Raw genomic sequence first — 143,758 nt, 5'->3', positions numbered from 1 at the left:
CTCTATAATGCTGCTATAACATCTCAGGTGCTGCATAAAGAGAAGTGCAAATCCTTCAAAGTGGATTAATCCTTTGTGTTCAAATCAATCCTTCATTTTTTCTATATCTGCTAAAATCCTGGTTCAGTTTTATGCTGTACTATCACCAAGACTCACTGGGTACTGCTACATGACTTTGCTTTGGGCTGCTATGTAACCTTGAAATGGGCACAAAAATTGGAAGAAAGTTGTCCTTTTTTGGGTGCGTTGAAAATACAAACACTTCAGGAGGCAGAGAGGCCTGAGTAGCAGCAGCAGCAGCAACAACAACAACAACAACAACAACAACAAAATTTCCTGAGCTGTTTTACCAGCCAAGAGGATGGCACCTTTGAGGGCAGATCAGTAAAACCTGAGAGGCTGTGCCAGCACAATGGATGAGTGCTGACAGCAGGGCCAGGCAGGCAGACACTTTGCAGCCTGTATGTAAAACTCCTCTTTGGTTCAAAAAAGCTCAAACTCCAAGGAGGAGGCAGGTTTTGAGTGGTGGCTTTGGTCCTTCATGGCCTGGAGCTGGCAAGGGAAAGCACTCCCAAAAGGATCCTGGTGACACCCCTGCCTGCCTCACTGCCTGTGGCCTTGCTGCTGTCCAAGAGATGGAAATTGCCTTTATTGCCCCTGGATAAAGAGTACTGTCTGTTTCTCTATCTCACAGCCATTCAGGCTTCCAAACTTCTGCAAAATGAAGCAGTAAAGCAAGATATAAAGTCAAGATACTGCTGTTTTATTCCCGGAGCAATGCCAAAGGAGCTAAAAAAGGCATCATAAATACTGCCAGCAAATGAGAAGGCTGTTGTGCTCAATGCCAGTTTTATGATGCCAAGGTGAAGATGATTTAAGTCACTCCTATAACTTACATGGGCATGACACAGACTTTTGACATTCATTATTTTTTCACTCTACCAAGAGTTACAATCCTGAAAGTGTGAATCCACTTTCTTTTCCTATCTTTTCTTGGGAAGAACCATAATATGTAAGAGTTCTCAAAAACTGCAGAAGAAAATCTGGGCTTACTTCACCCATAAAATTTGCTAAGTCTTCTGAGCCGAGTTTTGTAGCTAAACACTAGCACTGCCTAATATATAAACAATATTCCCCAAAATGCACAAGAAAAAGCATTTTCCCCGTTTGAAATATTTACTCTGCAGGAGAGGTGTTTACTTGGTGTCAAAAAGATGAAGGTTTGAGTTTTGTGAGCTCAGAATGAACTTCCCACTACCTGCTGTGGGGGCAGAAGAGGGTCCTGGCCCAGCTGGAGCACCCAGCTGCTACTTCCTTCCACAAGAAAATAGTAGAAAGAGACAACTGAAGAGGATAGAAGCTTTTTATTATATAAACAACATAACAAATATAATAAATCTGGAAATGCACAATATTTCACTTACCTTGGCAGCTTTGAAGACTAAGATTTCCAACAGGAGATTATCACTTGTCATGAGGCAGTGTGATTACCAGCAAATTGCATGTGGATAACCCATGCTCTAAAACAATCTAAGTTTCATTTTATTTTTATATATATATATATATATATATATATATATATAGGCACTTAGCATGCTGCACAGCACTACTGGTGTTCTTTCAATGAAGGCAAATACAACATTAATAAGTGATAAAGACATAGATTTCTATCCTGGTGGACAGAACTTGCAAGATGGACAGCCTGTGGGGCGGGCTTTGGCAAATCAGTTTAATTTTCCCTGCCCCTTTATCTTGAATGATGGATTAAGAAATAAAATTCTTTTGTAAAATGCCTTGGAGTATTGATTACTCCTCCTCCCTGCTGTAAAATGCACCAGCAAAAGATGGTGTGCTGTTTTCTATGGTCCTTTTTTTTTCTTTCCTTTGCCTGGGACAATCATAATAATTTTGATTCCAAATAACGCTGCTCATTTTAAAGGGTATTCAAAAGCTTCTTTCTCTCATTCTCTACAAAACCATCATTTTAAAATGCCTGTCCCCTTACAACAGGCGATCAGAGTGCTTTGCACACGAAGGATACTATTGACATATTCAGTGGGGTATTTTTAGCATGGTGGGAAAAATAAAATCTTGGGAAAGGTCAGCTCTTTCAGTGCGCTAATTAGATTTCTGCGGAAGGAGATTATATCACGATGGTGACACGCAGGCTCACAGGGACATCACGCAGCAGCCTGCAGCAAGCAGCTTGGGTGAGAGGGGCTGGTGTGAGAGCAGCTGGCAGGGGTAGTAGACCTGACAGATCGCCCCTGAGTCATGCAGCACCAGATTTCCTTCCCTGATGGTTCCATTTCAGCAGGGCAAGCAGGGGGACATCACAAAGAGAGGCTTCCCGTTAGCTAATGGCGGCTCTGTGCGTCCTCTCTAGGATCAGAATGTGCTGAGGGAGGGATGGGTGCAAGGTGGTGCCGTCAGTGAAGCTGTGCTGTCCAAGTACACTGCCAACACAGCCTGGGATAAAAACCCTGAGGATTCAGCATGGAGAACAGCAAGAGATTTTCTCCAATGAGAGTGATGAGGCACTGGCACAGGTTTTCAGAGGAGCTGTGCACACCCCATCTCTGGAAATGCTGAAGGTCAGGTCGGGCAGGGCTTTGACTAGCCTGGTCTAGTGGAAGATGTCCCTGCCAGTGGCAGGCAGAGTGCAAGGTTGGATGGTCTTTAAGGCCCCTTCCAACCCAAACCATTCTATGATTCCATGATTTTATGTTTCTGTGACTCTATGATTCTATGACTTGAGGCTTCAATGACTCTTCAATTTTATGATTATATGATTTTGGAGGGGACATTCAAACTTAAGGTCACATTTTAACCAAAATGATGCCAGCATGGTCACAGGCAGAGATGGGACTCGACACATCTACATTATTTTGACTCCTGCCCTCAGTAAAGCTTGAAGAGGACTCTGAAGGAAATCATAGAAATTAGGTTGTAAATGTGCCTAAACAAAAATGAAAGCTGGGTTTGTGCTCAGCACCCAAAACACCACATTCCTGCCGTAGGGATGGCACTAGCCAGGCCGTGTCTGTGCTCCTGTGTCCATCTGCTCACTGTGGCACAGGGAGGAGGGTGTGTCAGTGGCCTGGGCCATCGAGGTCCCCTCAGGTGTGAGCTGTCTCAGACCTCTGAATGTCTGCCCCTTGGCAAGGAGCTGTGGCAGTGAGCACTGTGAGCAGCTGTACAAGCGGTAATATCCCCCTCCTGCATCACTTTGGCTGCGTAAACAGGGCATGGGAGAAGCCTACAAGAGCTCCTTGCCCATCCAAAAGCAGTCTGTCATTTAGGTTATATGTAAGCTTTGTGTTTATCCTAACAAATGGTGTGTCTTCCTTGCAAATTAAATCACCTCTGAACACTTGCAGGAGATAAAAATGTTTGTTGCTTGGTTGTTTTTTGTTTTGTTTTTGCTTTTGTTTCCATTTTTGGTTTTGTTTTTTTGTTTTTTTTTCCCCCAAAGTTGGATATATTGCTGCTGTTTAGTGGGCATCTGTTGACTTTTGCTGAGTATCAGCAAAGTGCTCAGTAGATCCTGGGATTTCAAAGCTCTGCACAGTGGTGATTGTTGCTTGTCAGTAAACAGCCACCTTCTCCTCCCATCAGGGGGCAAAACCAACTTGCTCCAGTGGAAAAATTAAGAGCTAACTGAGCTCTTATTAATATTTGAAATAACTAAGCTATTTTGAAAACTGACTTCCAGCAGCTATGAAGAATGAAAACAGCTCTGTGTTTTCTCTGGTAACACGCTGTCTGGATAAGACAAGGCACGGAATGTCTGCATCCTGAGATGATTTGTGTTCTGCAGGACAGTGAGACGCTGGGCAGCAAAGCCAGCGTCTCTGCAGTCACCCACAGCCTGACAGGTCCTGCCAGGCTTTGGCTCCCTCTCTTTAACTCCTGCCAGGACTTAAAGAATGTGATGAGTTTGTCTCAGAGCACTGTCAGAGGAGAACATTCCCACAAGATGAGCTACCACAACAGGCACAGATGGCAAGCGGGAAGGCGTTAATATCAGGCCTACACGGAGGTGAAAGGCTTGGAATTAGCATGCTGGACACGGTTCCACTGAGCAGCCTGTGGGAAAAGCACGGAAGGAAGAAGAGGAAGATGCCAGGCCTGGTGAGGCAAATCTGGGTAACTCATCCAGACAAAAATTCTCACCATGGCAAACTATGGGAAAGGAAGCAACTGCTTGCACACATTCCAACCCAAGCTGTGGGAGCAGATCATATGCCTCATGGACACCTTAGACTTGGTCTGTATAAAACTGGTACCTCCAGAAGAACACTCAGGGATCCCCTCCACCGAGCAGACCAGAGGAAGAGGGGCCAGCAGGACACCACAGGAACCTGTGTGGTGGTGACTATCTTTCTACTTAATCTGTCTAATCTGTCTTTCTCTCTCTTTCTCTCCCCGCCCCCCCCCCCCCCAAACTTACATTTACTGTTAAATAAAATCCATACTATTGGCTTCAGCAAGTGGTCTCGTTTGCATCTTAATTCTGGCAGAGGCAACTTTTAATTATCAGACCCTTACACTGTTTCACAAGTGGGATCCTAAGAGCATAACAGCACCCCTGTCATGTATTGACTCTTCCCCAACCTCCACACACCTTGCCACCCCTGCACCCACCAGTGACTGTTGCCTCATCCATCCTCTAGTCCTGCTGTGGCCACTGGTGCCAGCACAGCTCCCTCCATCATTCCCAGCCAGGGGTGAGCAGAGACTTATTTTTCTGAACATGTTCACTGATCTCCTGCAGAGCCCTGTGGTAGTTTAGCAAAACCTTCATGGCTGGAGACAATTTTGGTTGGTTACCAGTTGATGGCACCAGGGCTGTTCACCCTCCCAGTCGAGTGACTGTCACTTCCCCACAAGTGTGAACCTGTCTTCACGCTTCCACAAGCAGATAGGGCAAGTTGCCTGCGTTGTGTCTGTTCAGTGGGGGATCCATCCTCCAGGGTGGAACTGTCACCGTCTTTCAAGGCTCAGATTTTAATAAAAAAAATCTTCACAAAGCATTTTAACTCTGAGCTGAATGACTGCTTTGAATAGAGCAATTAAGAAGATGAAAGGGGGCAGGGCAGCCCTGTGTATCGTGTTGTCATAAGCTTCAGGAGAGTTCCTGGGGTGGGTGTGGTGAATCCACGAGCAAAAAGTATGTCCAAGAAGATCAACAGAGTTAAACCTGGGTGCTGCAGTCCTGGACCCAGCAAAGGGAGGTTATGGCTGAGGATCCCGGAGGAATTTGCTGGAACTTCATTTGGGAAGATTAGATTAGGATCATTAATTGCCTATGAAATCCTTGAACACATTGTATTTAAATTCAGATTAATTGCTCCGATCTGCAGCTAATTTCAGAGCTGCTGTCAGTGTGTTCTCACCGACACAGACATGAAGGAGGTTTCTGAATAAAATGTCTATGGCTGAGCTTTTGCCCCACAAATGAGTGAGCAATGCTCCCAGCATCACGTCATTGGCCTCTGCCCCCTTTCTGCAGTCTTTTTGGGTTGGATGTGCAGAGGAATAGCAGCCTAGCATTTCTGAGAATGCTTCATGGCAGAGATAATTACATGGTGAAATGCAAACTAACAAGCTGCATCTACTTAGTATTAAGGATTAATGATCTCAGCTTTAGTCTTTGCTTCCCTGCAGGGTGGCACATCTCATGAAAATCATGCTTCAATAAATACAAAAAGTGTGATGTGCAGCCTATGCAGAGTGTATGTATAGAAATAAGACTCTAACTCTCCTCACCCATCGTCTGAGGCTGGACCTAATGTTCTGCACCTTCACTCGCCCGAGGCAAACCAAGGATGCAGATTATAGAATCATGGAATCACAGCATGGTTTGGGTTGGAAGAGACCTTAAAGACCATCCAGTCCCACCCTCTGCCGTGGGCAAGGAGCACCTTCCACTAGACCAGGTTGTTCAAAACTTCATCCAGCCTGGTCTTGAACACTTCCAGGGGTGGGGCAGCCACAGCTTCTCTGGGAAATCTGTTCCAGTGCCTCATCACTCCCACAGTCAAGATTTTTCCCGATATCTAATCTAACCCTCCCCCCTGTCAGTTCAAAGCCATTCTTCCTTGTCCTTTCACTCCATCCCTTGTCCAAAGTCACCCTCCAGCTCTCTTGGAGCTCCTTTAGGCACTGGAAGGTGCTCTAAGGTCTCCTCAGAGCCTTCTCTTCTCCAGGTTAGACAACCCCAGCTCTCTCAGCCACCACCAGACTTGCCATCCCCTGTGACACAAACCCTGCTCTGCTCTCCCCTCTCCAGGATTATTTATCCCCATTTCCAAGCTGCCTTCACCAGCTCTTTCTCACTGTTCTTTGTACATACTTCATATGGTGACATGATGGGCACTGTGGGCCACACCACACACCCGATGCTTTCCTCTTGAGTCCTCTCCACATTTTATAGCCAAGACGTGGTGCTTCACCCACCCTTGGCTGTGACCAGCTGTCTCTGGAGTTTCCCTCTGAACCAGAAAATACTGGATAGCCTGTCTGCTTGCTCTTTTGATCTCATTGGCATACATTTCCCAGCTGCCTGCCGCTGGTGGGCTCTTCTGGAGCACTCTGGAACTTGCTTGATAGGCGGCAGGAGGCAACAAGCTTGAATGGCAGACACAGCCTGGCACTTGACTGGCCAGCCTGCTTCAGTCTAGCTCAGTTTGTCTTCACATCCTCGTTCTCAGTCTTCTCCAAAGGTACACAACAGGGGTAATGTTACAGAAGGGAAAATGTGGTTTAATAGAGCACGTGCAACACAGGTTATGAAAGCAGCTGCCATGTCCATGGAGTTTCTGGTGTACCCAGCTCTCTCATGTTGCTTCTGGTAGGCAATGTGTGTGTAGAGGCTGCTTCGGGTTGTCACCTCCCACAGCCAGAGGAGAGAGATCCCATCCCTCATTCAGTTTGAAGAGATTTGACACTTCAAAGTGACCCTCTGTCTCTGTTTGGGGTGGCTTGTGTTGGACACTCACCAGAGACAGCAAATCCATCAGCGCTCCCACACACCTGTGTGCTGGAAAAAACCCTTCAGAATGTGAGCTAGAACCAGAAATGAAACCAAACCCTTCAGGTAGGGTTTTTCTGGCTGGCTTTTTTTTGGGAAGCTACTTGAAAACACTGTTCTTTCTTATCTCTCCTTAGTAGCCACTGCATGGTGTGTTTATTTCCATGAGTGTGGACCTGAAGTGCCCCCATGGAAGGTTGTACATGCATCCAACTGGCAGATCTTCCCTCCACCAGATCTGTGGGAAATGGTACCTGTTCTCAGACCTACTGACACATCCGGCTTAATCATCTGAGACCAGTTTTAGCAGAAAAGAACCCCACATGGGATAAAGGAAAATTACGTTTCTGTATGCGGAGAGAGATGGGTTGCCTGGGTCATATAGGCATGAAACACTAGATCTGCCTGAGATGCCAGATTTTGGATTCCCTAAATGAGTACCTAAAGCACAAATGGATCCCTCCTCTCCTGGAGCACAAACCATCCTGTCAGGCTGGCTCCCCAGCTAGGATATCTGTATTCCGGAAATACACTGAAGGTTCCTTATTATGTCGTTTCTGTGGCTGGTTGTGTGAGTAAATCTTGTAGTCGGGCGAAGCGTGAATAGTTTGGCACATATAATTTACTCAATGTATTCAGATGCGGTGCCCTGAATACTAAACACCATTCTCCCATTAGTGAAAAAGACCTATTTTAAATGTTGGGGGTTTTTTCCTCCTTCTTGGCAGTCAGTAGGGGTTATATGTAAATCCTGCACTTGTGTGTATGCTTCAAATAAATAGCTCTGGGCTGGTTTTGTTGGTTTCTTTTTTCAGAAAAAGAAATTATCCAGACTTGCAGTGAGACAACTGTCCTGTCGAGTCAGACTCCAAGGGGAAATATGGGAGGAAGAAAAAAGGCAGGTCTGGACTGAAATGGAAGGGTAGTCTCTCAAAGAAGGCTTGAGGAAGCACGCCCTGTCCTCCCAGTCCTTGGAGGCAGGACATTCAAGCTTTTCCCAGCCCCTCGAAGGCAGTCCCCAATCTCTATCACCCATGCCTAACACTGTTAGCCATCATCAGTGACTTCAGAAAAGTTCTGCTCCCATGGCCACATCTGGCAACACTTCTGCTCCCTGTCCCTGGGGAACAGCTGGAAACATGTCTGGGCATCCACACTGAGAAATGGAGGGTGTTTAGTATACATAAAGCTTCCCTTCTATTTTCTTTTTTATTTATTATTTATTAGTTTATTTATTTATTTATTTTCCCTGCCTTTTCTTCTTTTTTTAGTTAGAGAGCCCTGTAACAGTGAGCAGCAATTATGGCGCAGCCTGTCAGCTGTAGTGCTGGCAGGTGGGTATCTGCGGGTTGTGTCTTGGGTTTGCTGATAGGGACCTTACACAAATAGTATCTCCTGCCTTCATCAGTCCCTCTGAACCAGCCTGTCAGCTCAGGAGACAGGGAACAAGGCTCAAGCTTGATTGCAAGCCTCCAGCTTCCTGCTGGGGAGCTGAGAGGACAGGAATCAAACCCTGGGGCTGGTTTCTAATTGGTAAGACAAGGAGACGTTTTAAATGAGATAGCTGCAATTAGGATGAGAGGCACTACAGAGATCAAGAGAAATGCTTCTTCATAAGAACAAGCTGTTGCTTCTCTCGAGGGGAGCAGGCAAGGGAAAGGTAGCCTGCCTGAAATGCGTTAGCTGCAGCAATTAGGCAGAAAACTCAGTATACTGAAAGAAATCTCTTCCTTCAAGCTTGCAACTGATTTCAAAGGAATCAGGGCTCACTGAATAAATAAATTAATAGTATTAATCTGACAGCTTGCTTAGCTTGGTTGTTTTTCTGTTCCCTTCATGTTGGGAACATTATTTTTAACTACTTCTGTAATTTTCAAGCATGCATGGAGGAGCACAGGGCTGCTGCAATGTTTGAGAAGAATGAGGCAATATTTATGAATCCAGCAGGGGAAGATAATGGTCTGCCAGGCCACTGGTCACCATGGGGCAGTGGAGATGCTGGCAGTGTCCCCCATGTCCTGTGGATGGTGACCACCACTGGCTGATTCCTTCACCCACACTTTTCCTCTCAAAAGTCATCAACCAATTTGGAAGCCAGAAGGGATGAAAAGTGCTGTATGCCCCTAGAAACAGGGTTAGGAGGACAACTGCAAACTATTTAGCAGTGGCAGATGACAACTGAGATCAGAGCTAACACCAAAATGCCTGGTAAACACACCTCCCGAAAGCAGTGACAGAAGGTACCCTCCAGTACCACGATGCTCTTACCACAAATCTCACTTCACCTTCTTTATTTTCTTCAGTGGAAATTTTAGTCTTCCATATTTAACACAGCCTCTAGGTTTCTGATATCTGTAATTTTCTGGTGGCACTTCAGTTGTAACACACTTTAGATGTGACCTGTTCATCCACAGGAAGCTGGAGATGAAATTTCAAGTATTTGAAGAACTCTGCTTGAGCATATGCTGAACGCAGAGCAGCTGACTTTTCCGTAAAAGTTACTTACAAGCAGCACTAATTATCTTATTTTTCTGAAATTCTATGAGTGGCGTCAGTGCTTAAAAAAAACACCAAGACAGTCTTGAGGATAAGGTTTTGCTGGAAGTGTTGAGCAGAGCTCAGAGCTGTAGATGATAAGGTCACGGCAAAAGGGAGCACGGAAGCCGAATTTCTTCCGACAGCCCTCCCGGTGCACTAATGCTGAGTATCAGAGAGAAGCAGAGGTTTCTATACCTAATAATAAATTGAAACAAGAGCATCTTGCAATGTGCTTAGTAGCATAGAGCAGCAGCAGCTGTGGCACTTCCCTTGGTCTCCCCAAGGCTCCAAGTGGGAGGATTCAGGCCACTGCCTTTTGTATATTGTTTAAATTGAAGCACTCAAAACAAGCAGCCAACAAATGTTTTGACATGAAAAACTTGCCTTTAGGGCTTCTGCTTTTTCTCATGCAATTTTTTCTTTTTTTTTTTCCATCCTTCCTACTTGTGCCTTGTTCTCCAGCCCCCTTATTAGCACAGCAGACAAGGAGCCAGAGAGCAGTCTTGATTCTCCTCTATTTCAGATCAAAGGGAAGAGAAAAACAGGGCAGGACCAGCATTGCCCTGGCAGAGCACAAGGGGTCCTTAAAGAAAAAAAGGAAAAGGCCAGGATCAAGCACTTCTTTATGTCACAGGAGTGCAGCAGACAAAAATGGGTTCACAATGACCCAACTGCGTCGAGCAAAGACCTTTGTCCCCATGCTGCCCTGGCCCTTTGCTGCATCTAGCAGCTGACCTGGGGGCTTCATGAGGTTACCACTGGCAGGTGAGGGGCCACAAAACCCCAAAAACCTACTGGCGTCCTTGCTGCTGCATTCCCAGGGTCTCTGTGCTCTCCTCAGGGCAAGAACCCACACAAGTAGGCAGCCCCTGGGGCCACACAAGGAAAAACGAGGCAGGGTTGCTGTCAAAGTGACACAGGGATGGATTTTCCTGGTTTTAGATAAAAATTTGGTTTAAGAGAAATACACATTTGAAGAAATTCTTCCCTGTGAGGGCGCTGAGGCACTGGCACAGGTTTTCAGAGGAGCTGTGCACACCCCATCTCTGGAAATGCTGAAGGTCAGGTCGGACAGGGCTTTGACCAGCCTGGTCTAGTGGAAGATGTCCCTGCCAGTGGCAGGCAGAGTGCAAGGCTGGATGGTCTTTAAGGCCCCTTCCAACCCAAACCATTCCATGATTCTATGACTTGATGTTTCAATGCTTCTTTAATTCTGCGGTTTTATGATTTTGGAGGGAGAATTCTAAGGTCACATTTTAACCAAAATGATGCCAGCATGATCACAGGCAGAGATGGGACTTGACACATCTACATTATTTTTATCTCTACCTCCAATAAAGCTTGAAGAGGATTCTGAAGGAAATCCTAGAAATTAGGCTCCAGTAGATGAAATGTTCGCTGTTCAGTTGGGATTTTTCCCCCAAAGTTGGATATATTGCTGCTGTTTAGTGGGCATCTGTTGACTTTTGCTGAGTATCAGCAAAGTGCTCAGTAGATCCTGGGATTTCAAAGCTCTGCACAGTGGTGATTGTTGCTTGTCAGTAAATAGCCACCTTCTCCTCCCTTCAAGGGGCAAAAACAACTTGCTCCAGTGGAAAAACTAAGAGCTAACTGAGCTATTTCAATGCTTTGAAACAGGCTTCCAATGGATATGAGGAATGAAAGTGACTCTGGATTTTTTACGTTAACTCAGAGTCTGGATAAAGCACTGGCTTGTCCCCTGGGATGCTGAGATTTTGTCTGGCTGGCTGCATGGTCCCTGCAGAGTCACGGCATCTCCCTTTTCCTCCAGTTTCCCTCTGAAAAAAAGAGAAACAACAATTCTGTTCCGTGTAAAGAGTAAGTTGATGAATCATGCTGTCTTAGTGCTTTATCTCTTAACTTGCCATTCTCCCAAAAGAAATTATGGAACACTGTCAGAGTACATATTAAAAAAACATTGGGATTTCTCCTTATGATATTCTTAGCATTTGTAAAACTAGAACAGATGTTATTGTTTTATTCAGCTGAAACAGATCTATGAATTTTGGCTTTCTTTCCAAACTAAGAGCTGGCATGCTAGAAATTCTGTGGAACCTGAAAAAACACCAAGATTCTTACCCAACACCTCTTAAATTTCATCAGCTTGAGGAGGGAAGGGAAGGCAAAGCAAGGCAAGGCAAGGCAAGAGAAGAAGTAGAACATGGATGGAGGAGCAGACACACAAGTGCCCCAAAATCCAGAAGGATGCCAGGATGCCAGAGAGGCCAGAGTATCACATCAGAGAACATCGCCAAACCTACTAAAGCTCACAGAAGTCACTAGAAAACTATTAGGTGGCTGACTCCATGTTCAACATATTTTTTTCTCCATTTCCCTCTACACTCCTCCCACCCTACCACAGAAACCTCCACTCAGGAAATAGGGTTAGAATTCTCTCTCTCACACTGGCATTTTGTTCTGAAATTTTCTTCAAGAACTGTTTATTCTGAGAAGTGCAATTTTAAAATTAATGCCACGGTCACTTTGAATTCCTCAGCCCCATTTAACCACCTCTCTTATCTCTGAAATCAGTTGGGTAGGTGATACATGACACTGTGATAGTGCAAACAAACATCTGCTCCTGTGGGCGTGGGCTTGCTCACTCCAACATGCTCTTGAATATAATTGGGAATTTCCAGGCATATATTGCTCACGCTCTTTCCAAAATAACTTGTATAAGTATAAAGTGTATGAATTAATCATCCTTTTAATCCAGCAAAAGCTGCGCTATATCTGCTAAATCACAAGACATTTATTTCTGTTCTGGGTATTCAGGATGGAGTATTTTTGGTTTGGTTGTTGAGTTTGGGTTTTTTTTTTCACAAGTGCTAAGAGGAATTTCCAGCTTAAAGAAGTAAAGCAGTTGATTTTTGCAACAGAAAAGAGATTTAGCAGCATGGATGTCAATCCTACTGTCCAGAGGGAGAGGCTGGACCGAGGCTGTTTGGTTGGGTTTGTCCAGAGCTTCACACCACACTGAAGTGCATTTGCAGTGTGACAGCGCAAGTGTCCCTGTAGCTCAGAGTCTGGGTACACACACCAGACAGGCAGCAACATTTCTGTGCCCAGCCTCCTCCTTGGTGTGGCTGAGGATGAGCACTGTGGCCACTCACATACCAGCCCAGGTGTTGAGATGCCACTGACCATTCTGGTCACGCTGTTGCCCATGCTGGACCGCGCAGCTGGCTGTGCTGGTATCAGTTTTGGGAGATCATTTAAGGCATGTCCACAGCTCAGAGCGCAGTGCAGAGAGCAGTGGGCGGAGATGAGCCATGCAGGTCTGTGTGGCACAGACTGTGCTGTCAGCATGTCCTGGTCCATGGCCATGAGCAGGTGGTGCACACCTTCCCAACAGGGTTTCTGAGCATGGGGGGAACGTTCCCTTTGGGTTCCTGCTATTGAACTGTGCCCAGGCAGCAGCTAAATTGTCAGAGGCAAGTCAGTGGTGCCATCTGCACAATGCATAAATGTGAGAGGAACACAAAGTCGCCCGCTGGGTCCAAATATTGATGGCATCAGCCTGGCTGCTTTTGCCCCACTCGCTGCACTGCCAGCTCACGGCGCTGCCCTGCGGCAAGTCCTGCAGCTTCCAGCTGACCAGCACCTCTGGCCTGCAGATCAGCCTTGAGATGGCTCTGGCAGTGCAGCAAGGCAGCTCAGGTGCCTACCTGAGCATTGAGGAGGCAGCAGCCAGCCCTGCCAGCAGCACCAGTGGCCACAGAGCTGCTGCCTTTCAGACCCACAGCAAAGCCCACCCAGCAGGACAATTTCCAAATTAGACCCACTTTCCTGTTACCCTGGTGGAGCGAAAGAAAACGAGGCCTGGAGACCAGTTTTGGACACAGGAACAGAGAATCTGCACATCCCAGAGACTGATGACACAGTTCAAGAAGAGCTTGGCACAACCAGAAATCAGGATACATTTCCCTCACACTTGGCAGGGGTAGCATCCAGAGTCTGCAGGCTCATGTCATTTTTCCAGTGGCTTTGTCAATGCCTGTTTCCTCAGGCAAGGATCAAGATGCAGGAAGATGTTTCCAACAGATGACTCATGAAGTATGAAGGTGATTGCAGTACTGAATACATAGCCAAGGTGAGTTTCACAACGAGCAATACTGTCATACCATGAGCCAGTACCACACAGTGTGCCAAAACAACAATCTTAGTCCAGACCCCATGGAAAATAAACATCTGGAAGCAATAGAGCAAGAGGAAATGGCCTCAGACTGTGCCAGGAAGGGTTTAGTTTGGAATTGGGAGAAATTTCTTCACCAAATGGGTTGTCAAGTGTTGGAACAGGCTTCCCAGGACAGTGGTGGGGTCACCATTCCTGGAGTGGTTTAAAGATGTGTAGATGTGGGACTAAGGGAAATGGTTCTGTGGTGGGCTTGGCACTGCTGGATCAGAGTTGAAGTTGATGATCTTAGAGGGCTTTTCCAATCCAAATGATTCTATGATCGCAAAGGAGACATGGCTAAAGTTACTGGAACTATAACATACATCTCATGTGCTGGGCTGAACAGGACATTTCTGCCAGACTCACAAGGATGAGATACAGAGGAAGAACTCCACTCACTTGCGTGACTCTTCCTGGCATTTACAACACAGGAGATTGACTGTTCACCAATTGCATTCTATTAACAATATCAAATAAAATAAAATCAATTAAAAAAATCAAATAAAATTTTATTTACTTTACATGGAGAGCAAACTTTTAAGTGGTTCTTGCAACTGAAAAGAAAGCATTTTCTACAATATAGAATTTCAGCAAAAGTTATTGTAATTTGGCTGGAGGAGAAAGAGCCATACAGATATTGGCAGAGTAGCTGAAGGTATCTCTAATTAAAATTTATCCCATTTCACTAGTTAGTTAGAAAAGGTCATTTAATAATGAAGGCTGTCTTAGCATTTTATCAAAATGGTATCTTTAAGCCAAACAGCACAACATCTTATTTCATATATTCTAGAATATGGTGAAATATAAAAATACTATTCACAAAGTCAAGTCAGATTTTTATGGGAGATAACCATTAAAAGAGAAGCAGTTACAAGAAAGTGAAATGTCTACAGCAATTCAAAGATGAGCTGGTATGGCTTGCCTTCTATATTGATTTTGCTTTCTGCTTAGCAACGGGATCTCATGTGGGTTATATAAAAATACAGAAACATCCAGCAATATGATTCAGGATAACCTTTTCCAGAAATATTACTTGTATTAATCTTGAATGGAGCTGTTTTACCTTGGAAGATCTGAACAATAAAATACAAACCTGAAGTATTTGATCTGTGGGGAGCTAACTGGAAGTGCTTGCTTGCATCTAAAATTGGCTTTGATTTTAATGTGATTAAATATATCTTTATGTGATGTCTGTTCCAGCATATGAGAGGCAACTGAAGACAAAGGAGTTGGGTTGAAGGAAAGCTTAGAAAAGCACTGTCCATAATGGCTTATTTCAGAGAATAGGGCCTGTTAAATATTATGTAAAATTCCGAGAAACCCCAAGTATTTCTATTTATGTAGTTCCTTTCAACTCCCCAGCAATGTTATGGCAGGATACCTTTTGTTGTACACCCAGTCTGATGGCTTTTACGGGACTACTGAAACATTTGTGAGGGATGACTGAAGTTCTAAATGCACATGCTTTGATTTTGCTAACCTTTTACATCTCTTTTCTGATGATACTCAAGTGACTGTATTCCCCAGAAAGGACATTTTTGCCTGTGGCTAGACACCATCATCTTGGAAGATGCTTAATGTTTTCAGCTGTCACTGGAATTAACTTTAGCTTGTTCGGAGCTGAATTTTCTTTGCTTACGTGGTCAGCTTTGTTTGTCCTGAGTGGTCTTACCCAATCTTGTGGCTCTGTGCTCTGCCTGAATTGTCTTTTTTAGAGGAAAGGATGGCAGATTGCTCTTCCCTGGATCCAAGAGTGGTAGCTGAGGAAATCCCAACACGTCTTTTCTGTGCAGGATGAATACATTTCTGTGGTTGCTTGGCATAAGAAAGGTGATTTGGGGAATGCTTTTTAAGACATACCTGCTTCTCCTTCTTTTTCTTTTGTGGATTCCCTCAAATACAGAATGAGAATAAAACATCCAGTGCCACATGAAGGTGCTGCTTTTGTAGATGACAAAGGAAATAGTTCTTCAGATAGCTGGTAGACACTGTATGAAAGGTAACACAAAAAAACTCCAAAGAGCTGGGCTCAGGTTACACAGTAAATTCAGCAATCCCAATACATGTGCCTAGGGATAGTTTTCATGCCCACTTAAAGCATGCAGCAGCTTGTTTTGTACCCTGCTAGCCCTGCTCACTGCTTCTTGGATAGCTCCTGGTTCTGCACTGCTGTGGGGGATATCAGCTCTCTCATGTGCCAGCACGCGATGCTGAGACAGTACAGCTGGGGAAGGGGTCTTGTGTCTCTTCTTGGCTCCCCTGCCTTTCATTGCAAATGTTATAAATCCTAAATCTCACCAGACACGTTACCTCTGTGATAATTTATAGATGTTGATGACACATTGTAGTGGGCTGACCCCAGCCAGCCCCCAAGCATCCCCCGTGCCTTTCACTCATTCCCTTTTGCTGGGGGACGGGGAGGAAAAATTTCAAAGGGAGGCAAAGAGACTCATGGGTTGAGATAATGGAGTTTATTAAGCAACACAAAAGCTGCCCACGTAAGCAAAGCAAAATAAAGGATTCATTCACTACATCCCACTGGCAGGCAGATGTCCAGCTGCTTCCTGAGAAGCAGAGACTCAGCTTGGTTAATGGCCACTTGCAAAGACAAATGCCATAATCACTAACATCCCATCCTCCTCCTCCTTTCCCTGAGCTTTTATTGCTGAGCCTGACATCATATGGTATGGGATACCCCCACGGCCAGCTTGAATATCTCCATGTTCCCTCCTAACTGCCATACAACCCCCAGACTCCTGGCTTTGGAACAGGGTGGAGGAAAGAGAAAGAAAACCTCAATGTAGTTTGAGCACCACAGTTCACAGCAATGCATCATACAGGGTGCTATGAGGAAAGTGACCTCCATCCCAGCCAGACTGGCATCAAAATGGACTGTGGTGGGTTGGCCACGGTTGGCAGACAGACAGACACACACCCTGCTGCTCTCTCACTCCCCTTCCTCAATGCAGCAGAGAAGAAATGAGATGGAAAAGCTCATGGATAAGTATAAAGACAGGGGTTTCACAAACCCATTACCATCATGGTGAAAATGGACATGGCTTGGTGAAAATTAATTTATCAGTGCCAAGTAGAAATGAAGAATGGTTAGAAACAAAGACGGAAGCTAAAAAAGCCTTCCCCCTTCACCCTTCATTTCTGACTCTACCTCCTCCCACCCAAGCAACATGAGGCCATGAGGAAGGGAGACTGCCATCAGTTCAGAACATCACCTCTAACACTCCCTTCTCCTCATGCTTCCTTCCTGCTCCAGTACAGGCCCTGTCCCTGGGCTGCAGTCCCTCAGATAAACCTGTGCCAACGTGGGTCCTCTCCATGAGCCACAGTTCCCAGCTGAGAGTGAGCTCCTGCACAGGCACCTCTCCCCACACTGCAATATTCCTCACACCAAAATGAAAGTAATGCCATCACAGCACCAACAAAAGTGGCCAATTTACAAACATGATAAAACTCCAGTGCCCGGCCCCTCACAACATTGTAACAATAAAATATTCCCCACAATTATCCCACTCTTCTGGGTGTTTCCAGTCCAAGTTTTTTTCCATTGCCTTTCCCAATTGATTGTCTTTATCTCAAATTCCTGACCAGATCCTTCCTGTTCCTAACTGGAAGGAAAAAGCAAATCCAGGTGCCATCCTCTTGTTCTACCTGATGACCAGTGGGAGGACATGAGAAGGTGAGATGGTGAAACCACCTCTAAGCTGAAAGGTCACAGACAAAAATTGAAGGGAAGACAGCAGCTTCTTCTTCTGTACTTATTGATGGCATGGGTCCCTGTCTCAACCATGACCCTCTAGTGGTGCTGAATGCTGGGACAGACACAGCCAAGTCCCAGCAGAGTGGTGAGGAGATCTCTAAGAACACCTCTTCATCTTAGAAGTCTCCCTGAGGTCAGCAGGGCCAGAGCAGCTCCATTTGCTGTGGCACAGGACACTTAATCACGGGATCATATATTTCAGCCCATGACGTGCGAAGCACGTTTTCCTTCTTCTCTTTGCTTCTCACCATCCTACCCTTATTTTCAAGCAATGATAAATTATTGTCAATTAAATTGAATTAGTTAAAAGAAATTAATTTTCCCCAAGTCGTCTCTGTCTAGCCTGTGACAGTAATTGGTAAGTAGTGGTCTCCCTGTCCTTATCTCAACCCATGAGAGGCCACTGTTTATTTCTTTCCCACCACCCTTTTGAGGAGAATGTGGGAGAGAGCAACAGGGTGGAGACCTGGCAGCCAGTCCTGGCCAGCCCACCACACATATGAAGGTATTTAATTACTTTGTACCCTTAGCACTTAATACTCTTTTTATTTAGGGTGACACCTTGGGGGTTTTTGTTATTTTGGGCTTATATTTCCTGCAGTGCAGAAGGTTTTTGAAAACCCCACTAGAAAATCATCTGGGGAAAAGAATTCAGCAAGAGAACAGATGCAGAGCCCAGCACAGCAAGATCCAGGCATCTTTAATGGGATGAGTGTGTACATGATAAAAGAGAAACATACTTGACATTCCTTTCTGGGTTCAGGAAAAGTCTCTAATGAGGAGACAGTGGAGTCCCAGGGAACCTGGAGGTCCTGGATGTACCTTCTATGGGACAGTGTTAGATGGAGGGGTGCATGACTATGCTGATCCACTGTGGAAAACCTCTGAATTTGCTGCTCCATCATTAAAGCATTTTCTAAAATGCATACCCTACCCTTGAAAATTGTGTTTATTTGGCTCCCACAGCACTGGTAAAAATGCTTCCAACCACATGCATGACACACAAACAGAAGGGCTGGTTTTGTGTATTTATCAGCTTTGGACAGGGCTGAGTGGCTTGCTTTGAAGCGCCATTGCTTTATCATAGCTGAACCTGGACTCTAAGAATATTTAAAGAAATCTTTTCCAGCTGTCAGTGGTTCTTCAGTAGCCCAAACTCTTATACCTTTGAAGCTAGATTGTAATAATTTGATATAAAGCAGCACTTGAGTTATTAGATAAAAGTACACAGGCAGCCCTTGGAAGCATCCAAAAGTGTGTAAAAACATCAAAAAGCACCCAAAAGCACGATGCATGGCCCAGTGTAACCCAGCAGGGCAGGTTGTGTAGCACAGATGCTTGAGATATTGCCCCAAGGAGCAGCAAAACCCAGGCACAAGCCTGGCTTACCCGCAGCCTGATGCTGTATTGGCCAAACCAACATGGGGATGTTTTAATTACAGTTTAAGGATGGTTAGACTTATTCCTCATTGGCATAAGCCAAAGTTAGGTGCTTTAAGCAGTGAAACATTGAGGAGAGGAATTTTGTGCTGTTTGAAGACATCAGACCAACTTTAAGCAAGTTTAGGCTCATGGCTGATTGTTGGGCTTGGCAGTGCTGGGTTGGACTTGGTCATCTTAAGGGTCTTTTCCAACCTTGGTCATTCTGTTCTGTTCTGTTCTGTGATATTTTCCCTTTTCTGTGCACATTATAGACCCAGTGCTGGCTTTCACAGGGAGTTTAGTTTCTCCCAGTTTTCTTCAGCAAGACTACCCTCTCCTCAAAAAGAAAGCTTTCCTGGAATTTGAACCTAAAATCAAAATTTATTGTCATTTTTTGTTAGTCACTTTTTAGTTCAAAAAGAAAAGACAGAGAAAGATGAGACATTTTTTAAATACAGCTTTTTATATAGCTCTGAGTGGGGTTCAATCTGTTTTTCCATGTATTTTTTTCTCTTCTCTCATATATTCATGCTCTTTGTTCTTTCCGGTCTTTTCTCTGTTTCATCCTACTTGAAATGGAACATGAAGAGGAAGAACACTGCATAAGAGCCATTTAAAATAATTAATCAATGTACTTACTCTTCTAAAAATACTCACACAAAACCACCCCCTTTAAAATAAACGTGTAACTAAAACAGTAATTTTGAATTCTCAGAAATGTTTTCATCAAGGCTAAATATTAATTATGCTGTTATTAAAATAAATCAACAACAAATTTATGAATTTATTCATCCTCCTATAGGGATTTACTGAAGAGCTTGCAAGTGAGGACAATAAAATCATCACAGTGAGTAAAATATTATTAAAAGTGTAACACAAGTGTGAAGAATTTTTAAATGTCAGGTTTGTAGATAAAGGCATAAAATGTTCCCTTAGAATATTTCCTTTCTTTGATTACCTATCAGGATTACAAAAAAACCCAGACTGTGAACTCCAATAGTGCCTCTTTCTATTGCCACCAGTAAAATACTTGAGTTGGACCTCATCCTTACCAAATAGAGATATTATTGCTGTTTCTCTGGGGTTTTTACCTCTCCTACAGTCCCACCTATGCATTTTCCCAGGGCTTTTTGCTCAGATTGGCTTCAGCTGTAGAGCAAACAGAATTATCCAGGTGGCCACAAATAGGTGGTTGTTCCCCAACTGCTTCCTGCTGGCCCCTGGAGCTGCCTGGTATCATTAGGGCCCCTGTTTAACCACGTGTATGGCTGGGAGGGCATGTTTGTGTTTCATTTGTACAGACATGATTAGCTCCTTCTCAGGGTTCATCTGCTGTAAAACTGGAAATGTGTTATGCGCTATTACCCAAGCAAATGTAATGCCCCCAGAATAAATATGCCCCGTGAGCTCACAGCTGTAATTGATGGAAAAACAGGTGTTCCCCCAATCGTCTGTGATTGCCTGCACATATGGCCTCTTTTATGCCGTCCTCCAACTGCTTTGTAATGTTGGCTCCTGCAGAAAAAGAAACAGTGTTACTGTAGAAGAGTGGGTTTCAAGAATGTTCTTCGGTCCACAGCCAAATTAAATACAAGCAGCACAGCCCTTTTTAGTATTTAACTAATTAAACTACAGCAGCCACCACAAGCACTTCAGGCATCAAACTGCATTTCCAGCTACTCTCGTTTTAAAACGTGGTGCCCTGACTTAGCAAATTGAAGCTACATATAACACAAATTCCCATTTGAATGGTGTTAGCATCCTCAAACTGGACATTCCAGATAGAATCAGTGAAATAATATCAGCTCCTGGTTGGTTTTATACTTTACAGGCTGAAGTTTTATGCTGGAAAAAACTGTTAGGTCCCAACAGCTATGTAAGACCTACTGGCCTTCAGTGTTACTAACAGGAAGATTTCGGAAGGAGTTGCAGGCAGAAATATCAGTGGTCACTTTATATAACAGGTTTTCTACAAGATTTTGTTCTCCTGGGTGAATGCACTTGGGGAGAAATAAAAGAAGAAAGGTGGCAGAATAGCTGGAGGGCCACCCTTAAGAGGTGAAGGCTGGTGATACTCAGCTGCCAAAATACTTAGTCTAGGACTGAGGTGAAGGTTGATCCCTGTGCATTGATCTGTTCCCCCAGCATGTGTCTCTGTCTCTGCATCACTCTTCCTGTCACAGCAAGGCTTGCAGTGGAGAGGACAAGTCTCTGCTTTGGCTGTCTGTGGTGGTGGAAGATTCCCAGAGTCAAGACCTGGTTTTATCTCTCTCTGTCAATCAGGCAGTGTGTGAAGGGACTCAGTGGCATGTTCAGGATATGTTCCTCCTGCTCCCTAAACATGCCTCTTTCAGCCTCCTACAGAGAGAGCTTATTGTTTGCCCATCAAGAACTGCCAATATTTCAGTTTACGTATTGAAAGGAAGCCCTGTGGGTAGAGAAAAGAAGCTTGGCTTGATCTCACAAAAATCAAATGAGCTGATCAAGATATGACATCATAGATAAATTTTCTCTCTGGCTTTTGCATTGTCACTGATCCAAAAGAAAATGTCATTACATAATATCTTTCTTCATCCAAAATATACTTGTAACATAACAAGATGATAAAACAGTGGCATCCTCCTGAACCGTTTTGAGTTTTCTGCAGATAAACATGGTGCTTTTACCTGCCTTTGGCTTTCCTTACGCCCTGCTCCTGTTTGTCTCTGCTCTTTCCTTAACTGCCTGAGCAAGAAGACACTTGCTCCTCTTCTACAAAGTGCACAAAGAAGAAGAAATGCATCTTTCTCACTTTATCCCTTCCTGGGGTGCTCTCATTTCAGTGACAGCATTCTCAATTCACAGCTTGCAGAGTTTCATGGTTTCATGCCTGTGCTTCCCACCCTGTAATAGATAAATTTCACAGGGCTGTGGCCACTATTCAGAGGTGTTGAAGCTCCTGAATTCCCCCAGCTTTCCCCACTGCGCAGTTCTGACTGATGGGATGGGTCTGTTGTCACTGTGGACATGGTGAAGCCACAGGGTACCAGCTGCAGAGAGTGATCCCCATGCCAGGAACAGGTGTCTGGAGAGATGCCACAGCAGCCAACAGAGAGCTGGGCTCAAGATTACGGACTTGAACTTTGAGTAAGGATTATTAGGTTTAAATGTGTTATGTCTACTAACAAGCAAGGAAATAGGGTGTTGTGTGTTTTCAAAAGCAACCTGTCTCCCTTTTTCATGAACAAGTCTTTGAAGGATCAGAAATGTGGGTACAAAAGCTCAGCTACAACCTCGAACCTTTGCATGCCTTTTGACAACAAGGAAGAAAAATCCACTCAGTTAAACTCCTGGCCCTTGTGATTTAGGATTTCCTCCTCAGTATTACATGCTGCATTGATGGATATCAGTGTGCAAAGGAACATTTTGCACTAGGTCTACAAGGGGATATTTCTGCTTGGGAAATGCAGTGATTCCCCCTGAGCTACCACACACTGAAAAAAACTTCTGCACCAGGTCGTTACTGGGATGTAGATCCTCTCAAAGCAGCTCTACCTTGAATATCATGTTAAACTGAAGTTATAAAGAAGAAATAATATCTTCATAACCAGCCTTGTGCTTGTTTCTGGTTTTACATTTAGGCAGAATGCCACTGGGTGCAGTAGGGACTAAATAAATATTTCACTGATAAACAACAAACCTAAATTGTTTATGAAGCATAAAACAATTATCTTTGACTCCACCTGATGCTGCTGAGCAAGCTGTTCCTATTTATTGTGCTATTATTAGACGAGAATGTACTGCATTGGACAGCATCTTTCCTAAATGGATGACATAACCAAGTACATGTAGCACAGACTCATTCTCTAGCACAATTCAGAACTCTGTACACAGCCCATCATCCTACACAGAAGGATTTCTTAAAAACCAAACACATGGGAATGTATGAATCATTTATAAAAGAGTACCTAGACTTTCAAAACACTGTGGTGGATGTAGATGTTCTGACCACTGCTTAAAGACTTGAGGATATAAATTGTCATTATGCATACATACATACATATACTGATTTCATTTCTGTAAGGAGACAATATTTCTGTACAGTTCCTGAATAAATAATGTAATAAAAAAGCCATGTCAACTTGCAGTGTCAGTGATGAGAAATGATACGCAAAAAGCACTTTGTGTTTTGAGTAGAACAGTGGTGGTAACATACGCACAGGAAAAATCTGCATGGAATCAGAAATTTCTTAGTGAGATGGCCACATATAAATAAAGCCTCAGAAACAATGCTAAAAATGGAACAGAGGGATCTCTAAGGCATCTGTCCAGGAAAGTGAAGAAAATACGTTTTTGGCAGTGAACATTGAGAAAATCATGCAGAGAGTAAAATAAATTAAAATGAACTGGAACCACATGCCCTGGTGGCTGGCTTGGCTTTGATGAACCTTGAGCTGTTGTTACACCATGTTGCAGAAAACAAGCCTGGGTGAAAAACAGGATGGTGCAGTAGTGTCATTTTATCAGTGTTCTATTCCATATCAATATTTATCGATATTCTCTTGGCATTTCTTGTGTACTTACTACACACTCACCCCTCCCCTCCCCTAGATCCATTCATATTCCTGTTGTTTGAGGCTCCTAGTCCTATGGCTGGCGCAGCAGTGGCAGTGGTTACAGTCCCCTGATCCCTGTGGGTCCATGGAGATGCTCAGAACTATATCCACTCTGGCATAATGATATCTGGGGCTGAAATGTCAGACACTGAAACACTGGTCTTTTACAGTATTTTTCTCTCCTCTTTGTTTCATCTTTATGTTTTGGTTATTTTCCCATTTTAGAATCCAATGGAGAGTAAGGCAGGCATATCTGTCACTCCATAATAAACAGAAGGAAGCACAGCATTGAGGCACAGATCTAAAACCAGCTTATAAAAATTTACAGTTTAAAAGTTGGAAGAACCAAGCAATAAGATAAAATACATTATAAAGTGAAGCTGCTAAAAGGTTCGGTTTCAGAGGCAAAGAGCATTTAGAAAACATTAGGAAACTTTTAGAAGCATTTTCTAACACGTGAAAAGACAGTGAAAGGGTAGAGGGAATGTTAAATAAAACTGAAGGAGCTGGGGAAATGCAGATGCAAAGTGAAAATATGGAAGTACGTGTTTAACAAATGGAAGTAATTGCTGAAAAAGTACAACGTGCAGAGGCAATTGGATGCGATTAAAAGAATAAAAATTGAAATTATTTTTAAATGAGAAATTGTACAAAATGAATGACTTTATTTGAGGAAAAATATATTTGCTCGCCATCATCAGGGTGGGCAGCGGTGCCCATTAATACAGCACATCTGTGGTGTGTCCGGATTGTCGGGGGACAATGCACACTTAATCGGGCTGTGCCGCCCGCAAACTCCCGGGTTAGAAGCCCAATAGAACAAAACCCGCTGAGTTCGCCCCGCTCTGCCCTCGCTCCGAGGCGAGAGGGAGCGCGGGCTGGGGCCAGAACACTCACCCGCGACGGGATGGGTGCGAGGGGCGGGCGGGGTCCGCGCTCCTGCCGCACCTCGGCTCGGGCTCGGTCTCACCGCTCACCCGCAGTAATGGAAACGATCGCACACCGGCACCGAGCCGGCCCCCCACGCCCGGGGAGCCGACCCCCGACCCGCGGGGACCGGACCCCGCACTCCCTGTCCCGCCGAGCCGCCGCCACCCCCGCATCCCTCCCCCGTCCCCCGGGACCCGCCGGGCTTCGCCCCCGCGCCCCCGCCTCCATCCCGCTCGCTTCCGCGCCCCCCCCGGGAATCACCCCCCCCGGCTCGGGGGCCAGGTACACTTGACGTCAGGATGGCTGTCGTCGTTTTGACGTGTAAACACTCATTTCCATTCCGGCTCCGGAGGGTCTGTGAGCCTCGGGCAGCCGCGCCGGCAGGCAGGCAGGCAGGGCTCCGCTCCCCGCTATCGCGTAGCAACGCGGCGCCGCATCCCGCCCGCATCCCGCCCGCCCGCATCCCTCCCGCGTCCCGCGGCCATGGCCGGGCGGCGCTGGGCTGGCCGGTGCGCGGCCCTGGCCGTGCTCCTGGCAGCCTGGTCCCTTCCCCGAGGAGGCAGCGCCGGGCGGCTCTTCCTCAACGAGTGGGCAGCGGAGATCCCGGCCGGCCCCGACGCTGCCAGAGCCATCGCGGACGAGCTGGACTACGACCTAGTGGGGCAGGTACGGCCGGGCGGGGGGCTCCGCGCATCCCGCAGGATGCTCCGCGACGAGGCTCCTTTCCCATCCCGCGAGGCTCCTTCCCTCCCCTCTCCCTCAAACTTGTGCCCGGCTGCCGCCCGCGGGGCTCCGGGGAGTTTGAAGCCCCCGGTGCCCCACCGCAGCCTCCCAGGGTTCGGGTCTGCCCCTGGCGCCCGGCCAGGTACGGCTCTTTTAGGAGGGACGGGGCAGGGCGGCTCTGCTCTTCCTCAGAGGACCAGGCGGGGACCTCCGACTCTCCTTGACGGGAGCGGGCGGGGCGCTCCCGTTCTCCTTGGCAGGACTGGGCAGGGTCGGGCGGCGGCTCCGGCTCTCCCTGGAGGGGCCCAGGCAGGGCACCTGGGTCTCCCTGAGGACACCGGACACAGTCAGGCAGGGCACCCATCTCTCCATTGAAGAGACCGGCCGGGCAGCCCGCTCTGCCAGAGGGGACCGGGCAGGGCGCCCGGCTCTCCCCCCCGGCAGTCCGGGCAGGAGGAGGGAGCGGGCAATCCCGGCTACGGCCCCGCGCCGCCTCCGCCTCGCCGGCTCCATCGCCATCGCGGGGCTTCTCTCCAGCCATCCCTCGGGCGCTTTTTTGGGATGCCGTGACGTCAGCGTTGTCAGGGATGAGTAACCGCCGTGAGGGAACAGCTTCGTCTCACCTCCCGGCGAGGGTCCTGTGCCGGGCACGGCGTCCGCCAACGCCGGGACCCCGCTGACCCCGGCCCTGCCCCGTGGCCGAGGTCGCGGTCAGCTCCCCTCCGTGCCCCCGGTGCTGTCCATGGGCAGCGCCCTGCGGCCGCCTGCCCAGCCCGGCGTCCGGGCGCTGCTGTGTTCTCCAGACTCCCAAAAGCCTGTAGGTGCGATCCCACCTCTGTGGGTTTGGTCCTTCTCCCTTTGTGGACAGTGCATTTGCCCCCACAGCCTTCAAACAGCCCGTCCTTAGGGGAATGGAGTGTTGGAAGTCAGCGGGGTGCACCCAGCTCTGCCGGTGGCTGCCTACTGAGCAAGTGAAAATGCTGCACAACCCAGCCCCACAGAGAGATGTCTGAAGCCGTGCAAAGCTTTTCACACCTGTCCAGCTGAAGCCCAGGAAAAGCAGATAAAACTGGTGTGTGACCACAGGTGCAGCCTGTGAAAAAGTGGCCGTGCCAAGGTGTGTCCAGGACTGTAGTGGTCACTAGTACAGGTGCTGTGTAACTTGAGTACTGTAGTAGTAATGACTGCATTTGAGCAGCCGAAATAAAATTACTCCCCTGGCTTATTCCAACATCACACAGGCTGTGAGAAGCACTTGTTACTTGAAGAGTGTTTCCTTGTTTGGATTAAAATATCTAAAGGCTGGTTTCTTGCTTCTTTGTCTTTTAGGCGGTGTGAATTCATTCAGGTTTTGATTGTTGGTACTTGCTCGCAGTGGGGAAATACGTCCTAATAATTAAAGCATGCCTGTGTCTTACAGATTGGATCACTGAAAAACCACTACTTATTCAGACATAAGAGTCACCCAAGACGGTCCCGAAGAAGTGCCATTCATATCACTAAGAGACTTTCTGATGATGAGCGTGTGAGTGTTAAATTTATTCGGGGGGTTTTTTTATATTTTTTTTATTCTGTCTCCTTACCGCTAGCTTCGTAATGAGGTCACAGGCAGGCCTTCCTCATTTTGCAAGTCTAAAATATTCAGCCATCCATACTCGTGCTGAATAATACTTGGCTATTCTGTCACTCACAGGCAGAATCTGACCCTCCTGTACCACATATTTTACAAGAGCTTTCCAAATTAAGAGTTGAGATGTGCAGCCCTGGAATGTCAGATGTTGCTGCAAAATGTGAACAGGGAACCACAGGACTGGATTCAAAGTAAAAATCCGTAAATGCACTAAGTTTAATTAGGCCATCTCTATGCAATTACCATGTGAATTAGGTTTGATTTAAAGTGACTGAATATTAAGTAAAAAAAAAAAAAAAAAAAAAAAGAAGTAGGGGAAAAGGGCTGAGGTTCTGCTAGACTGGCTTTTACAACAAGCTAAAATCCCTTCTCAAAGGATCCATCACACATTCCAGACTTGCAGTCTTTTGTTAAAATGATATACCACTGCAATCAGAGAACAGGGAAACTGGAGAGCCAGGGGTCTAAGGTACAACCCACTGGTGAAGAAGGCTCCTCGTTTGGCTTTATTTCAGACAGAAGCATTTCTGTTTGTAGGCATAATGAAAAACAGGGGTGCATGACAAATTTAAAGAGCAGACCAGAATGCTGTCAGCCTTTCTTACAAACTATTTTCTGGGAAATGTCACAACAACAACATTTGATTTTAACATCAGCATTGTTGCAGCAATCACTGTGACAATATGAGCTGTCCAAACCATGAAGTAGCCTAGTTGTCAAACCCAGCAAATTATCATATAAGGACAAACCACTTTGGAATGAGTAATTTTCTATCTGGAGGTTTTAGATGCAAATGTCAGCTAGGAGGAAATATCTTGTATGGTGAGACAGGGTGTTTGTTTTGCCTGTTGTGTTTCAAAACTGTACGCTCTCATCTATTTCTTGCAAACATTGCTTTAACAGTTAAAGTTGAAATAATCCTAACTTGGGAATGTTCAAACCTGCAGGTTCAGTGTGAACTGGTTCCAATTTATGCCCACACATATGATCAGATGTCCAATGTCATTGTAGTACGATGTTCAAGATCAGAGTTTTGGGTGCAGTTTCTCTCTTTTTTGGGCTTACTGCATCAAATGAATGTGTTACATGGGGAGGAATGACAGCTTTCAATACACCACATTCTAAAATTGTAGCAGAATGGAAGTGATTGTATTACATAGCTACCAGACATTATTGCATCCTTGTATTCTTAGATCCAGAAACGGGGCTTCAAAGTGCTGCAGGTGATTTGCTAAATTTACTCCAATTTCCCTTCTATTTACCATCCAGTATGCAAATTAACTCTGTGAATAAATGAGATGTAATTATGCATTATGTAAGTGTATAAACACAAAGCAATCATGTAACGCTGTGTAGTTACACAGGGACCTTGTTCAGCAGCAGCCTACTTAAAAAGATTTAGATTCAGCCTTTAAAAAGGGAGAGAAAAGGGAATCCTGTTTTTGTTTGTATAACGCCCTCATGAATTTTACGGTACGTTAAGTATGAAAGCTGTGGTAAAACTTGGCTCTAATCTGAATATTTATCTGCTTCCTATAGCGTTTGTTGTAAAACAGATAAAGGCTGTGAATACATTGAAGGGATATAATTATCTGGTTACCTAACTTCCTCTAGCATTTGCACTAGTTTCCAAGTCTACTTTCTTGCAAGTAGACTTGAATTGAGATTATTTTTACTTCTTTATGTATCAGTGATGGGAGATTTGGTGTGGGGCCTTCAGCTTTTTCTGGAGATGGATGGTTGGAACTTCACGCAGCTGCTGAGTGACAAACATTTGGCCTGTTTGCCTGACATATCTGCTTGGGAGTTCCAGCTCATTTCCCTCAATGCACTTGCTTACCCTGAAAAAAAAAAAAGCATGGAAGTTCTCAATTGTTAATTGCTTTTGGGTGGTGAAGAGGTCAAGCTTTGCTGTGAGCAGGGAAGAGAGATAGAGGTAATTGCTCCAACATGTGTGCAAGTATGTATGGCCCTAGATATCAATAGGGCAGTTTAGAATACCTACACTTGCATGGGTATATTCATCTTCTATGACCAAGGTTTGTAGGGAGTTTAGGACTAAATATATAGCAAAGAGAATCATAAACAGCTACCATTTTAAAGGATTTATGTTCTTGTAGGGAATTTTCCTAAGGCTTTCATTAGAAAATTTCATTTTAATCAAATCATACTTTTTAATCATAATTTCTCAGTCATTATTATTTCATATATGGTGATAGATGTCAGGATCATAAAGCTGTTCAATCATAGTAGATAAAAGGAACAAAATTTATTCAGAGCTTGAAAGTAAAAGGTTAGATGCAAGGCACCCTCCATGTGAGGCTTGTCACAGGATCTTGACAGTCTACGGAACCTGAGTTTGCTGCTTGGAATTTGGGATGAAAAGGACCAACCTTATCTGTGTCAGAGTGACCATGCAAGGATCAGCTATAAATAACATTTTATTCCCTCTCCAAAAGGAGCACACAGCACAGAGAGAGGCATCATCATCAGGATTTCATTTGAACTGGGTTCAGTAAAACATTCAAGGGTGATAAACATTTAAAATACAATCCAGTGCCTTAGAGATTGCTGTGTCTGTGCACAAAGGCTGTGCAACTTGTTTGATGATTTATCAAAGCATGCTGAAGCATTTTGGCTTTCAGTTGCCTTAAGTGGAATTATGCCGGTGATGAAGTTAGTCTAATATTCATAGCTTACTAATTGACCACTCTTCAAAACACCACTAGGAAGGAGACTTGAAGGTCCAGCTGGTCTGTGAGTAACAGCATCATTATGATTGCAAGACTAAAGCCAGAGATAATCTTTCTTCTTTCCTTTTAACTCCCAATAGAGAGTGAATAAAAGATAAGTAGGAGAAAGAAGCAGGCTGTGGCTTTCCTTATTTCAGTAGCCACCATTGCTTAGATGACCTTCTAGCCATACTACATGGTTTTATTTAATGTAAAAACTGCCTTGTGGCACTCACAGGAGTTGTTTGTTAAATTGTACTTAATGATTTTTTGTGAATTAATTCTGTAGTGTCATGATTTCACCAAGTTCTCTTCCCCAAATTGCACTGTACTACAGTTTAAATAATCCTCTTCTCCACACCAATGTTGCTCATTTTGCTTTAGGCTCCAAAATTTCTCTGTGCGAGGAACGCTCTCGGCTAAGAAAGTCCCAAACTAAAGAGGTTCACTTGTCATATTTTCACTAATAATTGTAGGTGTCATGGGCAGAGCAGCAGTATGAAAAAAAGCGAACTAAGCGTGCCTCCATGAGAGACTCAGCAGAAAGTCTTTTCAACGACCCTATGTGGAATCAGCAGTGGTATCTGGTAAGAATTTGTTGCCTTGTGGAACTGGGGATGGTGGTTGTGCCATCAACTGCATTATTTGACCGGTATCAGAGAGATTGCACTAAAGGGAATTAATGAAAAGTCCCTTTTGTTAGCACACGCTGTAAAAATGAGCAATCTCTGTGCATACCATTTTCAAGCAACCTTATATCTTCTGTGGAGTGTTGTTTCTACAAAGACTCTAGATGCTAATTCAGCTGCTGTTTAGTATGGGGAAGGTGGTGTCACAAATTGTTAACAGTTAAAAACTAATGATAATTTTCAAGTATTTGCTGTTTTTGTGTAAGAAGTCCATTATCATATCTGAAGCTGGACATGTTTTTCTTTATTAAAATTGGTAGTGTAGAATGCATAGTTCAGATGAAAACAAAAGCATCTGCATGCATATGACAAGCACCTTCAGCCACAGGGACCAAGATTTATATCTAAGAGGGTCTCTAAATCTCACTCACATGCTCAAAACCTCAGGGAAAAAAAAAATTCCTGAGCTCCATAGTTTCTGTCTGCATGTGTCAGTTGAGAAATACAGTTGATCATTTAGGTTTTACATGGTTTATTCCAAGAGCATGTGTTTCCACTGTGCATCTAGCTGTACCTTCAGTCTAGGGTTCATTGGTTTTACTCAGAATGGGGATGGGATTAAAGGTGGGTATAACAAATCAAAAACAAAGGTCAAGCACAAATGGGGCCCGAGTGGCTGGAAATACTTTTCCGCAGTTCATCTTAGAGAAATCAGACCAACTCTAGCCTGCTTTCCCTCATTTGAGCTAGGGAAGATAAATTATAAACCACATAGCATAAAATATTTTCATGAAGATTCCTGGAGACTCCTTTTCAACAGAAGAAAATAACTGTTATCTGTAAGAATTTAGCTTTTCTTTGAAGCAGAGTATTTGTTTGCTTCTGTGCCTGTATCCAAAAAAGCATGACATTTCCAAGATGTATATTAGACAAATACGGAAACACACAGAGAGTTCATAAAAGCGGTCTGGGGGAAAAAACTGGCAATGTTCTGCTCTCCAGGAGATGTAGTTCCTTTCCCCCCTATTTATGGTTTTCACTTCTTTTCCTTCTAGTTTTCACACCTGAGAAACAAAAACATGCTGCTTACCCTCGTTCACAGTGCACATTGAATTTTTCTGATTAAATGCATAAATGCATTAGATATTTTCTTCCAAAATATGTTTTTTCTCTTGTAGTGAATAACTGACTATTACCTTATTTTTATGATTTGATGGCAACAGTTTTAGCTCTATCCAGTGTACCTTCACACATCACCAGGAGAAAAATATTATTTGGTGGATTTAAGAGAACAAAGGTTGCAACCTCAAATAATTTCCTGAATGGAAGGAGTCAGATACAGATAGCAAAAAAAATGAAGGAAATTTCATCTCCATAACAAATTTCTTTTTCTAAGTCTCATATTTTATGCAGTATTTCTTTGGAAACAAAGACATTAAAAAAACCTGCCATCGGCTAACGTAATTGTGCACAGAGAAACAGTGGTTCTTTTTACATCTGTGCTTTTATGGGGGCTGTAAGCAAGTTTTCTGAATTAGATGTACATACTGCACATTTAGAGGGGAACATGACACATTCAGGAGATACTCTTCAAAAAACTTGCTGTAGAAGAGAAGGCTATACATGATTCATACTTCCAGCTGATTTACCACAGGAACAGCAATGAGGGTAGTAAAGGGAAAGTTGGTATTCAACACAGTTGTTCCCAACCAAATGACTACCTTAATTGTTTTATCCATTAATTATTTTGCTCTGGCTAACTTTAATGTCAGAGGAGAATATACACTTGGAGGAAATCCAGCTCACTGTACTGCAGGCACTGTCTTGGCTCCTCATCAAATGGAAAGAACAAACATTAGCAGGTCTGATTATTAACCCAGAGTTCCAAGGTCCATTGGTGCATCCCCACCACTCCTTTCAGTTTCTGCTGCCTACTTAACAAAAATACAAGATGTTTTTTGTACAGAGGCAATCTTCAAGGATCTTCAAGCAGTGGGGTAAATCTTTCAGTGCTACAAGGATTTGTTGAAACTAATTTTTGTTTTGTATTTGCAAAGTTTGAGCAAAATGCAAAATGCACAGGCTGAGATTGTTTGCAGCATCTTTGAAATACGACTTTGGACCTGCTTCGTATAAACTGGATAAAATGCTGACATATTTTAATCCCTTCTGTCCCACAGCAAGATACAAGAATTACTCCATCCCTGCCCAAACTGGATCTCCATGTTATTCCTGTGTGGCAAAAAGGGTTTACAGGCAAGGGAATTGTCATCACAGTCCTAGATGATGGACTGGAGTGGAATCACACTGACATCTATGCTAACTATGTAAGTTTGAGCATTAGAATGCTAGGGAATAGATTAACCAGTTGTAAATTTGATAAACAGACACTCTTCCCTAGCTCATTTTCTGTTCTGTAAGTCAGCTCCTGCAGTACAGAGACTGAAATATTTGCCTTAGGCATGATTTGGAACCTGGTCTGTGTCAGAGGAAGCTGAATGTCACTTAGCAATGGTAGCGGGGCGGGTATTTTGTTGTTTTGTTTTTCCTTCAATAGATTTAGTTCCCAGACACATTTGTACGTAGTGGTTTAATGCTAAATTATTAAAGCTCCATGAAAAAATTATGGAATTGTTAATGGCCATCAAATTCCACCAACTTGTTTGTAAATAAAGTAAGTAAATACAAACTTCAGAAGCCATTTTGTTACACAGTTTAGAAGTGCCTTTTCTAGTTATCTGAATTAATTAAACATTTCTTTTTTTACATGTAGGACCCAAAGGCAAGTTATGATTTCAATGACAATGATCATGATCCCTTTCCTAGATATGACCCAACAAATGAAAACAAGTGAGTAACTTCCAAGTTGTCTGAAGAGAACAAAACAGTACTGTATTAATTTGTGTGTTATAAGATAAAAGTGTGGAAATTTCTATGTATGTCTCCTCTGGCAATCATTTAATAAGAGGAAGAATTTGTGTAACAGAATCACAGGATGGTTGAGCTTGCAAGGGACTTCTGAAGGTCACCTGCTCAAGCAGGGAGCTCTAGAGCCTGTTGCTCACGATGATCCAGGTGGCTTTTGAATATTTCCAAGGAGGGAGAGGCCACAACCTCTCTGGGTGACCTGTAGCAGTGCTCAGTTGCCCTCAATGTAAAGAATCACTACTGGGTGTTCAGATGGAACTTCCTGTGTTCCAGTTTGCAGAAACATTCTCACATAACATTGATAGAAACACTGGGATTAAATTCCCAGATGAAGAACTTTATAATTGTAATCTCCCTGTGATGTCCTGAATCTGCTCGTGTCCTTTTGTGTGTGTTTGTACTGATATGTTCCTGCAAGATGAAGGCAACGATCTATTCATGTGACTCTGTGTGTTTCTGGAATGATACCTCCCAAAGCATATTTTTCCTTCAATTCTCTGCTTTGCAAGGGGAATGTAAGAAAAAAAAAAAGTCTCCTGATGGGTCTGTCAGACCTGGTGTAGTCCAATTTTGGATTTTTTTCATAAGAAAGACACCAGGAGGGACCTCCTTAGAAGCTGGTACACAAAATAAGTCAATTTCTTAAACAAATTAGGATGCCACTATTCAGTACAGATAGCAAGAAACTGATGCATTGTTTCCCTGTTTCCTATCAGACAATACAGTAGCAACATAAATCACTACATGGGGGGAAAAAAAAAAAAGATCAGTCAGAGGATAAAAATCCCATGACTAAGATGTTTGAAAAATTGCATTTCTACATTGTTACAGTGTTACTTAAGAGAAAGAAGCCATTATCCTCTTGTTATGATGCCATTATCTCTTAAATCTATCTGTATTTCCTCTAATCTTTATTAATAAGAAAATGGAATTCAGCCCAGAAGCATTGAAGCATGTAATTGAATAATTATCTGTAGCATTACATAATACAACTCTCTTATCTTGACACTCATGTGAAGGCTTTCTGTACTGTGGAATTAGAACCACCCATGGCAAAAAAAAAAGATTTACATAGAAAATAGTTGTAACAAGAAAAAATTAGCAATGGGGATACTTTAAAGGCTCACTTTCTGAAATCCTAAATAAATGCAGTCATAAAAAAAAAAAGTATCTCAATGTGTGATTAAAAAATACTTGTATCGTATATCAGTCTGAAAACAGCTTCGTTGCCCAAATTTTACACTGCTTTTGCACTCTACTAAAATACTGGTATCCACAGTGAGATTTAGGAAAGCATTTATCATCTCATTAAAATGTTCCTTTGATCATTAAGTAGGTAAAATTATATTTAATGAAGCTTACGAGAAGTAAGTATTTTTGCATCATATAGATATAATTCAAATGCTCTTCAATAACTACACTGCATTCAATTAAAGGAAGAATTTGAACAAATCAAGGTCCCTGATGAGTCTTTCTGTACAATACAACAAAGATGTTATGATTTGTTCTTTATTCTTGCTGTATTTATTCAGGCATGGGACACGGTGTGCAGGAGAAATTGCCATGCAAGCCAACAACAGAAAATGCGGAGTTGGAGTGGCCTACAACTCCAGGGTTGGAGGTAAGGAAACAAAAATAATTAGATGTCTAATAGGAATGGAAACAAGACAGATGCTGAGTGTTGTTAGAAACCATTAATCTGAAATATGAATGATTGGTCATTCTTGGAAAACATGCATCTTGCAGTATTAAAAGCTTCAAAATCCTGTCTGGCCACAGTGCTGAGTGTCACCTCCATATGACAGGATTTCTTGATTAAAGTCTGGAATTTGGTTATGAATAGATAGGTAGACTACGTAACAACAGCAGCAACAGTATAGGCAGGGATGATGATGATTATGATAATAGTAATAAAGTAAGTAATCATAATGTTAATAATATTAACTCTTATTATAATTAATAATAATAACAACAACAGTAACAACAATAATAGCAACAACTTATATTGTACCTAGAGTTAAGACTGTATCTTTTAACAAATGATGGACCAATTACTTATTATTGTTTATCCAGGGGAGGAGAGGGATTGAGTAAAGTAGGAGTATACAAAATTATACCCACCCATACTTGCAGCATATTGTTTCCATCCACACAATTACATTCAAAAGGTCATGTCAGTCAAGTTATTCAAACCGCTGTCCTTTTTGTTTCGACACATTCCTTCTCTACTATCACCATAACTTAAATTTGAAAACAAGTAGAGTCTTGCTTGCCCATCAATCAATATTGTTGTTTTGTTTTCTTAGGTTGGTGACTCAATCTGTCAGTTGTTTATTAAATAATCATGATGCACATATCAGTTGCAAATGATCATTTAGCTCAGAGGAAGTTATTTGTACAGCCCTACTTTTTCCATTATTCCCTCTTCTTCCTTTTAAATGATGGGACGATGAGTGGCAATTGACACCCATAACTGTTGTTCCCACTATTTCAGCGTGGTGTTTTGTCAGTTCCCAGTTACTCCACTGAGCTGTCATGGATGTCATCTTTGCAGTTTGCCTTTGCCATAATGCATTATGCTGTCATGATCTGTTTAAATAAAATATCTCACTCATGATATGAAGACGTCAGATTTTCAAAGGAAGGCAAAATGGATGAAGCTGCAAAGATGTCTGAACTCCCACTGTGCCCATATTTTAAGACTCTTACATCTACAGAGGAGGTTTTTCCACAGCTATTTGCATCCGATCTGTGCTCATTTGCAAATGCAAACTACATATCTGTGTGGGATGACTTATCTAGAAAAGGGAAATAACAGCAGGAAAAGCAGTCCAGCAATCCACATTACCCAGCAAGAAACATACACTTGGGTGGGGGAGGAGGAAGAATGGAAAAGTTGAAAGAAATTGTAAGCTGTTAGATGTGACCAGACTGATTAAGATAGGGGTGTAACAAAAATATGTTCAAAGAGCAGTGGAAGATAAGAGAAGTCTTCAAAAGATTCAGATAAATTTGGAGTTGCTAGACACTGCAAGATTTTTTTGGTGATCCAAGCTCTACGGGGTTCATTTCTCCAGAGGCTGTTTTACTACTTTTTTTTTTTTAATATATATATCCATGAAATGACACACTGCACACTTCTACTTGACATTAGTTCAGGAGGACTTCCTTAAGTGTCTGTTTGCTTGTAGCTGTTGCCATACTGGACAAATCCTGTGGTCCACAGCCAGGTACTCCTCTTTCATAGTCAGCAACATCTGCTTTAGGGAAAGAAACCCTGACATGTGGAATACCTGGTTCTCCAGCCTTCAGCATCAGAGGTTGCTTTAACTTTGCCTTGAGGGGTAAAACAAAACATTCCATTATTTTGTTGCTGTTGTTGTTTTATGTGAAAGTACTGAGTTTTAACAATCCTGGGTGTTCTCACCAGTCACATCAATGCCTGGCCCAATTCTGAAAGCTTGACTAGCCTCTCCAGCACTTTGTGGCTCTAAGTACCGTAGGCTTTTCTGTGCACTGTGTGAAGAAAAATACTCTTAATGCCAGTTTTCAAAGAGACACTTCTCAGTGCCCTTTCACATTCACCTCTTGGTCCATGGAGAGCTGAGAAATGGGTATCGATCACCTCTGGAGTAAAGCAGGGTGTGTGTATTTTCATGCATACCTAACCATACCACTGTGTTATGATATTTCCATGGTGCTGCCATGGAAATTAAATGATTAAGAAGCTCCATTTTACAAAGGACTGGGCTGAGAGTTCATGCAGAGTGACGTGTTGCTAAAAATAGCCTTCTGCCAGGCAGACACATATATGTGTCTGAAATTACCTTGGGCATTGCCTGCTCTTGATTTTGTGGGACTGATGATGGGAGCAAGAATAGAAAAGAGTTTATGCAAGAGGACATAATTGGAATCTGCTTAGGGGAATATCACTGCAGTCATCAAATCCCTGAGTTACTTGAAAAATCAGAGTTTTTGACAATCAGGAAGGCGAGGCAGTGATTTTTTTCCTTGAATTGTTTTCGTCAGTGTGGAGTCATTGTTCTTGGGGGTATTTTCCCTTATTAAATTATTTATCTGCAGAGTTGTCTTTGTCTTTTTCTGTGGGAAGTATCTGTGCATTACTCCTCACATTCCCAGTATCTCATTATGTGTTGCAAGCTCTCACCTGGGGCTTGCAGTTGCTTTCACGCAAGCAGATCTTTCCTCACAGTGTGCTGGCTTGAGAGAATCTGGCAATTCTGAGCCAACTGAAAAAAGAGTAATCAAACCACTCTCAGTTTAAGACAATCCTGGGTAAGCGATGTTTTTAGTACCTGGGGCACAAGATATTTACCTCGGTGCTTTTTCCAGCTTTGTGAGTGATAATGGAGCAGCTGTGGTTGAGCAGATTAACTCCTTTGTCTGATTTTACCACTAATGAATATGAAATAATAAAGCTCAGCTTTATCTCGGAGGTATTAGGAGTATTAAGAGGTCAGCCAATTGGGAAAAGAATTATGCTTGCAGTCTTTTTTTCCCTTGATAGCATAAAATAGAAGAACAAGACACTAAGCTGCAAGGATGAGGTTGGAGGGTTTTTGTTGGGTATTTTTGGGTAGTTTAGGGTTTTTTTTTTTAATAGAATGACAATATTTTGCCTGCTGTGCTCCCCATTTTGTAGAAAATACTAGAAAATGAGTACTCATAATTCACCAGCAATGGTGCAGCTGCTGGAGTACTAACCTGCCAAATCCAAGGGAACCCAGACATTTTTATTGCTTGTAAACACAGGCTGAATCCTGACTGCTGTGGCTCTTATACTGCTGCTGTTGCTGTAAGAGCCATGCCACAGTGGGAATTTTGCCAGATTTCTGCTTTTTCTGCTGTCTTTCAGCACTGGACAGAGGTAGCAGCCTCACTGCAGAGATGTGGCTTTGCACAGCAATGGATCCAGTGCAGATGAACCACTGCCTGCACCTGAATTTTAAGTACCACTGAGATCAGCCTTGCTCTGAAGAAGATTAGATCATGCAGCTCCTAATAAATTGTTAATGGCTAGATATCTCTGGATTGCTCCCAGTAGAAAAAAAAAGGTGGCAGTAGAAAAACAGGGAGATTTTTTTTCTGTGGTGTAGATTGAAGAGCTGGTGAAAGTGCAGCATCACAGAGACAGCAAAACCTTTAATGATTGTGAGGACTTAGTGGTTCAGTCAGAACGTTCAGAACTACATCTTTGAACTAAAACTCTTAGAAGTCCTAAAGATAAAAGTAATGTTGATAAAACCTCTTTAATTTCAGTGGCATTTTAGCAGTTTGAGAAGGCTGTGTTACAGATGTAGGAAGAAGGAGGAAGAAAGAGAATGCAATGAGAAAAAGCAGGAACAGTAAGCAAGACATCATCTTCTTGGGTGTCCGTAGAAGGAGAGAAAGAAATAAACAGGAGGCTAACAAGATTTTAAGATTTATTTTTTAATGGTTGTAGAGAAACACTCAGCTCTGCAAATAAACTCTAACCGTATTGCTTTACACTGACAGGAACTGTCCTCAATATTGCTTACCTGAACAGCAGTCGGCTGTGGCTGCAGTAGTTATGGCTTAATTTTACTGGAAATGTTCAAAACAGCTAACAAAGACAAGGAGGAGGGAACAGAAAGTAAATCCAGTCTGCTTCTTTTTTTTTTCCTGTGAAGGTATACGAATGCTGGATGGAATAGTCACTGATGCTATTGAGGCCAGCTCAATCGGTTTCAATCCAGAACATGTGGATATTTACAGTGCAAGCTGGGGCCCTAACGATGATGGTAAAACTGTGGAGGGACCTGGGAGGCTGGCACAGAAGGCTTTCGAGTATGGGATAAACCAGGTACAATACTTCAGGGAAAGATAAAGCAAAAATGTGGCAGAGAAAAGAATTTTAAGATGGTTAATACCAGAGAAAAAATGAAAACAGTTTGTGCTGTCTTCAATCAAAACATATTTGAAATGGACACGGTATATTTTAATAGTACAGGTGAGAGAAATTTCCAGCCAGAAAAGGACTTTTGAGAAAACACCATTAGGGCTTTCTAAACTGGTTTTAAGTTGCTAATCTCCATAAATAAGCTTTCTTTTTGCATCCTTAATTTTGCTGCCTTTGTCTCGCCCTACACCCACCCTTTTCTGCTGCTTGTTTCACCCTGAACAGTAATCAGATTTCTGCATTGAAAGCCCATAAAATTTAACACAAAATTCCTGCTTCATGAATATTTTGCTGTGTGAAATAGTGATACATTTTAGCACCCTGCAGATGAGTTTATATTGTGCTAATTGCATTAATTTGTGCATATCGTGATCCAATTAAAATGAAAATAGTGCAAATGCATGATGGAGAGTACCGGGAAAAATATTTTTACTGGAGTTTTTTCATGTTACCCTCTTTAGATCTGTTTGGACAATAAATAGGGTGCAAACTGAGAGCTGCCATGTATTTATTAGTAAACTACTCTAGCTTTTGCCAGTGAGGTGAAAAGATATCTAAAGACAGGTACTAATAAAGAGAGGAAGACTGAATCATAGATGAGAGAAGAGAGAAATGGCTTGAAGGACAAGCAAAGAGAAAATTTTGGATAAAGGGCAATTAACATCAATAGGCAGAAGGAGAAGAGGAGAGAACAATGCAAATGCTGACAGCTGACAAAGACACTCTGAGGGAATAATGGAGACTGAGAGGAGAGAGCTGATAACAGGTTAGATACCCAAAGGTAGGCAGCAAGAGCAGAGGGAGAATTAAAGGTGATAATTAGGCAACAAATGTTCGTTGGTCTTACTCTGAAAAACCAGGTTCTTTGGTGAAGAATGTGTCCTTTTAACAGCTTGTTTTATTTCTCCTGGGGAACAAATTAACCCATTTGCTTGTCAGGATTCCAGGATTCCTTTTGCAAAGGTCTGTCTGGTCTCCATTCTGCTTAAAGTCAGCCAGTGTTGGAACTGACAACAACTCTAATCCCTGGATCCTTCACTGCTGCTCTGGTGAAGCACCTGAGCACAGGCTCAAACTGAAGAACTGAGGAAGTGTTACTACCACTCTAAGTGAAATCAAAGCAGGTGTTGGGATACACCAGTGCTTTTCTGGACTGCAGCCTTTGGTCTCAAAGATACTACATCATTTTCTGTAGTTGTCGTGGCTTGTCCTTCCTAATTTAAAAGCTGTATCACAGAGCACATTTTACTTCTCTTTGCTTTTAATGTTTCAAGTGCTGAAAATGTCTTAGCATTTGCATAAATAATTTCAAATCTCACCCGAATGGAGTGCTAAAAAAAAAATTGTATTTCAGCTACTGTGGAATATTAAATGTGCATATATTAATAATGAACAACATAAGAAATTTTGCTTGTCACACAAAACATATTTTTTTCCTCTGAAAAATTAGTAGAGCTTAAGACTGGATAGTGATGTGTGTTACATGGTTATGCCTGGAGGCTGGAGATTCTGACCCACAGATCTGTGACAGAAGGGAGGGTTTTAAATGTGTCCATCATTCATGCCCCTAACCCATACCTCTGTGAGTACAGGAAAGGCAAGGGAAATAAACCCTGATAAACTTGCCTATTCTTAGAAGAAAGAAGGGGGTTTTTTATAGAAATGGTGAGGACCAAACAGCAGCATGTGGAAAAATTTACACCATTGAACACAGACTCTGTTTTTAACTTGAAAACCTGAGGAAAATTGCTGTATCTGGAACACTAAACCTAGGCCAGCCAGACTGAGAGATGGGCTGTAAGGTGAGCTGTGGGATATTTCAAACAGCTGCTTTCTTCTGTCTGTGTCTTCCACAGTGCTTCTGGAAATTTCTCCTCTTCTATGTTTGCTATATGAGGCTTTTTGGGGAAAGGAATTGTTAAGGATACATTGTGAGGTCTGAAATCTCTTTGATACCCACTCATTTCTTTTTCTTTTTTTTAGGGCCGAAATGGGAAAGGCTCCATTTTCGTGTGGGCTTCAGGGAATGGAGGTCGTCAGGGTGACAACTGTGACTGTGATGGTTACACTGATAGCATCTACACCATCTCCATTAGCAGTGCTTCTCAACAAGGGCTTTCTCCCTGGTATGCAGAGAAGTGCTCTTCAACTCTGGCCACAGCATACAGCAGCGGGGATTATACTGACCAAAGAATTGTAAGTTGCTTTTACAGGTTTCAGAACAAATAGAAAGGTATGATATATGCGAATAATAAATGAAACCCCTTAAATGCTTGGCTTTGAGTGCCTGCTTTATGTTGTGTGTTATGTGCTTAAGTGCTTTTGTCTGGAAACTTTAAGGGATTTGTAATCCTGTATTCTTCTATCTAAAAACAAAATAATTGTGTTGATGCAGTTAAATCAACATGCTGAATTTGTCTGTGGTTTGTGAGTGCTCTTTGTGTATGAAAGCAGTCTCTGCATGGTTTGATATGGTCTCATTCTTCAGAAAAGGGCAAATGAAGAGAGATCTGGAGTAAAAAGAAAACCTGTGACGTCAGGGCCTCTGTTATACTTTGCCATTACCTTCCAAATCTCCCAAACTCAGAAAGCAGGCATACCAGTCTGTGTGCCTTCCTGTGTGCCTGAGGAAAATTGCTGTGGCACAATAATGCTGAAATACCTGTAATTGCTGTCCAGCCCTGGTGGATGCTAATTTTACAATACACTGCACTGATGTGGATTAAAACAGTGTCATTCCGTGTTAGCCAGGGGATGAGTCCTTACTAAGTGGCTTCTCTTTATAGTCAAGATTTAGATACGTGGGCTGATGAGTTTGGTGTTTAATTTCCAAATACAGCACATGTTTCATTGCAAATTATAGTTCTTCTGCTGAAGAGGGAGCAGAACACCAATACTAATCCTATGAGTAATTTCCTAGTAAGCAGTAATTTTGAATGTTCTAGGCCCAACACAATGATCTGTTTTCATGATTCACCAGTAAGCCTGAAATACTTATTGTGAAACCTTAGACTAAAATAAGATTTCAGTGTGGGAGTATTTGGTTCCAACACAAAACGTTTTGATACAAAAATTATCGTTGAAGTAAAAAGAGTGGATTGAAGTATGAACAGATTTAAACACTCACCACTTTTTCTGCTGGTGAGGAGTGTATTAATACGCACCAAGTAAAGGACACATGTTTGTGAGTATGGATGTGACTGTATTTACACCTGTTTATTCATGCAATCTGGGGTTTTTTTTCCTTTATTTTATTTTCTATCAGACAAGCGTTGATCTTCACAATGAATGTACAGAAACTCACACTGGGACCTCTGCATCTGCACCTCTGGCAGCAGGAATTTTTGCTCTAGCACTGGAAGCAAAGTAAGACATCACACAATTACCTTTGTAACTCCTCTCTCTCAGTCATCTCACCACCTTCCCCAAAACGCCTGTTTTAAGTGACCTCATGCTGCATCTCCACTTTTTGTCAGTCAGAGTCAGACTTGGTCAGGCTGATGACAAAAAATAAGCAGCTGTTCACCCCAACTCCTTCCTAGAAGAGCAAAACAAATGTGAGTAACTCATGATGACTGAGGAATATTTTGTGTATTGGCAACAGGTTTTACTGATTTCTGGTCAAATGCACTTAAAATTGAGGGTGCACACGGATTCAGGAGAATGTGATTTGAAGACAACAGGCTGCAGGAGTTTAAACTAAGCCTCAGCCAATTCAGAAAAGATTTTCTGCCAATGATGAGGCATAAAAGGAAAGGTGCCCAAGCTTATCTGTCAGAGCAGGCAGGGAGCAGCCAGGTTCAGATCCTGTAGGGCAGGTAGTCAGAGTTTAGGACTTGGGAAAGGTAGGAAAGGACAGGACAATGGCTTTTTCACAGAAAGCATTTTAGGCAGTAGTGCATAGGTTTAATAACTTGGATGGTGTGGATTCAGCTCCATTTTCTTCTGCACACCCCTTTGGTGACACAAGTGAAGACTCTTAGATAATTTAAAGGGTAGACTAAATCACAGATGGAATCAAATACTCAGTTTTCAATGTCTAGGTCCTACAAAGACTGGTGGGAAATTCTAGTGTAGCTAGCTAACTTTAAATGCCTGACTAGTTTTGGAGGATTGGACTCTACTCTTGCTGGACACCTGTTCTTCATGGACACAGAAATCTTGTCTGCTTGGAGAAGTATTGTGAGGATAACTGGAACATGATATGTGTTTTAAAACAGTGGGATGCCATACACATTTGAAGTGTGTTCTGTTTCAGTCTAATAATTGATAGAAAATGGTAGATAGCCTTGAAGAAACTAACCAGGCATTTCTCAACAGCCCAGATCTAACATGGAGGGATATGCAGCACTTGGTGGTGTGGACCTCAGAATATGATCCACTGGCTGGAAATCCAGGATGGAAAAAAAATGGAGCAGGACTGATGGTCAACAGCCGATTTGGGTTTGGGCTACTCAACGCCAATGCATTGGTGGATTTAGCTGATCCCAAGAGATGGAAAAGTGTACCAGAAAAGAGAGAGTGTATTGTCAAAGACAAGAGCTTTGAACCCAGGTAAGGATTTGCATCAGCAGTTACCAAGCTGGTGTCTATTGTAATAAAGCCTGAAGAATCATTCACAGATTGCTCTGAACGAGACTAAGGGACTTCTTTTGATTCATTTAGTTTTGCTTAACTGTATTCCCGAGAGGCAGGCAACCAGCATTTGCTTCTTGGTTTGTTTGTTTTAATGTAAGACTGATGGAAATTACTAGCATGAAGTCTTAACAAAGACTAAGATTATTACGTCTGCTTGTGCAGACTGTGTATGAAAGGATGATACCGTGAGGCTGAGCCCAATCAGCAAAGCTGTGAATTTCTAGACAACCATCAGAAGACAGATAAAAAGATACTGATGTCTCACAAGAATTAAAAATATATATATATCTGTAATGGGTCTTAGCAATTATTCTCTTGTGACAGGCTTGTATATGTTGAAATCAAGGTGATATATTGAGCTTTAGTCATGTCTGTAGCATTTCTCTTATGAAACACAAGTGTCTCAAAGGCTCACTGAAAAGTCTTACCAGCCACATGCCCACAGAATAGTGGGCCTGAACAGACAGATTAATTATCATTAGTCACTGAGCTGATTAATCAATAAAGATATCTAGACTCTTTTTGTCTCCACATGTTCACATGTGGATACTTATCCAGAAAAAATTATCTACTTCAAAGGCTGAAATTATACCATGTGAATGCACCAAAGGTCTGTCTGCAGAAATATATTGCAGTGTTTTGAAGTCACTGCTTGCTTACCTTATTAATTATGCTATTTTACCATCAAATTGGTTTTATGGGCTCTGTCTTTTTCACAGAATGTTGACCCACTACTGATGTATGCCATACTTGCTGTTTATGTATTTTTATTGCAGTCCTGTACATTACATTATAGAAAAAAAGATCCTATGATCCTGAGTTAAGAATTATTTATGTGGACAGTTAGATACCCATTTTCTTCAGAAGTAATGGGAATTGTGCAGAGAAAGCTATGCAGAGTCTCTCTGCACAGATCATGAACAGAAGACATTACCTTTTTTTTTGTTGAGCTGGCATTGACTCTTCCTTTCTTATCATTCTGACACGGCTGTTAAACGTGTCATTCACACATCATGACCCAGAATCAAAAGTTCCAGTGAGTAACCAAAGAAATACTGCAATTTTAACAGATTATTAAGAGCAAATGAAGAAGTCATCATCGAAATTCCCACAAAAGCCTGTGAGGGTCAAGAGAACTCCATTGCATCTCTGGAGCACGTGCAGCTCGAGGCAACAATTGAGTATTCCCGAAGAGGCGATCTTCATGTCACTCTGGTTTCTCCATCAGGTGAGGGAGGCAAAGACACACTTTCTTTGTGTTACTGTAGTGTGTAACATTTACTTCATGAAAAAAATGTGGTTTTCAGTGCTTAAAGAGAGCTAAATATATCATTGGACAAATCCAATGTGAGGATAAAGCACCCTGGGAACTATAGAGACCCATCTTCAACCTTCACCCATTCTGGGTTATTTTATTGAAAAGAGGTTTGAAAATCATACTTCAAAAAATGAAGACACAGAACGTTTTCACAGAGGCAACAGGACCTATGAAAACTCAGGGTTCCTGGCAGACAACAAATTATAGATCAATAATTCTTATCAGACTTCCTGTAATTCAGCAGACTAATGGGAAATGAGGGATATCTGATTCCTTAGGTTTCATTTCATGCATCTTCCCATTGGTGTATTAAAAAAACCCAAAGTGTTTCTGTTAGGCATCTTAGTACAGCTATACTAAATGAGCTAGAATATGGCAAGCTGTCTTGACAATGCCCTGAAAAAACACAATAAGACAAAAAAAAAAAAGACTTAGCATAAACAACTAAGAGTAAAGTCTGTTAAATCAACTGGTATTAATAGGAAAAAAAAGACAAACTTTCAGATATGAATTTGAACATCAGGCTGATCTAATTTTTCTATTTATAGGTAGCAGTCATCAAATACTGCTGCCTCCACTGCAGTATCACTTTGCTTTCATGGCTAAATTGCTTTTCCCTTGTTCCTTGCTGCTTTTATACTTTCCTGCAACACATTAGTAGCAAATGTATGTCATTCCTTTTCTATATTTATGGTGTTACCTTTAAATATATTTGTAAATTGCGACAAGGCTCCTTGGGGCTTCACTTTTCCTTATTAAGTAAATATTGCTCCCTTGTTTTTTTCCTTAAATGCAAACAAGCCAAACAAATTTCCTCCTAAGAAGTAGAACCTCTTTTGCTGCAGAAGTGCTTTGTGAGCTGCAGCATTTTTTTAATAGTAACAATGCAAATGCTTTTCACACTGTCAAAGGACGAGGCTGTAAAAATTTACATCCACTCGCCAAAAAAAACCCCAAACCAGTGATGAAATCACGATAAGGCCGTGGTTTCATAATACTGCATGAGCTGGTCTGCCTTCAAAACTTCCATTTCAGAAGTTTCTTGAGCAGCTCATCGGTGGAAAAGACTGGTTGTGCCTGACACCTTCTCCTTATGCTTCTTTCATGTGTATTCACTACCTTTTTGTGCTAGAACACTGAACAAGATGTACCTTCTTGGTGTGACCTAACAGCTAGTGTGCTCCTAAATGCTGCTGTAAAAATAATTACAGGAGCCACTGCTAAAGGAGCCGCTGCTGAATAGTGTATTTTCCAGGTCACCTCTGCTCCAGGCAGTGTGCAAGCTGAGAAATGTGAAAATCTGGGAGCAGGCAGTGTATGGACAGTCACAGGGTTTATCTTGCACCCGCACAGGGACCAGCACTGTCTTACTGGCTGAGAGAGAGAGAGACAAATCTCCCAATGGCTTCAAGAACTGGGACTTCATGTCTGTCCACACATGGGGGGAAAATCCAACAGGCACCTGGATTTTAAGAATTACTGATATGGTAAGTATGCCTGTATGCTAAGTAGCTGTGTTTGGGAGCTAACACAGATAAAATGATCACTCATCACTACAAAGCATGTTGAACAATGAGCCTGCTCATTAAGCAAGCTAAATGAAGGGGTATTTAAGATACCCAGCTGGGCTGAAGATTAAAGAAGAAAAATAAGAGTCACATTTTCGTGTTCTTTACCTAAATTCAAAGCACCTCTCTCACGTCATTGACATGTACCTGTCAAAAAAATTTCATGCCTGTGTTTTTCAGACATACATCACTGAAACGAATCACTTAATAATGTTTTCTTTATTAGTGGAGATTCATGGAGAGAAATAAGCAATCAAATTACATATGGTTAACTGGAAATTTTTTCTGCAGAAAAGAACACAGCATAGATCTAGGCTTCTCATGGTCCATGTGCAGTTTTCATTAACTGAAAACATTTTGAATTAATGATTTTTGGGGGGATCTCAGTGACCTATTCTGATGTATACATTTCCCTAATTTCTCTCTGAGAATACTTACTGCTGAGCAATGTTTAAGGATTAAAGCCAACTAGTTTACAGATACAAAATAAATCAGTTTACTAAAGCCACCTGGGGATATGGATTACAACAGCAAGACACCAGAATTAAGTTGCTTGGTAGGCAACTGAAAAATAATTCCCTTCAAAGAGAGGGTGATCAAGCTCACTCATCTCATTGAAGTTGTCTGTTAATAAGCTTGTCCTTAGGGGTCAGATCTTGCCAGAAACTGAAAGCTTCCTGTTAGACACTGAGACTCCAGCCCCTGTTGGCATCAAATTGTAAACAGGAGGGTATTGCCAAGAGCTGAGCAGATGGATACAGCACTAGGAGTAAATATTACTATCAGCAGTCTAGTTTTAATGCTGCAGGCTTATAGATAATCCCATGGTTACAGATACCCTGCTCTTTGAAAGCATTTTTGTGGAACAAAGTTAAGAGAATTTCATTTGTAAATTAGCTCTCATTTCAGGTGAAAGCTTCCTGAAACTTACAATAAAGCAAGATTTTTGTCCTCAAGACACGATACACTCTTTCCTCACCCTGTTGGTTTTTGTGTTTTCTGTACTTGTCCCTTCCACTTTCTACTTCTGAAATACTGCCACCAAAATTTATAAATAAACATTTGCTGCCCTCTTCCACACACTGCATTTCAGATTGCTGTTGTACACCACGTAATAGTAAAGAATAGTATTTCACATTATCATTTCCAATGGTAATTTTAATAAGGAAATTACCAAGGAATGGCCTAGTGAACAAATTCTGTAATGCAAAATACTACTTCAGTAACTTCTAGCATTATGACAAAATTCCACTGATGCTTACACGATGAATTAATAATTATATTACAATCAAATGTGAATATTTGGAGCGGTTAAGCTATTGTATTAAATCCCATATTCTGATATACTCTGTCTCCACTAAATCTGGGGCTCTTGTGCTTATGAATCATACTCTATAGGTAGGTATTGAAAGCCTGATAATTTGTTTTGGGCGCTTCTGTGTACTTCGCATTCAAGTGGCTTTTTTCATCTTTTATGTCCTGAGAACCTATTCTGATGCCACTCTTGTTTTTCAGTCCAGACGAATACAAAACGAGGGAAGGATTGTAAACTGGAAATTGATTTTGCATGGCACTGCTACCCAGCCTGAACACATGAAGCAGCCACGTGTGTATACATCCTACAATGCTGTGCAGAATGACAGACGAGGAGTGGAGAAGATGACGGATCTTGTAGAGGTAGAGTTATATTACATTTATTCCTTACCTGTTTTTCAGTTTATAAGAAAATTGTTGGGTTTTTTTTCGCCTAGTAAGAAGACACATATTCATTTTGTATTAATTTTATCTAACCCCTGATTGGTTTTGAGTGTATATTGTAATTTTGCTCATGTCGACAACTGGTATTTTTATTAGTCTCTGTTTTCAAATTGCAAAATATAAGGGGTTTAGGATGATAACAGGAAATTGCCCCTAAAGCAAGGAACTCTATGGCCAATGCAGTTTCGTGGTAGGAGGGAGGAAGACACCTCTGACAGACACACAAAATTTATGTAATTCTACCGAGAACAAGTGTCACATCCCAAAGGAACTGTGCCTGCTGGAGTGTTTCCAGGGAGTTTGAAAGGAATTTCAGGAACAAAGAGCTTGACAAAAGTCAGGGACTCATTAATTCAAAAGGTTTGGCTCGGTGGATCTGTTGCTGCCAGATCCTTTATCACCCCCTGTTTACCCTGCAGATAACAGTGCTCTAAAAATACAAGGCAGAGTGACCCTGGGTTTCAGGATGCAGAGGATGGTAGTAATGTACAATTTCATAGTGCTTGATTACGTCAACAGCTTCAGAAAATAATCCCATCACATCAAATTGTCTCCCCATTAAGTAATTAGGACATCCATAAAGCACAGAGAGTTTAACCTTCCTCAGACAGGTTATGAAAGGTGGGCGTGATAACAGTCTATAAATCCATTACATAAATATCCACAGGTCTGGCAGCCACAGGCAAGAAAAAAAAATTGGAAAAATGTAAAAGTGGATTCAACAGGTTCTGTAGGAGAAAATGGGTGGACATGGTAAAAAATACATGAAGAAAAAATGAGTGTTCAGTTAGAAATACAGTTCTAGGTTAAATGAGGAAGCTCTGCAGGCATATACTAGCAATGAAACAAGATCATGCCTCTCACCAACTGCTCTGTGGATCTGTATTTGGGATTGGTCTTCCAAGGTCTCCTAGATATGTGTTATGGCCACCCGTTAGCCATACTTCACTGTCTTTTCCTCAGGTGAGATCATCTACAGAGAAGGATGGAAACAGTGGTTCAGCCCTTTTCCTAAGCGGACAAGGCACAATCAGAGCAGCCATCACCACTGCATATATGTTTCCTTCATTTAGACTGCTGTGTCCTGTGGCACAACCAGAAATGTCTCTTAAGACTGGGACAAATACTGGTATAAAATGATGTGTTGTATCCAGCCAATGTGGAATCTGAATTTATAACTGCCGATATTGTGGGGGGATTTCATATTTTATACAGTATAGTCCATTTGATAGTTTGTTTTGGTTGATAATGGTCTGGTTGTTTTCTAGATGCCCAAGTGGCTCCTTGAATGATACAATAACATTTGCCCACACATAGATGGAGATCACCAACCAGAGCAAACACTAATCCAGTCAGTCTTTCATTGACGCCTGATCTTTTTTCATGCTAATCTGTGTTCTAGGACCACACCACACTGGAGAGCCTGAGTGAAAAACCCAAGGCCACAGAAGACACCAGCACCAGCAGTGACAAAGCAGAAGATAAAATCCCATCAGAGGCCATGCTGCATTTGCTGCAAAGTGCTTTTAGCAGACAGATGGATCAGAAGCAACTGCCAAAGAAGACTGCAAGTGAGAAGTTAAATATTCCATACGAACACTTCTACCAAGCCCTCAAAAAATTGAACAAGCCCTCCCAGTTGAGAGGCTCAGAAGAAAGTCTGTACAGTGACTACGTTGATCTTTTTTACAATGCCAAACCTTACAAGCATAGAGATGATAGACTGCTGCAAGCGTTGGTTGATATCATAAATGAAGGAAATTAACTGTAGGGTATGGCACTGAGTTGGAAATATTCGTTCTCCCCACCTGTAGTTTTTTTTCCAAAGTCTGTGTATGCTCTAGTTGTGTGATTGCTGCTTTGATTGCTTCATATTTAATACAAATATCAAGGAAGGAAAAAAACGGGTGTGAGGGGATAAGGCAGGAAAATTACACTTTTTAGTATTATCTTTTTTCAAAGCCTTTCTTCAGAGTAGATTTGCCCCCTCAGGCATGAAATGCAATAGAACTCCCCTGAAAACCCTAATACTCTATTTTAAACAATTTTCACATTACTTATTCTTCCACCCTCTTCACTTAAGCATGCAGTAGGATTCAAAACCTGAATTATTAAGCAGTTTTGAACCAAACTGCCAAAGCTATGGGGATATATTCTCATCCATGGATTTGTCGTGAATATTGCAGTCTCTGTTATATTTGTCATTTTTCCGATTTAATACTTGCAGCCAGTACTGCTTCTGTCACAGGTGTTTTGTTCCTTCTCCAAACAATGCTCCTTCACCCTTCTGTTCTCCTGTAAAGGAACATCTGGGAGGCTGGGGTTGGACTGGGGCATCACTGAACGCTGATGAAATTATTCACAATTTAGACTACAGACAGACACACACTAATAAAAAAGAGCCCCCAGCAAGGCATCCCACACCATGGGATGGCATTCTCTCCACCTGGCTTGGACCTACCTAAGTGAAGTGCCTGAAATATGAGCCTGGTCTTTCTAGGCCGTATGTGTTTAATGAGGACAAAGTCTCCTAGAGAGAGCACTTCAGAGCACTTGGCTTTCTTTCCACCAGTTATGAATCACCTGACAGAGTACTGATCTACTTGTGTTAATTGTATGAGCTTTGGGCTCCAACCTCTTACCTGTGGAGCCTCAGTTAGGTCTCTAAAGTAGTATAGCTGCCTTCTGAGAGGCCTACATCTGCAAGTAGTTAGGCCAAGTAGAACAGAAAGGGGAGCTGTTGCAGAAAAGTCCACCAAAAGACTGTAAAATTCCCAAAACATCTAGGAAGAAAAGGCAAAATTGTTCAAGATTTAAAAAAAAAATACTGTAATAAGGGTGGGCATGGAATGTGGAGTGGAAGGATGAGGATGAGGCAGAGGTGGCTGTCAGAAAGCAACTAGGGTGAGCAACTCCCTAACATTAGCAGTTTTCCATACATACTTCTTTAAAGAGAGCCAAAATGATATATTATTTTGCTTCTAAGGATTGGGGGGGAAAAAAAAAAAAAGCCATGTTGGATGCTCAGAAAAGCTAGGGGATCTAGAACAAGGAAATGAAGATTCCCAGGGGATAGTTAGCTCATTGAAGTGCTAAAGAAAATTGAAAAAAGTGCTGACTGCTTTTCACTTTTCTTCCTCTTGTTTACTGTTGAAATGTGTTTTGCAGATGCTCTAGAAATATTTGATTAGATTCTCCTTCACTGTCTATTCCTTAAAATGATGCAAGAGTCTCTAAGACAGGAATTTTACACTTTGCTAACAATCCATCAGTTCAAATAAAATTTTTTCTCACTTCACACTAAATTCTGTAATTTAAAGGTAAATCTATTTTCTGTAACTAATTAAGTCTTCTGTGTAAAAAAGGACTTCTCTAAAGACAACCTTGAAAATTGTCTTACCAAATGTAAGATTTAAAAATCATTCTTTGTGGTGGCTTTATGCCTTTCTTGGGCTTAGTCTGCCTTTTTGCCAATTGTAAGAATTCTTCAATATTTTTCTAGCCAATAGTTGAAGGATAACATCTCTATTATTGAATGTCTCTTGTATTGAATCCTTCCCTCTCTACTAAGAAATTTGCTTAGGAAGAGAAGTCATTAAAAAAAAAAAAAAAGATCCCTGCAAGTGGTGCAGATCAGAAAGCTCTGCCTTTGCTGTCCTTTCCACACAAAAGCTTTCTGGCAATGCATAACTAATGAACAAGCAAACCATGAAAATTTCTAACTGCTGCTATTACAGAATGAGAGCACTTACTTTCGCTAATGTTTAATTTTCAGAATAGACTCATCTGATGAGGTAAGGGCCACTTTTAGTCCCGTGCTAAGAGGCTGGTTCCCTCAGATAACAACAAATGTAGGCAGTCCTCATTCAGGTATGTTACAGTGAGGAAAGTACTAACAACACTCCATCAGGCCTTGAAAGAAATTTTCAGGTTAAAAGGGTGGGAAACAAAAGACCCTCCTTTGTTTTAAGATCCATTCCTATGCTGTAGCCAAAGTTTCAACAGAGGACAAGTTTAAAATCTCTCTTTTGAATGTTTCCAACCCAGATCAGCTTGTACAGGAGTAAATTATTTTTATCGTTAGTCTTTCCTTGGTGCCTGTGTGGGTTTTGTGAAAAATGTAAAAGTTGAAAAAAAAAAAGTTTTCTCTCAGAATTTTAAATTATATTTTCTTTACAAGTATTTATAATATAGCAAAGATTTTATTGAACAGACAGAATTTTAAAAGGCATAATAAATTATATTGAAGAACCAGATTTTTTCTTGAGAAAGAGACAATTTCATCCAATAAAGGTATTTTTTAAAAGTCATGTTACAACAGCAACTGCAACATGTATGTGATGTGATGTTAAAATTTGTCTACTAGTAGCATAATACAATGTGTTAGCAGAGCTCAGTGTGTGGTCTTAACATTTGTGAAGAAAACAGTAAGATAAAGTCAAGCTATTGAATTAAAAGAAACGGGAAATTGAGTTTAGAATGAAAAATAATGTCTTGGGGAAATAACCAGGGGTTGGGTGGAAAAAAATGTGAAATGTATCAAAAATGAGGGCTTTCAAGGGATTTCTTCACCAGTAACACTCACTTGTTCCCTTCTCACAGCTGCAGCAAGTAAGATTTGAAGTGGACATCACTGACAGTAGCAGTTTCTGTAATTCAGACAGTTAAAAAAATTCTGCCTATCTAATACACAGATGCACTAAAATGCAATAACGGAGCAGAAAGAGTCAGGGAGTCAAGGTAAACACATGGGTCGTCACTTCCTTGCATGAAAACAGTTGAAATATGTGTTGTTCCCTCTAGCACTACTCATGTTTCAAGCCAGCAGAGAAACAAGCCCTTACACCCCTATACACGGGAAATAGTGTAACCAACTACCTCTCAATTACAAAATCTGCTTGTCAAATGCCCTAAGGATAATTAAAACACTTTAAACGTGCTTTCAATGGATGCATTCCCATAGCAGAAATACTTATAGTAAATGTACATAGAAAATGGATTTCTGAAGCAGCATTAAAAAAAAAAAAGAGGGAAATCTAAGTCTAAATTAGAGCAAACTACCTAGCTTCCACACTAAACAATGGTTTTTTCTCTCAGGTTGGCTGGGTTTTGAAATGCTGCATTTGAACTGTCTACCTTCATCCTCTTTGAGTTATCCAAGCAGAGTTTCTAGTTAATCCCATCTTGTAACTCCAAAATTGTTAATTCAGTTTTCAAATGAAGCATCCTTTTTCTTACTTCTCCCTCTCCTCTTCACTCTGAAAACAATCATAAGCATTTTCAGTAAATAGAAGGCTACTTTAAGAGAGAAAAGAGGGGGTCTTACAAATAAAATGCTAGCTCTAATATTTATTATTGCATTATCTTAGTGTCAGAGATTAAAAGAGGACGTGGTCTGTTTGTTAAAAGAGTACATTCAAGGGTCGGGGAAACACCTGATTGTTGCTTTTTTTGTGTGCAGATTACACAGTGACAATCACAATTAACTCCTTGTGCATCAGAGCAACAAGAACTGTAATGTCCCTGAGAGTCGCCTTCTGCAACATTAAGCCAGCCTCTGCCACTGCAGTTTTCCAAACATTACAAACCTAAGGAAAGTTGGCATCTGAGTTAGTTCACCTCTGAAAATAATTATAGATGAAAAAATACAGGGAAAAAAAAGAGATTTATTATACAAGACAGAGTACCTGCACAGCCTAAACCCTTTCTGTTTGATCAAGTATTTAGTTCCGAGAAGTCTATTTTCAAAGCTCTGAGGAGCCATTCCGTTTGCAAGAGTGTTTTAGAAAACTCTAGAAATGTGTATTTCGTTTGGAATCAATTGACTATCTAATATTTCTAACTGCAGACTGAAAAGGTTCAAACTTCAACCTCACTAGGCACTAATAAAGATAATTTCTGTAAACATTCTTCTATTTAATTACACAAGTACCCATTAAAAATATCACTTCTCCTACTGCAATTTGTGAAAATATTGTAACCAGAAAGAAGGAGAAATTTTACTTCCAGCAATGCAGTAAATGCCTACTGGAAAAAAAACCAGATCTAATATGTTCCAAGTTCCACTAAGATACCAGAGAAAAATAAATAGATAATATGCGAAAATGAGTGGTTATCAGGAAAATATATCTTAATGGTTGTATCATTTCAGCTATTTGACTGCCTCAAATCAAATGTAGCTAAGCATATACCTCTTTCTTTCTGATGTCACATTCTTTCCCTAAAACAAATGAATTGGTTGCTGTTGCATGTAGCACTTTGTTTGACTACGGTCACATTATCAGCCAATGTTTCAAACCATAAACATGCAGCATAATGCAGTGCCATATATTCTGATAAGGAAATGCACTTAGGACCAGGGACGTGCAGCTCTGGGTGTGCTGCTGCACGAAGGGCTCATGTGAAACAGATCTATAAAGACTGGACAAAGAGGAGAGCCCTATGCCAGCCCCATTAGACACAGAGAATAAATCCCCTCTTCAGAATAATGATGGAGCGATGCAGAGCGTCACAAACATCCAGGATGTCAAGACAAAGCTCAGTTTCACAGTTCAACAGGAAGCTCAGCTACTTCCATCCTAATTCACTGTTCATGAGAGACATGCTAAAAACTGAGGATTTAGAAAGAACTCTCAGCTATGAGTTTCTCCTCTTTTACACTCTATTTCTGGTACCCCACTTCAGAGAGGTGCACCATCCTTGAATGAAACTTTTCTGAAAATACCAGTAGACATTAAAAACACTGCCTCATCTGTGATTTCAGGCATCAGGCTGTCTGAATGAAGTTCATTACTTACACTTTTACATAGAAGAAATACACACAAGTGTACATGACTCCATGTAAAGTCTCTTTGACGGTAGAATGTAGCAACTCTTAGCAGGGACATCAAGAAGGAAGAAGCTGCAGCACTAATTTGCTAAAAGAAAGTTTAAAGCTAAATTTCAGCTTGGATTTTCCATCATAGTAGTATTAATAGTGCATGTTGTTTTAGAGTGGGACAGAAGAGGAAGGGAGATTTGCTTGTTTGGCAATCCATTTAGCAACCGGGGGTGAAGAATTTGCCGAAGATTTTGCCAAAGAATTCTGTGTTTCTACAATTGCACTAATGGAGAAATAACTCTACTCTTGTAATGCAAAAGATAGCCATAACTCTGTAGGGGGCTTTGAACAATTTAGAGAGTTAAATATTTCTGGCCTTGTAACAAACCAGCAAGTGTGTATTGGGCTCTGCAAATGCTGGATCTTGGGTCTCTAGCAAAAACATTGCAGTCAAAATTCCTTCGAGACTTTGAGCATCAAATTTGAAGCTTTTTAGGAAGGGGCATTCATAATATCTTGAATATTTATTTATATTTACTTTAAAATTAATAGACATAGTCTCTTTTAGAGCATCTATAAGTTCCAGAGGTCATTCTGAGTCCCACTACAGAGGAGACTGACTGTCTCCAGGTCAATGTGGCAGCTCAGTTGTGAATCATGCTCCTTGTTCAGGCACTGAATTTATGTGTCTAACGTTAGACAGTGTTATCGTTCTCATCTCTTCCCCCCTCTTACTCTCAGGATGGTGCTGAGCTGTGCTGAGCCCACATTTTGTAAAGCTGAGCTGAAGCTCTTGCCCGTGTGTTCAGACAACGGAGCACTCCAGCCCACTGATGGCTGCAGAAAATTTGCAGGGATCTCCCTTTGCTGACCAAGATTGTCCTCTGCAATTGGATTGTTCTCTTTCCTCAACCCCCAGACTTGAGAAAAATCAATTCAGAAAACAAAAGGCATTCTTTGCTTTAGCGAGTTGTTTAAACACAGGCTGCATGTGATGTAAAACCATTAAACCTACGCTTAATCTTATTTACTTGCTTAAATCACTCTCCTGTCCTGTTTAAGTGCATATATGGGATCAAGTACCTCCCTGAGCACTTGGCTGAATCAGAAAGGATTGCTCCTGCATGGTATTTCTGCACACAACGAGGGGATATGATGCTAAAGTTCTACTCAGTTATTGCAAATACCCCCTTGCAATCCTATCTTGAGTGTGTGAGTCGTGCCTGGATTTCCATACACTGTGCCACCAAGTCTCATGAGCTGCTTACATTGCTTCGTACTGGGTTTCAACCTGGCATGGTGAATCACCTTCCCTCCGGGAAATGCGTGCAAAACCTTCTTTATTAGGGAAACAACATTTGCAGAGCCCCTAACAGGCCTCATACATTTACAGAACTTCCCTACACGAGGGATAGCTTCATGTCCTTAATAAACACATCAGGTGTTCAGGTATTTCACACCTGTGTGACCCTACTCTTCTTGGGAAGCTCAGCGAATGCTCTTCATTTATAAGAAGCTAGACCATGTGTAGTGTATTAAAACAATCAATTTATTTTCATATTATGGGGCTGTACAGATGCATCGACATCGAATAACAGTCAGAAGACAGATGCTTTGTTATGGATTTTGAGTAACTCTGCAATGCTCACTCTGAATGCGTTCACGTACCCGAGAGATGAAACAGATGAAAATTATTTGAGTTGGGTGTTATTCCACAACAATTGAAAAGAAAGACATGGCAGGTTGGAAACAGAGCCGGGCAGGAAGGAATGCATTTTGTGCATGTTGTGCTTTTCCATTCTCTTTATTCGAGCAGCTCTCAGTTACAGTACCCTGGCTTCAAATGACAAATTTTAGAGATCTTCCTGCTGCTGATGAGTCAGATATGGTTTGTTTTGTGACAGAATTAATTGCTTTCTTGATCTCTCATGTCTCTCTTTCCTATCAGAACTCTAATTAAAAAATCCAAAGCCCAGCATTTCCAGCTATTCAAGGTTCATCAGCTTTGCAGCTTGTGTTAATGAGCTCAGTTCTTTGAATTCACCCCTGCAATTTTATACTAGCTGAGAGCCTAAGCCATTATCCATTTTTAGGAACAGTCATCAACATGTACTTACCTTTAGAGATGATCAGAGTTTACTCTTCTCAGAGAAGCTAATGGCAATTTCCTCAGCTCAGTTTGCTGCACTGCTCAAAAACCCTTCAGATACCTATCAGAAGCATGACCACCATACACCATTCTTGCTAATGGAAGGGTCTGTCTTTACAGAAACTTTTAAAGGAAGCAGAGGGAAGGAGGGGACAACTTCCCTCAGCTTTCAGTGGCATCTGAGAAGTTAAATCCCTTCAGATATATTTTAAAACCCAGCCTATATTGCAGCTCCCTCATGCATGGATTTACAACTGTGATTATGCATTAAACTACTTGAATATTATCATCTTCTGCTAGCTCAAAGTCAAGGCTCAGCCTCCAAATGTCTTGTGTTTGCATCTGAAGTACATGCAGTCATACAATTAGTTTCTCTGTGTGTGGGAGTAAGAGTGGAAGAGGAAGAGATTTGATTTACTGCACTGCATGTAGCATTGCACCTGATGTCTAGATCACCCTGCCCCACCATCTCCTCCTTTCCTGAGTCACAAGTGGAGCTCATCAGCTCAGGCACTTTGTTTTCATCAAGTAGTACTGCCATCCCTCAGTAATAACCAAATCATGAAAAAGAGTTAACATGCTCATGGGATTTAGACATTTAAAAACAACAAGGATTTATCTTCATGGAGGCAAGCCCTTTGCCCTCAACCTTCTTGGCCTTCACCCTCAGTGAAGGGCATTTTTGGTGGAGTGAAATTAATGACAAAACACAGTATCTCACACATTTTATTCTCATGGCCATCACTTGGATCTACACATTGTTTGCATGATTTGCAGGTCCCATAACACATGAGAATATACTGGTTCTCTTGAAAGTACCAAAGGAGACTCCAGACAGTAGCTAGCCTGAAAAAAAAAAAAAAGATATATTCAGGACCAGAAAGCTGTAAATCAGCCAAGAGCTGTTAGATTTGAAACAGAACTACCCAGCCTGAAGGTAGTGGTCATTGTTCTCTAGAATTACCAATATCATACACAAACAAGCATGGATATATCTCTACATAAATCAGTAGAAACCTTACAAAGGTAGGTATCGCTAACTGCTCTCGAGTAGCATTAATTTTCCTTCCGTGACAATGCTCCACATTTTTTTGTAGACAGCAAATGGAGTGCCAGAGCCCTCCTGTTCCAGCAGCTGTCATGGTTTTTAATTTTTTCCAGCCCACAGGTGGCCAGGAGAAAGATAATAGAATTATAGAATCATGCTGAGTTGAAAGGGGCCCATCAGGATCATCGAGTCCAAGCCCTGGTCCTGTGCAGGACACCCTAAGAGTCACACCATGTGTCTGAGCGTTGTCCAAATGCTTCCTGAACTCTGTCAGCTTTGGTGCCATGACCACTGCCCTGGGGAGCCTGTTCCAGGGCCCAACCACCCTCTGGGGAAAACCTTTCCTGATATCCAACCTAAATGTTCCCCGGCCCAACTTCAGGCCATTTCCTTAAGTCCTGTCACTGGTCTCAGAGAGTGACCAGATTGGTACCTGCCCCTCCGCTGCTCTTTGTGAGGATGTTGAAGCCCCAGAGAGGTCTCCCCTCAGTCTCCTCCAGCTGAACAGACCAAGTGCCCTCAGCCGCTCCTCATAGGGCTTCACCTCTAGGCCCTTCACCATGCTCATGGCATCCTTTGGATGGTCTCTGACAGTTTAATATCATTTTTATATTGTGAGGCCCCAAACGGCGCACAATGTTCCAGGTGAGGCTGCTCCAGCCCAGGGCAGAGCAGGACAATCCCTCCCTGGCCTGGCTGGCCATGCTGGGCCTGGTGCCCCCAGGACAGGGATGTCCCTCCTGGATCCAGAGCACTGCTGGCTCATGTCCAGCTGGCCATCAACCAGGGCCCCCAGAACTATCCCAGGGGCAGAATCCAGCACTTTCCCTTGTTGAACTTCACACAATTGGTGATTGCGCAGCCCTTAAATTTGTCAAGGTCTCTCTGCAGGGCCTCTCTGCTTCTGAGGCAGTCAACAGCTGCTCCCAGCTTAATGCTGTTGTCAAACTTAGTATTCCTTCTAGTTCTTCATTCAAATCATTTACAAAGATGTTGAAGAGAACCTGCCCTAAGATGGAGCCCTGCAAAACCCCACTAGTGACAGGTCACCAGTCTGATGTTACCCGATTCTTTATAACTCTTTCTTCCCAACCCATAAGCCAGCTGCTCACCCATCTCATGATGTGTTTATCCAGCTGTGGGATGAACATTTTGTCCAGAAGGGTCCTGGGAAAGACAGTATGGAAAACTCTGCTGAAGTCCAAAGAGATTACATCGGTTGGCTTCCCTTGATCCAGTAGGTGGGTTATCTTGTTGTAAAATGAAATCAGGTTTGATAAGCAGGACTTTCCCCTCATAAAGCCATGCTGGCTGTGACTGATGACTGTGTTGCCCTTCAGGTGTTTTTCAATACCTCCCAGACAATCTTATCCATTATTTTACCAGTCAGTGAAATGAGACCGACAGGCCTGTTGTTTCTGGGGTCCTCCTTCTTGCCCTTCCCAAAAATCAGAACAATGTTCACTGGCTTCCAGTCGTCTGGGACCTCTCCAATTCCTGACTGGTCACAAGTCCTTGAGAGAGGCTTTGCAATGACATCAGCATCTGAGAATTCTCAGACAAATCCCATCAGGCTCCACAGATCTGTAGGGATCCAGCTGGAGCAGCCGGTCCCGCAGAAGGGTCAGCTGGGAGTTAATTATTCTTGCAGCTGTGGTCTTCCAGCTGAGGGCTCTGAGACTCCCATGGTCCATCATCAGTGTTGAAGACAGCAGTAACGAATGTGTTAAACACCTCTGCCTTGTCCGTGTCCCTGTTGGCAAGGTGACCGTCCTCATATTCCATCCTGGAATGGGGCAGTGTTATTTCTACATTGTCTTTTGTCATTAATATATTTGAAAAAACTCTTTTTAGATGAGCACTAGCACTTCAGGTAACCAGAAAAATAACACAGGTGGGGAAGGATCACCTTTTGTTTGCCCTGGAGAGGGGAAGGTTGAGTCATCTTCTGATACATCTCATGTTTAACAGCTTGCTGTGCCATTGGTGTGACTACTGTTCAAAAACCTTCTGATCTGGGGTAATGCTTGGCATACCCTAAGTACTGCTGCTGACAAATAGGGTTGCCCAGAAGCCCCTCAGCCAGATTAAAAGGTTATACTTGATTTTTTTAGCTTTAGGTAATACATGAATTCCCAGCACTGCTTTTCTCTGCTCGATAAAACTCTGGCTTTATCCTGATAAACACTCTCCGAACCAGATGAAGCTGGCTGCAGGAGACAGCTGGCAGACAGGATTTGTGTGACAGTCCCTGCACTGAGCAGACCAGAGCTGGAGCAAAATGAAGCAAGAAGAAGAATGAAAAGGGTCCAAGAGACCTGCAGGGAGGAACAAGGAACTCCTGTCATTATGCAAGAGTAAACAGGAAATACACAGGAGATGAAAGCAGACCACTTGGAATGAACATAAAGAGGTTGTCAGAGTAAGTAGAAATGAGACAAGAAAGGCCAAGGCCCATTTGGAATTAAATCTGGCCAAGGATGTCAGCAACACTCTGAAATTCAATAAGGGCAAGTGCAGGGTCCTGCACCTGGGCAGGAATAACCCCAAGCAGCAGCACAGGCCTGGGTGATCTGCTGGAACATGGCTCTGCAGAGAAGGACCTGGAGGTCCTGGAGGACAAACAGCTGTCCCCGAGCCAGCAGGTGTCCTGGGCACAAGGAGGCCAATGGGATCCTGGGGTGCACTCAGAAGGGCATTGCCAGCAGGTCAGGGAGGGATCCTGCCCCTCTGCCCAGCCCTGGGAGGCACCTCTGGAGCGCTGTGTCCAGCTCTGGCTCCTCAGCACAGGAGGGACACGGAGCTCCTGGAGCGGGGCCAGCAGAGGCTGTGGAGCTGAGGAAGGGCCTGGAGCATCTCCCTGCTGAGGAAAGGCTGAGGGAGCTGGGGCTGTTCAGCCTCAAGAGGAGCCCCAGCTGAGAGGGGCCCTCAGCCCTGGGTGTCCCTGGCTGCTCCCAGCAGGGCCCAGGCTCTGCTCTGTGGGGCCCAGCAATGGCACCAGAGCAACGGGCAGGAACTGATGCCTGGGAAACTCCCTCTGAACATGAGGAAGAACTTCTTCCCTGTGCAGGGACCAAGCACTGAGCAGATTGCCAGGAGAGGCTGTGGAGTCTCCCTCACTGGGGATATTGCAGAACCCTCTGGACACAATCCTGTGCCCTGTGTTCTGGGATGGCCTTGCTTGAGAAGGGAGGTGGGACCAGATGAGTCACTGTTGTCCCTTCCAACCTGACCCATCTTGTGATTCTGTGATTCTGTGAATGACTTGCTTTCTTCTGCTGTAAACAGAAAGGATGCAAGCATTGCTGGGAGCTGCCAGCTTCCAGAGCTCCTTCTCCCTGGATGCTGCTCAGCAACTTCCTTGACACAAGTCTGCTTTCTGCTCAGGATGAGCAGAGAAGCCCACATCCCGGTGCTGCCCAGACACAGAATAATCCTCTCTGCCTTTGCTGCTCCTCTGCAACAACACTCTGCAGTTTTGAACAGACAGGTCCCTCCACTGAGGGGATTTTATAGGTTTTCTCTTTCATTAAAATTTACTGAGTGGTCTTATATTCTGAAACGTGGGAATTTCCATGTGCACTATGGCCCAGATACTTAGGAAAGGGTCCCATCTTCCTTAGTCAACAGGCAAAGCTGTGGTTCTAGTGTTGTCAGCTGCCTTTTGCTTTCCTATGCCTCCTTCCTCTGCCAGTGATGGATGTGCCTCCCCATCACCTTTTCCAAGCCATGCCTTTCCCAATCTGTGCTACTGCAGTGAAGCTGCAGCACTTGCAGGCTTTTCCTGGAGATCGAGCCACCCAGCTCCTTTCCCACCGCTTTTATTGCTCTTGTCTGAATTCTGGCAGCAGCAGGGACATGCAGGGCAGGGCAGCTGAGCACAGTGGTGGGAATTAATTCCCAGTATGGTGCCAGGACCCAGAGGTGTTGGAGCCCCCTGCTCGGTGGTGTAGCTGTATGTGTCCCCAGCTGTCACTGGAACATCTTCACAGCACAGCCTGGCCTATGATAACTTGTCAGGTCTCCTGCTGAAATCACTTCCCATGTTACCCTTTCCTAGGTTTCCTCTTGCTGGATTGATGTTTACTCTGTCTGCAATTCCCCCAGGTTTCTCTTTATTAAATTTTGCTTCCCACACGTGTGCTCTGCGCCTTTTGCTTTTCTGTGCCTGTGATTCTGGTGTCTGTTGCCTTGCATTAATTTGCAGCTCTCACCCGTTCTAACTAATCCTCCCAAGTATCAAACCTCATCTCCCAAGTATCAAACCTCATTACTCTCTGCTTGTTTCTTCTTCTGAATCACTAATGAGGGTGTTAAATAGAACAGCTCCTGACACTTACCCTTGTGCCGTCGTATTATACAAACACTCCCCAGTTTGCTATATTGTCACCTATCATTTTGTTCCAGTCCTTCAGCCAACTTTGAAATGAGAATGTTCCTTCCAAGCCTGATTTACATTGATTTATCAGAGAGAAATTACATCAGTGTGTCAAGTGTTTCACTGCAGTCCAAATCTGGTTGGTTTTGCACTCCTGCAACTGTGCCCTCTAGTGCATTTTTTGGCTTGCATTCTTTCAGAATAAAAACATCAGTAATATTGCCAGGTAACACTTGTTGCTTGCTGCTCAGGTGGTTTTGGCCATCTGAATTCCTGGTGGTACAAAATAATGCATGTAATCTGTGTTTCACTTCTGTGTTAAGACCCAGACAGTCTTTTCAGTGACAAAGTTCATCTGCTAAAATTATCAGGTACACGGTATTTTTTCTTAAGCATAACCTACTGCAGATGTAATATTTTCCAGGAAGCATGGAAGCAGATGAAAACATGGATTTCAGACAGCTGTTTGGTTTTCATCTTGTTCAGCTTCAAACCCTTAGAAGTATTCCTTGCTGTTTCAGGTAACAATGCAAGAAAAGCTGGGGCGAAAATGGAGAAAGGCAGGCTGGAAAGTGGCTGCTAAGTACAGGAAGCTGGTAAATAGAGGTAAATTAAGAAAGGTTTTCTCTTTGCAGCTCACAGGTCAGGTTTGGTGAAGGTTTTCCTGGTGCTGCTGGTGTTACTTGTAGCCTTGTGCATTGCAGCTGGCTGTAACAAGCCAATTCCTTTCTCATCCTGCTGCTGGTGCTGAACTTGCCAGCAGCTCATCTGATGGGAGTGACCATGCTGTCAACAAATTCTTCCTCTGCTCTGGGGAAGCACCAGCCTCCCCAGGGGTTGTCATCTCTATCAGTAGAGTCTTTACTTGTGGATAGACACGTATGCAGTGCATCAGTGGTACCAGATTTAACACTGCACCCAGAATCATCACATTTTTGGTGATAGCTGTCCCCACTGAGTGACACAGAGCTCTTTCAACTGGGCATCATTTTGTGCCCTGGTAGGCACTAATTAGTAGCATGGTTTTTGAAGTGGAAAGGGAATTGGGTAATGTTTGTTTTGTGTTCTGGTGTGAGAAAATGTGATGTCTTTTTCACAGTCAGCAGTAAAAAACACCCTCAGGTCTTATTTTCCTAGTTAGCAAGAAGACTGTGTATAAAAAAAACATTGACAGGTGCCTTCCTATTCAGCATGCTGACACACCATGCAGAGCACTCGGTCTGCCTTGAAGCTCATGGAACCTGTTAAAACATAAAAATTGTACCAAATAATTGAACAATTACAAATTCCTGAGAACATCCTTCATTTTACCAGCAGAAAATTACACCCTTAACTGCCTAGGTAATTTTGATAAAATCAACACTCTGGGCTAGGAATTTATCAAGCAAATAAAGCTTGATTACCATTACTTGATAAAAGCATCAAATTGTCAATAATAACATACTATCACCATGAAAACCTCTTGCTCTTTCTATTTACCAAATCACCTTATCTATTCGTGCAGCAATTGCAGCATACAAGTTGAAACAGTAGTCTTGATTTTGCCATCTGTTAAACGGAGGAAAAAACCAATATTACTGTGAAGAGCTGAAAAGCTGTTTTGTAATTTTCATATTGCCTTGGGACCTTTGGAAGGAATTGCTCTCTTGCAGGAAAAGCACTGCACCTTTTTCTTCAGCTCGTCTAGGCCGTATGTTTCATTTTTAATTAAAGCATGATCTTGCAATGAGGATGGCTGCCACCTCATCATTAGCTGCATGAAGTGTTCCCCCTGACTTCCCTAGGTGAACCAATGCCATGATTTATGCCATCCTTTCATATGTCTCTATGGCAAACAAGTCTCCCTCCAGCTGAAAACATTTTCCCTCAGCCTCTGCTTCCCCAATCCTAAATGGAATTCCCTCCCATAACAGTAAGATAGATATAGTCTGTGGTGTTTTACTGGGCAATGTATCATCACAGACTCATAGAATCACTGAGGCTGGAAAAGCCCCCTAAGATTCTCGACTCAAACCTCTAAACCAGCACTGCCAAACCTACCACTAAACCATGTCCCCGATCGCCATGTTTACACAGCTTTTAAATCCCTCCAGGAACGGTCACTCCAGCACTGCCCTGGCAACCTGTCAAAGTAGAGGCAGGTACTGAATGAAAAAGCACTTGTAGTAGAGCACAGGCCTTGTGATTGGAGATAATGTCCCATTTGTATTGACATGTGTTTTACTTCCCACAATTTTGGCTTTGTCTGAGGTCAAGTATTTCCTATGCATCACTCAAATATGAACAAAACAGGTAGGAATCTTCCTCATCAATAGGGAGTATAAACTCGGTGACAAAGGGCAAATGCTATTAAAATGCTGACATTTAGGTAGAGACCACTGGAGCTGGTGCCTTCTGATCCCAAACACAGCAGGCTCAGTGTGCCAGCCAGAGGCATATCACCTCTCCAAACTGATTCCAAAGGGCTGGGATGTGGAGCTCAAAGCCCACCTGCAAGGCCTGGGGCCACCAGAGAATCCCTCGGAGCAAATCTGCTTGGAGCTGCCAGGACTGAGCCTTGCAGGTGACACAGGGACTGAGAGCACCTGCAGCGCAGCCCAGGGAAACACCGCAACCGCAATCTCCCTCTGCGGGAACAAGGACAACTTCTGCCTCTCCTCAGGTGACATCGGGGTGACAGCAGCACTGCTGCCCTCTACCTTAGGAGAAAAACAAGCAGAAAGGCTGCTGAACAAAACCATCCCTTGCAAATGTGGGCAAGATCATTCTAATGACTCACTTGGTCTCCAGGCCAGCTGAAGATACTGGGAGTTGTCTGTGCCAGGGCTGCAGGAGGGACATTGAACTTCCTGACACACTTCCAGAAACTGGAGAATGGTAGAATTACCTCAACATCTTCAGCAAAACCCTGGCAGTTCTTGACCATGCTTCTGCCTGGGTCAATCTCCATTCACTGTCATTGCCAACCATCTGTGCCCACCACAATCCCTGCCTTTGGCAGCTTTCAGCAGGGCGATAGAGTGAAGCTGCCCTGATGCTCTTTGCTTGCAACTGGGCCCCACTCTCTGGTCAGACTCCCAAGTTGGTATTTCTCACCCAGCAGGGCCCGTGGCTGGACAAGAGAGCAAGCCAGAAAAGTCAGAGAAACAGATGATTTCAAATTGATGTTTGAAATAAGCACTCATTCAATAAGCAAATGGATTACACACCCACAGTTCTGCAGGAAGGAAGATGGGGAAAAGTGAGTGCAAAGAGCAGGAGGAATTGTGCTCACCCAGCTCATCCTCAGGCTCGGAGCTCCATCTCATGGGTGCTGGCCACCAGCAGTGGCCACTGGCCAAGGGGGCAGGGGTCCATCCAGCCTCTTGGGGACCTGGAGCTCAGCAGGGCCATGGACACGCCTTCCAGTGGCCTTTTACTTATTGCTTTTTAATGCTGAGAAATGCAGGGTGGGTGCCATCAAATCTCTCTTAAATGTCCACATTGGAGTCACTGATGGACAAACCTGCGTGTCTGTCAGGCCTGTCTGTGAGTTCCTCCTGCTCTGTCATGGTTCAGGGCTGCTTTGTCTCAGCACAGTAGTGAGCGGGCAAGCATTTGTCATCTTCAAGCTGAGATGTTGCCCCGATCCTTCCAGAGACACTGGGTCAGCTGACTCAGACCTTCTGAAGGTGTGCAGTGTCCGTATGTCAGCTGCGAAATACAGTCCACCATAAATGTCAGTGTTGTACCCCATCAGCTACAGCCTTTGCTTCAGTGGGAACCAGGACAAAGCCATGGGAGAGTGGGATGGAGCCTCTACCAGGTGTGTGCACTGAGAATAATGATGGGGCAGAAGTCAGTGGAAAGCTGCTGGAGAAACAGAGTATCATGGACTCTGATTGCACATCTCCTGCAGAAGAAATCCCTTGATAAAAAGAGATGTAAACAGCTGAATTGATGTCCAAGGCAGTAACACAAAAGCAGTGGTGAGCAATGCTAATCTGGGGACATTATGGACAAAGTGAAGAAACCCTGCACTGGAAAAAAAAAGGGTGTAATTTAATCTTCTGGATGAAGAATACTTCACAGTGAGTACTTATTCTTGAAGCACAACCAAACAAAAATGGTTGTAGCTCTTTAAGGACCTTTAGATCCACACTAAAATATTTACAGGGAAAAGAAAAAAGAAAAACTAAAAAGCCATCCCCCTACAGCACTGATAAATGTGCAGAAGCTAAAGTTTTTCAATTAAAACATGAGTTAATGGCAAGTGCCTAGGAAAGATTCAGCTGGCAGCTTCTAACAGTTCCCTGGGTACAAGGGAGAAGATGCTGGAGCAAGGTTCACACACCAAAGCTCACATATGCTCCCTGAAAGCAGAGCTGTCATTTTGCCACATCACACAGATGTGTGTGGCTGCCAACACAGCCCTAAATAAAGCAGCCAGCTGGACCCTTTCCAAAAGCCTGATGGGACCTGGATACTCCTGGTGGGAGGAGTTCAGGCATCACCCCAAAGCAGACTCACCTGTAGATGTGCAGGACCAGGTGGAACATTTTGGGAAACAAAGTGGAGCCTCTTATTCCCCAGAGATGCTCAGAGTATAACTACAAGACTAAGGAAAGGGATATAAAAGCATCTGGCTAAACCCAAAATAAAATCAGCTGGGTGGAACCCTGGACAAGGAAGGCAAGAAAGCGGAAGATTGTGTTATAGAAATACTCACGTTTCTTAGAGCTGTAGTTTTACCCTACAGGAGACACATACCTCAAATCAGAGAGAGATTAATTATTTTCTAACAAAAACCTTACACCATGTGCTTACAACTTAAAAAAATAGCATCTTGAATTTCAGTAGTAGTCAGTGATGTTTAAGCTGCCTTTCTGCAGCTGAAAATCTGGCTGATGAGACCAAACGCAAAGTCATCTTCTCCTGTACCAGCACCTGTGACAGAGATGACAGCAGGCTTGCAGGCAGGGCATGTTTTTTAACAAGGAAAACAGCTCCTTTCCCCACATGCACCAGGGTGTGCCGGTTTGGCCAAATTTAGAAATATATCCTCTGAGAGAAGGCAGGTCACAACCATCCCTCCCCCACCAGGTTCGGGAAAGAAAAATTTTCCTCGAAGGAAAGTGAAAGAGATAAAAACTATTTATTTAACAAACACACGGGAAAAGGATAATAATGCTAAATAATAAAATCTCTCACTGTGGAGGAAAAACCTGGGAAAGTGTTCGAGTCCTCCCTTTGGTCTCCTTGGAGCTGGGACTTGGCCCAGGGCCAGGCCCTCTGTGCTCGGTGGAAAGTCCTCCCGATGTGTTCTGATGTTAAAGCAGTCCAGCAGAAAAGGGAGAAAATCCGAAATTCCAGGGAAGAAAAAAAAGTCCAACTCTCAGTCTCTCTCTGGAGAAAAAGGAACTGAACAACTGGCCAAAAGCTGACTGGCAAGCAGCAAGCTGGGTGCTTCCTCAGTCTCCTGCCGCAGCTGAGAAAAAGTGTCTGTCTCTGTGTGACCTTGAACAAGCTGCAAACTGCTTTGAAGAAGTTTTGCTCAGGTTTTCCTCCCCCCTCTCAGGCTCAGTTTAAAGGTATAGAAAGGCACAAAAATTAATTTCTGGGCATAGGGCAGCGATATGGGATACACATCACAAAGTAACCCCAAGGGAGATTGAAGGCAGGGTTAAATGTCTCTAAAGTCTTTGGCTGCAACAGAGGTTTAATCCCCAGAGAATAACAGGGTTATTAAGAAAGAGGTTGTGCTCCCAGCAGCAGGATTTAAGGCTGAACCCTGTCCAGCATTTTCTGCTTGGTGTAACAACCCCAGAATCTCCAACCTCTCTGTCCCAATTCTCCTCCTGTCTGTAATTTTGCACTGTGGTTTTGCCTCAGGATCTGATGGATGGAGAATAAACTGCTGAACACTTCAAAATCCAGCTCCCTAGGATCAGCTCTAATTTGTCCAATTTATAACTACCTTGCTTTCATGAGGATTTCTCTTCCCAGCAGCTAACTGGCTCAGAACAAGACAAATCATTATTATTCCTGCAGAATTCAGAGTGGCCACTGGAAGAAGATGATTTTTTCTGGCATGTTTTCTTTCTGAAGGATATACTCAGTGTGATAGGGCATGTGCTTGCCGGGCTCCAGAGTAATGGTGAGCTGCCACAAACAGATCTGCTGACTTCCAAATCCTCAGTAGCTGGGTCTTGCTGCACATACAATACATGGTCTCACATATTTTGTATGCAACAGTGGCTGTCCATTTGCTCTTGATTTCAGTCTTCCTTGTTTGCACCTGTGCTTAATAGTGGCATTTTTTACTTCACTCCATGTATAGAAAACTTCCATAAGTGTTGCAGTGGGGATCCTGCAACACGCATATATCAAACCAGGAGTCCCGTGGAACGGAAATATATACGGACAGACAGATTCTTGATAGCTGTTTCAGAGATGTTTATTTCTCCAGCCGCATGGCCGGAGCTCTGCCCAGGAACTGTTCCAGTCACGGGACCAAGGGTCCTTCTGCCCGCGCAGGGAACACAAACCAACCAGTGGGAACGAGGCTGAGCAGGGGCAGGGAAACCCCGTGTCTGTGCCCTCAGGGCCCCCCTCCCAGGGCTACATGGCAGGGGAGGGACCCCAACACCTCACCCGTTTTATTTTAATAAAAGGAGAATGAAAACAACTGGATAAACATAACAAGAACAGTTTCAAGACAAAACAAGCCACCCTCCTGAGTCTTTAAATGTCCAAACAGATTCTGTGGAACATCTTAGGGCTGACAGAAGGGAGACAGAACTCTCTGAGCATGCTTTGTGGGGAAACTGAGGCAGGAGAGGGTTTAACTTCTTCCCTTCCCCTTTTCATCCCCCACTCGGCATTGGAAAGGGATTTTTGGGGAAACAATTGGCAAAAGCATGGTTTTGTGAGGGAAACCATGGATGAAAAAACGGATTGGGAATACACTGGGGGTAATAAGACATAGGGTAAAAGGGAAAGGTGGGATTAGGAAAGGGAAACTGTAGGGGGGGCTTACAATGGAGATATTGTCTAACATGACTACGATTTTTTGCATATATACTGCCTTTTACAGAAACACCATCAGGCCCAGTGACCTGCGATGCTTGTAACCCTTTTCTCCCTAGTACAATATTAAATTCCACCACCTCTCCATCTCCCAAGCTTGGGATGCATTTTTCAGGGTTATTCTTTTTAATAGCAGTTCTATGCACGAATATGTCTTGCTGGTTGTCACACCTTGTTATAAAACCATAATTTTGCTTAACATTATACCATTTTACTATCCCTAAGGTCTTAGTTGCTATGATCTTTTCCTTTTTCCGAGTGGCTGCTGTTTTCTGTCTCGCTGCGTCTTTGCTCTCTCCTTCGGTCGCTCCCGTGTTGGAATTGTAGGGGCTGCTGGTGCCTGCGCGCTCTTCCCGGGGTCGCGTTCGGGGCCGCGCGGGCCGAGCCGGGCCGCGCCACTCAGTTCTCCGTGCGTCGCCTCCTCTGGTCGCAGCTTCGCTGCCGCTGCCGGGCGCTGTACCCACGTCTCGGCCGGGCCCCCGAGCGACGACCCCCCCGCGCCCTGCTCCAGCGCGCCTTTCGGCTGGGCGCGGCTCCGTTCTACCGCCACCGCCGCCAGCCGCTGCCCACACGCCGCCCCTCTCGGTCGGGCGTTCCCGGGGCTCGCTCCACCACGCGCTGCGCGCGGCCAGGCGGGCACCGCCGGGTCCCGCCGCTCCCGCCGCTCCTCGCTCCGCCACCGACACTGCGGCTCGCGTGGCTCCGCCCGCGCGCGGGAACTGCCTCGCTGCTGCTCGCAGAGCGCTCGGTGCACGTGGCCTGGGCCGCGCGGTCCCTGCGCCAGGCTTCCCTTCGCCAGGACACAGCTGACATTGCTCAACACTCTCGGTAACTAAATAATATTCACGAAAATATTCTTCCATCGGCATATATTTTGACTCCAGTATTAACTGTGTCCAAACGGTTTTCCAAAAGCCCTTGGTAAGAATTAAATCCCAAGAAACATAGAAAAAGTTCTTAAACAACCATGCCAGGAAGTGTTTCAGTTCTTTTTGAGCTTGAATCAAGCTAAAATTTACAAATCGTTGTTCAAGAATCATTTTAAGTTTAAGATAAATGTCCATATGCGGCTCTGAGAGCCAAGAGTCTTCCCACCGTTCCTCCATAGTTTAGATATGGAATAGCAAAGCAAAACCAAGAAGAGGAATCCAAAGTTTCCAGGGTTTACTCACACAAATCAGTCGCTTAGGGATCGGGGATCGTTCTGCTCTCAAATCTCCACCATTATGTTGCAGTGGGGATCCTGCAACACGCATATATCACACCAGGAGTCCCGTGGAAAGGAAATATATATGGACAGACAGATTCTTGCTAGCTGTTTCAGAGAGATGTTTATTTCTCCAGCCGCATGGCCGGGGCTCTGCCGAGGAACTGTTCCAGTCACGGGACCAAGGGTCCTTCTGCCCGCGCAGGGAACACAAACCAACCAGTGGGAACGAGGCTGAGCAGGGGCAGGGAAACCCCGTGTCTGTGCCCTCAGGGCCCCTCTCCCAGGGCTACACGGCAGGGGAGGGACCCCAACACATAAGCTTCTAATTGTTCTTATTTATGAAACTGGGGCGATCTCCAGGACATTTGCAGGCAACTTAAAAAAGGATTTAGAAAATGTAATGAATAGGAACAGGCAAACAGGAGCGTGTCATGGCTGCATCCTCTCTACAGCCGTGTGCTGTGTTATCCCAAAGGGACCCTCTCCAGGACCAGGTGAACATCCACGAATTAGTGAAACAGAAGATCAGGAGCCTCCTTCATGCTCCCCCTGCTGATGTGGAAAACAATGAGGACAAAGCAGAACCGAAGGCCTGCTTTATGTGTTCCGAGGAGATGTGACTGCAGTTTTGGCAGCTAACAGGCTTGAAGATTTAACCCAGTCTTCTTGTTCCCTTTTCACCTGGACAAATGGCTTGAAAGGAGGCACTGGATTTCGAGTGTGTGTAGGAGAATCCAAACACAAGCATAATCTTCCAGTTTGTGAAGAGGAAGAAATTGACTGCTTTGAAGCACTCAGCTGGTTTCCTGGTTAATTTCCATGCTGCAATCATCAGTTCCATGACTGAATTGCAGAATATTGTTAACCAACCAAAGTCCTGGCTTTGTGGACGCTTACAAGTAGGTGCAGCCAGAAACTCCTTTTCAGAGATTATGGACAAGATGAATGTAATAATAGGAACAGTTCCACTAATCCGCAGCAAGTGCACCACTTGTCTGGAGAAAGGCTCCTCGTCTGGACTGTGGATTGTGTGACAGACTGTCCAGTATGAAGAACAAAGCATCCTTGCAGAAGCCAATATTTGAATTTACAGGAAGGCTTCATGCAGCACAGATGGAACACCACTCACTGCACCTACAACTTGCAGAATTCAAATGGAGTTTCAGTGAGATGAAAAAAAGAAGCTGACAAAGCCCAGAGCCTGTGAGAGCAATTAATTATGCTTCAGCAAAAATTACTCACTCGTGAGAAGTTTGACAGTGTAGGAGGATTAAATAATGCATTACATTGGAAGCAGCAGGCACAATCACTTTTGAATGAACAGGAGCAACAGCTACAGGAGTAAAATAAAAAACTAGAACTGCACTCCAGTGAAGAAGGAGATAAAAGCCAAGTCTTACATGAATCTCTAAAAGAAGACACACAGAGAGCATCTGGCTGTGGACCGGACCTGGCAGCTTCTCTTCACAAAAGCAAAGAGAAAGCAACTGTGAAAAATTCTATATTCTCTAACTCAATCTTTATTTCATATATCCAGGTTTAAACTTCATTTTTCTGTGATTTGTCCATGGAGTTAGTTTATTGTCTTACTCTCTACTTTTATTTGTTTTAAAATCACAACCTTATGCATTACAATCTCTTGGAAATAATAATGAAAAAATGAAACAACACCCCCTCTTATTTCATCTGGCACAATATATTTAAGATAATTACGTGATGCAGAATTAGCAAAACCACGGCCAAAAGCCATTTATAGAGATCAGGTCACAAAGGAGAAATGAAGTTTTGAGACTTATCGCAGAGGGTGTAAAATGTAACGGAGTTTTTGTCTCTTGCAATTAAAACCTTCAGTCTTGAAGGATATATCCCGGGCATCCTGATGGATGTGTGCTTAGGACACCGTGGTTGGTGCCAACAAAGAGTTAAATCATCTGCACGCTAAGAGTGCAGACAGAGAGACTTTAAAAGGAAGTTTAAAAACGGAGCTACAGGAAGTACACCAGTGTTCGGAGGAGAAAGTGCTTTTCGAACTTACTGTAGGGTGGATTTTTTCAGTTGTTTGCCATATATGCTCACACCTGGGGCTCGGAATCTCTCGACTTGAGAGGTTTCACAACAACCTTTCCCTTTGCGCAGCAAGGCAGACGCAAGGGGAGTGGTAACCTGCTCTCCCTCATCTACGGAGATGTGCTCCTGTGCGCCAGAGAGCCGCCTGCTTTGAATTTTGTCCGCAGACTTTCGTATCTTTCTAGCTGTTTGCTCCTCTCTATAACCTGGGTGAAGGGTGTGCTGCCCTGAGGACACCCACATCTCAGTCTGGCTTTCGTGTCAGGGGGTCGTTTTAACTCCTGCACTTTTATTTTACTGTCCGGAGCCCGGATGCCTTAAAACATGGCTGGGACGGCGGGAGAGGGCGGCGGGAGCCCGGCGGAGCCCCTCGCTCGGGTCGGGGCATTGCGGCATCACCGTGCACGTCCCCGGCAACCGCGGAATTCCCGGGCGCCCGCCTGGGGCTCCGCCTTCGTCCCGCGAGCGGCCGAGTCCCAGCGGGGCCCGGGAGACAAATTCCTGCGGTCCCGGGAGCCGCTGCTTTCCGATGGTGCCGGGCTGTCATGCTGGAGCCGGAAAGCCATCTGGAGAGCTCCCGACTCCGGCGGCGGCCTGTCCGGTGAGTTTCTATAGTTCCACTGCGGATTTGTTACTTGCTCCAGGCTCTGCCTGTTTTAAATTAGTGCGTCTTCAGATCACGGTTAGATTTATTCTTGACTGGTCTCTGTCACCTTCAGATATCGTGGGACCTTCAAATATCGTCTTGTTCCACCCCCTGCCAAGGGCAGGGACACCTTCCACTATCCCAGGGTGCTCCAAGCCCTGTCCAGCCTAGCCTTGGACACTTCCAGGGATGGGGCAGCCACAGCTTCTCTGGGCACCCTGTGCCAGGGCCTCCCCACCCTCACTGGGGAGAATGTCTTCCTCATATCCATTTCTAAATCAGTGGCCTATTCTGAAGTATTCAGCATGTATTTAGACATTTGCAAGTAGAATCTGACACAAGTTTTTAATGACACATCAAACATAATTCCTCAAGCAAAAGCATCCTTGACTGTTATGTTTAATTATGTTTAATTTGTTTAATTATGTGTAATTTGTTCAATTATGGAGCTCCCACAAGCCACTCCATGGCACTGCAATTTTTTTTCCTACGTGAAATAGCATGCTTTTAAAATTTATCCTTTTGTGCGCTAGTAAACTATTGATACGTATTTTAACAGAGGCATAGTGCATATTCAAAATCATTAGCATTCCCAGGTGACACTCCTCAGATTCGGTTTCTTCTTTTCCTCTATGTGACTTCAGAATAATTTAAAGAAGTTTTAAAACTTCAGAATGATGTGGATGTGACAGAAAACATTTTGATTCTGTTATGAAACATAAGGTTTTCTGGTGTTTTGCTGTTCATTATGAGATTTTGGTGTAAGTTGCAATAATTTAAAAAATGGTGTTATGAAAACCTTGTTTCTTAGTTCTCAGGGTTACATCTTAATGCAAAAATTCTGTGCAATTTGTGAAAGACTTAGCAGCCTTTATCACAGGGAGTCTTCTATTAGACAGCCAACCTTGGATAAATCACAGTACCTACATTTATCTCCCTTAGAATTGTTTTGAAGAGAGGCGGAGTTTGTAATCTGCTTAGGACAATGCAGCTCAATCTACGCAAACATAACATTTTTTTATTGATGTTCTGAATCGACACTGGATATTCTTCTATATTTATTTATTTATTTATTTATATATATTTATTTCTTTGCAATATTCAGGCTTAGAGGACTAGCAGTACACTTCTGTTTTCTAAAGCTGATGTCAAATTGCAGTTGTAATTCCTCACATGACATGGTAGTAACACTGTTGTGCCAGTGTTCATGAGTGATTAAAAAAATTAATATTTTAGTAGGTTGACAAATAAACTAGAGCATGTCTTTGCTAGAGGCTTTAATGATTTTATGATAAAGAAAAGACTAATCTTTGAAGCTCATGAAGTAGAAGTTTATATGGTTAACTATGATATTCATTATCCACAGTTTATAGACTTAAAAAACTGCATTTTGGGCACCATGAGTTCATCCACTTTGGACAACGTCTCTTCCTGGGAAGCTAATCAGTGAGATCCAGTTCTGGATTTTTAAGTCTAGTAGTTTAGATCCTGCTTTTGTGGCTTATTTATTTTCTAGATGCCTGAAATGATGCAATTCAGGCTGAGGAGGAACCAGACACAGTGTGATACATGCAAGCTGTCGCAGAGTCGCTAGGAGGTAGAGATAGCTTCTGCCAGCATGTAGGAACAGTGCCCAGCAGGCACAAGAGGGTTTTCCACATTAACTCAGGAGGTAGAAGTTGGCTTTAAGTGTTCTCCACCACCCTTGTGTTTTATAACCTGATATGGGTTTGACCTTTGGGCCAAACTATTTGTCTCTCTTTAGTCTGTACAAAACTGCCAGTTCCATAGGAACAGCAAAATTCCACAAACATGGACTTTGGTTAGAAAATCAGACTGCAGTCTACTCCTTCAGCTCCAGAAGTTTAGCAAAATTACACTGCTAGGTAGAAAGTGAAAGAAATTTTCTCTCTGTTGCAAAATTACCCTGCATTTTCTGCCAGCTGTGGAATTGAAGCTAGTTAAAAGCTGGTTTTCTGCAGTGGTCATTGTTGACTGTAACCAGCTGACCTGTGAACACTGAGAATTTAGGTTCTGAGCTACAAAATACCTTCTGCAACATAGAACTCAAGAGCTATTTTCACCTGCTTATATGCTTTCTTGAAGATTCTTAAAGTCCTGCTGAAAATGGTGTCTTAGATAAAAGCTGTAGTTGGTAAAAAACATATTTGAGTTCAAAACCAAGGATTGATGAACTAGTAATACATGAAAATGGAAGTAGAAAACATTCTCTGAATTCTGTTAGACTGCAAAGCATGCATGCTTTGAAACTTTTCAGGACTTTGTGTGGTTCTGTCTTTGAATCTTCTGAGAGCTTTATGGTTGTAGCACTTCTATTTGTTATATGAAGATGGAAGGAAGAATCTCCTACAAGTGGTAATAGGGAGCTTTCATAAAGTATTGCATGTGTTGGCTATGCTGTGACAATTAAAGAAAGTATCACAGAAACAAAAATTCTTAAGGCTAGTTTCTATTTTACTTGAAAATGTTGAAGTAGACAACCAAAATGAAGTGGTTAACGTAGTAGTAGTCCATCAGTTCTGTTACTGGTTGGCTGGGGGTCTTTTTTTGTTTGTTTGTTTGTTTTTGTTGGTTTGGGGTTTTTTGGTTCTATACTAAGAAAAATTAGGGTTTTCTGATATATATTTTTAAGTTTCCACCAATTGCATTGTGAGTTCAGAAGCTGTGCATAAAATGCTATTTCAAAAAGGTGTCTAATGTTTTTTTTTTGCCAGTACTTAATATTATGTCCTCTGTTTTAATGCTCTAATACACATTTTTCATTTCAATAGCAACCTTAATTTGCTAATGCATATGGTGTCATACAATTTGTGCATGGTATGGTTTTGGTGGGTTTTTTTATTTCTTCCCCACACATACACACACACACTGAGGTTCAGTTAAGCAGAATAGTTAATTGCATAGTCAGTTTCTCCTCTGAGTAAGCTTTAAAGTGTAGATGTTTCCATTATGATTTTTTTGTTGGTGGATATTTAATAGGAGAGCTGAAAGAAACAGATTTCTTTAACTCTGACTGCCATACAAACCGGTGTAATTTAATTAAAGACTTAAAGGTGTTTCTTATTTACTTTACAAAAAGGGATTATTCTCTTGCTTTCATTCCATGTGGTCTCCATGCAAAAATATTAAGTCTCACCAGGTTTAAAGAAGCCAAATGACTCCCCTGCTGCCCACAGACTAATTAAACGGTTATCCTTTCCGTGAGCCTTTTTTTCATAACCAGGTCTTACCCAGTTTTCAGTTTGGGTTCTGTTTTTCCCCCATTGGTGCTTCTGGCTTTTAGCTGTCTTCAGCTAAGATTGATACTTCATTCATTATCTCTGAATAAAATTATTTGCCCTTCTTTCTTCTGTCTTTTCCCCAGACCAGGAGAAGCAAAGATCTCTCAAACTTCATTACATGGTGTCCACAAACAAGATTTTATTCAGCTTATAGATGCTCTGGCTGTTCAGGTTTTACTTATTTCCAAATCTTATTGCAGCAGCTGAGTTGCATTAAATAAAGTGATTTTAATTGCTGCTGATCTCTTGCCCTTTGAGTCATGTCGGTTGCTCTGGCAGTAAGTACTGAAAGTTAATCTTGAGCTTGTGGTTTCCTTGCAGTACATGCAGGTTTTAAAGATTCTCATCTCCTACACTTTTTAAATATATAAAATGTGTTAAGAACATGGCACCTTGTGGGACAATTTCTGATGACATACAACTGTTCTGATCTCACAGATGAAGTCTGTCTTCTTTTTAAATGGGAATATACTTAGCATTTGTTCAATTATAAAATATTTTTAGTCTGCAGCTAAAAAACTGAAATTTCATCCTTTAATAGCAGTAATGCCTTTAAAGGGAAGATTTAAACAAAGTTACTGATCCCCTCATTGATGGCATTTGTGTCTTTTTTGCCAGTCAAAAAAACTGTGTGAGAAAACATAAGTCATCAGGTAAATTTTTGGTCATGAAAAATGTTAATTGTACCTGTGCACAAATGTAGGTGTATAGTGGTAATTTTTTATTTAGCAAAATCTATTCATTAAATGCTGGTATGGTGTCATTTCAATAAAAAATACTTCATGTAGACAAAGGTAATGTATTTTAGTACTTACAGTTCTGTATTATAGGATACCATTTTAGTGTTTAATTTAAGCATGTTTCTTTTTACAGTATATTTCACATTTATTGCCCATGAACTCTTGCACTTTTGTGCAGAGAAAATAATTATTGCAGTCTGACATGCTTAAAATAATGTGAAAACCAACATATATCCAATAATGTGAACACTGATTTTCAAGTACTGAAATAACTTAAAAGCTGTCTAGTTTGAAATTTTAATAATTTCTCTTAAAGTTATTAAGTTAGTTAATAAATATGTGTTTTAATATACATATTTATAAGTGTATGTATAGATATAAATTTACATATTCTGTATATAAATTTCTCACTTTATATATAGAAGCTTGGTTTTGACTCTTTTATTATTGCTTGTGCTACTCAAGGGCTGCTTCTACTAATTGCCAAGTAGATTTTGTTATAACTGCAATAGTAGTGGAAATTAAGATAAAACAGGGTAGTTTAGAGGACTAAACCTTTAACTAGTGTTGTGTTTGTGATCAATTGTGTGTCTGTAGTTTAATGTATGTATCTCTGAAGACAAACTGTGTAAAAGAGAGGTTTTTTCCACATCTGTGCATTTGTTTCATGACAGAGATGGTAACCCATGTTAAAAAATGAGACCTACTGTGGAGACAAAAAGCTAGCCAGTTATTTGAGCTTACATGATTGGAATGATGCTTTTAAGCCTTCTGGAAATTTTTAAGCCTCCTCTGCATCCCCGTTGGATCCCCATGGGCTGCAGGGGCACAGCTGCTTCACCATGGTCATCACCATGGTCATCACCACGGCCTGCAGAGGAACCTCAGCTCCAGCTCCTGCCCCTCCTTCTCCACTGACCCTGGTGTCTTCATGTTGTCTCTCTCACATGTTCTCACCTCCCCCTCTTCTCTGACTAGAAGAAAAATTGTGTGCCCTTTGTTTTGATTTTCATCTTAAATATGTTATCACAGAGGTTTTACCAGCCTCTCTCGTTGGCCCAGTTTTGACCAACAACATGTCCATCTTTGGAGCCATCGGGGATTGGCTCTGCTGGACATGGTAGAAGCTTCCAGTAGCTCCTCACAGAAGCTACCTCTGTGGCCCCCCCGCTACCAAAAACCAGGCCGTGCCAAACCAATACAATGTGCTAGGCTTAAATCAACTTTGTTAATCCAAAGTGCATCTCTCTTTTAAGTTCCTGATGCTACATCTCTCACCCCTTGTACAATAAGCAATTCTATGTAATCCTTTCTTCAAAGAGCAATAGTAAGATGAAAACTGCACAAAGTACTTTTACTTATGTGAATGTTTAAATCTCTGGGCCCATGACTAGGTAATTGAAGTAAAGAAGCATTAAAACTTTAAAGGAATATCATGTTTTTTGAAAACGTTCTTATTTTTCAGCTCAAATAATGATATACAAGAGTCACAGTTACCTCAGAATAGAAATCCATCAGAAATGGACACTGTTGCAGATTTGACACGGAAACTCCGTCAGGCTGAGAAACAAAATGTAGAATTAATCAATCAACGCAATCGTGAAGTACGGACATTTTTTTTTCTTGTTTGCTTTATTTTGCCCTTGGAACAAATGTAATTTGTTTCCTTAAATGTAATCTTTGGTCCTTAATCCTTTCATCAGCTGGATCAAAATCACAGTCACTAGCTGGAAAATAACCAAGAAGTAGCGTTGTCCAGACCTCTCATACCTGTCCATAGGAACTGATACCTCTTTTACTGTCATTGACAATAGTTGAAAGTGTGTGTAAGAAACTTGAGCACTACACAACAGCAAAGTCACACAGAGGAATAGTTTGCACCCCCAGCTTTTGAATTCTCAATGTAAGACAAGGTTTGTTTGTTTGAGTGTTTTAATCCTGGTAATTCCAGGGATCCATTTTATAGAATCATTCCACCAACAAGATGATGGAGCAATGGGTGCATGACAAGAGCAAGTCACCGAGGAAGAAGCAGGAGTCTCCAAACAAATGGATACAGAACAACAAACTTGGTTTATTGGCGGTATTTAATCAAAACCAGAGGAATGAGCACCCACACCAGCTGCCCCTAACAAACTGCTGAGAGCAGAATTGTTACCTACAGCAGTAATAATAATTCAAACTAAAGAAAATTTCAGTGAAGTATTTTCCCACTGCTACTTCGTTTAGGTATTAGTTTGCCACAAGAGCATCAGGGAAAACATTTGTAATGGGAGTAAATTATTTCCCATGAATGGAGCTCCTGTTGATAAGGATGCTGCTGCTTTGTAGGTGCTCTGAAGAAATGCATGTTTTACTTTCCACCTTCTTGTGTTCAAATGGCTTGAATGTGACTTCCTGGATTCAGTTTCTGGCAGCAGTGACTAGACTATCTTTCTTACTCCGGATACGATCCCTTTTTGAAGCATTTTATTTGTTTTGTTTGTTGTGTTTAATAGCATTCTGCCTGACTGCTGAACATCATTGTGTTTACACAGTGAGTTACCAGGTGTCTGATAGTCTAGTATCCCAACATGGCTGTTTTTCTTGGTGTTAAATATAGTTACCAGAAAAATTGCCTGGAATATAATGTTTCTGTTGCTGCATTTTTTCCTCTAAGGACCAGGAAGAGGACAGTATTATAACTTTTGTTTTCTGAAGGCAGAGTATGTTTGGAAAAACAGAGGGATATGTTTAAGGTGCATGAAATTAATCTAGGAATAGGATCAGTTTGCATAAAAAACCATAAAAGTATCTAAAAATGCATAAATGTGCAGTTTCAAGACTGTATTTCAAATTCAGATGGGATAAGATGGCAGCTGTGAATGCAATTTCTGAAACAAATTTATTTTCTAGATGTCTCGCTATGAAAAAGAGATCATGAAATTACGTTTGGAACTTGAGAGAGGAGAGGTTCTTCGTCAAACTCTGCAAAGAGAAATATCAGTCACTGAAAAAGCGGCTTGTATACAAATGTATTCTGCAGAGGACGAGCTATGTGAGCTAAAAACCAAACTTGTGGAACTTCAAGGTAATTATAAAAAAAAAAAATTGTAGACCCGAGGCTACATCAGTCCCAAGTCATTAAAACAAGCAGAGACTTAATACCAGTTACTGTGTTTTTTGGAATTCTCTTCTCTTTCCCGTGTCTTCCTCATCTGCTGTTGTAAGCTTACAAGAGTTTACAAAACCCTTGCTGTCTCATGTGAATTAAACATAACCTGCTAAGATTATCAACCCCTTTTTGTCTCTTGCTCCTTACCTTCTGTTATTCCTTCCCTCAGTGTGTACAGAGTTGTAATTGAGGCATCCCTCTCCACATCCTGCTTATCAGTATGTCCAGAAGTTCTTCCTTTTACATTTCAGGGGGAAAAAAATAGATCTAGTCCTGTTTGTTTACGCTATTTCCGATGACTTTTTTTCCCCCCAGGAGTTTCATCATACTGCTTTTTTCTTTTTTCTTTCATCTTTTCAAATGTTTCTAGCTTTTCATTGCTCATGTTTGGCTTCTTCATGTCACCTTTGTTTTTCTTTTTATACAAATAACGTGTGCTATGACACTAGTATGTGGAAAGGAAGGGTTTTAGCTAGCCTTTTTTTCCCCTACTAGTTTCACATTCAGAAACTCAGATTTTTCTTAATCCTTCTCAAACAGAGAGAGTTTCTTGTACTTAAAAGCCAGGAACATGCATTTTTTGTTACCTAAGTTAGTATAATACCCTTTAAACTTCGTACAGGAGATGTATTTGTGAACCTTTGATGTTCACTGAGAAGACTGGAGCACTCCTCCTGGAGTTTGTAACCTTACAAGGATGGAAGGAGACACTGAAACTTGCAAGTGCACTTATAGTGCCAGATATTTTTTAAAGATAATAAGAAAAGCTGCCCTTTCACTCATCTGGACAACACACAAATGATAAAAATCTTATGGTTAGTTGATATTTCTCAAACTGTTTTTTGTTTGTTCATTGGGGTTTTTTTCTGTTTTTGTTTTTATTGTGACAAAGGTCAAAGAAGCCAAATCATCCTGGTGTTGCTTCTCATTTCTTTTGCAGTTTGTAACTTACTGCTTCTTTTTCCTGGTCTCTTGGAGCCTTGCTCACCTTGTGTGGTGCTTTGATATGATCCCAACTTAGCTCCTTGGACAGAGAACCTCTCTTGTGCCCTGTCTTTAATATTTTCTCCAAACTGTTTTTCTGCTGTTCTTATTGAGGCTTCACTTCCTGACATCTGACAGGTCTTCCCCACTGTTGTGTCCACTAATTCTCTGTGTTTTCCCAATGTGTCTTTTCTGTTTGTTTCATCCTTCTCCAGCTAAGAAAGAATTTCAGAAGAACGGGATGAATTTGAAGTAAAAATCTATTAGAAAGTGGTGATGACAAAAATGCCGACATAGGTAGTTGTACTCAGTAACATAAAAAGCTAATACAAAAGATTTTGATCCAAAAGCCAGTTTGTGAAATGAAGCAAAGTTCTTAGTAAAACTGCTCATAGGAAAGGAAGTCTTCCTTGGCATTTAAACTTTCACAGAGAAAAGTATATGCAGTATTTCCCTATCTTGAGGCATTTGCTGGGCTGAAGATTTAAATCTCTTGAGCAGTAGTAAATTTCCCCAGAAAAGCCAAGCCTTTGCTCACTAGCCCAATCTGCCTTAGGTTTTCCTAGAGTCCTTTGCATGTGGCAGGCGTCTGTCTTCACCGTTACTTAAATTGAACTCGAAATTAACTGAGAGAGACTAATGTATCAAATAGATATTTGGAAATAAGCCAGGCAAGTGTTACAGAACAGTGCTATTAAATTCCCCATGCTATAGAGGCCTCACTTGAAGCAGTTGACTTGAGTTCTTACTCCTTTCCAAGAGGAGAAGACCTTTAATTTGTAAAAATCTCCAAAGCATTTCTATGTCCTTGTGTGAAAGATGCTATAGGAACACAAAATATGATTGTTTCTATGTACTGCAACTGGAAGTGTTAATGTTTCACAGGGTATCACAATCCACAGAAGAACTTACGTTCCTTATACTTTTTTTTTCTGAACATGCTTATTTGCAGTGCTATTTATCTTTTTCTCTTTCTCTTTCTCTTTTTTTTTTTTTTTTTGGTAAACAATAGTACTGAATGACAAACATAAACAGAAAGCAGCTGAGACTGAGAAACTGTTTAAAAGTGCTCAGTGGGAATGGGAAGAGGAGCAACAAAGACTTTCAAGGGAAAGGGATAATATTTGAAGACTATACTGTGCTGAAATGGAATTCCTCATCAGAGAAAAATCTGAAACAGAAAAGGCCTATCAGGTATGATGTACTAATAGATGGAAAATTCCATGAGATGCTGGCTGGAAGTTTTTTTGGTGCAAAGTGTGTGGTGGGTTGGGGTTTTTCTTGTTTAGAGGGAAAAAATCCCCCAAATAGCTAAATACTGCAGAACAGTTCTGAAGATTATAGCTTTTTAAAGTTACACTTAGTGTGTCATGCTGGTTTTGGGCTTTGATGGAATGTGTTGTGGCTATTTGTCATGGTAAACACCCAAACCAAGTTATCAGTACCTAGTGTTAGTGAAAAACAAAGGAGTTCATGGACAGGACCTAAGGTCCTTCTCAAAACAAGCAGAAACACAAGTCAATTTTCAGTCAAAGCTGATTCTTATAAGGGTAGGGCTGGATATAGGCTGTGAAGAAGGCTACTTTTAGATACAGTTTTCTTTTCAACGTTCCCACGTGCAGCAGGGTAAGCTCTGAGTTCTGGCTAACAGTAAGTGGCTGAGTTATTTTGAGGAGGCTCTGGAAGGGCCTTGCCTTCTGTTGTGTACAGTGGTTTGTAGAAGCTTCCTTCAGAGTGTTTAATACTGCACCAAATGAACAGTGTTGAAAAAGTATGCTATGCCCTGTCAAATGATGTTTGTCCTCAGGAAAGGAGAAAAGGAGCAGTGGATGGCTCAGGACGTTGTGTTCTCTGTCAGTTCCCTGTCAGTGTTCTCTGCCAGTGGTTGTAGAGGAAGGTTTTCTGTTGGTCAATGTATTAAAGCTACAAAATTGTTGGAAATCTAATTAACATGAACAGACTAAGATTGCCATGAGTACATCAAGCTCATTAAACAAGTCAGTGTGAGCTGTAGGATTCCAGAATCTTGAAGTCTGTGATTTCAGAAGTCTGTCAGAAGTCTTTCAGAACTTTCAAAACTCTTTGAAAGGACAATGTGATTCACTACTAGGTGCCAAACCCTAACCTGCCTTCATTAGTAAAAAATGTTCCATTTTCCCAGTTTGCTTTTGTGGCTGTTCCCCTGCCTATCACCCTACAGTTACGTTATGTATAGTTATAAAATTACAGGAAATAAGAAATGTTAAATCTGAACTTGACTGCATTAGTTGTTGCTTGAGAACTTACTTAAACTTGTCAGATAAATATCAGAAATATCTGGGTTTAAAAATTATGACTTTGAATGTGTTGCAGTCTTTTGTGTTGTGTATTTACAGGCCTGGTTTAAATCTTCTTTATTTATTCTGAGTTATAAAATGAAAGCCAGGGAGATTTAATTGTGGTCTTAATACATGCAGAGAAGTGGGATTCTGAGCACATGGGTGAATCCTGTCTGGAAAAAAATGCACTTCATGAACCACAGTTCTGAACTTGGCTGTGAAAATGCTGATGTAGGCATAGGGGTGGCATCACCTTGGAGTATTGAAATGTGTCCCTGGGACACGCAGGAAAAGCCACCCTCTCTGCTTTTGCAACAGGTTTGTGGTGAGCTCTGTTGGGTGTATCCTGGTCCAGGATGAGAGGTGTTGGGAGTTCCATAGGAAGGGCAATAGCATCACCTCGTGGTTAGGCAGGAGATCATATCCCTTCACGATTCTTTCCTTAGAATACTTGTGGGATTGTGTCGTTTACACATGGTTTAAAAAAAAAGAAAAAAAAAGACCAGCCGTGTTTTTCATGAGCAAATATATGCAAGTGACTACTGGGATGATATTAAACAATACTAAACCACTTGTGAAAAGTTCAGAAACTTCAAAATTCTGAAATCCTACGACTCATGTTGATTTGTTTAATGAGCTTGATGTATTTGTTGACAATTTTAGTTTGCTAATGTTAATTACATTTCCAGTATAAAATGTTTTAAAGTCTTTATGTAGTATTTTACAGCAAATGATCTGTTACTTATGTCACATTTTCCAGTCCACTTTGTTAGTATCTGGAAGAGTAACTTGAAGAAATAAATATTTCTATATCTTTCCAGGTATATATTTCTGTAGAAATGGTTGACTTTGTTTCAATTTTTAAATGTATTTATTTATTTATTTATTTGCATTCTGAAGGGAAGAAACCTGTCTTGGTGTACATGCAAAGATAGAGGATTAGCTTAAATTTAGGCCAAATTTAGTCCAAATTCATATGGGCTTTGGGGATTTTGTAGCAGTGACTCCATAGAGCTGCAGAGTCCAGTAATGTCATAATTCTCCCAATCTGTAGCATAGTTCAATTTCTGTATGCAGAAATGGAAGTGGGGACCAGCTTAGCTATTTTATTCTACTGAGAACTTCATATGTCATAATTTTTCAAGTAATTTAGTTTCTAGATGGAAGAAAATCCTTGTCAGAAAAGCCGAAATTAAAAGTATTTAGTCTGTGGGAGTAACTATTTCTGAAAACATCTGATTTGAAGTTTTAGCAATTAAAATCAAAACAAAATAGAACTTTTGTCCCTATGCATCATTTCACCAAATGCACCCTATTTCTATCATTGCCACTGAGCTGGGAGAGAGAATAGATTGGAAGGGCTGTATTCTTTTAGGGAAAGATTTCCAGGGGAGATCTGGCTCTGATTTTAGTCAGAAGGTCATGCTCACAGTGATTTTTGGGCCAACACAGATTACTTGGTGGTGAATGAAAAGCATGTTTGCTGTTGGGTAAACACTTCTGTTGACATGTGCTGGCATCTTAGATGTTAGGATTTTAACAACCTCTACCGACGCAGTCTCCACTCCTCTGTTGAATGATCTACTGCAATGCTTTATCTTAGAAAAAGTACCTCTTGATGTATTTATTTATTAATTTACCTATGTATCTTTAGGAAACGAATGCTGCCCTGAAAAACATGTGCAGGATATTGAGAGATATGGAGATAGAGCACAACAGCTGCAGTGAGATGCTGAGGCTCCAGGCCAACTATCTAGATTTCAAAGCTAAACAGCAGGAGAGGCTCATGAGGGAACTGGAGGTAAAGCTTTCTGCCGGCTGCTGGGAGTCTCAGCAAGCACTGGCACCTTGAGCAGTTTCATTTTTGAGGGATGGAACCTCCGATTTAGGCTATGAGTGCCTTGTGTTTGAGTAACAAAATGTAGAGCGTCTGTTTCTCAGGACAGGTGGATTCACAGGTGAATGCTGTGAGCCCGACTTGAGACTGGTGTTTGAACAGCAGATGGGAAAAGTTTTATGCCACTGGGAAAATACTCTTAGCAATATGGAGGTATAGGGGGAGTATTTGTGCAGGATTTGGATATATTTCTTTTAATTAACTATGTTAAGCAGATAAATCTTGTGGGAGGAGTCTTTTGGCTGATACTGCAGAGCAGGTTTGGTAAACTTTGTGCTGTTGCTGACATTCTCTTTAATAGGCTTTCCATGGATCTCTGTGTCTCAGTTCTTTTCTTTTGTGAATGTATGAGATTATACAGAGTTTGAATTTATTGCCAACAGCTTTTAAAATTTTTATTTATTTATATATTTATTTTTCTATTACTGTTACCCTCACTGAAGTGCTTAGAGTCAAGATTCAGTCTCACATACTTGCTACTTTGCTTTACTTGTCCAAAATCAATGACTTCACTTCTATCTATTTAACCTTAAGTGTGTCTGTCTTAAATGGCTTTTAGTATTTTTCTTGACCTTTGTTGCATCACTTGAAGGCAGGAGTCATTTTGGGGTTGTCTTGGTTTTGAAAGACAGGTGTCTGCTAAGGAAGGCAGAAGCCTCCTGAAGTGGCAGATATGACCCCTTTCCCTCTGAGTTATTATATTTTGAAATCAAGGGCCTTTAGGCAAAGATGTGGGAAATAGGAATAACAGTTCTTTACTATATATATATATGTATATAACCAGTCAAACAAAACAACAACAACTATGGCAGTAACAGCAAACAATCACAAACCCAGTGCCAGCCTTCTCGGCTGTCGGGCCCTTTCCCCTCGGGTGCAGTTCCGCTCGCAGCCGGCAGGGGCGCTGGCGGCTCCCGGTGAGCAGGGCAGGTGCGATGGTTCCCCCGCGGCTGCAGGGGGCGCTCCGGAGCGAGCTCGGGAAACCCGCGGCACCGGTGCCCCGGGATCCCGGGAAGGATGGAACAAAGGCTTCACAAACCCCTGGGCAGCCGATCCCGAGCTCTCAGGAACAGCAGGCTGGAGCGGCAGGCTAGAACGGCAGGCTGGAGCGGCAGGCACAAACACAAATCCCGGGTGGCAGGCGAGATGTATCCAAAAGGGGAACCCCCCGGAGGCCCAGGCAGGCAGGGCGAGCAGGGCTACAGCGTAGCGAAAGCTCGAAGCAGCAGCAGGGCAGGGCAGCCACAGCCCGGCCTCCAGCAGGGCAGGGAAAAGCGGCTTTTGGGATCCCGGCGTTGTTTCCAGCAGAAAGGAAAACGGCCGAAAAAAAAAGAAACAGCAGCTCCTTTCTCTGCAGCTTCTCTCTCCAGACGCTCAGAGCGAACTGACCCCACACCCAGGTGTAAACAAAGGAGTAGCCAGGCCCGCCCCATCCCCCTTTTTGTCTTTCTTAAGTACAGCTATTTGTCCCCTAGCAACATGCATATGGGAGAAAATTCCTTTAACAGGAAAAAACTAAAACTAAACTAAAACCCCAACAGGGGTGTATTGTTCTTTTCAATTCAGTCATCAGTCAAAGTGAGAAGATATTGTTGATAGGAAACAGTGTAGTTAAAATTGCATGCGAATTTCTATTATAGCAGTTCTGTAGTTACTGCTTTTGCTAAAAGCATTTTTTCAGGTGAAATTCCTTGTCCAGGTCTTTATCTGGAGATAGGTATCTGTGACAATAAAAAATGCAGCAAGAACATAATCCTGCATCAATTTCTTTAACTAAACAGAAAATGTTATTTTAGTATTCTGGATATGTAATTTTTTTCTTTTATTTATTTATTAATATTATTTATTTTTATTTATTTATTGGTACGAGTTTTTTCAGTTCCAAGGTGCAAGTAGTTCAGATACCACAGGCTGGTTTATGGAGCCCTAATAAACTGAACACATAAAGTTGTCTTTGTGTGGTGTTAACCATCTTTCTGGACTTAAATATTTTCAAAATGTACTTTTAGGCAGCTACAGTGAAAACAAAGAAGCTGGAGGAAAACACTGAAGCAGCACGAGTAGCACATTTGCAGTGTAAATACACTACAGAAATCATGCAGGTAACTTTTTATTAAATATTTGGTAGAAGTTTACAGTAAAACAGAAGATGAACTTGCAAAGTACAATCTTCCAAAATGCTAAGACTTCCTTGCTTAAGTGAAAACACCGAGTAGAGTTTTTGCAATGAGTTTCAAAATGGTAAAAGGTAACAGAAAAATATATATTTTTAAGGTAACTTCCAAGTTATTAGAATAAATATTAAAATGAAATATCACATTCTTATGTTTGAGAATTCAAAGTAGCATTGAAACAGTGAGGGGAAGGGAAATGTTTCACAATAGTTAGACTGTTAAAATGTCCTGTGCTGTATCTTTGGAATGAGCGCTTAGACAATTTTGGAGATACAGCGCATACATCCAACTTCTCTAGGTGTGAGAGTGAGAGATTAATGCATCCTGAGACTGCAGTTTCCAATGTAATTAGTCAGAGTACATTTCAGCTTCAAAGTTATGACATCTGCAGTTACCAGTGAAGTTTGAATATGTAATAAAATGTAATATGTGTACTTGAATATTAAATTCTTGTAGTATTGAACTGTATCACACAGGGTTTGATCCCATAAAGCAGTTGGGGTTTCTTTTGAAAAACAAGTGTGAAAAACCTGTGTGATGATTGCTGAGTGATCTCGTGCTGACTAACAAACCCTTCACATTGGATTTTTGAAAAAAAAAGTGAGAAAACAAAGAGGAATTTCATCTTTTTTTCTTGTGTTCTGAGGAACATAAGTAAGCATTTCCACTTCTTCAGTCAGTTATTTTCTTATGACCAGCTCTGAGTACAGACACTTAGATTTCTGAAGTGATGATTAAACTAGCAGTGATGATTTAGTTTTCTTGATTCCCTCTCTACTTTTACAACATACAAAGGAACTGGGAGGGTAACATTCCTTGAAGTTAGAGATTTCTCTTCTATGAGTGAAGAACCGGTAAGGTTTTCTTCCTTGTTTATGTACATGAACAAGCTCCATATGAGCTTTGTTCTGAGTGCAAGTGTAGCTTTTACTGTTAATCTCACCCTTTCACGAGTCTACTTAAAAAATAGAATTCCCCTGGAAATTCTCAGTAATCTAAATAATTGAAAACAGGAAAATCCAAACACAATGAAAGGACAACAAAATGTGCTTTTGGTCAGCATATCTATTTCTCTCTGCTTTGAACTCTATGTATTGCTACATTTTTAGATGTGTTCAACGCTTTCTAATTCTATATGGAATTAATAGAATATATTCACCCGTAAAAAGCAGAACAGGACAGTGTCTGCATTAAAGACCTTGAGAGTCTTTCCTAACTTCCTTTAACTGCTTTCTTATCACTTGGTAGTTAAGAATTCAAGAACTTGAAGATGCTTTGAATGCAGAGAAAGGTGGCAGCACAGAAGCTCTTTCAGTGCTAGCAAATACCAGGAAAGATTCCAGAGAGTCAGAAAATGCACAAGGGAGAGAAAAACATTGTGTAAGTTTCCTTTTAAAGCCATTGTAAAATGGCAGTAGGCTGCTTAAGTACAACTCATAGTTTACATTCCCTACAGTTTTCAGTCAGCAGAAAGTCCAGTGCAATGCACCAAACCAAAGGTTCAGAACCTGGCAGTCCTTTAGTAACAGGTCCATATCAGTAACCACAGGTATTGTGGATAGGTACAGATAATAACTGGCCTGTTACAGATTATTTGTGGAAGCAAAAATTTTGAAAATCGTAGTTTGGGTAGGGTCCAGCCTCCAGTAGTGGTTGGGGTGAGTGTGAGAAAACATATCTGGCAGGTGTAGAAAAGATGGCTTTTCTAAATATGCTTATATTATTATGGAAACACTGTTTCCCACTTCAGGGAGCTAGATGAATCTCTAAGACTCCTGTCAAGAAGTTGTGTGTCATTTATAGTGGGTAATCTTTGTTTTCAACTTTTGAATGGTTATAGAAAGCTTTAATTGGTAAAAAATATTGAAATGTGTGAGAGCAGATGAAATCACCTGGGATACGTTTCCTGCCCAGCACAGTCTGCTGTGTCTGTGGTAACAGAACTTGGGTGACCTCTCAATCAGTCTACGACTGTATGGGTCTGTACACACAGGTATTCATGCTGACTTACACAAGGAGTAGTGGAGATCAGAAGAAACTGGTTTTCCTCCAAGAAAGGAAGTTTGTGGCTTGAGCGATTCATTGAATATTCATGGTTATGGAGGTGTTTTTAGTAAGATACTAGAACCTGAGCTATATTGCAAAAACCTTTGTCATCCTTTGCAAACATCAATTTTAAGTGAGCTTAAAATCAGGCTTTCCTGATACCATGCCTAAATACTCTGGCAATCTTTTAAAATTCTTCTTTGGATTCTTCTGTCTCCTTTACACTGTTGTTTGGCCTTGTAGTTTTCTCATCCAGTGCCTGTTTAGTCACGCCAGGCTCTTGATATACCCGTTTTCCTGATTGATACAGTACAAGAACTGATTAAAATTCTGGGTGGTCTGCTTTAGAAGTGATGCTAGAACAGAGTCAGGCATGTGGAGACCTTAGGAGCAAGAACTGTACTGGAAATCAGGGTTGATGATGCAAGATGTGACCCAGTCTCTCTGAAGAGAGTGTCATACATGAACTCCCTAATTAGCTTGGTCTTTGCATGTTAAGTGTTTTAATTAGTTAATTTTGGGTTACACAACTTTAATTGAGTGTTAATGTTCACCCATCAGTCCAGGTACAAATACCAAGTTCTGCTATTAGTACTTTCACTTGTTCAAAGCAGTTTATCTGCACCAGTTCCAGTTAAAATTCCCTACTTAAAAGTGTCCCAGTTAAAATTCCCCTCCCAACTTTAAAAAGAGTTGTTTTTCTCATGTTCTCTGTATACTTTTGCAAATGTTTTAAGATGTGTTGGATGTATTTCAATATTTATTTTAGGGGTTTCTACCTTGCTCAGAACCAGCTCCAAACCCCAGTTCCTAACAGCCAACAGCCAGTTTTAGACCTTTAGCCGTTGGTCTGTAAGTAAGCTCCATGGCAACCTGAATCTTAATGAGGGCATGCTACCACTCTTACTCCAGCTGCTACTACCCCCCTGACAACGACGAGCTATTGGTAGACAGAGATAATCTGTCAAAAGGAAAGCACCAATCACTTAGGACCAAAGGGGTGTGCCATGGGCGGTCTGTGGGCGGACTGGGGCGGAGCAAAGGAACTATAAAATAGTGAGTCAGCCTCAGAGCAGGTGCAGACCACTGCAGATTTAGCTGTGGTGGGCGCCCGTGCTGGGCACTTAAGCCTTACTCCTATTTAGGAGCCTTCAATAATTTTTCTCCGACTTCTGGGTTAGCCAAAAGTCAGCCCAGCACTGCAAGTTTTCCACCGGAGGTCCAGTGCTGTAAAAGCCAAAAGATCTCCAATCCCTGGCATTCCCGGGAATATCTCTAGAGCCACTAGGATCCCAAATCTTGATATTTTCCTGATTTTTATAATTTTTCAATTTTTCTGTTTTAATAAATTATTTTAATTTTTCTAAGAGTTGTCTCGTTCCTCACAAGAGCTATTGTATTAATTAAAATATGATTAATCCTGGTTTTTGTATGTAATTTTGAGGCCATATCCAAATCACCAATTGAATTTCATGACACAAGGCTTGGTAACAGAACATAAGCACTTGAAAAGTCTTTCTTAGGAGGAATATACATTTCTTCATTTAACAAAAAAAGGCAAGCAGCTTCAGAAGCCCTATTCATTGATTATCCCTTAAAAGAACATAGTGCATTTGACAAAAGTAATTTTGTTTAAAATGTCTTATTGAGGAAACTTTCCAGTTTACAAGGACAGCATATGCAAGGGAGAGAGGAGACAGATGAAAAGAAGAATATTGGAGACACCTCTGGAAGATTAGTGGGTGCCAGAACCAGCTTCAGCCTGCAGGAAGGCCCACTGGTAAGGAAAAAAGCCTGTGGCATGCGTTGTTTAGGTTTTCTTAAACATACTGTCAAAATATTTGAAGTGCTGAGGGTTTGCAGTGCTGCGCTGCGGAAGAACTCTGCCATTCTCTTACCTTGTTTGTTATTATGTTACCTTTTTTTAAAATGTGAATAAATGTAACCAACACTTTGGAGAAGCTAATTTGAAAATGTTTTTAAGAGATACCTGTCTGTTTAACTGAAGGATTGTTTGCAGGAAACAGTTATTTTAAAAGTACGGGTAAGTTGTACTTGCATTCCTAATCAAAAAGGCATTTTGTAGGTATGGAATATGATTTCTTGTGAAGAATGTTCTTTCTACCCAAAATTTTGTCGAGTTTTATTAGCTACTGTTGTAGAAACATTTATTTCTATTTCATACAACCTTTTTGTTTTAGTGCAAATATTTGACTGTAAAAATTGCTTGAAATTTGCTTGTTTGAAGGTGGCAAAGAAGAGGGAATTTTTTGTTGTTTTGTTTGTTTGTTTGCTTGTTTTGCTGTGGATTTGGCACATTGGATGTATTTCACTGGATTATTTTTTGAAATATTTCTCCTCTTACATGACCACTTTTGACCTTTCTACTGTCTTTGTCCAACTACACCTTGAGTAACAATTTTGCCATCTTTTTGCATAGCAGCAGGGACAAAGGAAAGATCTTAGCATATCTAGAAAATCTCTCCTTTCATTGTGTGGTAACATTTGCTCTACTTCTACTCTTAGCAATATAAACTTCTTTTTGGTGCTGGCTTGGAAATTTCTCCTCTTTCTCTCTCAGAGCTCTGAGTATGGAAGGTAAATATGGTCTGTTCCCTGCTGACAGGAGCAGAGACCTGCGTCAGAGGGTCATCAGATTTGTGGGTGCCTTTGTTCAGTTGATGGAGTTATTCCACACTTTGTCTTAGTGTTATCCATGGCCCAGGCAGATGTGTAGTTAATAAAATGAAAAAAAATGAAATCATAATCTTGTTTTTTCTTTCTGGGAGAATAACAGCTTCTTCTATGCAAGCATTAATGTATTAAAAGACATTTGCTGGCCTAGTTAGCCTGAAAAAATAATTTCATCAGGCACAAAAGGAATACAAAGAGATAAGAGCAACTGTCTGCCCTAACTACAGGTAGTAATGATTGTTATTTATAACTACAAAACACAATTACAAGCTGAAAATGTTCTGCTAGAAACCTTAAGTGCTTGCTAGCTGTTGCTGTGGTAAGAGTTTTCCCTTTTGATTTGTATTCCTTAGTAAAATATATGTTATACGTGACAAGAATTCAGGACAAAATCCCATTCATGATCAAGATCTGTTCTGGTAATGGAAACAGTATTTCATGGTGTACTCAAAATTATTGTTATTGTTACTGAAAAGTAAAAAAAATAATATCTATACAATCCATGCAAAACAAATTTTTTAAAGAATTGAGAGTTTGTTGTGTTGCCAAGCCAACTGGACAATTTTCTGTGCACTGCACAGGTGTTGGAAGTGGGCACAGTTTGAATGCACCTGGAAGTATTAACATGGGTGAATGAATTGCATCCACTAAAAGCGTGGAAATTTTTATCTGTGTCAGGTCATGGTTGTGGCCCCTGCAGGACTGGGATTTATTTCCATGCTTTATTTACATACTGTGTCTAATGAGATACATTTTGTGAAATCTGTTTTCTTGTTCTGCTGTAATATTATGCAATATTATGACTGACATTATTAGAAATGAATTGAGGAAGCTTGTAAAGCTCTGAGAATGAGCTTTGAGGGTTTGTTTTCTGCTGCACGTGGCACCTACTACTACACGTATGATGCATCTCTTTTGATTTTAACATTGCCCAGATACAACAACTGATGTTTCTTTGTGTTCCAGGAGCAGCTGCCCATCCTCCTTGACTTATACTGGAGTATGGCACACAGCTGTGCGCTGGCCAGCCAGCCAGACCGTCCCCTGGATGAGTTATCTGTGACAGAGTTTTGCACACTTCTGTGTGAGAATATTGAAGCCCTGATCGCGAACTTCCACAAGGCTAACGAGAGGGTAATGTCCCCAGGCACCAGCGGCCTCTGCTGAGCTCAGAGACGCTTGTTCACGTTAAAAAGGGCTGATGTTCATCCCTCCAAAAGGACTTGGACGTTAACAAATGAATACTATTAATTATGGCTTGTCCACTGCTCAGTTTGATGCTGTTGCCGTGGGCATTTAGATGTGACTGGAGTGCGTATCAAGTCTCTCAGTGCCCTTTTCTGTGCAGGACATTCAGATAGGACAATCCGGTATCAGCCACAGGGTACTAATTAAAAGAAAATAAATTCATTGTAGTGATGAGGAAATTCACAGAATGTAGCCATTTGCAGTCATAAAGCAAGTCTTTATTTTACAATAATCCAGAGGCAAAACACACTTGCTCCAGGAATACCATCTTTAAATTCTGAGTTTATGATTCAGATGTACTATTTGAAAGAATGTCAGTGTGGGGGTTTTCTGTTTAATTGTAACTTTTGGATTATGGCTTTTGTATTCAGAAACACAGTAGGAAATACCTATCATAAAACATGTCAATATTTGGGTGAAGGAGGAGCTGTACGTTTCTGAGTGATCCATCTGGAAGTATCTTGCAGATACTTTCTAGTAACAAAGTGTAGGTGTGTGCATTTGGAGATGATTGTTGGCTCGATTCATTCCTCCATGTAGTTTGCATGGGAGGTGCAGTGTTAAACCACAAGAGTGAATCCTTTCACGCTTGTTGAAAACACATCGTGAACTTACGAGCTACTTGTAAGGAAAAGATTCTCTATGCTAAAGTTCCCTGAAATGGTTTTAAAACTTAATAATAATTTGGAATACCTTGGCTTTTCAACAACAAAAAAAGCCCCCAACAAATGAACAAAAAAATTAAAGGCTGTTTGTAAATTCTTGTTTGCAATCATTACAAACTTACAAAAGACTGGTGTACTTGGATTGCTAATTTGCGAATTTACTAAAATTTAATACAATTTAAAAAAAAAAAGTGTTCAGGTTCAGGTTTCCTAGAAAGAAGGTGACAAACATCTGCAAGGAGGTATAAGGATGGCCTTATACCGTGACCAAACAAAATACTTTATTTCAAGATATATTTAAGTTTTGTTTTGAGATACAAGTAATTGATCTGTGATGAAGGGGTTTTACTTAGTTTTAATAAACATATTGAAGAAATGACTATGTAGATTTTATGCTGGAATAGTCTGTGCTTAACTTAAAGTGAAAAGGTAAATAATAATTTCTTCTCAAATTCTTGTCACACAGATAGCTCACCTAGAATATATCTGTAAGCACAAGACTACCACTATGAACGATCCTCAGCAGAATCAGGAGGGTACTTTTGAGAAAATGTCTGAACAGTTAAAAGCACAGGAACACTGATGGCAGAAAGAAAAGCAGTATCTTGAACAGCAGTACTCAAATCTCCTCGCAGAAGCTCATGCAAGAGCACAGGTATGGTGCTGTGAATTTGTAATTTTTTCTTTTCTTGTAAACATGTAATGGATTATTTTAGTAGTTTAAGCCCCTTAGCAGGTGAAGGTCATTTGGGAATTATAATATTTTTTTAAAGTAAAGAAAAAAATACAACAAAGCAACCCAGCACTGTGCTAATGTTAACATCACTTCAAATAAGAAATAAATTACTTTTTTAAAGAGTTCTGAAGAGAATTTGGTCTACAGCCCAAATTCAGAAGCCTGATTTGGTCTACAGTTGGTAGTATTTTTTTTCCTGAGAACGTTAAAGCTGTAAGATTGAATTTGCTTGTTTTAAGAATTACTGGGAGCAGCAGGTATTTTTTGAGCATCATGATTTGCAGAGATTGTATAGAGTAACAGTAATGTGGTATCACCTGCAGATAAATTCAGTTACTATTAATATATGTACCAACCTTAAGAACAGTGGTAGATTTCAACAGCGTTAAGCGACTCTGTTTTACTGATACTACGGTGAAAAGGGGTTTAAAAGTGTAAAGGTGTCACTGCTTGTCAGATGAGTTATTTGCAATCCAAAATGTTCCCTGTTATTCCACAACCACCATTCACTGTCTTTAGCATCACATTCTTTCACACTTGTTTCAACTAGAAGTGTTGTGAATAAAGGAAATAGATGGGCCTTCTTACTTGTGACTTACTGCAACTTACTTCCTCAGAATAATGCTGTTGTATTTGATGCGGATTTCAGGACTAGAAGTCTTTGCACACTGAAAAATGTATTTATTCTATCTAGTTTCATGTTTGTTTCAGCCTCCTTCCTTTTTTTCCTCTAGTTTACACTGACTTTCTGCTTGGTAGAGCAACATTCTTTCTGAAATTGGAGGATGTAACTAGTATTGTTACATCAAATCATAAAACTGTATTGTGGGCACACAGGTGGTGTTGGACCTTCTGTGAGCTATCACCATATTGGTGGATTGTTGTCAGAAATCAGGAGTCCATTTGCAGTTGATGATCATGCAGATTTTCCTCATCCTGTTCATTTGGTTTCATACATCTGATTCTGTAACTGTTCACTAGAAGAGATGCTTTCATCACCATCATTGCTAACAATTTTTGCTCCTTTAATGCATCATTTGAATGGGAAGGGTGACCATTTTCTTCTAGCTGTTGTCTAGGTAAAAACCATCTAGTTAATATTTCTTCCATTTTTGTTTGGTTTGTTTCTCTTTCTGTCACAGGGATGTGAACAAACAGCACAGAAAAACAGGCAAAAACTCTATAGCCTTGAGCAAATCTGGGAGAAACTGGTCCATGAGAATGCTTCTGTGAGAAATATGTTAGCAAAGGCTCGGAAGGAGTGTTCATCTCTGCTGGCAGCCTGTGCGCTGCTGTCAGGGGCCCTGTGTCCTCTCTATGGGCAACTGTGTGTGATGTCTTCCCAAAGGGACCTTCTCCAGGACCAGGTGAACCTCCATGGCTTAGTGAACCAGAAGATTGGGAGCCTCCTTCATGCTCTCCCAACCAGTGTGGAGAACCATCAAGATGAAGCAAGGCTGAGGCAGAGAAGAGCCAAAGTCCTCGTTTATGTGTTCTGAAGAGCCGTGATTGCAGTTCTGGCCTCTAACAGGCTTAGACTTCTAGCCCAGCATTCTTCCTCCCTTTTCATCTGGACAGATGGCTCAAGAGGAAGCACTGGAATTCGAGTTTGTGTAGGGGAATCCAGAGGCAGGCGTAATGTGTCACGTAAGTGAATTGTTCTTAATTACATGGTCAGTGAATAACAAAGAGCATTATCATTATTAATTGGTATTACTCAGGCATAAAGAGATATTTAGTGACATTTTGACAAATATAATTTATGGATTTTTGTTTTTATGTTTCTTGACAAATGTATTTCACTCTAAGAGGAAATGCCTAGTCTGTTAAACGTTGCAAGTAAAATTGCAAATACACATATGAACTCTCAGTATCTGATAGCCTTGAGGTTTGCAATATGGATTTCAGAACTAGGTGCTACTGCATCTTCTTTGTGGTAATATCTGGCAATGTTCCCAAACGATTAACCATCAACTTTTTTTAAAAAAGGTATTTCCTCTTATTAATAATTTTTAATATTTATTTCCTACTAAAAGCCACAAAAAATTGCTTTCTGATTCAGGTAAAATATTAGCACATATATTATTATAATTTACTTTAGAGATTATGTCTGCTTGTCCCTTTCTGCTGCCAGATCAGTTTATGCTTCCCCCTAGAAGAATAAACGGTATCAAAAATGTTTCACAAATTAGAAGATTCATCTACTTTTTTTCCCCCAGTAGTTCTGGAAGGATGTTTAATGCAGTCTAAACTGTCCTGATTAATTTGTGGCTTCTGTGCTTATTTTTGGTGAATTCCTGAAAGAGCTGGAGATAGCAGTGTGCCATATCTTAGTGGTTCAGTTATCCTGCTAGCTGCAGTTGTGTTCCACAGGTTTTGAAGAGGAAGGAGGTTACTGTATTGAAGCACTTGACTGGTTGACTAGCTCCAACCTCTATGCTGCAATAATCAGCTCTGTCTCAACTGCAGGATGTTCTCAACAAACCAGGTAATTTTAACAGTGTATTGTTGTAGCAGAAATATATTAAAAATAAATAAATAAATCAGGGTGATCACATAGTTTCCATTTTTACAATTTTATCTAAACTATTCTGGATCGTATCTCTGAATAGATATTTCTGAATATTATGATAGACATCTTTGACTAGAGATGATATCCTGAGCTAGTCAATCCAAATTTTAGTGGGGCTGTTTCCCTGAAGGAGTAACGTTATGGCAGGGGAAAGTAATAACCCTCTTCTACAGTCTCTGAACGATCATATCCCTTCTGTTGGAACAGATTTATTTTCTTTAATGGCTGATAAGATATTTTATCCTTTTGGTATATAGAGCCATGGAAACAGAAGGCTGGAGAGTGTGTCTGGAGTTTATTTGCAGTGAGAACTGGTATAGGTTCCCTTGGTTCATCTGCATTGCTGCCACCCTTGGTTCTTTGTTAACCTGTAGTTGTAGTGTCCAAACTTTTCTGTCACAGAAAAAAGGATATTAGAGGAGGGATAATTTATATGAATAAAGGGAAATAGCAGGACAGAGACGAGGTGATGCATTTTCCAGAAGGCTAATCACAGAATCTGTATAAAAGTTGCCAATGAATCAAATGTGTTTAGGTTCGGTTCCAGGCACTTTCTTTTTTGATCATGCTGTTTTCAATAACTTGAGTTCATATCCTTACAGAGCAAAGTTTGAGCTGTGTTTCAGATTCGGTGTTCTATGCTTCAGAATATTTACAGGTTCCATCCTGTATAATTGAAAAAGAATCGCATATTACAAGACACTGGAACTAATAACCTGCTTGATGTTTCCTTTTTGTTGTTGTCTCTTAAAGATCCAGAGTCCTGGCTTTCTGGAGACTCACTTATCAGTGCAGCCAGGAACTCCTTTGCAAAACTGATGGGCAATCGGAGCACAGTGATGGAGGCAGCTCAAGTGAACCCTTGCAGGTGCACCGCTTACCTGGAGAGGGACCCCCTGATACAGAGGCTGGCTTGTGGACTCCACAGAGTAAATGCCCAGGCCCTAGAAGTTGGATTGTATGACAGACTGCCCACTACAGTAAGCAGATTTACAGTTCTCCTTCATAGAAACAGAAGGCTTACAGTAACAGTGAAGCTGTCTTGATAGCACCATTTATTTAGTTTCAGGCTGGTTATGAGTGCTTGACAATGAAATACCACTATATGGACACTCAGAAGTTGATTCTCATACATTAGGGTGTGAAGAGGTCTTTTATTGACAAAGAATTTTTGGAAGAGGTTTAGTGTACCCAAGTAAAATATTTTTTCAAGTTCTATCAGAACTGTATTAGGTTATAAGAACAAATTTTCTTTTGGCTTGATGTAAATGTTAGGGTTGTTTTTTATTATTCTTTTCTATTTTCTTGTGTTTACCATCCTTTCTTTCAGTAAAGATAACCTTCTTGCCTTTAACCAAAATGAAAGGATAAACTCTTTCTCTCATAACCCTGTCATTTATTGTAGCCTTCAGGTGAAAATAGTACTTCCTTGCAAACAGAATTTGCAGTAACCCTTGGTAGGTTCAAACTTTTGCCCTTGCGTACGTCTTTTAGAGAGGGAGGAAAAAATGATAGTTTTGTCTGAATTTTCTTGGGTCTCAAATATGATTTATTTTATTGCTAAAATAGCAGATTTTCTATCACATGAATTTGTTTGTTTGCTGACAGAGAAACGTAGCAATCTTGCAGCAAGAAGTATTTGAATTTTCACGAAGGCTTCGTACAGTGGAGGTGGAGTGCCGCTCACTGAACATGCAGCTTGCAGAATTCAAATGGACTTTCAGTGAGATGCAAGAGGATGCTGACAAAGCCCACAAACTGCAGGAGCAACTAAATGCACTTCAGCGTGTAAGTATATTTGATTTGGAGACTCTCTTCCTTAAAAGAGATTCTGCTTTCTATGCAATTTTTGATTTGTGTTCTTCTGAAAAACAAGCATAAAATTATTAACAGAATTTTCCAGTAAACTTACCTTGTAAATGTAACTAAACTAGAAGTCAGTTGTATTTAGAAATACCCCTTTTCCACAGGAGTTTCCTTTCGACTTGTAGAAGGAGGTATCCTGTATAAATTACAGTTTGTTCTTCAGCAATCCAGGTTCTCCATTTGTTGGAAATGTTGATGTGATTTATGTATCCAAAAAGAAGATCTCACTTCAACCAAATAAAGTCAGCTGGAATGAGGGTATTCAACAAGAATGTTCATGAGAAGTTCATGAAACATAAATACAGCAATTTGAACTCTGCATGGATATTGATGAATGTTGTGATAAATAAAATACAAATTGTTGTGGGTCTGTTTCCCTGAAGAAGTAACTTTATGGCAGGGAAAAAAAGCCTTTTCCTACATTCTCGTTAGCACAAATGCACCAAATTCCCCCGAGTCTTTTGCTGTTGCTGATTGATTTACTGAAGCACTGTGGGTTCCCTAATCTGAAGCCTAGTTGGTAGAACCTGTCAGTGTGTCCCAATCCAAACACTTCCAAATAGAGATTATCTGCTAGATGATGTCCCGCCCATCATCCTCCCTGTTCCTAGGTGGTAAAATGGATTTTTTTTTTTTTACTCAAAAATTTCTAATCATCTTCAATTTTGTTCTCAACAGGTTTTATTCCCTTAGAGTTTTGGGACAGTTAGATGAAAATTGTCACAATTTAGATTGCAGTTCAAATGCAGGTGATGACTTTTCTTGAAGAATTATTTCTTCTTTCTGGAGCAGTTTTTGGAGGAGAAAAAGAGTCCACAGAGGTGTTTTCAAGGGATAATAAGCCATCCACTAAAATTTTGGACATTGATCTGCATATTTTTCCTTCTAAATACTGAAGTTTTGCATCCTAGGGTGCTAATTTGAATAGAATAATGAATGGCAAGACTTTACATGAATGTTCTTTATAAAAAATACAGTAATTAACAGGTCTGCCATTCTGTTGTTCAGTGATCTGTCTTCATGTTAAAAGGCCTCAATACTAATCCTGAGCATGCGTTTGTTTTAGAATTTGGTAGGTTTGCAAGTGGAACTCAGAAAGTCAGGTAGGGAAACCAGCGAATATAGTTACAGGATCAGACACAACTTATTTATCTTTCCAGAGAATAATCACCCAAGACAATATACATGAGGAATTAGATAATGCTTTGCAGCGTGAGCATGAGGCAAAACTACTTTTACAAGAACACGAGCGATGGCTTCAGGAGTTAAGTAATAGACTAGAAGTGCACGCCACTGCAGACACAGATAGAAGCCAAGACTTCAATGTGTCTCTAAAGGTAAGATTATTCTGAAATAGTCACCAGAATTTTACTTTTTGTTAAAGAAGCCAAAGAGTGCAGTCCTTGTGCTAATAAAATCATGGGAGTAAATACACACGTACTGCTCAGTCTGCTGGAATTTTAGGCTCCTCGGAAAACACTTCAAAGATTTTTTTTTTTTTAGCTATAGATATTTTTGTTTTAAAAATTTAAGAAAATCTTCAGTGAGGTTTGTGGGTTTTTTTGCCTACAATAATTTTGTTTCCTAAAACACCCTTGTACATAGCAAACATAATAAAAACTGGGGTGTTCTGAGTCAGTAATGCTTTTGCTACGAAATTCATAAAACCTTAGTATGCAGTGGCCCAAATCTACTTCACAGTCAATTTGTCTTTCACACTGGTCAGTAGCCAGTGGTATAAAATAAAGTTTATTTGGGCTGACGAGTAGCTCTGCTCTCTGTCTGCTGGCAGAGCCTCTCTGAGGCATCGGAGGAGATGAGGAGAAGAGACAGACTTCTGAATCACCAGAAGAGACTCCTTAAAGACGTGGTGCAGGACCGGCAGCGGCTGCTGGAGTCTCTCCAGGAGGCAGAACGTGACCTCCACAAGACAGCAAAGTGAGCACTGGGGCCTGGGGGACGTCACTTAAAATGGGTAAAAATTTCAATGCCTACTTCCATGGGTAGGGTTTTAGATCTGGCCAGTGTAAGGCTAGAAGACAAAAGTATATCTGCCTCTTTTTTTGAAATCCAGGGATAGTCTTCTAAAGAGAAAAGTGTTAGTTCAAAATACTAGGTGATGAATTTTCTGCAGTTATCCCATAATAGTGCTCCAAATTCTGGGTGCTGAAATAACGGGCAAACAAAATGCCTGTGCTGTCTTACTGCTCTGACAACATCTCTTTGGCAGATCCTTAAGGTTCTGCTTATTTAAGAAATGATTGATCTCTCTGTTTCCACACCATCTTTTTATAGATAGATACAATTTATTTATAGTAAATACAGGAGTATCAGCTAGGTGACAGGTCTTAGCTGCCAAAAGAACTGAAACCCAGGACCTAGCCTTTCCTGCGGGACAGGATAGATCTTACAGCTGATCTCAGAGAGTTCTGGATTTAGACACTAACCCCACGCTATTTACACAATAACCTGGCGTGGAAGGAAAGGCTTAGGCACCAGTCTTGAAAAGATTGGTAGTCAAAAGGAGCCCCCTTAATTTGAAGGAGCTTATTACTAACCTATTCTTACAGTTATATGATCAGATAAAAAATTAAATCCTTGCAGACTTTGTTTTCTAATACTTATCATACTGTGAAGTATGTTTTATGAATATTGTTGGTCCATGGCTAGGATCTAAAAAAATTTTATTTAATTAAAATTTCTTATTATGCCTGGAATCATTCAACCTCTGAAGAACAACATCTGAGGAGCTTTAAGGGTTTTATGCACCAGGGAAATAATGCAATTCGTATAGTCCTCAATGAAATGTTTAACAATCTAATTAAAATGACAAAAGTTATTTGGTATGATTAGATCAAAGCAGGTGTGACCTACAGAAGGATTTGTTCTAGAAAGCTTGCCCTTTTCACCCTGCCCCAATCTCTTTTGGACGCTTTAGTAAAGATCATTCCTTCTGGCCATACATATATCCAAAAAAGGTTATTTTAATGTGAAGTGGCTTTTTCTCTCTGTATATAGCAGTTGAACATTAACAAAGAAATCTTGTCTTCCCTTCATTGTTCTAGCAACTCTTCACAAGAAATGGGGTTTTTTTTCTGCTGTTGGAACATATAAGTGAAGTAGATGAAATAAACAGAATCTGTCAGTGTTTTCCAATACAAGATAGCACCATCCTGCTAGAGTCTTTTTATGCCCTCTATCTCCAAGCCATGATAGTTGTTCATTGATAGGCCTGTAGTTACATCTATTTTAATTGCTTCTCCTCAACAGAAGCATCTCTAATATGGAAATGCGCCAAATAGTGGTACATGAACTATTTTTAGGGTTTGCATTGGAGATCTGAAAGAGAGACAGAAAATCCTAACAGTTTGAGTTACCAACAGTTATTTTCTAAGACATGACAATCATAAAGTAGCAGAAGATTAATTTCTACTGATGCCTTAGGTTTTAACTTTTATATTTTTCAAATCCTGTACTGCTTAGTGTGTAAGTCTGAAGTTTCTTGTAACCTGTTAATTTTTGCTCTCTCATGCTAGGTAGACATAACAGCCTCTTCAGACTTTGTCTTCAAGGACATCCAGACCGTCCTAGGCCCAAAAAGTATAAACCAAAAGCCCTAGAGAGGGGGGCAAGCTGAGGGGAAATTACATCATTAAACGAAAGCTTTAATTGGAGAATTAACCCTGATATACAAATGAACCAAACCTATGAAAGTGTGAAGAGCTTGTGACCTGTTGTCCATCTTGGGGTCCATTTTGAGAATAGCCTCTGGCTCTGTAGGGTATACTTTTGAAGGCTTTTCAAATAAATAGCTACCTTTGTTCCCTTACTCCTGTCTAGTCTCTGTTTGTCGGTGGCCTCTCAAGGCATCAGTTCTTTGGCACCCCAGATGAAACAATGAGGCTTCTGAGGCTTCACTACATTGGTAGCACTTCAGTTCTATAAAGTTACTCCATTGTTCTTGTTTTTTTTTCTTTTCTTTTCTAATAGAGACAAAGAGTTGCTCATTGATCATATGAAAGCTGTGCATGCCACCCTGACTGAGGTAAGAATTTGAAGTCTTCCCTTTGGTTTGTGTTTCCAAAGACACCAAAGCCTTAGAATTGCTTATTCGCAGGGGGGGAGAGAAGTTGTTCTAAAGCAACTTCCTTTCCTTAGGGTTGAAGTTTCCTCCCTCAACTTCTTCCATCTTAAAAAACCACAGTGAAATGAAATGCAAGTTAGTAGTAGACAAACAACTTATTCTGAATGTAGAAGTTATGACAAAATTCACTTTCCTTCCCTCACTGAGCACTATTTCTGGTTGCTAAGTGAAGACTAATGGAACACACCAAAAATTGGCAATTGTTCTGGAGTTCACTCCCTGCTGAGTAAGGTGAGGTCACATACATGGTGGCCATAAAACATTTGGCTTTGTGTCTGCTACTTTGACCTCTAAAACATCATAAATAGGAAAAGAAAAGGCAGTAAGTCATAATCTGTGGTCAGAAACTTTCATGATATTTTTTTAAAGCATATTTTAAATTTAGTAATAATCTCAAGTTGTCTCTCTCACTTGTACAATTGTGCCCTAATGTAGGACTATTCGAAGGTCCAACAAAGCTCTATGTATTAATTATTTAGAAGAAAGGACTATTTTCCTTTATAGCTCTAATGGCAGATTGTTTTATAACTGTTTGTAATCTACAGCAGCACAGAGCAGAAGAAGTGTTTTCATTACCTTGGAGTGTCAATTTCCCCTACTACATCTTTAATTCCTAGCTACATGGGAATCTGTCATAGGTTAGCAAGCATAGTCCCGGAAGGGATGTCCTTGCTAAGGGGTGCTTACAGTTTCCTCTGGGAACTGATAGAACCTATCAGCTGGCCAGTTTGAATATGGACAATTCTCTAAGCCACTTAAAGTTGTGACCACCTCTGTGATCCACATTTAAGAATAGGCAAACTCCCCCCCCAAGCTCTCTCTTGTTTCCGGCGCTGGGACAGGTGGCTGTGGGCCCCGAGTGGGGGCCAGCGGGCCCGGCCAGGCCAGGCCATGGACATCCTGGGTCGATGGACCTGTTCCAGCCGTGGAACCCCCCCCACTGCCTTGCCGTGGGCAGCCGGAGCGGCTTGGCTCTCCCCCCTCTCCACTTCGATAAGAAAAATTCAACATTCCAGCTGCAAAGCTGCAAGGCCGAGGTGAGAGTAACCCTTTTACTGCTGTGAAGAGCTGAAAACCTGAGGGAAGAGAAAGAGGAGATGCTTAAAGCTGAAATTCTGTTGTGAAGCTATGATATATCAGAGTATCCCGTTGTAATTTCATGAAGATATGGGGGGTGGAGTGTTCAACTCGTAAGCAAAAGCACCTGCACTGAGATAGGCAGATGCTGACGCAGCTGTAATTTCATGAGAAGTTTGGACAGGGAGAGATGGACCAGATGAGGACTTTTGCTCCAAACGGGAAAGGAGAAAACCTCAGTCCCTAGAGATGAACCAGATGAGGACTTTTGCTCCAAATGGGAAAGGAGAAAACCTCAGTCCCTAGAGATGCTCCCAGAGATAGTCCTAGAGATGAAGATGATGAAGACCCTTTGCTCCCAGGGAAGGAGAAGGGCCTCTGTTTCTGTTTCTGAACAGCTCAACCTTAAAACTGTACCCCAAAAAACTTCAAGAGTGGACCCTCGAACACGGGAAAACCAATTGCTATCTGTGTGTGACCTTGAACAAGCTGCAAGTCGGCAGAAGGGACTCACACGCAGGCAGAGAGACTCCTCTTCCTAAATGGACTGAACAATATTTGGAAGTGGGCGGCTGTCTCATTGTGATAATGTTTTCATAGCACGAGCAAGAAGAGACTTCTCTTTCTAAATGGACTAAACAAGGTTATTATGGAAGTGGTAAACAGATTGAACATCTTAAGGGTTGTCTTTTTACATTGTCCGTGGGAGAAGGGAGGAAGGTGGGGGGAGGAGGAGAGTTCTGAAGGTGGTATAATTTTTTTTCCCTCTTTTAGGTCTGTTAATAAACTTCTTTATATTCCTTCAAGTTTGGTGCCTGTTTTGCATTTCTCCTAATTCTTATCTCACAGCAGATAAACAGTAATGAGTATTTTAGACCAAACCACTACACTAAATTGGTGTTTCTGCCCGGTTACAAACCGAACCCGCGACAGAATCTCTTCTTTATTTTAGTTTCTATGTTCACCAAAACTGTTGTTAATTTAATTTTCAGATACCTTTTTCAAATCTCTTTCCTTTAATGTTCATGGAAAGACAGAACCTAAACTGCATATTTCAACTGCAGGAAGCTGTGCTGATAGAAAATTTGATTTTTGCCACCACCATCTTCATACTGGCTTCTTTTGGACTTTTGGAAGTGGATGACATAGAGCAAGTGCTGTGTTTTTACAGTACTATGTACATGTCATGTCCTTGGCCTTTCCTTTTTCAGACCAGGGCAAGATGCTTTTTTTTTTTTTTGGTAGCATTCTCTCCCAGCACTGTGAATTAGAGATTTATTTGCAATGAAAAATCAATCAGTCATAATTTATTTATGGATGTCAGGTCCAGCAATCAGTGCAAGTCCACTCAATGGGCTCAGGGGGACCCAGTTCATCCCAGCTGGTGTGTCTGAAGGAGAATTATTACTGATGCTGGGGGATTTTTCCCTTTAGGCCAGAGATCGGTTCATGTCATCAGGTTATGGAGCATCCACGAGTCAGTCCTTCGTGCTGCTCCCCAGTCTGAATCTGGAGACCCTTTCAGAGGAAGAAATCAGGGGCAGGCCAGAGGCTAGAGCATTCCAGGTTAGAGTCTACAACCAATCCTGTTTAATTTGTTTTTAAATTTTCTTTCACTTCCCGAACCCATCTCCTCACAGGCTCAAGCAGGATTCCCCTGGTTCCCAGAAATATGCAGAAATAGGGCTGAGAAGACCATCTGGACCTATGTGTTCATGCCCAGGACCTTGCCATCAGAGGCGAACGTGGCCCATAATCCCATTAATCCATTCATTAAGATGTCTTCAGTTTGCTGGGATTTTTACTCTGCTAGTTCTGTGGGAATGCTGCTTGCTGTGCAAGAGCTTTTTTCTTTTCAGGAAACTCAGAATACTTGTTTAGGTTCCTCTTTTCTACAGACACAGGCTATTGTAGTTGTTGAAAAGGATGAGGAGCACAAACCATTCCTCAGGAAACTCCAACATGTCTAAGAAATGTTGATCCTAATAAAGGATTTAGGCCCTTGTTCTGCCAATTGACAGGGGCGTTTTAAAGGGCACAGACACCAATGGAGAGAATGGTCTTCTTTTACTGTGTGTATTAAGGCAACCCAAAAGTAAAATGATACATTCAATAAAACTATGCTCTTGGCTTTAGCAGCAAGTGAAAACAAGCAAGGTAATCTCACGACTATACAAGAGAAGAGATAGTGATTGAGAAAGATCCATCACCACTGGCCTAAATACTTTACCATCATCCAGAGTCCACAGACTCTGGGGAGCCCCGTTTCACAGAGAGGACCTGGAGAACTCTTCCCAACAATTGGGAAAATCCTATGTGGTGCATTCATCCGTAGGTGAAGTCTTCAAATTCACCCTGAAAGTGGGTCCAGCTTTATAGGCCCAAATCACAAAGTCACACTGACTTTATGGTGTTTTTAGCACAGAAACATCTGGATCTGATGGCACACCTCCTGACGAGCAGGGCCCAGGGTCTGGGCAGAGCCCAGGCCTTTTCTGGGAGGGTTTTTCCCTAAAATACCCTGCAAACAAGCCTCTATTCATGTCAGTTGGGAAAGTTTCTTAAAATAATACATTTCTTGCAGATAACTACACAAGATTATGTGAAAATTTCTGAAGCAGCTGGTTTGGTGTTAAAGAGCTAGCATAAGTGTCTTGGTCATCTATTTTTAGCTAAGTAATGCTGATGGTGTTAGTCACATAATGCCCAGGGTTCATCTGGTAGGTCACCTCTCGCTGAGGCCTGTTGCTCAGGCCTAAGCACATCAGCCCTCTAACTGGGTTCACTTCCACAAACAAAAGTTGTATTTGTTTAAATTCAAATTGTAATAAACTGTATTTAATGATATTAAATTTTGTTCTATTAATTTAAATTCTATTAAACTTTATCAAAATATATTAAATTTAAGTTGTAAGCAACAAAACCAGGCCCATATTTTCTGTCCTGTGAATATTCTGCATCCAAACCCTGTAAAATTCTGCTGGCTTGCCCAGGCAGCACTGAACACAGAGACCCCTCCCTGCTCAGCTAGGCAGAAGTTAACTCTGGGCCTGTAGCAATGGTTACATCTTTTACACCTTCTGACCTCTTGATTCTGGTACAAATTAGTAACTAAATAACAGATGTTGAATCTGGCCTTTCTGTTTGGTGATTTTCTCAGACTGAGACAAAATTAGAGTTGTCTACTCTCTTTTTCTTACCCTATGGTGTTGAAGAAAGGGAAGAATATGCACATTATTTGCATTTGAAAATATGCAAAAAATTGGCAAAGAATTTGAGTTACTCTGTCTCACAAAAGATGGGATAAGGGTCATCATCAAACACACGCAGAGCATATCTGTGCTCATTAACAGATTTTCCAAAACAGTTACTAGTACTTGTTCAGTGTTCTTGGCTCTTCCTTTAAAGGAAGCAGGTTCTTGAAAGGTCTGGAGTGAATATTCAAACATTAGAACATCAGGCATTTAAACATTAGAATATTTAACATATTTAACATTATTATTAAACATTAGAACTATATGAGATTCCCAGAAAGCCAGTGGTGAGAGTGATAACTTTGCATTAAAGCTGATTAGCAGCTGAATTTTTCACAAAGACATACTGAGGAAACTCTAAGACGGAATTATTTAAAACGGAAATTGCAGACACAACTAGATTACAAAAGTCAATGAGCTAGAAGCTCAGCTGGTACAAATCACTACAGCATCATTGAATTCAAAACCCAGCTCAGTGCTTGCTGGAGGGCATCCATGACCTGATTCCAAAGCGTCTCACAGAATTTGTGCTGTGCCATTTCAATGGTGCCAGTGAAAATTATGGTCTTCCTGTAATCAACTTACTAACGACTACACAACAGAATTACCGGATTGTGTGCAAACTCTAGAGTTGGGGGTTTTTTTCCCTTTTCATTGCACTGTTTCTGTTTAGCTCAGATTACAATAAAAAGTTTTTGAAAGGATATATTGTTTTGTAGAAGGTACATTTTAATTGCTGGGTTTATGATTACTTTTCTCCTTATCAGCCTTATCTCCCTGCTCTGAACAAGAATATCCATTCCAAAACAGTGGCATGGGGTCTTGTGACCAACACAGTGAAAGGTGAAATGACATTTTCAAGAGGTGAGCCCAGGTTGAGGGCCTGCAAATGTGTGAAAGGTTTAGGTCATGCTCTTTTCTTTCAGGCAAACATGGATCCTTTTCTTGTCCCAACAAGGTTGGTCCCTCAAATTATGACATATTGATACTTTAATTTCACTTCTCAAAATCTATGAAGAGAGAAGTAAATATTTTTTACTTCTCAGGTAGGGGAAATACCTACATTTGGTGTGTAGAGAGAACAGACAACCCTTTCTTTGTGTGTTTTATTTTAAAAAATGGGCAAAGACACCAACGTTTTGGTAAGAAAACAATTAAGTTGAGAGTACAGAACTGCTCTTCTCTTTAAATTGTTCCTATAAAACTAACATAAATTATGTTCAGGTTGAAGCACTGATGAAGAGAGGTCATTAGTTTGTAAGCAATTGTCCAAACTGTGCAGCAGCTACAGCTACACAGAGTGCTGGAGGTCCTTTGGCATTAAGCATTTATAGAGCAGGTGCCTTCCCACTCAGGTCAGTCAGGAAGAAGCATATCCTGCTTTGTCCAAGGGAAAATGCTAACCACACGCTGTGTCATCAGTCCCTTCTGGAAAGAAGGAACACTGGATGATTTACAAACGAGCCATTGAGCCTGAATGGAGCCTGAGCAGTGGAGGACAGAGTTAGCACAATAGGCAAAGTTCTCATTGCAGAAATAATTGCTCCTGTTTCTCTGATGCCTGCTGTAACAGTGCTCCACTGCCAGAAATTCTCGGTAGAAAAGTATCATTAGGGATGATTTCCATTTCAGTTTCCTTTTGTTATTTTTATTTTTACTTTTATTATTCCTTTTCCATTTCCATTCTTGCTCCCTCCAAACATCTCCTGAACTGTTCCAGCAACAGCCAAGGTCACATTCACTGAGTGTAAGTTTGTGCTTCCACTGAAACTGGACAATGGTTCTCCCTGCAGTGCTCTGTTCTCTCCCTGCTGCTCTTACAGACTGGAGAGGGTCCAAAGGAGGGACAGAGGTGATCAAAGGGCTGGAGAACCTGTGCCGTGAGGGAAGACTGGAGCAGCTGTGTCTGTTCTCCCTGGAGAACACGAGGTTCATCACATTATTCCAGTACCTACAGCAGAGATACAAAGGGGACAGAGCATCTCACAAAGAGCCACGTGGGGAAGACAAGGAGCAACAGCACAGCTAACACTGGGAGGGGTTTTGTGTCAACATAAGAAAGCAATTCGTACAGTAGGAGCAAGCATTTGCTGGAACAACCTCCCAGGGGTGCGTCAGAGTCCCCCTTGCTGGAGGTTTCCAAGATGCAGCTGGACAGGGTTCCAGGCAAGCTCTCTGATGCTCCCTCCCCTTTCCACAAAAAGTTGGACCCTCTGAGGCCCCTCCCACCCTGGGCTGCTCTGTGGTTGTATCCTTGGGGCAGAGGGCCACCTTCACCATCCTATTTCCCAGGCTGTTTCTCAGTTCCCTCAGTGCCCAGCTGTGCTCACGCCGATGCAGATCCAATGCAGGGCAGAGATGGGAGCGAGTACCTGGGTGCAGGAAAAGCACACAGAGCCTCCTCTTTTGTTACACCTGTTGGTAACTGCTGGCTGTTGGCACGTCTCAGCAGCGCCCATCTTTCAGCTTGACTCGTCCTTTGACCTATGGTGAGTCATTCTGAGACTCCAGGGAAATTCCTCTCTGGATCCAGGTGCCGCTTTAGGACTTAGATGCTCTTGCACAGGTTTTTGGTGTCTGTTACAGTTAAGCTACACTGGATTCAGTATAACTGACCCAGCTGCAGTCAGAATTACAGTCAATTCCCCAAAAAAGAGCATTGGGGAATTCTCAATATTTCATAGTTCGGATGAAGTTTTGCTGATAGCTGTTGGACATTGGTACATTTGGTTGACAAGTAAGGAAACTTCTCTTGGACAGTCAGACTTCCAGCAGATCAGCTGTGAGGACACACAAAGCAGAATATTGGTCACCAGTGCTGCCTTTTCAATGAAGAATGGAAGCCTTAATGTTTGCCAGCAATCAGCGTGCTGTTCTCAGACAGCAGTTTTTATTTGTAACAGAGCATTCTCCTTCAGCTGCTAGGTAGAACTCAGAGTGCAGTGAAAGCAAGACAGACCCCAAAAGTAGCTGTACTCCTGTGTCAATGGTATGATTACAAAACCTTCTGGGGCAAATTACAGAAACATAACTCAGTCTCTGATTATTTCCTGTTACAGCAGAGCCAGGGCTTGCTTATGGAAGGCATTTACCATAAATGCTGGTATCCTTGACAACACCAGAATACAATAAAGGGCTTTGTAATGAGCTACTTTTCAAAAATGCGTTCCTTAACTTGGATGTTTGTATGATAATAAAATTGTACTGGGCCATTTTTGGAAAATATTTTTGGTGCTGTCACCTAAAAATATAACATTTCTAGACATATTAAAGTGTCTCAGCTTGCTACCAGGCATACAGCATGAAATATCAGGCTGAAGTGGTGTGAAACCTCCTCTGGTTTTTGCTGTTTTGGTTATATTTTCGACAATATGGCCAAAACTGTGCCTCAACAGTCACAGAATCATAGGATCATTAAGGTTGGGAAAGACCTCCAAGACCATCGAGTCCAGCTTTCCAGGCCTACCATCAATTAGAGCAGTTGACACTAACATGACATGAATCCACACTCTGCCCACCTTTTCCAGGTGTGTTCCTTGCACATGGACACATCTCCATTGAGGTGAGGTGAGCACAGAGTTCTTGATCAGCACTGACACGTGAAGCTGTGTAAATACAGCCCCTGAGATCCCATGGAATTGGTGCGGTGCTGTTTCATATGCTTTGGGTCAGCCCTCCAGCCAACAAGTTCATAACAGAGCACGAGAGAAGCTGATCTTGGCTTTTGCTGGAGAATCCCCATGGAGGGGGAGTTGGTGTAAACAAAGTTCAGGATGTTGGTGACAGATGTGGTTTGAGGTGCAGCCACCAGTTCCTGTGCTTGCATTTCTCTGGAGGGCAGAACAAAGGGTCAGCCCTCATCCCATTTCAGTTTCAGGACACTGTGTAGGTTGCCTTCCCAGCATTGTGTCTGATGAAAACCTGACGGTCATGTGGCACCCTTGGATCTGCTCCATGGAAGCAGCACATGGCAGAAGGCTGAGGCTCTTCAGAGAACATTCCCAGTGCTGCACTCAGCTCTTCCCAGAAAATGCCAGGAGAAACAAGTGCTGCTTGCAAGGTCAAAAATAGCCAAGCTGTCCCCCAAACCCAGCCAGAGCCAGCTTCCTGGAGGTGAAGAGCTCCAAGTCCATGGGTATGTGCTGGCAGACAGATGATAGAGAAACAAGCCCGGCCACTGACGGGGGAGAGAAAATGCCTGGCTTCTTACAAAAAGGCAGTGATACTGAGATGAAAGAGATAAAGGAAAATCTGGCCAATTTGTTCTTCAGATTCATGAACCATTCAGACATTCCCTTGACATAGTCATGATCTTTCATAGTATGAAAGGGCTGCACTGTGCACTAAATGACATTTACATGATGCCTTTATATAAGTCACAGCGCAGTCAGAAAATGATAAATGAAAAAGAGATATGTTTTACTTAGATCTCATGTAGTCTAACAAATTTTTTTTTGTTCAGAAGGTTTCTATACTTTGGTGTCAAAGAGCAGAATGGGTTAAAATGAAAAGATTGGTAAACATTGTTGGTAAATGTTAAGAAGATTTGGAAAATCTCCTTTATTTTGGAATAAATGGTAGGCAACTCAAATTTCTCTGCAAACATGAAAATAACGAATATTAATTGACTTCATTTGGGAACACATTCTGTAATTATGGTATTGGCTCAAAATTTACCGCCAACCTCTTCCTTCAATATGCTCGTTATAAAATGTCTAAATCAAATAAATCACCATTAAATCCTTTAAATTCATTACTATCAAAAAGAAAAAGGAACTGCCTGATAAAATGCCATGCATTTGGGTTATGAGTGTGTGCAGGAGCTGTCATAACACACAGCGATGGTGTCACCCCTGGAGCCCTTGTGCCAGTCACACACCCCTGGGGTGAACTGATGCTGAAGAGCCCCAGTAGAGCAGTGAGAACTGAGCACAGAAACACCCTCAGCACCTCCCTGTGTTGTGCTGGCCCTTCAAAGGCTTTCCCAGGTCCCACAGCTTGCAGCCACAGCCTGGGGCTCGCAGGGAGCCATCAGTGTCCTGGGTCTCTTGCTGGGAGGTTTGTGATAGTATTGGTGGAGGTTTCCTACTGTGCCTCGGGAAGGGGTACACACTGATGTTGGTAACCCCTTCCTACCTGGCCTTGGGTCCACCTGAGTTTGTTTTTACAGGTTTTCTCCTCAAAGTCTGCCCACAGGATCCTTTTTGTCCTCTTGGTTCCCAGTTCTGCAGTTTTTCTGGGGATTTTATTGTCTCCAGAACTGTCTGTACCCAATGAAGCTGAGGGACCCTGCGGTGACCTGTGCCCAGGTTGGGATCTTTTCACACCCTAGTCTCAAATTTCTGGCACCAGATTCTACTCTAAACCACCAAATTTTCTCTGTAGTCTGAAGAAGAGAACAAATAAAATTTCAAGAACAGGTCCTTAACTTAAGACAGAAACCTCTTTTCCTGTAATCTGAAATCCTCACCGTTAATTGCAATAACTTATTTCCTTCTGATTAGCTTTACATCAATTCTATATGCTTTATGAGCTTTCATGCCTTTTAATCTATATATGTTTAATAGCACTATCTGTTTATTACACCATTCCAGGAATCCCTTTTGACTCTTCTCTCCATATTCCTGAAGAGGGTCAGGTCACTCTGGGTTTTACACCAATAAAAATCCCAGTTGTTCAGATCCTAGGCATGATGGGCAAGCACAACTTCCCTGCTGACACAGAGATTGAAGACAAACTCCTGTATTGTCACTGGAAAACAAAAGAGAGGAGGAAGTTTGTACCTATTGGAAATCTCTGTTTACCGGAAGGACTCTGCCTCTCCCTTTCTCAGCAGCAGCTCGCAGCCGGAGGCCAAGAAGGACAAGAGAGGGAGGGGTGGCTGATTTGTCTGACAATTTAACAACACTTGTAAACAAGAGCTGAGTCTGGTAATAACATCTCGGCAATGGCAAGTCCGTGCTGAGGATGAAGAGCTGTGCCACTTGGGCTTAGTTTGTATCAAATTAATGGCACGGTGGGTTTTCATCTTGCAGATGTGACCTCTGTGGCAACAGTCTGTTCATCCTTCAGGGAGGTTTATACCCACAGGGACAGTGTTGCTCTTGCCAGCAGACCACAGTTTGTCCTCATGTCAAAAAATCCAGGCAAAAATTACTTCTTAAATTAACATTTTCCTTTTGCTCTCAAACCAAAGATTTAGATGTAACGGTATGGTAGAAACAAATTTGCTTCTCTTTTGTCTAGCAAGACAGGTGTAAAATCCTACCACATCCAGAGAGCGAGGCATGGAAATGACTTGCAGGAGCAAGTAAAGTAAAGTAAATTCTGTGCTGGAAGAGTGAAGTTCTGTCATTCTAAATCAGTGTGATGCCTGGAGGGTTTTATACCAGGTTTGCACCTAAGCTGATGCTAAAGAAGTACATAAGGTCCAACATAGACCTAAGGTTTGCACAGCAGAGTTTAGGCTTACAGCTAAGGGAGCATAAATTAAATGGTCTTTCCAACCCAAAAGGCTAATGAGAAATGTTGGTATTTCCGCTCTCCTTCATTGTTTACAGTATAGAAACATATTTTCTGAGATTTTGGAATTGCAGCTAAAAGTCATGGCCAGTTTAAGTTATTAAGTGGTTGTTGTGCGTTTATAATTGTGCAGGTCAATATCAGTGTAGCTGCTTCTGGTAATACAAAAAGCTCTTTCAAGATACGTCTTAAGAGAAATGGGTTTTTCCTTTTCATTCTTAACTGCAAAGCCTTCTCCAGGACGTACAGCAAACAGGTTATCTAGATTGTCTTTTCACAGTAACAGAACACTCCCCCTTTAATCTGCCTGGATTGCTCAATTCTCATCTGTATTAAGGAATTTCATTTAGTCTCTGCTGTAAGTAAGTGATTTCTGTGCAAGAGGGTTGATAAAGGATAAACCCAAATTAACAAGAGTGGTATTTGCTAGGGCTACCATTACTCGTCACACACTTTGAACAAGCCATACCATCAAGCCCAAAGCTAATATGGCTCCTTGTTAAATATTTCTGATGGATTGCACATCTTGTGTGAAGAGGGAATTCGGATTTAAAGCCAGTATTTATGCATATATAAGCATTGTGCATGAACATTGCATGTTCAGAATGAAAACCAAATATCACCTGTACAGGGTAAACACTGCAATAACACCAACACACTTCTCCCATCAGGTTCACAGGCAGCTTAATCAATTCTGTGCTTGCAAATAGCCTGTTCTGGTATCTGTTGTCGCTCTGAACCAGGGAAAGTCACACATAGATACTGTAGGACCATGAAAATCTCTCCAAATACAAAGCAGTCTCCAGGTGACACAAGTGACTACAGCAATCTCCAATAACATAGCAGGGAACCCAGATCTGTTGTGTTCTCTTTGTCATTATGGGTTTGTAATTCACAGACTCATAGAAGGGCTTGAGTTGGAAGGGACCTTAAAGATGCTCTAGATCCAGCCCCTCTGCCATGGGCAGGGACACATTCCACTAGCCCAGGTGGCTCAGACCCTGTCCAAGCTTTGGCAAATACCCAAGGACACCTTTTCTGTTTTACAAGGTCAGATTTCCATGCTCCTATTCACAGATGGCTCCAGTCTCATGCAGAGGATTGCTGGCTTGGTCACTCTCATCTCCACAACCCAGCAATGGTCCTATTTTGGATGGCTCTCACTGCTCCCAAGGCCCCAGGGACCAGCTACTGCCTTTGCTCCTTCTGCTTTCCTTTCCAGGATCAGTGATTTACTGCTACTTCCTCCACGTCTGAGACAACTGGAAGAGATAAGAGACTGCAGATGCAGCTTCTGACAGAGAGCTGATAACACTCAGCTGAGTATTTTATTCTGCCACTACGTTGTCAGGCTGCCTACACAAAGTTCCTCCTGGTTGGAAAGGGGCTGGTGTGAGCAGCAGGAATTGATGCTGGCTGGAACATTTCAAAGAACTGGACAAAAGCAGCGTTTTGTGGAAGGCCACCTTGCCCTTTGCCAGCAGCACAAGGTGTGAAGGCTCCTTTGAAGGCCATCCCTGCACAAGGACAGCCTGGCCTTCCAGTACCTCTGCCAGTACCCAGAACACCTTTCAGGCTTTGGGGCTGGCCCTGTCCCTCACTCTGGAGAAGCAGGTTGCTGTTAAAGCTCACATATCCACAGTTTCTGGTTGGATTACCACGTTTTACCACAGACAGCCCTTCAGCCAACAGTACACAGAGGCTCAATCTGCAATAAAAGGGGATTTTTTCCCAACTTTTCCCTTGGACCAGTGTGCAGCAAGCACACCTGGGCCTCCTTCAAGTCTCTGTGTGGGCTGGTAGTCAGCTTCTGTTGGGAATTTAAAGCTTTTACTCTACTTTCCACAGCAAATCGTGGAGCAAACTCAGCTGCACCAAACCCCAAATTTCACTTTAAAAATTACAACTTTCATTTTCCTCTATTCAAGCCATGAAGAAAACAAACTTTACTTGAGGGAGCTGGAGGCACAGCTTCCTCCCAGATCATTCATGAGCAGAAAAATACTCCAGGGGAAGACTGGCAAAGCCAGAGTTTCTTGATACTTCGGAAGCTTTGCAAAACCTTCCCACCTGTGGTGGTACTGCACCCTCCTGAATTCCTGGGGCCCTCACTCACCTCAGGTACAGTTTGGACGGGAAGGGGCAGGAGGAGGGAAGACTTTGCAAACACTGTCACGAGGCCAGGGCTGTTTTCATTTATGGTGACACGTTGCAGTACGTAATCTTTTCATTAATGTGAGGGAGGGAGGTGCTGAAGGGCAAAAAATTCTCAGTAACAAGGACATCTTCCACTTACACAGCAAGGTAAATGAAAGGGAAAGTGCAATGCTATCTTTCATGGAAGGAATTTTATACACATTATTGTTGCTGAATACATGCCTAGACAGTGGTGATTTAGGGCATCTAATCAGGCTCCCGCAGTATCATCACATCTCTTTTGCCACATTTTCTTTCTTGTTCTCATTGTGCACGATTTCTCCTCGCCGGGTGGCTCCTGGCTGCAGATCTACACTCAGGGGAGTCCCGTTTTCTCAGCAGGCCTCTGCAGCGAGTCTGTAGCCAACGTGTGGCTCTGCTGCCATCCCAAATGTGCCGTTCCCTTGCCCAGCCTGGCTGCAGCTGGGGGGATCTGCTGGGCACGGCTGGAGATTTTCATGGCCAAAATCTACATCTACCCATTGCTTTGGAGAGCACAAATCACAGAACACTCATCTCAGTTGACAAATGTCATTTATTGCAGATTGCTACACCCACGCTGACAATATATAACTATACAGATCTAACTTTTCGTTAAAAAAAGTAATTTATTAGACTTCTACACCAATGCAATGTAAAACTACACAAATACCAACTTCCGTTAACAAAAATTAATTTATTGCCAACCTATACAACAACTCACTATACACAAAGATCAATTGAAGGTTAACAATTTATTGCATACTACTACAACCGTACAGCCCATATATCAGTACAAAAATATCAATATCTCTCTCTAAATAGCCCAATAAACAGCATTCTACAACTATACAACTTCACACATATTTAAATAGAAATAAAGACATTTATAACCACCACAATATACAGATATAGATTAAATATTACATATTACATACTATATATATAAATAGATACATACAACAAACCTATCTATAGGCAGCCATACCAATCTACATATCCATACAACTAAATCAATACAAATATATAGCTGTACATCTCAACACATATGTAAATATAGTTACACATAGAAATAGATCAATATATGTATAAAAATATAAAAATATATACCTAACCAAATACTACTATACCTATTTAAGTAGCCATATGCCTATAACTACATCAGTAGAAATAGATACCTAGAAAACAGTATACATAGGAAACAGAACTTAACACAGATATAACAACATACATATATACTTAGATAGATATATACACATATATATAATTACAAACATATATGTATATATATACATAGCAAACATCCATAAATATAACAACATACATACAGAAATATACCTATACAAATAGCAACCTACATATAAATATCCATGTAATTATCACTATCTTATGTGCAAGTCCATACATCTTTAAACAGAAATACAAGAAGAGGAATTCCAGCCGCCCCATCTTCAAAGCCTCTCCCTTGGTCTCTTCCTCCCGTGCAGAGGGGACATCAGATGGGACATCTGAGAAGCAAAGGGAACACTGAGTCAGGATCGGGACGTTTCCCTTGGCAGCAGCTGCACTTCCATCAGGGAAGAGAAATCTCAGAGCCTCCCCAGGAGCGTTAGAAAGAAAAACCAGGCCCAGCGGGCCAGGCTGTGGCGAGCGCAGCCCCTGCGGGACCGTCCCACAGCCCCGGCAGCGCGGCACAGCCGGCACCGCTGCCGGGCCCTGCCGGCACAGCTGCCTTGCCCAAGGACAGCCCCTGTGCCGGCCGGGGCAGCCGCGCTGAGCGGCCCCAGCACGGGCAGGGCCCGCTCCTGCCCAGCCGGCCAGTGCCCGCGGCCAAAGCCCACGCCAGCCTCACGCCCACCCTGCCTCACCGGCCCTGGGGCCTCAGCCAGGGTCTCGGGCGGCAGCAGCAGGTCCCCGTTCACTGCTCTTGCTGTGGCCTTCAGCTTCTCCCTGCTGGTTCTCATCTGTCTCTGGTTGTTCTCAAGGACTTCAGGGCAGCTGTGGCAAAAGTGGAGGCTTTGGAATTGGTTCCAAGGCCTGGCAGAGCTGCAGCCCCGGACCCCTCTGTGCTCCCTGCTGGCCCCCTCCCATCCCCTCAGCCTGGCCATGCCCTCGGCAAACGCACAGCCGCCTTCAGTTTCTTCAGATTCCCACAGTCCTCTCATGCCCCTCAGTCCCTTCAGATCCATCCTGTCCCCTTAGACCTGCCACCCCCCTCAGCCTGTGCCACTTGGCCTGTTACCTCAGTGCCACTTCGCCCTCTGCTCCCCCAAACCCCCCAGCCCCACCAGCACCTCAAGGTCACCGTCCTTTCAGTGTCACTGCCTCCTCAGCACCCTCAGCCCCCTCTGGCTCACCGTCCTCCAGCAGCTCCTCAGGGCACAGTGCCTGCGGCCACCGGCAGCTCCCACCGCTCCAGGGACACCGGGGCTGCAGCTGCTGCTCTGCCCGGCCCGGCCGCCAGCTCGGAGCCAGCACAGGAAGAGGGGACAGAGGGGGCACAGGGGGAGATTAAAAAGGCAGCTGAGGGCAGAAAGAGCTTAGAATGCAGCCTAGGCCTATATAAACATCAATCTATGTATCTAAATATGCAAATACCTCTAACTATATAACTGTGTACATTTATAAATAGATATATATAAATTTTTCTCTACACATATATAAATATAACTCTGCAAATCTATAACTGTAACTGCCTATGTATAAATATAATTACGTCACATCTATAACTATATATATAAATTTAACTATACAGATCTATAAATACATGCACCTATAAACACAACTGTATAAATCTATAAATACTATATGTAACTAATAAGTATAGTATAAATACTATAAATAACTATATGGATATATAAACATAACTATAGACATCTATAAATCTATCTATAAACAGAGGGATTCCACCTGCCCGATGGTCACAGGCCCTCCCTCGGTCCCTTCCTCCCACGCAAGGCAGCCCTCCTGGAGAGGTAGATCAGATGGATATCTGGGAAGCAAAAGGAACACTGAGTCAATACTGGCCTTCAGGCATCTCTCCTTTTGGAAGTAATTGCCTTTCTATCAAAGACTGTAGAAGGTGACCTGAAAGGCAGACTCTCACTTGGGAATTTGAAGCCTGCTCTTTAAAGAACAGGGACCATTCCAAGTTTTCAAAAACTCTGAAGGTTTGAAGTCTCCCAACAAAGTCTCAGCACCCGCAATGCAAATGGCACCCACGAGAGCTTGAAGCACAGACAGTCCCAGCTCCCACACAGAAGCCCAGCCTTGTTCCTCCTCTGTGCTGACAGAGACACCTCAGTCCTCACTGAAACGGCTGAAGCTGAAGGGTGCTGTGAGCTGGGTTATGAACCAGCTCCATTACCTGGGACCTACAAACTGCCCTCTGCAGTGAGCAACAGCGGCTTCAACTCGACCATCAGCTCTGACAGGAAGAGCTGGGAGGGAAAGATCTCCCCATGAGGCCTGCAGGCTGCACCAGCCTTGCTCAAGAATGCAGATCCAAGGTGCTCTCTCTCTCCTATTAGTTCTCGCTAATTTGGGGTAAGTTAAGTTTTTCCTTTCCAAATCATAAATCCTCGTGTTTTATGATTTGCTTGGCCTCTGAGCTTCTGCTGCTTGTATTTTTAATGTATCTTACTAGGGCTACCAGCAGATTGGTCCTACATTGATTTAATGTTCTGAGACAAAAAGCTCAGACTTCTACATTGACTTTTTGCTGGGGTTTTGCTCTCTTGCTTCAGGAGTCACTCAGTGTTGCCTCCAGAGCACTGTCACCCTGCAGCAAACTCATCCACAGACTTCAGCACGAAATTGTGTCACCTGAGTTGGTGACACAACTCCCACAGGGTCAGGGTTATTCACGGCTCTCTGGCCACAGCACAGCACTCGGTGTCAGTGCCTCTGGAGAAGCGTGGAGGGCAGGGCTCGGGGAGGCTGTGCCAGGGCAGGATTTGAACGAAAGGCACCAGGGAGCACCAACCCTGCAGACAAGAACTGAACTCTTCTCATCTCCCTTCCTGCCAGAGGCAGGCTCAGAGCAGCCGCCTCAGAGCTCTCTAAAGCAGTGTGGGCTCTCTCCTTACCAGGCTCCTCGGGCTCTGGGGAACTGTTCCCGCAGCTCTCGGTGCCAGGCGAAGCTCCCTCTGCTGCAGCCCTGTTCCCGGCCTCCCCTCCTGAAGACTCAGGGGCAACACTAAGATTGTCCTGAAAAGAAAACCAGAAGGAAAGAAACCCAAAGATCACTCACTGTTTTCTGCAGGGACACAATAGATCAGAGACTGCCACATTTTCTTCTCTTGAAGAAGAAAATGCTTTTGAAAGCTGCTGTGTCTGAGTTTACAGAAGATGAAAGGTCATCACACTTGGCAATGAGATATTTGGGATCTCAAAAAATCCCACTCACCACCTTGACTCTGGCCCCTCCTGGCTAATAAATCTGCAGCAGGCAATGGGACTGCATATTAAACAAAACAGAGAAATTCTTTGGCAAAGTTGTATAATAATACGCAAAAAGGCCTGTGCCAACACAGGAACTGAAAAATCCAGACACATCTGGGAAGAGGCAAGAGTTAGGAGGAAGGGGATTCCTAAGCCAAAGAGGGAATCTGTCAAACACAAAGACTCATGGTCCCTAATTGAATTGCTCTCCAACACAGAAGAAGCCCCTGGGCTTAAAGGAGTCCTTAACCCTTTCATGTCCAGCATCATCATTGTCCTGCTCACCAATCACACAAATCATGGGGTCTCAAAACCAACACTTCTGCCCCCTAAAGGCTCCAGGGCTCACACACTTTCATCCCTTGTTCCTAACAAAGAAGTCTGGCCCCCAAAGGCCTTCAACGATGAAGAAGATTGACTTCTCAAACACAGTCCAAAAGCTGCCAAAGCTGACAAAGTTGAATGTGGGGCTGACACTGAACACATGCAGTGGGCACTAAGGAAGGAGTCCTGCCAGCTCCTGGCACAGGGATGTGCTCCTCCCTCCACAGCCCTGAGCAGAACAGCAGAACAGTCTCATCCAGGCTGCAGCTTTGCAGGGTCTGGATGAGAACACACATCTCTTCCCAAAGAGATGCCCAAAAGGAAGGTGCCTGAGCTCTGGAACACGGAGAGCAAGACTGGCAAGTTTGCCCAGCTGAGGATTTGCCAGATAGAAACTGGAATGGAGGCACCAGGCTACTGAGAGGACCAGAAAGCTGCAGCTCCAGCCCATCCCCAAGCACAGCTCTGGCAGCGCCTGCACGCTTGGCTCACACAGCAGCAGCAGCTGCAGCCCAGCCCTTGCTTTGCCTTGGCCTTCCCACCCAAAACAGGCAGAGCCCCCGTCTGCTGCTCTAACAGAGGCACCTCCCACATGCCCCTCCCTGCATGGGACACTTTGCCTTCAGTGGCAATTCTCCCCACACTCTTCTCTTCTTTCCCATCAAACAAAGCCTCCTAGAACCTACAGAGCATCACCACAAAGGCCCCTGCACCAGCGATTCTTCCCAGCAAAAGGAGTACCCAAACCTGGCCACCACAGGCTCAAGCCTCTCATCCTCACTAAGGGGGGAGACTTTTCATTCCCTCTTCTTTTGGAAATCTTGCTTGACCAAGCAAATCCTTCCTTGTCCATTCAAAGCTTAATCCAAGAAGCCTTTGCTTCTCAGCCATGCAACAACATTCACAGCTCTCAGCCCAGCCCCTTTCATTCCCACCCAATGGAGTTACCTGAGCAAAGGGAGACCTTTCAGGCAGGGATGGTGACAGCATCTCCTCCAGTGTCTCAAGAACAAGCTCTAGATCCAGCGGTGGCAATTCCTCTTCCCCAGGACTATTCCAAGCCCAGCTGGAGGCCGTCCATGCTGCCCAACCAGCACTGCCAGGTGGAGCATTGGGGGCTGAACTGCCCGGTGTGGCTGCAGGAATCCAAACACATTGGTCAGGCTCCAGAATGTGGCTTTAGGATGCAGAGCTCTATTGCTGCCTTGCAGCAAACATCACAGGAAGCACACGGCAAACTCAATTCCAGAAATGTATTCCAACTTCCCAGGGGATTGGAACACTGATTTCTTCCTCTCAAACAGTATTTCTTCTAATTGATGGGTATGTATATTAAAGGATGGATTGTAAAACTGATCTACACACAAAGACTTTGTAATCTCAGCCTTTTCTATCTCCCCAGCAGCTTTTGCATTTGGCTGCTTCTGAGTTTCTCATCCCAACAGACCACAGAAAGTGGATTCACCCAGGAAGAGCCCAGATCTGCAGACACACATGCTAAAATTCAACTGTGATTGTATTGTAAAAAGCAACCTTGTGGGTGAGGCCGTATTCTGCAGCTGCAGCAGTTCTGGGGACACACAGAGCTCTTTGAAATTTAATAGCCTTCTTTTCAGGAGAGACAATCTGCAAACTCTGCAATATCCTGTCAGCATTCTAGTTGGGCTTCATTCCAAGGAAGATGGGGGTGCACCTGACATGACCGGTTGTGGACCAATGTTTTTTGCCTCTCCCTTTCATCCCTACAGAGAGGCTGTCTGGAAAATGGCCAGAACACCCTCCAAATCTGGAGGAAGGACAGGAAAAGCAGACAGAAATTGGTTTTGTTATCAAGGTCCTGCTTCCCAGTTCACTTGACAATTCCTGTCTGATTCACACTCGAGATGTACATATGATAGACCACTGCAGGAAAATACTTCAAATGATCACTTTTCATGATCTTCCTGAAAAGCAAGGGTAGAAACTCTCTCCCTACCTGATGGGCTGTAGGCTGGGGTGTGCTGCTCTGAAGATGTGCAGCTGCTGCTCTCTGGAAGGGCCACAAAAAGGCTTTGATGGTCTACAGGAACCAGTGGAATGATGAGCTCAGGCTGGCGTAGAAATCTGTGTGTGTCCTCTGATGAATCCTCAAGAAGTCTGGAGGTGGCGAACACTTTCCTGGGAGTTGCTGGGAAAGCCTCACGCTCTTGAGAACCTGCACTTGTGCTGGAAGGGCCTAGAGGCAGCTCTGAATCCTCAGGTGAGGCAGCACCAAGGTTCTGGCTCAAGGGAGCTGTGGAGCAGAGAGGAAAGAAGAAAGGAAGCAAAGGGAAGGCTGTGTCACTATTGGTCCTTGGGTACGTTTCCCTTGGCAGCAACTGCACTTCTGTCAGGCAAGAGAAAAGCTCAAATCCTCACAAGCAGGGTGAGAAAGAAGAAATCCCCACATGTACTGGGGCTTTACAACAACCATTTCCTTGTCTACTTAGCTCTCCCCTACTCATTCAACAGTATGGAAAAGTGTCCCATTGCAATTCCTTGGCAGGAGGCAACTGCCAGAAACCCAACTGCCGGGTATTTTCCCTCTGCACCAAAGGGACAGGAGGCTCCCTCCAGCTGGGCCAGACAAAGACCGAGCCCTCGGCACTCCGATGCACCCATGGAGAGCTCCCCAAGCATCCCCAGGCCCAGGCAAGGAGCAGAGACAGCCACAGCTCAGGGCTGGGCCAGCTGCAGGCCCAGCGGGCCAGGCTGTGGCGAGCGCAGCCCCGGCGGGACCGTCCCGCAGCCCCCGGCAGCGCGGCACAGCCGGCACCGCTGCCGGACCCTGCCGGCACAGCTGCCTTGCCCAAGGACAGCCCCTGTGCCGGCCGGGGCAGCCGCGCTGAGCGGCCCCAGCACGGGCAGGGCCCGCTCCTGCCCAGCCGGCCAGTGCCCGCGGCCAAAGCCCATGCCACCGTTTGTGCCTGCAGCTCCCACCCTGTTTTTTGCTTCACCACCGGTGGTTCCTGCCTTCTCTCTTTCTCTTTCTCATGCTCAGGTCTGGGCAGCCGAGACCGGGGGCTGAAAGTGCTGCTCGGCTGGGCCTGGCCACCAGCCCAGCCCCCAGCATGGCCACAGGGCACAGAGGTGGCACAGCAGACAAGACAATGGGGACAGAGGCAGCAGAGTGGGGATAGAGGTGACAAAGCAGCAGATGCCTTGACAGGTACAAGAGACGTACCTAATTATCCATTGACATAGAGCATGTGAAAGAGCGGCCTCTAGAATGAAAACCTTAGCTTGATGGTGTCACTATAAACATCTAGAAGCAGAACTAGAGGGAGAGGAGTTCCAGCAGCCCCACCTTCACAGCTTCTCCCTCGGCCCCTTCATCCCGCCTAGAGCCATCCTCCTGCAGAGGTTCAGCACGTGGGCATGGAGGAAGCCAAGGGCTGCAGAGCCCCTGCACAGCTGCCATGGAGCTCTTGCCAAGCCCTGCCCAGCAGCAGCCCCTGCCGGCCCTTGCCAGCACCTTGGGCTGACTCAGGGCAGTGTGGAGAGGAAGGTGAGCAGCAGAGCCTGGCACATCCATACCTGGGCTTCTTGGGCTGCCAGAGCTTCCTGCGTTACTCCAGTCTTCTTTGGTGTGTCCTCTTCCTTTTCCTTTCTGGCTGGTATTCCCTGTCTTCTGGCCAGGCCTCTGCTCGCTGTCTTTTCCTTCTCTTTTTCTCTTCCTGGGGCTAGCAGCCTACAAGCCTTTAGCCACAAAGTTGGATTAGAGAGGCAAAGGCGGGAGGCACGAGCGCAGCCCCTTCTTGTTGGAACCAATGTGGGCTCCTTTTACCTTCCTGACACAGTGTAGCGAGTTGGGTTTGTAACCACGCGGAAACACCAATTTAGTGTAGTGGTTTGGTCCAAAATACTCATTACTGTTTATCTTCTGTGAGATAAGAATTAGGAGAAATGCAAAGCAGGCACCAAACTTGAAAGAATATAAAGAAGTTTATTAACAGACCTAAAAGAGGGAAAAAAAATTATACCACCTTCAGAACTCTCCTCTGTTGGGGTCTCCTCCCCTGCCGTGTAGCCCTGGGAGAGGGGCCCTGAGGGCACAGACACGGGGTTCCCTGTCCCTGCTCAGCCTCGTTCCCATTGGTTGGTTTGTGTTCCCTGCGCGGGCAGAAGGACCCTTGGTCCTGTGACTGGAACAGTTCCTCGGCAGAGCCCCGGCCGTGTGGCTGGAGAAATAAACATCTCTGAAACATCTAGCAAGAATCTGTCTGTCCATATATATTTCCTTTCCACGGGACTCCTGGTTTGATATATGCGTGTTGCAGGATCCCCACTGCAACAAATGGTGGAGATTTGTGAGCAGAACGATCCCCGATCCCTAAGCGACTGATTTGTGTGAGTAAACCCTGGAAACTTTGGATTCCTCTTCTTGGTTTTGCTTTGCTATTCCATATCTAAACTATGGAGGAACCGTGGGAAGACTCTTGGCTCTCAGAGCCGCATATGGACATTTATCTTAAACTTAAAATGATTCTTGAACAACGATTTGTAAATTTTAGCTTGATTCAAGCTCAAAAAGAACTGAAACACTTCCTGGCATGGTTGTTTAAGAACTTTTTCTATGTTTCTTGGGATTTAATTCTTACCAAGGGCTTTTGGAAAACCGTTTGGACACAGTTAATACTGGAGTCAAAATATATGCCGATGGAAGAATATTTTCGTGAATATTATTTAGTTACCGAGAGTGTTGAGCAATGTCAGCTGTGTCCTGGCGAAGGGAAGCGTGGCGCAGGGACCGTGCGGCCCAGGCCACGTGCACCGAGCGCCCTGCGAGCGGCGGCGAGGCAGTTCCCGCGTGCGGGCGGAGCCACGCGAGCCGCAGTGTCCGCAGCAGAGCGAGGAGCAGCGGGACCCGGCGGTGCCCGAATGGTCCCGTGCAGCGCGTGGTGGAGTGAGCCCCGTGAATGCCTGACCGAGAGGGGCGGCACGCGGGCGGCGGCTGGCGGCGATGGCGGTGGAACGGAGCCGCGCCCAGCCGAGACGCGCGCTGGAGCGGGGCGCGGGGGAGTCATCGCTCGGGGGCCCGGCCGAGATGTGGGTGCAGCGCCCGACAGCGGCAGCGAAGCTGCGACCAGAGGAGGCGACGCACGGAGAACTGAGCGGCACGGCCCGGCCCGGCCCGCGCAGCCCCGAACGCGACCCCGGGAAGAGCGCGCAGGCACGAGCAGCCCCGACAATTCCAACACGGGAGCGACCGAAAGAGACAGCAAAGACGCAGCGAGACAGAAAACAGCAGCCACTCGGAAAAAGGAAAAGATCATAGCAACTAAGACCTTAGGGATAGTAAAATGGTATAATGTTAAGCAAAATTATGGTTTTATAACAAGGTGTGACAACCAGCAAGACATATTCGTGCATAGAACTGCTATTAAAAAGAATAACCCTGAAAAATGCATCCCAAACTTGGGAGATGGAGAGGTGGTGGAATTTAATATTGTACTAGGGAGAAAAGGGTTACAAGCATCGCAGGTCACTGGGCCTGATGGTGTTCCTGTAAAAGGCAGTATATATGCAAAAAATCGTAGTCATGTTAGACAGTATCTCCATTGTAAGCCCCCCCTACAGTTTCCCTTTCCTAATCCCACCTTTCCCTTTTACCCTATGTCCTATTACCCCCAGTGTATTCCCAATCCGTTTTTTCATCCATGGTTTCCCTCACAAAACCATGCTTTTGCCAATTGTTTCCCCAAAAATCCCTTTCCAATGCCGAGTGGGGGATGAAAAGGGGGAGGGAAGAAGTTAAACCCTCTCCTGCCTCAGTTTCCCCACAAAGCATGCTCAGAGTTCTGTCTCCCTTCTGTCAGCCCTAAGATGTTCCAGAGAATCTGTTTGGACATTTAAAGACTCAGGAGGGTGGCTTGTTTTGTCTTGAAACGGTTCTTGTTATGTTTATCCAGTTGTTTTCATTCTCCTTTTATTAAAATAAAACGGGTGAGGTGTTGGGGTCCCTCCCCTGCCATGGAGCCCTGGGAGAGGGGCCCTGAGGGCACAGACACGGGGTTTCGCTGCCCCTGCTCAGCCTCGTTCCCATTGGTTGGTTTGTGTTCCCTGCGCGGGCAGAAGGACCCTTGGTCCCGTGACTGGAACAGTTCCTGGGCAGAGCTCCGGCCATGCGGCTGGAGAAATAAACATCTCTCTGAAACAGCTATCAAGAATCTGTCTGTCCATATATTTTTCCTTTCCACGGGACTCCTGGTTTGATATATGCGTGTTGCAGGATCCCCACTGCAACACTCCTCCTCCCCCCACCTTCCTCCCTTCTCCCACGGACAATGTAAAAAGACAACCCTTAAGATGTTCAGTCTGTTTACCACTTCCATAATAACCTTGTTCAGTCCATTTAGAAAGAGAAGTCTCTTCTTGCTTGTGCTATGAAAACATTATCACAATGAGACAGCCGCCCACTTCCAAATATTGTTCAGTCCATTTAGGAAGAGGAGTCTCTCTGCCTGCGTGTGAGTCCCTTCTGCCGACTTGCAGCTTTTCCCGCAACTGCTTTCGAGGGTCCACTCTTGAAGTTTTTTGGGGTACAATTTTAAGGTTGAGCTGTTCAGAAACAAAAACAGAGGCCCTTCTCCTTCCCTGGGAGCAAAGGGTCTTCATCATCTTCATCGTTAGGACTATCTCTGGGAGCATCTCTAGGGACTGAGGTTTTCTCCTTTCCCGTTTGGAGCAAAAGTCCTCATCTGGTCCATCTCTCCCTGTCCAAACTTCTCATGAAATTACAGCTGCGTCAGCATCTGCCTATCTCAGTGCAGGTGCTTTTGCTTACGAGTTGAACACTCCACCCCCCATATCTTCATGAAATTACAACGGGATACTCTGATATATCATAGCTTCACAACAGAATTTCAGCTTTAAGCATCTCCTCTCTCTCTTCCCCCATGTTTTCAGCTCTTCAAAGCAATAAAAGGGTTAATCTCACCTCGGCCTTGCAGCTTTGCAGCTGGAATGTTGAATTTTTCTTATCGAAGTGGAGAGGGGGGAGAGCCAAGCCGCTCCGGCTGCCCAAGGCAAGGCAGTGGGGGGGGTTCCATGGCTGGAACAGGTCCATGGCTTCAGGATGGCCGTGGCCCGGCCCGGCCTGGCCCGAGCAGGGCCTGGCCAGGCTTGCTGGCCCCCACACGGGGCCCGCAGCCACCTGTCCCAGGGCCGGAAACGAGAGAGAGCTTGGGGGGGGAGTTTGTCTATTCTTAAGTGTGTATCACAGAGGCGGTCACAACTTTAAGTGGCTTAGAGAATTGTCTATATTCAAACTGGCCAGCTGATAGGTTCTATCAGGTCCCAGAGGAAACTGTAAGCACCCCTTAGCAAGGACATCCCTTCCGGGACTATGCTTGCTACTAACCTATGACACACAGAAAGGCTCGTCAGGGCTTCGGCCTTGGCCAGCGACTCTGGGGAGCTCTGGTGGGTGTTTGGAGACAAAGCTGGAGGTGCCTAAAGCAGAAATTCTGGAGGTGGGGGGGAGATGGGGGGATGGGGGGGATGAGGAGGGAGGGAGGGGGGAGTGGGAAAGGGAGGGAGGGAGGGAGAGAGGGAGGGGGGGAGGGTGGAAGGGAGGAAAGCAGGGAGGAAGGGAGGAAGGGAGGAAGGCCAGAGGTTGCAGAGTTGTGCTGTCAGGAGGAGGCACAGCAGCTCCTTGGCCCCATGACAAACTGCCCGCCTCTCTGGGACGCGTTGTGCCAGGCTTTGTGCAGCTGCCATACCTCTGCTCTTTGGACCTCCAGCACCGTGGCCTCTTCTCCATCTCCTTGCCGGGTCTCAGGCAGAGAGGGGGATGCATCTGGATCGCTTTCTGCCTGGGGCTTGTCGTCTTCTCTTCCTGCAGGGCCACTTTGCTCTTCCCTGTGCATCTCTAGAAAGCAAAAGCACATGCAGCAAAGTGACAACTTGGAAGACAAGAACAAAGAAAGCAAGACCCCACACTGCTTGGCCTCTTGATGCTGAGGTTTCTGGGGCCCTGAGTCCCAGGCTGGGACAAGGCTCTGTTCCTGCTCCTACCTGTGGATGTGTCCGTGGGCGCTGGGGTCTCCTGCGGTTCAGCCACTGCCTTGGCAAAGATGTCGTCCAAGTTCTCCATCAAAAAGGCCACCAGAGCATTCACCTGCACACAGGAAAGCCTTGCTCGCAGCCCAGAGGCTCGAGAGTGTGCCAAGCAGCCCCTGCCATCACGGCTGAGCCTTGCCTCTGCACAGAAGGAAGGCGCTGGCTGGGGGCAGCTCTTGCAGGCAGCTCCCGCAGCAGCCTTGGCTGGACACAGGGGGCCGCCAGGCACAGGCACCTCTGGGCAGCCAAGTTGCCTTTGGCCAGGAAGGCTGCAGCCGGCTGCTGAAGCCAGCCTTACCTTCTTGTTCTTGGCCAGCATGGCCTCGAGCTCCAGCTGCTCCTCCTGCGGTGGGCTCAGCAGCTTTGGCCCCAGGCAGACGGCCAGGCTGCTGCAGGTCATTCTGCTGCTGGACACGTGCTGGCCGATGAGTCGCAGCAGTGCCAGCAGCTGCCTGAGGAGGAGCAGGTTTGCTGCGGGCAACTTCTTGGCCCCCCGAGGGAACAGGAAGGCAGTGTCCATCAGCAGGCCCACGTTGCCCACGGCCGCCCCCAGAGCTGGCCCCAGGCAGGGGGAAGCCAGCGGCTGCTGTGCAGCTCCGCAGGCGCTCTCAGCCAGCGCTCAGGGCTCCAGCGCTACCACGGGAAGGACGCAGGGAGTTGCTGCCCAGCTCCTGATTTCCCCCGAGCCCACGCAAGGGAATGCTCCCCGTGCATTGCCCCAAAATCAGACTGCCAGCCAGCAAGAGCAAGCTGTCCGAAAACACAGCCCCTTCAGTAGACCGTCCCCTTTCAGGAGAATGCCAGGCTTCCAGCAGTGCCTGCTGCAGAGCTGGAAGCTGCTGCCCACGCTTACTCTTTGAGCTGACAGATCTTGTCCTCCCTGCTGGCCATCTGCATCGCAGCCGTCCAGTCCTCGTAGAGGTTGGTGACGAGGAGCTTGCCGGGGATGCTTCGCAGGAAGTCCTGCAATGCCAAGGGCTGCCGGTGAGCCTTGGAGCACGGTGGCCCAGGCAGGAGCCTTTGCAGCTGCAGCTCAGGAAGACTCGCCTTGAGGACCATGGCCAGCAGCAGCACCGGCTGGCTTGCCATGTCGACGTGCAGGCCGTGGTCCAGGGCCTGCCGCAGCTCCTGTCGGGCTTTGGTGCTCTCTGCTTTCTGGAAGATGCCTTCTGTTGTGGGCCCTTCCTGGTGCAGGATAGCCAGCAGCTCCTGCAGGAGAGGCGGGAGGGCAGGGGCTTGTGTGAGGAGCTGCCCTGTTCCCAGAGCTCTGCCCCAGCCTGGGCTCGCTGCCTCCTGCTGCAAAGGGGCTGGGAGCAGAAGCCTGAGGCACGGCTGAAGAGCCCAGTGCCCCACGGCTGGGGGACATGCGTGGGGACACTGGCTGCGCAGCATCCAGAGGGAGGGACGGGCAGCCCTGTGCGGCTGCCTCACCTGGATGGGCCGGGGCAGCGTGCCGTCCTCCGCACAGACGGCTGCCAGGGGCTGCCCGAAGAGCGCCCTGCTGCAGCCGGAGCCCTCCTGCCCTGGCGCCCGGGCAGCCCCAGCTGGGCCCCGCCGCAGAGCAAAGGGCCAGGGCAGCCACCTCCTCCTGATTCTGCTGCTGCCACCGCTGCTGCCAGTCCCTGCTGCTGCAGAGGAAAAGAGAACCAAAGGCCGTCAGTGGAGACCACCAGGGAAGCGCTGCCACAGCCTGCCCTGCCCTGCCTTCAGCACCGTGTGGAGCCATGCAGAACCCCAAGCAGTGAGCAGGCAACTGTAAGTGTGGCTGCACCTTGGAGGCTCCTGAGAGCTGGTGTGTCACTGGGAGAAGCTGCCCCAGGCCTGACCCTGCCCTTCTCCAAGCTGTGGGCAGCACTGCAGGCTCTCTGTCCATGCACAACCATCTCCAGTGGTCACAGTCCAGCAGGTGCCCGTGCCCATGTCCAGGGGATGCCCTCCTCAGGGTGCCACAGCTGCATGGCCACACTTGGGGCACAAGTGAGGGCAGCTCGGCCAGAAGAGGAGATCGTCTTTGCTTCCCAAACTCAGCTGGTGAGAGGTCAAGTCCTCGTCCATCGCCAGACTGGGCCACCTCCAGCCCTTGCTGGGGACCAGCCTGCAAGAACCGAGGTGCGCTGGCAGAGCAGCCCCATTGCACAAAGGGCCACTGGCCAGCAGCCACCCAGCCCCAGCAGCCTGAGCGTGGCTGAGCTGGGAGCCTCTGCCCTGCTGGCCTCTCTGCCCTGCCCAACATCAGGCTGCCAGTGCCACCACCAGGGATGTGCCGGTGCTTCCAGTGGCTCCCCAATGCCTCTGCTTGCCCCATGGCACCAGGGAGCCTTGATTCCTCCCGCACAAGTTCCCTCCACTGTCCCCACTGCCCTGGCAGCCCAGCACAGCCAGAGGGGGTGGGATGAAAAGAAGCCCTCCTCACCTCTTCCAGGTCCTCAATCAGCCTCTCCAGCCTCGTGGTGCTCACTGTCCTGGCCTGGGCAAGAGAGAAGGAGGGCAAGAAGGTGAGCAGTGACGCCTCTGCAGCTCAGCTGGGGGAGCAGTGCTCAGGCACAGAACCCAGAGCAGAGAGACACTCACTGCACGGCAGCAGCTCAACTCCTTCTCCAGGGCTTTGATGGATGGCACACGGGTCACTCGGGCCCTCTGGGTCCTGGGCAGTGGCAAAAGGGACGGGCAGAGAGCTGGGTGAGCCCCAGGCCGCCTGTGCTCCCTTGTCAGGCAGCTGTGCCCAACAGCTGCCCGCAGCCACAGGGGCAGCTCTCCCCAGCTGAGGAACTGCGTTGTCCTGTGCAGCTGCTGCGGGAGCATCCATCCCCCTCCAGCAGCAGCAGCAGCAGCAGCAGCAGCTGCTTACCCCTGCAGCGTGCCCACCCACAGCTCCTTCAGCGCCTGGGAGCTGTGGACAGAGAGCAGAAGCAGTGTCAGGCCCCACTGCCCCCAGCCCCTGGGCAGACGCGCGTGCCCACACAGCCCTGCCCCGTGGCCAGGGATACAAGGCAAGGACAAAAGCCCATGGTGTGCGCAGGACAGAGGTGCTGCCCAAGCCCTGGCTCCCCCTGAGCTGCAGAGCAGCAGCTGTTGCACTTCCCTTCTGGCAACCAAAAGCTCACCAGGGGACACAGGCCGCTCCCTGACCAGGCACTGCACAGAGGCCAGAGGCCACTGCAAGGGTGGCAAAGCTCTCTTGCTTCCCGTGGCTGGGAACCTGTCTTGCCCTGCCAAGGCACATGGCACCGTCACTCACCCAAACGTGGCAATGCATGAGCCAGTGGGCCAGATGAGGATGACGGAGGTGGCATCCTCATCGCTGCCTTCCTGCTGCTGCTGCTCTTGTTGGGTCTGCAGCGCTGCCTCCTTGCCGGCGCTCAGCACCCAGAGCTGCTGCAGGGCCAGGCAGAGCCGTGGGCGCAGGGTGGTGCCCCGGCTGCAGAGAGCAGAGGCAAGCAGTGAGCGGCAGGCGGCCTCCCTGCCGTCCCCTGGCGCAGAGCCCCGGGGTGTCCCCTCCTTTCCCCCCGCCAACATCGGCACACACACTGCTGCATCCGGCACCAAGGGGCCGGGGCCGGGGCCGGGGCCGGGGCCTGGGCCTTAGGCCAGGCTGGCTGTGGCCAGGCCCAGGGACAGCCATGGGCCAAAGGCAGCTGGGCTCGCAGGCTCTTACTTGCAGCTTGGCGACCACCAGCTCCTCTCTCAGGAGGAGAAGTTGCCTCTGGCTCCTCTTGGGGCCGCAGCTCAGAGCCACGTCCGCGTTCAGCACGGCCTCGTCCCCGCTGAGAACCTTCCTGCAGAGCAGAGGGCGGCAGCCGTGACAAAGGCGGCCCCTTCTGCCGCGGGACCCGGCCATGCCGGGGCGGGCCCTGGGGCGGCACTTCCTGCCAGGACAGCCGGTGCTGGCTCTGCACTGGGGAGCCCAGAGCTGGACACCGCCGAGGCCAGGGCTGCTCTCCCTCCACCTGCTGCCAAGGCTTTGCCTCCTGCAGCCCTGCGTGCAGTCGGCTGCCTTGGACCCTGTCTCAGTTTGGAGAAAAATTCGAGGAGAAAAACACTAACAACACACCACCAACACAGTGAAGGCCTGTACTAGGTGGTTGATGACATCTTTGGCCCTCTCCCCACAGTGGGCTGAGGCAAAGGTTGTGCCAGAAAAGGTATCCACAGAAACATGAATATATGTCTGGCGGCCAAATTGGGGGAAGTGGGTGACATCTGTTTGCCATACCTCACAACTGCCTAGGCCTCGGGGGTTAACCCCCTGACCTAATGATGGAAGATGATGTTTCTGGCAGTTGGGGCATGTCGCCACAATGGCTTTTGCCTGGTCTCTAGTGAGGTGGAACATTCAGATGAGAGCTGGAGCATTCTGATGGAACACTGCATGGCTCAGCTGGGCTTGCTGGAATGTGTTAAGCAGATTCGCTAACTCGATGGGCATCGCTAGGGCATCTGCTCTTCTGTTCCCTTCGGCAATAAATCCTGGCAGGTCAGTGTGTGATCTCACACTGTGCATGACATAGAATGGGTGCTTTCGGTGGGAGATCAGTTGAATCAATTTCAAAAGCAAGTTATCAATTTTTGGGTTTGCAACCTCCTTTAGTAAGGCTCTCTCTGCCCTGGAAACTACACCTGCAACATAGGCCAAATCAGTTATCAAATTAAATGGTTCACTGAACCACTCAAATGCCCTGACCACTGTTGGAGAATGGTTAGAGGATCAGGGACATGGATTATTGATAAAACCAGATCAATAAAAAAGCCTGCAAGCAAAGGCCTGCACGAGAAAAAGCCGACATGAGAAAATGCCCGCGTGAGAAACAGGCCTGAGAACAAAAAGGGAGTTTTTAGGAGGTACAGTGCTGTTCTGATAAAGATGTGCTTGACTATGAGAAGGGAGGAAAATCTTTGATCTCTCAAGACAAAACATAAATAATAGAAGCTTGCCAAATGTAGTCTTTTATCTAACCCAATTATGTAGAAGTAAGAATGCGCTTTTGTAAGTTTAAACTAATTGAAGAACTGATAAGCTTGTATTTTCACACTATATAAGTGCCTTTGTATTGCTAATAAACGAAGCTTGCTCTATCGATCTCATTGATTGTCTGCATGCCTTCCCCCGCCGGAAAGTCAGCAGACCACGGCTGCAAGTTCTGCCACTTCAGGATCCTTCAACTACCTGTACATCAGACTCCCACTTCTGAGTGCAGGGATACTTCCATGTGATGACAGACTTGTGGGAACGACCGGAGGCATCTGAAAAGATTGTCAAGGCATTTAATGGTTTTCTGCCTTGAATTTCTTTTGGAATCAGTTTGAAGACTGAAGTAAACAGTCTGTGTTTTGGATGGTGTATAGAAATTTGGCCAGTGTAGCTGTCTAGGGTGTATTGGAGGTGCTCATTGTTTTGAAGGAGGTTATCAAGTGAATCAGTTGCCAATGGTAGGTAGATGCATGTAAAGTCAGACCCTGCAAGGGTGCGGAGGCGGGATCTAACTTTCATCACCAACTGAGCCATGAGCTCCTGTGGTGTTGTGATACTTTTGGACAGCTGGTGAGAGAGGAAAACCCACTCGATGATTAACAGGGGATCACTCTGCATCTCATCCCACTGAAATATCAGCCCGTGAAGGTATGGCATTTGCCCTAACACAATAAATTGAAAAGGCAGACCTGGGGCATAGCGGTGTGCCTGCCGGGACGACAGCACTTCCTGTACCTTACAGATGGACTGTCTCGCCTCCTCTGTTAGATGCCTGGGTGATGTGAGGTCATCTTTCCCTCGCAGGAGGTTGAACAGAGGAACGAGATCTTCTGTTGTCAGCCCTAGGAGAGGCCTCATCCAATTTATGGACCCACAGAGCTGATGGATGTCCTGCAAGGTCTTAGGGTTATCATGAATTTTTTGACTTGTTGGGGAACCACAGTCTGTTCATAGATTTTTAGTCCAAGGTATTTAAATGGAGAGGTTTTCTGGACCTTTTTGGCCTGGATTTCAAATCCATTTGCCTCTAAGGCCTCAATTACCTTCCCCAATGTCCAGTCTAAATAGGATTGGTTAGGAGCACACACCAAAACATCGTCCATAGAGTGGAGCGCTATTGCCTTTGCTGCTAACTTTCTGATAGGGGACAGAATGCGAGCTACATACCACTGGCAGATGGTGGGTGAGTTCTTCATGCCTTGTGGCAGAACTCGCCACTGGTAGCACTGCATGGGAGCCTTTCGGTTGATGGAAGGGACTGAGAAGGCAAACCAGGGCACATTGTCTGAGTGTAGTGGGATCTGGAAGAAACACTATTTAATATCAATGACTGCTACCTTCCACTGCCTGGGGAGCATGGAGGGTGAAGGCATTCCGGGCTGCAGGGGTCCCATGTCCTCTATGACTGCATTTATTTTCCGCAAGTCCTGTAGGAGGCACCACTGGTCTTTCCCCAGCTTTTTGATTACAAATACCGGGGAATTCCAAGGGCTGTTACATGGTTCGATGTTTCCTCTTTTCAATTGCTCCTCCACGAGTGTGGTGAGTGCCTTTAATTTGTCATTTTTCAAAGGCCATTGATCCATCCAGATATGTTTGTCAGAGATCCAATTTAATTTCTGGAAGGGGCGCTCCGCAGTGGCCTGTACAAAAAATGTTGGGGTTGAGATGGAATTTCGACTCGAGCCCCCCCACTGGGACATGAGATCTCTGCCCCACAATGTAAATCCAGAGTCAATTACAAAAGGACGGACTGATGCTATCTGTCCCTCTGGACCCTCAATTTGGACAACTGCCTTGCTTCTCTGGGCAGATATAGATCCCCCCACACCCATCACAATACCTTCTGCCAGCTGCAGCTCCCAGTGTGACAGCCAATTGTGGGAAGAAATGACTGTCACATCTGCTCCCATGTCCATCATTCCTGCCAGGCTGATGTCTGAGCCTTGGCAAGACAGTTTGCAACTAAGCATGGGTTTGTCATTCCCAGCTACCTCAGCCCAGAAGACAGAGGGGTTGTAGTCCAGTGGCGGACTACTGGGCATGAGAATAGCTTGGGCCACAACCTGGTTAGCAGCAAGAAAATAGGGAGGGTTAACACACTGGATGTTGACAGTAAAGAACCCTTGTGGGCCCACTTGAACAATTTCTGGTGTAACACCAATGTCAGCTGGTGAATGTACAACATCTTTTAACACAAACGATACAGTCTCTCAGATTCTCGCAACTCACAACGATTCTCTGGGGTGTCACCGAGTCCATTTGAGTTGCAGTGGTCATGGTAACAATTTTCCTGGTGGCAGTTTCTTGATTCATTCCCCCATGTGGCCCTGCCAATCCATGTGGTCCTGTCAGTTTTTTGGCTGCATCCCATCGGCGGCAGGTGATGTCATTTGCCCTGGGGAGACAGCTCAGGAACCCTGATTAATTGGAGCCGGAGCGCTGCAGTTTCGGCTAAGTGCCCTGGTTTGCCACACCTGTGACAGACCCAATTAGCATTTCTATTGCCCTGAGATGCTGTTGCATCAGCAGCGGCTGCAATTTCTATTAAGTTTTTCCCCGTTTTTAAATTTGGCTGATGAATTGGCACCAATGTCGTGCAAGCACGAATCATTTGACTTAAGGTCGGTGGAGGTTCGAATGGAAGACCCAAAATCACTCTTTTACAAGCATCATTGGCATTAAACTTTGCAATTTGCGTTACAACATGCTCTCTTGTTTTCGGATCTTCCACTTGTTTTTCCACTACGAGCCTCAGTTTATCTACAAAATCAATAAATGGCTCATTTTGCAGTTGCCGAATGTCAGTGTAATTCAATTGAGGTGCTAATTTAGGGGGCATCATTAAGAACGCTTGCTGTGCTGCTTGCTTTACAGCATTCAGGACTGGCTCTGGTGTATTTTGAGCCTGGTTCTGGGGCTTGGCTAATGACCCCTCACTGGTAAGGTGATCCATAGAAACCCCCGCATTGTTTGGATCCTGCAGTAAAACAAGGAGGACCTCTCCCAGTTGCTTTCTCCAACCTTCTTCCCACATTTGAAACTTGGATGGGGAAAGCAAGCAGGAGAAAATGCTTTTGAGGTCATGTGGCACAATCACTGTACCGGTGAGAGTTATCTTAAGAAGGGTCTTAAAATACTGACTCTCCCTCCCAAATTCTTTCTGGGCTTTGCAAAGCTCTTTCAGCCCTGCAGAATCAAAAGGTTTCCATGTGGGATTATTGCCAGTTCAATCATATGTTACAGGAACAGCAAAGGGATAGGAAGGGGCTGAGGAGACTCCTGGACCTGATTCCAAGATGGTTCCGGTTTCTACCCCGTGGGAACCTGAAGGGGGGGGGGGGGGGGTGTGGGAACCAGGAAGTCCTCCACAGGGGTCGGGGTTGGAGGACCAGGAGGCATGGTCACAGGATGGGCGGGGATTCTCAACGCAGGGGGCAGTACCCAATGCATGGGAGGAACCCTATGACATCACATCTGGGGGAGGGGATAGGAAAGGGTTGGGGGTAAGAGGGTGAAAGGGCCTGTGGGAAGAACAAGGGAGGGGAGGGGTGAACTGGGCCATGTGGTCAGCGCCATTGTTCAGACACGTGGAGTGGGGGGTGGACAATGGCAAACAGCATTTAAAACAGTTTTCTGGGCTTACAACTGGGGAAGAGGGCGAGGGATACGGGGTTTGGGAAGAGGTCGAGGCAGCTTGGCCAGGGCTACCCCGACAGGGTGGCTGAAAAAACCGAGGGGGTCAGAGAGAAGGTAGCAACTCTGTGCCTCTGGGCATATCACCCCATTCAGTTTTTCCAACAAAGGGGAAGTGGGATGAGGAGCAGGAGGGGAGGAAGGAGGGATACAGGAAGAACTTCAAGGGGATTTGTGCTTTTCTTTTACTTTCTGATCCATTTCATGCAAGTCCCGAAGGACTAGAACTAGAGGAGAGAATTTTTCTCCAGAGGAGTCCCCATTTCGCTTTAAATCAGTAATCTTATCCCCCACAGCCTGCCAGAAGGCAGGAGATTTTAAATTTGCAGGAGACACTTGAGGAAGGTAAAAGAAAAGCCAGCAAACAAACTGTTTTAACAGATCCTTTGAAAATTTAAAACCAGTAACTGAAAGGAATTTCGCAACTTGGAGAAAAACCTCTCTTTGAAGCTGAGAGAGTTTTGATCCCATCTCTGTCTCGGCACTTCTTCCGCCCACCACCTGAAAAAAGAAAAAAGAAACAAAATATCAGGGACCAGGGATACTCACACAAGTTTCAGAAATCAGCACAAATTTGTCCGGTCCCAAAGTAAAAAGCACAGGTTGGGTTCTCTGAGGCACGGCTGCTCTCCAAAGTCAGTTCAGTGCAGAATGAGTGGGAGTTAGCAGCCTTCTCTCAGGGCACCGCTCCTAAAACAGAGCAGACTGCTCCGAGAGGTGTTGGCAGTCCAAAGTCGCTTCTTATCGCTGTCCACCGACAGCCACGATGTCGCAGGGATCCACTCGTGTGAGCCCCATGCTTGGTGCGCCAACCTAACAAAGTTCTTGCTGCTCGAGGCATGAGCTCTGGCGTGCCCCAGGTCAGAGAGAGTCCAGCTGCGTTACTTCTGCCCGTCGCAGAAGCAACTTCGGCATCAGGAAAAGAGCTGCTGGCTGAGTTAGCTAGCTGGCTTCTCGGCAGAGGAAACATGGCAGGAGCCGATGGTATCAGCTCACGTTAGCTCGGAGACAAAGGAAGAGAGAAGCTCTTCTGGTCTGGCTCCTAACAGATTTATCCTTAGAAGTTTTGCAACCCGAACGAGCTCGGAAGGGATGGAATGCGATGGGATCCTCCCCGAGGCTTGTCCGCAATTTTATAGAGTTTGAAAACCGCGGGGAATGGGGAAAACAACCAATGAGTTACAAGCCAGGGGGAGGATACAATTTAACAAGAACCACTGGGGGAAACCGAGAGGCGGGAGTTATAACAGAGAACCAGTGAACAACCGAGTAATCGAGAATTTTCCCGAACCACGGGAGGCGGCTTGGACCCGGGCACTGCCCAGGGGATTGCGGCTTAGGCTTCTGAGCCGCCCATTGACCCACTCTCTGAGTCTGCCTCTTCGGGAAACTCGATCCAGTGGATGGGCTGGTGTAGTGGTTTGGTCCAAATACTCATTACTATTTACCTTCTGTGAGATAAGAATTAGGAGAAATGCAAAGCAGGCACCAAACTTGAAAGAATATAAAGAAATTTATTAACAAACCTAAAAGAGGGAAAAAGAAAAAAATAAAATCATACCACACCTTCAGAACACTTCTCCTCCCCCCCACCTTTCTCCCTTCTCCCACTGACAATGTAAAAAGACAACCCTTGAGATGTTCAGTCTGTTTACCACTTCCAAAATTGTTCAGTCCATTTAGGAAGAGGAGTCTCTCTTGCCCATGCTATGGAGAAATTATCACAACGAGACAGCTGCCCGGGTTGGTTCTCTGCTCACATGTGAGTCCCTTCCCCCACCTTGCAGCTTTTCCCACAACTGCTTTTGAGGGTCCACTCTTGAATTACTGGGGTACAAATTTAAGGTTGAGCCATTCAGAAACAAAAGTTCTCTTCACCCATCTCTGGGAGGATTTCATCTCTAAGAATAGAGGCCCTCCTCCTTCCCTGGGAGCAAAGGGTCCTCCTCATCTTCATCTCTAGGACTATCTCTGGGAGCATCTCTAGGAACTGAGGTCTTCTCCTTTTCCATTTGGAACAAAAGTCCTCATCACTTCCATCTCTCCCTGTTCAAATTTCTCATCAAATTACAGCTGCTTCAGCATCTGCCTATCTCAGCACAGGCGCTTTGGCTCACAAGTACAAGTTGAACGCTCCACCCCCCATGCCTTCATGAAATTACAACAGGTACTCTGATACATCATAGCTTTACAACAGAATTTCAGCTTTAAGCATTTCCTCTTTCTTCTCCCTCAGGTTTTCAGCTCTTCACAGCAATAAAAGGGTTAATCTCACCTGGGCCTTGCAGCTGGAATTTCGCTTATCGCTGTTGGTCACATGATCTTTTGCCGGACAGCAGGGCAGCTGCAGCTGAATCTTGGCCGCACTGGAGAGGGGGAGCCGGGCTGCTCCGGCTGCCCACAGCAGGGTTATGGGGGGGGGGGGGTTCCGCAGGTGGAACAGGGCCCATCGGCTCCAGGACGGCCATGGCCCGGCCCGGCCTGGCCCGAGCAGGGCCTGGGCCGGGCCCACTGGGCCCCCACACAGGGCCACCTGTCCCAGCACCGGAAACGAGAGAGGGCTCTGCTGGGGTGTGTCTATTCTTAAGTGTGGATCACAGAGGCCACAATTTTAAGTGGCTTAAAGAATTGTCCATATTCAAACTGGCCAGCTGATGGGTTCTGTCAGGTCACAGAGGAAGCTGTAAGCACCCCTTTGCAAGAACATCACTTCTGGGATTATGTTTTGCTAACCCATGACAGCTGGGATTGATTGGCATCATGCTGCCTCAGCCCCGCAGTGGGCTGGGTCACACCAACAATTTCAAATGTTTGTTTCCTTACCTGAGGAAAATCTGATGGATTTCCTTTCTTTTCTTCCAATTACCATTGTTTTCAAGAACAGGATAAAAAGCTTGATGAGTTTTGTTTAATGGAAGCTGTGCTTAAGGGACCAACAAGCACTGCAGAAATCCTTTTCATGTAATAATCCTTAGAGATAGTATAGATAGTTAGTATAGCAAAGTCCCTCTTCCAAACTGCCTGTCAAGCTGGTGTGAATCCTCAGAGAAGCAAAATGTGCTTCTGCTGACGTAGTTGCCCCTAACTAGGTCAGCCAATCAAATCAGCTGCCAAGGCAAGATCTGCTGACTGTTAGAAAAGCTGCAGCTGCTTTGGGGTTTGGGTTTTTTGTTGGTATAGGAAAGTCATCTCTGCTTCTCTGTCAGGGCACAAACTGCCACTGCACAGTGGAGCTTAAGTAATGGGCTCTGGGAGAGCATTTACAGATGTGAAAGAAGCAGGTGGAGCCTCATGTTTCCTTTTTCTCCAGGCTGAACTCCTGTTAGCCACAGGAGGGACCCCACAGCTGCGGCAGCCCAAGCTATTCTCGGCTTCGCTGCGTGACTTCCTGAGCTGCTGCCTGCAGGCAAACGAGGAGTGGCGCTGGTCTGCCAAGGAGCTCCTGCAGGTAAAATGCAAAGGGGCTGCAGGTCAAACAGTGTCCGAGGATGGGCTCCTCCTCCACTGAAGTCCAAGACATCAGATGAGTCCTCCTGACCTCCCTCTTGGTGCTTTTCAAATGACAACAGTGAGGAATCCTAGACTGGGCTGGGCTGGCAGGAACCTGTAAAGGTCATCTGGTCCAAGCACCCTGCAATGAGCAGGGACAACTTTAAAGAGATCAGGTTGCTCAGAGCCCCTTCCCACCTGACCTGGAATGTTTCCAGGGATGGGGCACCTACCAGCTCTCAGGACAATCTGTGCCACTGTTGCACCATGCTCAGAGTAAACAAAGTATTCCTTACACCTAATCTGACTCAATCCCCTTTCTGTTTAAAAATATTACCCCACATCCTATTGTAACTGGCCCTGTTTGAAAAGGTGTCCTCCATTTCCTCAGAAGCCACTTTGAAGATTTGGAAACTTACAATAAAGTCTCAGTGGGGCCTGTTCTTCTCCAGGCTGAATAACCCCAACTCTCTCCACATATCCTCAGAGGAGAGGTGCTTTGTCCTGATTGTTTCTGCCACCCTTTTTTGTGATTTGGTGGGGTAGTATTCAGTTCTATCTGATGGCAAATGTATTGAAGTAGAGCAATGCGGGGTACAGATGCTTGAAATGGTGGTGGAGGAACCCAAGGAAACCAGTCCCAGCCCAGTGGTCAGAGATTTGGCTGTGGGAAGGAGGGGCTGGGGGAGGCTCACTGTGAGCCTCTGAGGGGCCCTGGCTTGTGCCCCCTGCCCCACTCTTACAGGTTTCTGCCACCCAAACAGGGAAGCTGAGAGGGACTTGTCACAGCCCCATCTGCTGCCTGGAACGGTCAAGCAGATGGGAACTGGCCCAGGGTTACTGTCAGGCTGAGTGGCAGAGAGGGAGCTGCTGGACTCCCTGCCACTTGGCCGTCCCTGCTGGGAAGGAAGGTGCCATCCAGCACAGGAGGGGCAGGGGATGGAAAGGTAGACACTGCTCTGTCTCCCTGTGGAAATTAGCACAGTGCCGTCTTTCAAAGAGAGGGACCTATGTGAGGCTTTGGAGTTTCCTGAAAGGAAGAAACCCCGGGGACAGAAAGCACCATTTCTAGAGCACTGGCAGGGCAAAAATGCCAGCAAGATGAAGACACCTGGATGAGTGGATGAGTGGGATTCTGGGCCAGGTTTGCCTGTGATGGCAAGGTCCTGCACATGAAGATGGAGGTGCAGATGGTCCCATCAGTCCTCGTTCAGCATCTTTCTAGGGACCTGAGGAATCCTGATTGAGCCTGTGAAGCCCTGAGCTTGGAAAATCATGGCTCTTTTTTCTTTGTTGTTTTTTTTCCTTTGGGCAGCATCAATTTATAACATCAGTCAAGTCTGTGTCCAGCCTGGTGCCACTGATTATTTCAGTGAAGAAGAGGAAGGAGGGGGAAGGACTGTGACAATCACGTCAGGACCATTTATTCCAAAAGCAGCTTG

The 143,758-nt window shown here is 43.9% G+C and overlaps 2 protein-coding genes, 2 long non-coding RNA genes and 1 pseudogene across 4 annotated transcripts in view; 3 read left to right on the top strand and 2 right to left on the bottom strand.

Annotated features, from left to right (window-relative positions):
• Window positions 1-24,850: 24,850 nt before the first annotated feature.
• Window positions 24,851-52,750, top strand: PCSK1 (proprotein convertase subtilisin/kexin type 1). The gene is made up of 14 exons (XM_048292159.1): window positions 24,851-25,160; window positions 26,638-26,742; window positions 30,056-30,166; window positions 32,389-32,535; window positions 32,982-33,058; window positions 34,669-34,757; window positions 38,809-38,981; window positions 41,061-41,273; window positions 42,343-42,443; window positions 43,398-43,631; window positions 44,786-44,943; window positions 46,387-46,520; window positions 48,117-48,278; window positions 49,762-52,750. The coding sequence occupies exons 1-14, from the start codon at window positions 24,978-24,980 to the stop codon at window positions 50,122-50,124; spliced, it is 2,250 nt and encodes a 749-aa protein (XP_048148116.1). The 5' UTR covers window positions 24,851-24,977; the 3' UTR covers window positions 50,125-52,750.
• A 20,302-nt stretch (window positions 52,751-73,052) lies between these two features.
• Window positions 73,053-104,988, top strand: LOC125320480 (annotated as a pseudogene).
• Window positions 104,989-118,617: 13,629 nt separating this feature from the next.
• On the bottom strand, window positions 118,618-125,693 carry LOC125319495. Its single transcript, XR_007200762.1, has 8 exons — window positions 125,636-125,693; window positions 124,056-124,352; window positions 123,029-123,216; window positions 122,875-122,884; window positions 121,402-121,511; window positions 119,671-120,305; window positions 119,172-119,311; window positions 118,618-118,821 (listed from the first exon to the last, which is right to left on the bottom strand). It is a non-coding gene; the product is annotated as an uncharacterized LOC125319495 (long non-coding RNA).
• Window positions 125,694-130,155: 4,462 nt separating this feature from the next.
• On the bottom strand, window positions 130,156-133,678 carry LOC125320254 (rho GTPase-activating protein 20-like). The gene is made up of 10 exons (XM_048292389.1): window positions 133,401-133,678; window positions 133,011-133,052; window positions 132,734-132,806; window positions 132,576-132,629; window positions 132,129-132,257; window positions 131,594-131,803; window positions 131,210-131,371; window positions 131,016-131,125; window positions 130,229-130,656; window positions 130,156-130,166 (listed from the first exon to the last, which is right to left on the bottom strand). The coding sequence occupies exons 1-10, from the start codon at window positions 133,676-133,678 to the stop codon at window positions 130,156-130,158; spliced, it is 1,497 nt and encodes a 498-aa protein (XP_048148346.1).
• An 8,294-nt stretch (window positions 133,679-141,972) lies between these two features.
• LOC125319502 overlaps window positions 141,973-143,758 on the top strand; it is a 1,838-nt gene continuing 52 nt past the window's right edge. The window contains exons 1-2 of the long non-coding RNA XR_007200770.1: window positions 141,973-142,275; window positions 143,632-143,758. The exon at window positions 143,632-143,758 is cut by the window's right edge and continues 52 nt beyond it. This is a non-coding gene — a long non-coding RNA (uncharacterized LOC125319502). The remainder of the gene's footprint in view (window positions 142,276-143,631) is intronic.

The sequence above is a fragment of the Corvus hawaiiensis genome, chromosome Z (assembly GCF_020740725.1).
Source record: "Corvus hawaiiensis isolate bCorHaw1 chromosome Z, bCorHaw1.pri.cur, whole genome shotgun sequence".
NCBI classification, from domain to species: Eukaryota; Metazoa; Chordata; class Aves; order Passeriformes; family Corvidae; genus Corvus; species Corvus hawaiiensis.
This window is presented reverse-complemented; position numbering and strand designations above follow the sequence as displayed.

Coding starts and splice junctions, on each gene's coding strand:
- PCSK1 (XM_048292159.1), top strand. CDS start 24,978: ATGGCCGGGCGGCGCTGGGCTGGCCGGTGCGCGGCCCTGGCCGTGCTC. Junction 30,167..32,388: donor GGAATCAGCAGTGGTATCTG/GTAAGAATTTGT, acceptor TCTGTCCCACAG/CAAGATACAAGAATTACTCC. Junction 41,274..42,342: donor ATTATACTGACCAAAGAATT/GTAAGTTGCTTT, acceptor ATTTTCTATCAG/ACAAGCGTTGATCTTCACAA.
- LOC125320254 (XM_048292389.1), bottom strand. CDS start 133,678: ATGTTGGCGGGGGGAAAGGAGGGGACACCCCGGGGCTCTGCGCCAGGG. Junction 133,053..133,400: donor TCATGCATTGCCACGTTTGG/GTGAGTGACGGT, acceptor CTCTGTCCACAG/CTCCCAGGCGCTGAAGGAGC. Junction 132,807..133,010: donor TGGGTGGGCACGCTGCAGGG/GTAAGCAGCTGC, acceptor GCCACTGCCCAG/GACCCAGAGGGCCCGAGTGA.